At 47.7% G+C, this 143,427-nt stretch overlaps 3 protein-coding genes across 5 annotated transcripts; 2 read left to right on the top strand and 1 right to left on the bottom strand.

Moving 5' to 3' along the window:
- The first annotated feature begins 4,056 nt into the window (after positions 1-4,056).
- LOC139077174 (small ribosomal subunit protein uS14-like) lies at positions 4,057-4,230 on the top strand. Its single transcript, XM_070583895.1, has one exon. It carries the CDS (start codon positions 4,060-4,062, stop codon positions 4,228-4,230), a length of 171 nt encoding a protein of 56 aa, XP_070439996.1. The 5' UTR covers positions 4,057-4,059.
- Positions 4,231-57,162: 52,932 nt separating this feature from the next.
- Positions 57,163-72,267, top strand: CCDC167 (coiled-coil domain containing 167). The gene is made up of 4 exons (XM_008541226.2): positions 57,163-57,305; positions 70,098-70,192; positions 70,388-70,440; positions 71,916-72,267. Exons 1-4 carry the CDS (start codon positions 57,264-57,266, stop codon positions 72,017-72,019), a joined length of 294 nt encoding a protein of 97 aa, XP_008539448.1. The 5' UTR covers positions 57,163-57,263; the 3' UTR covers positions 72,020-72,267.
- Positions 72,268-73,678: 1,411 nt separating this feature from the next.
- CMTR1 (cap methyltransferase 1) lies at positions 73,679-129,234 on the bottom strand. Of its 3 annotated transcripts, XM_008541227.2 has the most exons (24): positions 128,906-129,234; positions 126,805-126,942; positions 111,520-111,671; positions 109,822-109,980; positions 107,104-107,196; positions 105,594-105,665; positions 104,371-104,465; positions 104,182-104,254; positions 99,245-99,443; positions 98,354-98,472; positions 96,021-96,117; positions 95,560-95,692; positions 94,665-94,844; positions 84,344-84,400; positions 83,525-83,582; positions 82,955-83,023; positions 81,840-81,971; positions 80,821-80,943; positions 80,050-80,141; positions 79,160-79,228; positions 77,723-77,770; positions 76,734-76,846; positions 75,993-76,101; positions 73,679-75,157 (listed from the first exon to the last, which is right to left on the bottom strand). In XM_008541227.2, the coding sequence occupies exons 2-24, from the start codon at positions 126,935-126,937 to the stop codon at positions 75,025-75,027; spliced, it is 2,508 nt and encodes an 835-aa protein (XP_008539449.1). In that variant the 5' UTR covers positions 126,938-126,942; positions 128,906-129,234; the 3' UTR covers positions 73,679-75,024. The 3 variants fall into 3 exon arrangements, with proteins under 3 accessions (XP_008539449.1, XP_070440625.1, XP_070440626.1); XM_070584524.1 differs by lacking the exon at positions 82,955-83,023 and having other exon boundaries at positions 128,906-129,204; XM_070584525.1 differs by lacking the exons at positions 98,354-98,472; positions 99,245-99,443 and having other exon boundaries at positions 128,906-129,196.
- Between the last annotated feature and the right edge of the window lie 14,193 nt (positions 129,235-143,427).

Here is a 143,427-nt window from a genome sequence, read left to right as displayed (position 1 = left end):
CTTAGGCGACATGTTCAGTTTGGAGCATGTTGAGTTTGTGAGAGTGCCCAGTCTGACTGTCCAGATGGTAGTTGGTATTCTGGCCTGAGCCCCATGGGCAAAGGCTGGACCAGTAATGTTTGTGGTGGCTGAAATCCCAAGGAGGGAGTAGAGATGACCACCCAGGGGAGAGAGAAGAGCAGGGGCCTGGGTCAGAAGGGGCCAAGAAGGACTGTCAGAGAGAGAAAAGGAGGCTGGTAGAGCGCTGTGTAGGGGAGGGGAGGAGAGAGGGGCAGGAGAAAGAGGGAGGGAGGGCATGGTGCCAGGTCAGAGGCAGCAGAATGCCCCAGTGAGAAAAACACTGAGGGTGCCCCACCACCTTGGCATTGGGCATCTTATTCATAATCAGGTCTAGCAGGAAACTCTGGGTACTTGCAAACTGAGAAATTTGAAGAGAGTTTAATGAAGGTGAGGGCAAGGTGCAAGGGTGTGGGGAGGGCAGAGGGAAACCAGCAGAGGGTGGTGAAGCTCCAGAGCCAATGACAGGGAGCCAGGCCCAAGGAGACCCAGAGGGAGAGGGGCATGGAGGGGCCACCAGGCAGGAGCTATAGCTCGGTGTGGAGGGATACAGCCAGGCCCCCAGAGAAACACGCTGGCCCGTGTAACTAGTAAGACGGGGGTGGCATTGGATCCAGGCCCCTCGTCTTCCTTTCTCTCAGTTCTGCTTCTCTCTGCCTGACCACCGGTTCCTCCACAGCAGGGGTAGCCCCACATCTAACCCCTTCCTGTGTCTATCACACCAAAGGGAGAAGACATTCTTCCCTGCTGGTTCCAGCAGCAGAATCCCAGAGAAGGTGTCTGAGAGGTCTGGCCCAGGGCACATGCCATCCCAGAACCAGTTGCTGTGCCTGGGGTGGGGAAGAGGAAAACCGTGCTGGGCAGTAGCTACCCAGGAGCACCCAGACAGGGCAGAGGGTGGCAGCTGCTGGGATGTGATGAGGAGGCAAGCTGGGACCGAGATAGGGCCCTTTGTGTTTCTAAATGAAACAGGAGGTGAGAAGGCAGCAGAGGGAAGCTTTCCTTCTTTGCTTACTGCTGGCGTGTACCAAAAATACACAGAGATTTGTACTCGCACACTGCCATAAACACACACGCCTGCAGATACATAACTACAAATAGATCTACGCACTGACACGTGCCATACAAACACGCTTGCTCACTTTACACTCAGGTACAGACACACACGCACATGAGTACGTATCAGTCAGGAGAGGAAGCTTACGCTTCGTTAACAAACAACTCCAAATCTCTGTGCCTTAAGAACACTAAGGCTTCGTTCTTGCTCACGACCCATCCGTCATGGCCTCTGCTCATTGCAGTCGCTCAGGACCCCACTAATGGAAATGCCATCAGCTCAAACCTTGCAGGTCACTGTGCCAGAGGGAAAGGGGACCTCTGAAGGGTCTCACACAGGTGACTAAATCCTTTTGCCCAGAAGTGACACTTGCTCTTCTGTTCATTGGCAGAGCCGGTCATACAGCCCCACCCAAGGAAGCCGGAGACCCAGAACTTTTTAGTAAACAGCACTCATAACTACCACGACATAGCACAGGTGTGTGCTCACACGCACACACTCACTGCTCTTCCCATGGCTTTCTGATTTTATCCTTTTGTATCTTGGACTCCTAACAACTCCCTGTTCCCAGCAATCAGGGTCAAAACTCCCCAGCCAGGAGCTAGAGGTCATGGAAACTTTTACCCCTTGTATTTCAGGCTCATCTGCTGCCCCCAACTCTCCCTCTCCCCTGGGCCCCATCATCCATCTCCTCTCAACGCCCTCTCTTCCTCACCTCCCCTGCCCCTGTGTCTTCACTCCTGCCTGGGAGGGAGAAAGTTGTTTGTGCGGTGCTGCTTCATGCTGACGCCTCACCACTTGTTTCAAGTCCGCTGCTCCCTCCCTTGCTTTTTTCTGTGATTGCTTTGAGAGCTAAGTGTGAGCTAGTGACACACTGAGAGGCAGGCTGCTACGGAGCTGGAGAGATGGGGAGGTGAGGCCCAGAGGGCCCTGCGGGTGAAGGGAGAGCAGGCAGATGCAAAGACCCCGAGAGGGCCCGAGATTCAGAAAAGCAGACACGAACAGACAGAGGCGGAAAAGAGACATAAAATGTGGCAGAAGGAGAAGCAGAGCCACCATGAGCACAGAGGCGGATGGAAAGAGAGGCAGATTGACAGAGACAAAAACAGAGATAGAGATGCCCAGAAATCGGTGGGACCAGAGACAGGCTGGGCAAGAGAGATGAATGCAGAAATGGGCAAAGAGAAAAGATCGTCGAGCTCGAGGGTGGACGTAGGGATGTGTCCAGGATGCATGTGTATGTGTGTTACCACATAGCTCTGGTTTTTAAGCCACATTATCGTTCATTGAAATAGACATGAGAGTGGGCACTGAGATATCGTCAGAGACAGGGAGCGGATGTGGCCCTTTCTAAGCAAGTGGCCTGGGTGTGGGGCCAGGCAGTAAGCTCAGGGGACTGGCAGGGATTTCCTGGGAGGTTTCTGGAGCTGAGTGCAGGGCTCAGTAGAGCTGGCTTTGTTGGGTGGAGGAGCCTGCAGGGTCTGAGCTGTGACTACGTTACCCCCACCTCTGCTGCCTGCTCCAGCTCTGGCCAGGCAAGATGGGCCAGGAGGGAGGACAATGCAGTCCCTGCTCTGTGCAGCGGGTAGAGGGGTCACAGGTGCTAAGAGAGGCCAATTCCTGCCTCCGGGGAGCCCTGGGTCTGAGCAGAGATTTAAGCCTCATGCATTCCTTCACCAAATGATTATGGAAGCCTACCCCGTGCCAGGCCCCGGAGCCATGGCAGAAAACAAAAGCCGTGGTGTGCTCCCTGCATAGGTTTTAGTCTAGGAGAGCAGGCAGACTCCAAACAGACTGCAATTATATGATGACAAATCGGGTTAAACGCTATGAAGGAAAAGAGTCTCATATGCGAGAGAATGATGGTGACGGGGCTTCCTTAGGCGGCATACCCAGGAAAGTCTCTCCAGGTGGGTGATATTGTGACCGAGACCTTCCTGATGGGGAGGAGCCAACCAGGAGGAAAACTGAGGGGGGTGGCATGGGGTGGGGAGTGGGGAAACAGGGCCCAGTCCCAGCACAGGCCACAAAGCAACCCCAAGTCTGGGCACTACTCCAGGACCCAAGGAAGGCCAGTATGGTGGGGGCAGCGAGCCAAGAGAGTGAGAACAGCCACGTGGGCAGGAGCCTGCAGGGCCAGCCCTCATGGACTGTGGATTTTACTCTGAGGACAATGGCAGAGATGTGAGTGGTATCCATCCATTTGGGTGCTGGTACCTACTCTGTGACAGGCACTGAGCAGGGGCTGGAACCCAGCTGAGAGGCTGGAATAGGAGTGAGGATTGTGGAGCAGAGGAAACCTACACTCTGATCGTGTCACTCCCTTGCTTAACCCCTTCAGTGGCTCCCGCCACCCTCAGAAGAAGGTCCAGACTCCTTACCAGGGCTGGCAAAGCCCTCCTCACCCTGTCCCCTGCTTCCTTCCCATCCCTCCCCTCTGGCCATTCCTCTGCCTCAGACCCAATGCCCCCCGGCCTCAAACACCCTCCCCATTGCTCTCTCCCTCCAGCTGCCCAGCTCCTAGCCATCCTTCAAGGCTCAGCTCCAGTCTCCCTCCTCTTAATGAAGCTTTGGCTGAGCCTGGCCCCCTCCCCAGTGAACCTGACCACTCCTCCTTCGGGCCTCACAGCACCAGGTGCTTGGGAACACTTTGCTGCCCTCATCTGTCTGAGCATCTGTCTCCTGGATGGAATCCTCGAGAGCAGGTGAGAGCTGTGCCCGTCAGCTCAGAACCCCCAGGTGAATTAGCCACCTGTGGCCATTTGCCGATTAAAGGCAGAGCTTCTGGTCCAAAGGGGTTGTTCCCATTTCCACTCCCCAACACCGCCTCGGGACAATCAGAGCTGTGTGCTTGTTTGTAAGAAGAAGAGACTGGGCACCAGAGACTGGGAGATTAGATAAGACCATTTTCAAGCCTTTTGCCTCGTTGCATCCATGAAAGCAAGATGGGTCACCAGCAGCTCTGCTGGAGCCATCCAAGAAATTTTGGTCAGGGTTCTGGCTCTCGCTGCATCTGCTCAAACCGGCACAGTCTGATCTGGAAATACGGCTTCAATCTGTGCCGCCAGCGTTTCCATCAGTACGCAAAGGACATAAGCTTCATTAAGTTGGACTAAGTAATCTTCCTTGAATGGATCATGCAAGACATCTACCCGATGGCAGAAATGATACTAGCTCTTTGTACATTATATTTTTTAAATTAAAAAAAGAAAGAAATACTTTTAGGCAATGAATGTGGGTCACAGTTCAGAAGAAAGGCCTGGGTTGTGGTTTGGGAGTAGAGGGTCGGAAGTCTGAGCTGGGAGATGGGTTAGGCTGAGAGGCAGGGGTGTGCTGAAGACTCTGGGTAATTGAGGCAGGGACCCTGGGAGAAGGTCGGGGAGGGAAGATGCTGCCCACTCTGCTGTCCGGTGCGAATGACTCAGGGCTGGGTCAGGAGGGCCAGCATGAAAATCTGCCTAATCCCAGGAAAGTGAATCTGCCATGGGGAGATTTTTATCCAATTTGCCGTCATCTCCTCCAGGGACTTCCTGTGCTGCCAGGACAGGGGCAAAGAGAAAGCCCGTCCCCCAGGAGATGACCTCTCCGAGACTCCCACTGTGCTTCTCTTTCAAGAAGGACTTAGGCCTCTGAGCCACAGCATCCCCTTGGGAGGACCTGGTGGTGGGTGGTAGGAGACAGAGTTTAAAAATCGGGGAGAGGTGGGGTGAGGGCAGAAGAAGCAAGGCAGGAGCTGGGGAGGCCTGGGGAGAAGGAAACATCACAGAAAGGGTGGAAATTCCCAAGGCCCCAGCCCCTCAGCCCTGAGAGGCCACAGGAGGAGAGCCCACAGAGGGCCTGCCTCTGTGAGATGGAAAGCTGGCAGAGCGAGGATTTGGAGGCCAAGGCTAACTGTCCCATGGCTGTTGGCTCCTCTCTCCCTGAGCACTACTCAGGGGAAGGGGATTTCTGAAGTCCAGCGTGGTTTGGGTTCCCATAAACCGGTTCCCAGAGGACCACACACCTAAGCGAGATCCCTGGATGGCCAGACCATTGTCCGCATCAACTGAGGCTGAGACGATGCTTGGCATCTGGAAAGAAGGCCCCACTCTGCCCTGAGCCTGACACCCAAGACAGCTCCATTCAGCCCCCGTTGGACAGCAGGGCAATGGGGCCTTAGGTGAGGGGAAAGGCCCTGGGTCAGAGGGTCTGAATGGAACTACCTGCCCCAGAGGGACATGGCAGCCAGAGGGAAGGGGACACAGACACTCCAGACCATGAGGTGCAGATAGAAGGACAGGCAGGGATAGAGACAGGGGCCAGGGATGGGGAGGGGAGGGATAGGGGTAAAAAGAAGAGGCAATGCTAGCTGCTGTGACAGGTAACCCCCCACATCTCAATGACCTCACCTATTAAAGTTCATTTCTCCCTTGGTCACCATCCAACAAGTATGCTGTTCGGGCAGCCTGCTGTGTGGCTGGGTAGGGCCCAGGCTCCCTCTCTGTTGTGGCTCTGCTTTCCTTTAAGATCTCTGATTCTTCCTGTTCAGCCAGCAGACAGGGACAGACACCCAGGAAGGTACACCCAATTCTTGATCTTTCTGCCTGGAAGTGGCATGCAACCCTCTGCACATGTTCCATTGGTGAGAACTAGAAATGTGCCCCCAATCTGGATGCAAAATGGTCTGCAAAAGAGGGTCCCTGGCTGGGCAGCTGCTCCTCAGCCAAAAGCTCCAAGACATGGAAGGAGGGTCCTGAATTTGTGGTGGCCTACTGGCCAGCTCTGCCTCTGTTCCTAGCATTTATTGGATGTCTATTCCCCGCCAGGCCTTGTATAAAGTGTGATTTATTCTAGTCTTCATAACAACCCTGAACACTAAACACTGTTAGATCCATTTTATACGAGAAGAAATGGAAGCTCAGAGGAGGTAAGGGGCTTCGCCCAAGGAGGTGAGGCCTGAGTTTGAACCCAGGTACCTGCCTGTCAAGGCCCATGGCATTTCCTTTTCCCAACTCACCAACCTGTTTCTCTAGAAAATGACAGAGTTGGAGACAGACAAAAAGGAGGGAAGTAGGTGGATGTGGAGAGGAGTAAAGGAAAGAGATGAGAGAGAGAGGCACACATAGAAAGAGAAAATCTGAGATTCCCACAGAGGGGAGCCAGTAGTCAAGCTTGAGACGGAAAGAGCTGGAAGGAGAACCCAGGAGCACCTTGTCCAAACAGAAGGGGCCTCCTCACGCCCTCCCTCCTTCTCCTGCAGCAGTGAGCTATTCTCGCAGAGAAAGTCTGGCCAGGCCAGGCCTCTCCCCCGTCATGCCTCTCCCCGCTTCCCGCCCAGCTTGAGGCCATCTCCTCTGTGCACCCTCTCTGCTTGGCCTCCCCACTTCAAGGGCGGGACCTGGCTTTAGCTGCCCCCACAGGCCTGCTTTCGAATCCTGCCTCTGCACGTACCAGCACTAGATCTTGACTGGTTGAGGGCTCAGGGAAGATGTGGTGGGTGAAAATGCTTTATAAACACCAATGAGAGATGGTCCTGTGGCGCCTGCTCTAAGGGGTTTGTCAGAAAGAGCGGCAAGATGGGGAATGGCCTGGGGACTGCGGGCTTCCTGCCCCACATGGTGCAGGAGGGAGGGGAGGATGAAGTAAGGCATTTGGGGGCCACTGTGTTTCCCAGCTGCCCTAAGTCAGGAGCTGCTTTCCTGACAGGGAGGGTGACTAGGGAAATGAAGAGTGAATGGGTTGCTAAAATGTTTTACCTCCCTGGCTGCGTCATCATCATTGGAGTGGGGGCCTCATTGAGGGACCATGCATCACTTGACCCCCTCACCCCAGCGGATGATACAGGGTGACTGCTCCCCCCTTGCAGGCCCCAGGACAGCCCGCCGCTGCACGGCTTATAAATTGTTATGGCCCAATGAAGAGCTCGCCCTTAAATGTCACTCACCTGAGAATTAAGGTGAAGACAGGCTGAGGGACCTGCCATTGGCACAGCCCGAGGTGGGGGCTGACGGGTGGGGTCAGCCTCCTCTGGAAAGGCAGTCCGACGACGCTAGGTCTGGGGTTAATGAAAAGTTCTCCATGTCCCTACAGGGCGTCATTATCTCCAACAATTATCCCTGCTCCTGGGGTGGGGGGGTGTGGGGCAGGGACAGACCTGAAAAGCTGTCACTAGACAGGACTGGCTGGGAGTGTCGAGCTGGCATGGAGGGCCTAGGGTCCTCAGCCTTACCTGCCTTCTTTCTCTCTAGGCCTCTGGCTCTCTGTCTCTGTCTCTCTCTGTCTCTTCCTTTCTCTGTTTCTAGAGGTCTCTCTATCTCTCTCTCTTTCTGTCTTTCTCTCCTTGTCTCTGTCTCTCTCCCCCACTGTTTTCTCTCCCCTTTCCTTTCTCTTTCCATTTCTCCCTCTTTCTCCCCCTCCCTCCCTCTCTCTCTGTCTCTCTGTCTTTTTCTCTCTCCCTCTCTCTGTCTCCCCCTTTCTCTCTCCCTCCCTCTCCCCCAGCCCCTCTAATCTCCCTCACTCCGGCTGTCTACAAGATCCAGATTTCTCTTTGCCCTGTGGACCCTGAGGACAGAATTGAGAAGGAATCTTAATGAGTCTGACCCCGGCCAGAGGGCCCGGGTTGGGGGCACCCTGCCAGAGGGATGGGCCGGCTTTGCCTTCTAGCTCCACTTTCTAACTTTGGGGGCAAAGAGAGGTCAGCTTCCAGCTTCTCCCTGGAGGCAGCCTTCTCTGGAAGAAGGTGGACCGTGAGCTCCGGGTCCCTCCCGGGAGTGACACTTCAGGCCTCTTCTCTCTGCCGTAAGCTTTTTCTTCGTTAAGAAATAAATCTCACGTCCAGAAAAGGGCACAAACAAATGTTGCATTGAACAAACTATTTTAAAGCAAACACCAGGGTAGCCACCACCTCAGCCACACACCAGAACACAACAAGCCCCCAGCAACCCCATGGACCCCTTCCCAGGGCACCTCCCTCTTCCCCCAAGGTCCCAGGCCATCACTTCCTGCTTCTCTTTAGAGTCTGTGCTTCCTCAATGACACCATGTGGTTTTGCCTGTTTCTGAACTTTACATAAATAGAATGATATGTTGTGCATTCCTTTGCGTCTGGCTGCCTTCAGCCCACCTGGCGGTGTTTGTGCGACTCCTCCGTGTGGTTGGCGTAGTCACACTTCGTTCATTCTCACTGTCGTAGAGAAATTGTCGTCGTCTTCAGGCCACAGCCCCACCATCTCCCGAGCCCAGGTCCCACGAGCAGCAGCAGCTTAGAGCTTCTGGCCGCCTGCACGAAGGGGACATGGCTGATCCTCACGGCAGCCTGAGGCTTGGCCAGAGAGAGTCCTCTACAGCCTCTGCAGACAGGCTTGTCTGGATCGCACAGTGGGGAGTGCTGAGAGGGAACTGAACCCCAGCTTCTGGGCCACACACCCAAGTTCTCACACCCTCCTGCGGGTGCTGTGTGCTAACAGGGAGCCGAGGGAGACTTAGGCACCCATGGAGAGACGTCCTAATGGTGGTATCCCAGGCATTGGCACCAGTAGCTGGGGAGAAAACTTTAAATAGCATTTGGTGCCTAATTGTTGCCTGTTAGGTGTTTGTTGAGTGACTGAATGACCACCCTCCTAGGATCCCTCAAACCAGACTTCTAGGTGACCAGTCCTTCTTCCCTTCCTCTCAGCTGCCAAGCACACCAGCTCTGGCACCTGCATCTCTTTCTGAGACTCTGCAGGCCAGCACATCCCTCCCAGGCTCATAACCATCCTCCTGCCTTCCCTCTGGGTGAGATGAGCTGCTCTGCACTTATTGACTGCCTGTTCCTGGGCCCGGGAAGGAACCCTACGGACTGCTATCTGTCACCTGTTGCAGGTCTCCCACGCCCTCCTGCCTGGAAGTTCCCCTCAGGTCTAACCTCCACCCCCACCCCAACCACCCCCACCCCAGCCCCTGGCTTTGCTACTATGCTGCTCTGCTGGCTCTGATGAAGTTGAGGGAGGGGAGGTTACAGCGAAAACAACACACGAAGTGCACTGGCAAGCCATTTGTCACTGGATGAAGCACTGCCTAATATACTAATTAGTGTGGATGGTTATTATCATCCTGTTCTAAGCATTTTACATTTTTAACTCATTTCACCCTCAGAACCACCTCTGCAGTGCACCTCCACTTTATAGAGGAGGGAGCTGAGAAGTTAAGGAGCCTGTCCAAAGTAGAGTTGCCAGATAAAATACAGAATGAGCAGTTAAATTTAAATTTCAGATAAACAAGGAATTTTTTAAAGTTGAATATGGCCCAAATGTTGCATATTAAATTCAAATGGGCATCCTGTACTTTTGATTTGCTCAATCTGACAATCCTAGGTCAAGGCCACCCAGCAAGTAATGGAAACCCCAGCTCACCACTGCCCTCCGCTCCAACGGGATCTGCACTGGGGCCCTGGCGGCCGGCGAGAGAAGCAGATGGGTTTGAAACTATTTAGTAAATCAAACCAGCAGGGCTGGGAGCAGATTCAATGTGGGGGCTGAAAGAAGCCCAGGTTCTGTCTCCGGGAGACAAGATTCAAAGAGGCTTCTTGCTGGGGGTCACTCAGCTCAAAGGAGCAGAGCCTCTGGAGGCCAAGGCCGGGTCCCCGAGGGATGTCCGGGTCACCTGGGGGCTGGTGGCCACACTCTCTAGTCCCTGTTCTCCACCAAGCCAGCAAGGGGGATGGCCTGGCCCTGCCTGGCTCAAACCCACGCACCCCAGTCCTTCCAGCTCTCCAACAGCCCCCAATTCCAGCCTTAGAAACCATAAACAAACCACCCCATCCCACCTCCAGGACCTCAGAAGGACCTCCCTCTGCCCTCTGCCCCCATCCTGCGCCCCACCCCGGGCTCATCAGCTTATTTAAATGTGATGTAGCCACAAGACTTTCCAACAGGAAAAATTGCAAAAATGAGCGTGATGGTGTCTGAGGCTGCAAATGCGGGTATACACTTTGATTTTGCACCAAATAACGCATTTAATTACTTCTTGGAGGGGAGGCCCGTTCGGCAGATAGTGGAGGCAGTGCTAATAATAGCGCTTTGCACCGGGGGCCATGCACGGGTCCCGTTTCTGTTCCCAGCAACTTGAAAGCTCCGGGAACACGGCGCCTCCTTCCTCAAGAGCAGAGGGAATTGTGAAGAAAATGCTGTGGGTTTTTGCTTTTAACTCGCTGTTTTGATCCTTTCCAGACATCAGGATACAGGACCCCTGGAGAGACGGGGGTGGGGGGTCGTGGTCTGTGGAAAGAGGGGGTGGAGGCCAGGGCATGCCCCTCTCCTCCCTCCCTCATACCCCTCCCCCAGGGCAGGGCCAGAGGGAGCCCCAGCATAAAGCCTGCCCTGGCGGAGGTACAATTTTGTGCAAAGAGCATCGAAGAGCAAAACAAGAGAATCCGTTTTGCCAGTTTGAGCAGATTATGCTCCGTGTCCGGCCTCCGTCCTGCTGGGCGGTGTGGGGCCTCATGTTCCTCGTCTGTAAAGTGGGGCCCACGGTCCAGTCCAGGGATGTTGTGAGGGTTAAATAAGTCAGTTCATAGAAATGGGCTGAGAACAGGGTCTGACACACAGAACTCGATAAATTTAGCCATGACAACAACAATTACAATTATTATTATTTTCTGAAGCAAGCGGGCTTTAGACACGCTCAGGGACTGAGGGGATAAGTGAGTGAGAAGACGAGGTGTGAGACAGCAGGGAGTGGGGCTGCCTGTGGCAAACTGCAGACAGCCCCATAAACAAATTCAATCGTAAATTGAAGAAAACCCTGCAAGCCAAACAAAACGGGCGACTGGGCCGCACGCAGCTCTGGGACCACCTGTTTCAACCTGAGCTTTAGGCTCCCTTCTTCCGTTAAAAAGCTCTGATTTGGATCCAGCCTCTACCGCTCAAATGCAGACCTCGAAGTTGCCTTAGAACGCATCAAGGCCGACCCACCCCCTCACCCCTTGCACAGATGAGCAAACTGAGGCCTGGAGAGGGGAAGTGCCCAGTGAGTGGCATCTGTGCTGGGACTCCGACCCCGGCTGTCTGTCACCATGCAGGGCACTTTCCCACACGTCCCCAGCTTGCTGCCATGTGCTCTTGGGGAAGTCGCTGCCCCTCTCCAGGCTCCGCTTTTCCTTCCCTGTGAAATGAAGGCTTGGATGAGACGCCAAAGCAGTGTAGGGAGGCCTGGGTCTACATCCTGGCCATGTGACCTGCCAAGTAACATCAGCCCCCTGGGCCTCACCTGTCCTCACCCTCCCCACCACTGTCACCACTGCTAACCCTCTCGAGGCCTTGCTGTTTATTCTAAGTTTCTTTACTTGCACAAACAAATTTGTTCCTGATGACAACCCTGGGAGGTAAGTCCTGTTATTATCTCCAATTTATAGATGAGGCAACAGAGGCCCACAGAGGTCAACTAACTTGCCCAAGGTCATCCCCTCTTAGGGTTGTCACTGGCAAGGATTCAACGTCCACTGTGTCGCCCAGCACCCAGCACACAGTGGGCCGGGCGCTCGCTAAGTATCAGGGCCCCCGTCCCCCAATCTATCAGCACCTTCTAGGAGTTTGTCAACACAGCCAAGACTCCCAGGAGCCAGGAGCCCTCTTACACACCAAATGGCTATGGAATTAATAAAGTGTTGTAATCAAAGACCAGAAAAGAGGTTAGGGGACCAGGCTCCTCGAGTGCAACTATTAAGAAAGAAAGAAGCCACTGGCTCTGCAACAGAGGAGTGAGGATGGGGCCCAGGCCTCCTCTTAAATGCTGGGCAAACGCCAGGCGAGGGAGCATCCCTAACCAGCTCAATGTGCCTGCCGTTGGCTGTAAAGTGGCGGCTTATTGGCGCTTTGGTGACGGGAGAACTGAGGAGTAACAAACGACCTCTTTGGAGGAGGATAAAGAGGCAGGTTTATTACTCAGCAAAGAGGGATGCTCAGAGCTGAACGCCCATCCCAATGACGGGAGACGGAGCCCACCTCCATGAGCCTTAGGGCTGCAACCCTCCACCCAGCTCCGGTCACAGGTGGGGAGACGAATCCAACTCAGCAGGACTTTTGCTCCTTGTCCTTGTCCTTCTGGGGACAAGTCTACCGCCTCACCCCAACGGCAGATGCCAGGAGAGCTACCTGATCTTTGAAGGCCTCCAACCCCACCTATCCAGGCAGGACTCTGTCCACCTGCCTCTGTCTTTCCTGATGCTAGGGTTGACTGCCTGGGTTTGAATCCCAGCTCTGCCACTTACTGGCTGTGTGATCTTTGGCAAGTCACTTCGCCTCTCTGGGCTGCAGCGTCATCAGCTGTGAAATGAGTATAATAACAGAAGCCATCTCATGGGATCGGTGCGGGGATTAAACGAGGCTTGTAAAATGCTTAGACCAGTGTGTGGGACTGACTAAGCCCGCAATAAATGTTGTTTTTTAAAATTATTATTAAGACCAGTTTGACCCTTACCATATTATATTATAACTTGGTGAGGAGTCTGTCTCCCCAGCTAGACCATGGGCTCTGGAATTCTCATGTCCTCAGAACAACTTCATGACGTAGTTATTATTGTCCTCATTCTAAAGATGATGGCCCTGAAGCTCAGAGTGATTAACCTGCCACCTGCCTCAAAGTCACACAGCTGGTACCAGACTGGGGACAGACCTCAAAGTGGACTCTAAGGCCCTTACACTTTGCTCCCAGGGCCTCAGCCTCGGCCACCTCCAGGGGCTCCCAGTTCTGCTGCCTCAGTCTGGCTCCGTGCTGGCTGGTTGAGTGGTAAGTAGTTAAAGATGCTACTCCAGACTTCAGGCAGGAAATGGTTAAGGAAAAGCAGTCCCAGCTCCAGAGGGCACAGAAGCCAGAGCCAGGTCTGCAGGGCCCGGGAGGCCGAGACAGGATCTGAGCTGGGGAGGGCAGCAGCACCACTCCGACAAGGAAATGTCAGCCCGGGCCCCTTCATCACCAGAGAGATGCTGCTGCTGAGAGGACAGGCGTGCACGCAGATGCAGAGACGCGCAGACACACACGGACATGCGGAGATACACACCCCCCCCCCAGAGTGATGCACACACAGGCACACAGGCGCACACGCACTCCCACACGTGTCCTCTCACTGCCCTGCAAAGCCGCGTGGGATGGGGCGTGCCTGGAGGCTCCTCATCACGTAGGAGGGATTCAGGTGATCCTGGAAAGTTCAACTCGGAGGCCGCCCCGCAGTGAGGGGAGGGGGTGTTCCTAGAGTTTTCCTCTGCAAGAGTTCAGTGTGAAAGGGTGACAGGTCAGAGCATCTTAGGGTTAGCAGATCTGATCTTCCCTGACCAACATCCATTCAAAGGAGTCCACACCCCGACCCTCCCCCCAGTGCCCCCTTAGGCTTCATGTTTTAGTGGAATCAGATCTGTCTACGGAGCTAATTTTAAAATTCAGATTTCTGGGCCACCCGACCAGAGGTTATCCTCCCCATTTGGCAAGTGTGGAAACTGAGGCCCAGAGAGGCTAGGTGACTTGCTCAGGACCACACAGCAGAGCTGGAATGTAACTCCAGGGCCCCAGCTCTGAACCACTGTGCTAGGCTCTGTCTCAGGCACCTGCAGACCCACACCTAAGGAGGCCACAACCAATCCCTTGGAGAGCAAGATGGGGAGCAGGGGGCAGAACTGGTGAAAAAGGGTCAGGACCCCAAGCTCAGAGGCAGGGGTTCCCGGCAGGGCTCTGTTTCCACCGGGGGGCTGGAGACTCAGGGAAGAAACTGAGGTGCAGGCGCAGCCGTGTGGTTTGGCTCACCAGGCTGCAAGAGAGGAGCCTAGTGGTCAAGGACACTAGCTCTGCAGTTACAGAGGCTGTGGGACCTTGGGCAAGTGACTTGGCCTTTCTGAACCTACAGAAGAACCAGGAAAACAACCGTCCTCACCAGAGAGGGCTGTTGTGAGGATTACGTGTGCTAATGCACACATCCTAGCACCACGGTGGGCCTGGGTGGGGGGCGGTTTATCCTCCTATAGAGCCAGCCATGGGTGACCCCCTTGGCGGGCTGGGTGCACAGCCCAGAAGCTGCCTGAGGAGGGCTCGTCCCCTCCTCCTGGCCCACCCTGGGCCACCGTGAAGCCGGCATGGCCGGCCTTCCTCTCCAGGAGGGGAGCAGAAGGGAGGCCGACCCTGACTCCAGATGCCACTGAGTGGGAGCTGCTAGTGGAATTTCTCGCCCCGACCCAGGGCTGCCATCTGTGCGGAGTTGGTCGGACCTATGGGTCTCAGAGGGCAGGTAATTCATAACCCGCCCTGCACCCCATTTACACCAAGCCAGAGGGGCTTCAAGCCCAAGCCTCAGCCTCTCAGCGGGAGAAGGATGGCGAGCAGAATGGGGAGCCAGTCCCAGCTCGGATTCCTTCCTTCCCAGGGAGGGGTGGTCACAGGGGCACGGAGGCAGGCGAGGGCTGGCCCCTTAACTCCATCTATGGAAGCCTCTGTCCCCCATCCACACCTCGTTAATCCGAGCACTTTACCGAGAGGCTGAAGGGCCAGCCAGCAAGAGCAGGGGCTCTGTGGCCAGACTGCCTGGCTCCAACCTCTGGGTCCAGCTCCTCAACCTGGGACAAGTTGCTTACCCTCTCTGTGTCTCTGTTTCCTCATCCATAAACAAGATAATAAGAGAAGCTACCTCCCAGTGCTATTGTAAGGATTAAATAATAATACAGATAATGGTTTCAAACAATCCCAGGCACGTGGTAAATGCTCAGATGATATTATCAGCTGATTGTCCATCGGACATCACTGTCAGCACTGGGGGAGGGGAGTTTAAATATGAAAAATGAGGCGGCCGTGCCTCAAGGCCTCCCTGAGGGGCTGGGTAGGCACCTGCGGTGGAGCAGGTCAGGAGAAGGGGAGAAGGGCCACACAGTGGGGAGGGGGTGCCGAGGGTTTCTGGAACGAGCAGCAGCGGCAGCTGCCGGGCCTCCCGACTGCCTTTCCGTCCTTCGTTCTTCATTTTCTTCCCTTTCTGCTCCTGAGGGAGACAGACACTGAGTGCTCCTCCGTTGTCAGGCGTCCCCTACAAGGGTGGGCCTCAGGCCACCGGCCCATCCTTTGGGTCTCTGCCCCTGGATGGGCCGGCCCAGGACTCCCTCAGGGCAGGGGGGTCCCCGCTGGAGGGGAAAAGGGGTGTCAGGGCAGGAACCAGGAGGCTCCCTGGACCTCAGGAGCAGCCCAGCACGGGCCCGATAGGAGGCTTCTTGTCTGACTCCACATGGCCCTGAGGCTCCCTCCCTGCGGGGTCTCCCCCCTCAGACCGGGGCTCCCTGAGGCGGCCGCGTCTCCCCTCAGACCGGGGCTCTGTGAGGACAGGGATGTGTCTCCTCCTGGGTGTCACCTCCCTTTTTCCTGAAACAAGACTCTGGCTTCTGGGTGTTCTAGGGAGAAAATGATGAATGTTCCATTTACTCAAAAATTCCTTTCATCCTGCCTGGATAGGTGGGCAGTGAAATAGAGAATTAAAGGTCCTGGCGGGAAGTGGAAAGCCCATGAGAGCCGTGGAATCCGTGTTTCTGTGTTGGCTGGTGGAGGTGATGTCCGGGGCACACCGTGTCCCCTGGCCATGCCCCAGCCCCCAGCTCTCACAGGCCTGTCCCTCACTTCAGGAGCAGGAAGAGTGTGGATGGCTCCCCGATGCCAAGCCCTCTCTGGAGCCCCAGATGGAGGCTCTCGTGGTGAGAGAGCCCAGAGGGCCATGTCTACGCATAAACCATGGATTGCTTGAGTTCGAGTTGCCATCCAAAGAAGTGTTTGTTGAGTGAAGAATCGCAAACATGCTGGCCAGTTATTCCCAGAGACTAGACGACTCACCTTGACCATCCTCCATCTTTCTAAATTCTCCAGGGCCAGCGCACATTCCCAACCAGCCCAGGCAGATTCTCTCAACCTTCTCTGATCCCCCATTGTGCTCAAGCGTGGACCGTGACTCCAGTCCTCAACCCTGGCACTCGATAGACCCACCAGGGGCCTAACCAGTAGTGCCCGGGCCTCACCACCAGGGATCCTGATTGCACTGGCTAGGGGTGGGACCACAGGGCACTGATGCCATTGAATTCCCCAGGTGATGCTAACGTGCTGCCAAGGATGAGAACCAAGGGACCAAGGGACCAGGCTGCGGTCTTTCCAGAGGGAGAGGGCAGTCACTCATCCCATATCCCAATGCCTAGAATCGTGCCTGGCTCATAGTAGGCGCTCAATGAATGTCTGTTGAAAAATGATTGCCTGACGGTGGGCTGGTCCCCCTCCTGGAGGTGCCTGAAGGTCAACAGGCCTGGGGTCGTCCTTCCTCTCAGCAGGTGAGGCAGTGATAAAGGGCTTATCTCTGTTGACCAGCATTCTGGGTTCAAATTTTGCCACCTCATCAACCTTGGGCAAGTGAAACCTCAGTTTCCTCATCTGAAATGGGGCTAATAACAGCCGCTTCCTTGCAGAGTCGTCTGAGGGGACGGAGAGCGCATCCGTAAGGGCTTAGCTCGGCTGTCGGCGTCCATCTGGGTCCTGGCAGGAAACATGGTTCATTGGACCACTCAGGAGAGTTTTCCAAAGGGGTTTTTTGCAAAGACGTGGGCAGGGTTGAGGAAAGCAATGAGGGATGGTGCAGGCCCCCGGGGCTGGCAACACTGGGGCGCGGCTACCACTCCTAGGCCTAGAGGGACATGGGGGGCAAGTGGTCATGGGAACACAGAGACAGCTGTGCTGAGGAGGGCGCCGAGACAGGCACCGGGAGCCCTCAGGAAGCAGCCACTGCGTCCCAAGATCCCTACCCCAACCCCACTCCCCGCCCCCTCTCCGTCTCCTGGTGATGCATCCCATGGGGCAAGGCCACCCGCAGGAGGTCACGGGAGACGGGGATGCCGTCCGCAGAGGTCAGCCTCCCCAGGGCACAGGGCAGGGCAGGAGAGGGCGGGGAGTGGATTTGGAGGAGCAGACAGAGACACCCAGCACCCTGACATGTAGTAAAGGCTGATTAAATATTATTACTATTATTACTGTGGCTCGGGAGGGCCATCTCATGACGTCTGACCCTGAAATCTGTTGGCACGGTGTGCACAGGTCGGGTCTCCCAGCACAGCAGACGGCCTCAGGGCCGGGCCCAGCTCCTCTGCAGCCCCGTCGCCACAGCAGGTGCCCCGGACACACTGGCGGGAGGAAGGACCGCGGGAGGGACTGACGGCCCATTTCCGTGTTCAGCCATGGGCTTCGGCACGTTTGACAAGCCATCAAAGTGGCTTTGCGGTGGCAAGCTTCATTAAAATGGAAGCACGGTGCTCCAGTATGCAGATGGGGCCACTTGATTACTTTTTAATTTGTTTACAGAAAGCCCATGTTTGGTGTGCACCATCTTCGCAAATAGTCACGAATGGGCACTTTTGCTGCCTCCAAAGCGGGGGTGTCCCCGGATAAATAGGCCGAGACCGGGTTTGAACACCGTGCTCGGTTACTCTTAATAGACTCTGACATGCTCTTCAAAATGTGCAGGAGGCCGGGGACATGGGGACCCCAAGGGTGGCGGGTGGTGTCTGTGGGGTGGGGGGGAGGGTGTGTGGTGTGTGCGTCTTTGGGCGACTCCTGCCCTCTCTGGACTCACTCTCTCCATCTATACGATCAGCGGCCTGGGCCGATGGCCTCCACAGTCTCTGCAGCTCTCCTATCCATGACTGTGGTTTCTAGACCACCCTAGAAGCTACAAACCTCCCAGAACCACCAGCTTCCCAATTCCCAAGGGAAGCCCCCTTCCCTTAAATGAAATAAAACCTACAAATTACCAAATGCTTTTTGAAAATGGGTCAAATTGAATGAAGAATACTTAATGGAGCATAACAATTCAAGTGACAGTTCAAATACTTATACCACAGCTCCTGAAAGCAACAATATTCATAAATCTGTCAGGACCCTCAAATCCCAGTTTTCACTCGTTATTAGCTGTGCAATGTTGGGAAAGTTACTTAACCTCTCTGTGCCTCAGTTTCCTCATCTGTAAAGTGGGGGTAATAATGATACCTTCCTCATGGGGCTGTTGGGATTAGATGAGTCAATTCTTGCACACCATTCAGAGCAAGGTGTGGCACCAGCAAGTGCTCAGGAATTGTCATCTACTGTCACTATCGTTATACATGGTCACAGTGTTTCTGTTAAAGAGACAGGACTTAGGACAATCTGTCACACACAGTTGCCCATTCAGCAGACTCTGTCCCATCCTGACCACACCCAGGGAAGTGCCCTTGTCCCAAGTCACAGTCACACCCCCCGGTTTACTTTCCTTGTGGCAGCATCGCGACCTGAGCCCCCTTTTCTATTTCCATCCCTGTCTATTGTCGGCCTCTCTCTTCCTCGGTGTGGGCTCCACGTGGGCACAAACCTTGTGGGTCTTAGTCATGACTATCTCCCCAGTGCCTAGAATGGTGTCTGGCTGGTTCTCCATAAATTCTTGTCCCAACAAGTGGGCATCCACGTCCCCAAAGCATGCAGTGTTGACAGATGTGAGGATGAACTCTGGAAACAGTTGGTCAAGCTCAGGCCGGTGTGCACACCACATACATGTACCGTGTGTTTTATATACACATGTCCAGCCTCTGCCGTCTCAGTCACGGGACTGTCTGTTAACTGGCTTTTTGTTTTGACTTTTAGGATAGAGCAAGATCAGAGAAGAAAAAGGAACAAGACAACATCCCATTCCTAGGGGGTAGTCCCAGACTCAGCACCCTCAGGCCGTGCCCTGGGCCTCCACTCCAGGGGTCTGGGATGAGGTGACTTCTTGTCCTCGAGATGGGCTCCCAGGGCTTTACAGTTTACAAAGTTCCCTGGGAGCCCTCATCCCACCTGATCTCTGCTTGTCAGAAGGGAAAGCCTGTGGGGCCGGCCTGGTGGCGCAGCAAAGTTCATGCTCTCTGCTTCTGTGGCCCAGGGTTTGCCGGATTCCGATCCCAGGTGCAGACCTACACACTGCTTATCAAGCCATGCTGTGACAGTGTCCCACATATAAAATAGAGGAAGATGGGCATGGATGTTAGCTCAGGGCCAGTCTTCCTCAGCAAAAAAGAGAAGGATTGGTGGTGGATGTTAGCTCAGTGCTAATCTTCCTCAAAAAAAAAAAAAAAAGAAGGGAAAGCCTGCATTCCCTCTAGGTGTTATGACCCTATATTATAGACGCAGAAGCCAGAGGGAAACAGGATAGACCTGCCAGTCTTCCCACAAACCAGCCAGGCTCTTTCTAATAACACCTTGAGGCCTCCGCAGAAAGGAATATTAATTACCCTGCTGACTAAAGCAAGGAAAGGGGTTTGTGCATTTCAAATAAACTTTCAACTGCGAAAGGAATGAAACTAAAAGGAATGGGCTTCTCTCAGTTAACCAGAATGTTCTATTAACCAGGAACACACATGCACACCCCACCCCAACATTCTAGCTGGAAGCAGACCCTAAAGACCGTCCTGTTGCGTGCTCCTCGGGACTTTAGCAATTATGTTTCTGGTTGGTCGCTCTAGCAAAGATCCAGGACAAGCAGATAAAGACAAAGAGCCCCCTTCCTTGAGAAGCATTTAAAGGCATTCTGTTATTACAGTAATAACACCCAACACTTATCAGAAGCACTCACTGTGAATCACTATGATTGCTCCTGCACCCCAGGAATGGCACATTCATATCTCTAATGTTCTCCTTTTGTATATAAAAAGCCCAAAGCTCAGAGAGGTTAGGTGATTTGCCAGAGGTCACACAGCAAGTTAGTGGGAGAACCTGACCTACTCAGTTCAATGAGTATACAACATCTGCCACGTGATTGAGTTATGTTCTTTGCACTAGAAGCCAGATCGTGGTGGGCCAACTTGCTAGCCAGCAGAAGGCTAGAACCAGCTCCTTCCATTGCCCCAGCCACAGTCCGGGTCTATTTTCTGCCTAAGAACAGCTGCCGCTGTGGCGTAGTCACTTAAGGGTTTTAGCCCTTGGTTCTCCTCAGGAGAGGAAAAAGGAAAGGCCAGATGCCTACTGATCTTTTATTTGGGGGCCAATGAATCCCTTTCACCTCTCAGAAACTTCCAAATACCCTCTCCCTTGCAGTAATTCTAGGAGGGTGAAAATGGACTGCCGCCTGCTGCTCCTACCGCCATTCAAGCTAATCGCTTAGGGAGCGGCCGGGACAGCTTCTGTGTGCCTGTGGCCTCCTCCTCACCAGCCTGGGGGACGTTGATAATCCCCATCAGGGATGTCACGGCACTGAGTGAGGAGGCGGCCACCATCCTGCAAGGGGACATGAAGACAGGTCTCCAGCCAGGTGGCCGGGAAGTCGGGGGAGCAAAGGAAGGGGGCCAGGAGCCCCTCTGAGGGTCTGCGCTGGAGGCTCCTGCCTGAGGCGGCAGCCGCTTATTACAGCTAATTTCCTTCCCCTTGCTGGAACTGCAGCTCCACGGGGCTTTCACAGCGTATTTGTGTATCTGGCGCTCTCAGCTCGCCTCCCCTCGGGGACCATAAGAGATGCCAAGGAAAGAAACAACACGGTCTTCCGTAATTTCAAAGTCAGTTCCAGAGCTAATAATAAATTAAGAGCTGGGGGCGGGCGGAGGAGGACTAGATGTGGAGGCCCACTCTGTGCCAGCGCAGACCGGCCCTTCCAGAAACATCTCCTAGGAGTCAGGAGAAATAATGAGAGCGCTGGGTCTGAGATGCTGAGGTAGCTTCTCCAAGGTCACATGCCCATTGGACCCTGGATCTTTGCAGTACCAAAGCTGGTGGGTGGCCACACCCCCGGATGGCCAGGTCGGGGAGGAGAGGATTGAAGAGCATTCTCTCCCACTCCTCTCTTTCTCCCTCGAGATGGAGGTGGGGGCACCAGAGCAGACCCCAGCCCCTCTCGGAACACCCGGTGATCCCACTCTCTCTGAGAGAGGGCAGGATGGCTGTTTCAGAGAGAAGTGGAAAATTCCTCTCCCCGGCAGACTTGACTAAAATCCACTCACCTCTGAGGAAGTTTCTAGAACAGCAGCCATGCCAGTTGGAAATCCAACAATCCCAAATGCCTGTGTCATTTTGTTATCCATTTTTTGGGTCCTGAGAAAACTATCTCCCAGACTGGGAGCTCCCTGAAGGCCAGGGGCTCTGCCATCAGACTGGAAGCTCCATCAATTCTTGTCAGAGCTAAGATCGTGAGGGGACTCAGGAGCAATGGTGTGCGGACACTGGGCAGGTTTTGCCCTGAGAAGACATGGTGGGGTATGACAAGATGGCTACCCTGGGACCTTGGAAGGGCTGTACTATGAGTCCTGGAGAATTCACCCCTCTGTGCTGCTCCCAAGAAGGAGAGTTAGAATTAAGGGGAGATGATGCAGGAGACCAGACTTTGGTTCCAGAAAAGGATGAACTTTCCAAGAGAGTGGATGGGCGAGAGGCAGTGAGCCTCCGACCATGAGAAGTGAAGCTTCTGAGGAGGGGCCTGAAGACCAGGTGGCATCTGGACATGGCGGCCTTCAAGATCCTTTCCAAACCCAAGAATCCATGAGCGATGGTGCATGTTCTGGTCTCATCCACCCCCACACCTGGGGCTGCTCTTCCTGATTACCCCAGGGAGGGCCCAGAGGCAAATGGGCAGGAGGACACAGGGACCTGGCCACGGCAACGGAGGCCACTAAATAAATTAGTCAGGCAAACAGCTGCAACAGAGAAGGATGAACACAGCAGTGGCTGTGGCAGGCCTGGAAGACGCCCCACTGTCTGCAGCCGAAAGGACAAATAAATAGAATAAATCTTCCTTCTGACCAGGCCGGTGTTCGGTCCTCACCACTGCAGGGGAGCGAGGCCTCGGCTCACCCGGCGCACTATGGGGGACCCACTCATTCTTCACAAGGGACCCTGGACCAGAGAGGCTGAGTGACTGGCCCACAGTCACCCCGCTGGGGAGGGCAGGGCCAGGCAAAGCCCCACGGCCCCTCACTTGCAAGCCAGTCTCTTTGTCCCGCCCTCGGCTGCCCCCACAGCACCATCTGCTCCCGCAGCAGCTGGGATTCCTTTTAAAAATATGTTCATCTCAGGCAAGTCCCAAAGCGGACAGAGATGATAGGTCTGTTCTTTGCTGACCCGGGAAGAGCAGGCAGAAGGAGCTCCTGACATTTCTAGGATAGCGAGGGCTGTGTTACCCTTGGGTCCCCACGCCTGCTCCCCACGCCGCGTTCTCTCCCAGGCAGTTGGGAAGCACGGGCATTTGTCATCCTTCACCTTCCTGTGCCCCTGTGCTCCCTTCCAGGCGGCCCTCCGCGCCTAGCTCCTCCAGCTGCCTGCTGGGCTGACAAACTCCTCCTCTAGAAGGCGGTGGAGAGTCACGTGTTGCGCCCCCACCCCTCCTGGAGAATCTGCGTTTTAAATCAGTCTCTGCTGGACGGGAAGGCTTAATCCCGAGTCCAGAACCTCGACAGTGAGGACTTTCGGCATGACGTGGAGAGACGTGGGGTGGGGGGTCAGAGGTGCCTTCCCAGGGCTCCTCAGCTCCTCCCAGATGGGAAAGGAAGGCTGGGCTGGGGGTGGGAGGCACCAACCAGGAGGGCAGGCAGATGACAAGGAACCTGGGCACACTTCCAAGGGTTGGGGCACCAACTGCAGGAGCATCCCCAGCCTCGAGTGTCCCCCAGGGACCAATTCCCTCTCCCTGTTTATTGGTAAATCCTGGAGAACAGGCACCAGGACGTTCAACAATAATCCACATCTGGACAGACGAACCACCGTGATCCACCAGAGACCATCCTCATTCACTCCCCTAAACAGACACCCCCACCTCACTGACTTGGGTCCCCTCCTCAGGCTCATTAACCACTCACTGTCTGAATGCCAGAGACTGGATGCCTTGATCTCTGGGGGTCCCTGCTGGAGGTTTCTGGCTCCATCAACCCCGCGGAGCCTGCAGGGCAGAACAGATTCTGTCGGGGTACCAACCAACGGGAGCTTATTCACAGGCTCCAAAGCAAGGCCAGGAGCACAGCCGGTGGCTCTTGTCCCCTCCCTCCCGCCCCTCCTCCCCGACCCAGGGCAATTTCCCCAGAAGTGTGCTCATGCTGCGCCCTGCGAGCCTCGGAACCAATTGACCGGATTTCAATCAGAAATCCATCTCCCTTAAGGACCGCTTTGGATAAAAGCAGAAGGAACCTGCAATATAGATGCTGATGCCAAGCCGAACTGGGGGAGCAGGGGTGAGGTGGGCTCCCCATCTCCAGCCCCCAGTCCCCAAGGAGGGTGACACCAGGCTTCAGCTGCGGCAGATTCAGCTTCCAAGGACCTAGGGAAGGGGGGTAACCTGATCGCTCTCCATCTCTGCCACCCGCTGAGACAGGCCAAACCGCGCAGCTTGGCCATGGGGTTAAGGGGCCGCTATCAGTTGTCCAAGGTCTGGGAGCCAGCTGTGCGCCCTGGGCGCCCCCTTGGGGCGGTTGCCGGGGCTCCCATGACAAGGGCTCCTATAGGCCGGCTAAAGGGGACCGGGGGTGTCCTTAAAAGCAGGAGGAGCCGGGAGCTCAGCACTTCTCCCTGCCCAGCCACCCCCAACCTCATCGCCAGCTGCCACTCTGTCACTCGTTCCTCACCCGGCCTATACTGTGGTCAGGAAAGGGCGGCTGCTCCAGCCTCTTTGCCCACCAAGACCCCGCATCCTGCGGGCGGGGGAGGGGCTGCCGGGACTGCAGGGACCCCGCGGAGCGCCGGCGGCTCTGGAGCGCAGCGCGGGCAGCCTCCCTGGTAAATAATGCACGCCTCCCAGTCCCGGCTGCAGCAGGTAGTGTATCAAAGTAATATCGCGCCGGGAATTGCAGTGTAATCGCCGTAATTTAGGGCCCCGTGGGTGAGCCCGTTTCGGAAAGGCTGCGCGCCCGGCCGGGCAAGGTGACTGGAGCGTCTGCGCCGGCTTTGACCTCTGGATTTCCTCCAAGCTAAGTGAGGCCATAAAAAATTCAGAAACCTAGGCTGTCTCCCAGCAAATGGGGTGTGGGCAGAGAGATTGTATTATCTATCCAGATCCAGCTAGACGGATGCCCGGCCAGGAGGAAAGCGATGTCGTTGCGCGCACAGCCAGCCGGACACGCTGGATGTCCGCGCGCTGCGCCCGTGCTCTCCCCGGTGGTGCAGGGAGGCGCGGGTGGCGTGTCGGGGGCGCCCTGCCAGCAGATGTTTTTATTAGGACTTGGGCGGCCCCTGCTGCGAGCCGGCGAATCAGTCCCTCCCACGGGCGGCTGGGCAACCATCTTCCAGACCCTCCCATGACCCGGCTGGGCAGCTGGGCCGTGGCCGCTCCTCCCCGCTGCGCTAGGAAGCCGTCAGGACATTAATATTCCAGCCCAGGGCCTCCTGTGGGGGCCTGCCGCACGCCTCCCCGCCCTCAGCCCCGCTAGGGAAAGTCATTCTCGGGTGGAGAGATGGTAACAGGAAATGTATTTCCAAGCTTCCCTAGAACTCCTAGATGGGTGCCAGCTGGAAACGCACGGACTGTGCTGTCCCCCTGCGCTCCACTCCTGGTGACCTAGAAGGTGATAATCATGAGCTTCTCTCAGGAAAGACAAAGAAATGGAAAAACTTATCTGGGCCCTGCAGCCCTGTCACGTTGCATTAGCAGAGAGCCTTGTGGCGAGGGGGCCCCACCTGGTGCCAGAAAGGCTGTTTTGTGCATCTTCAGAAGCCCCCCACCCCATGCCTAATTGTCCCGACCCAGGAGCTCCTGTTTCCTCCTAACCCCTCTCCAAATCATTTCCTCTCTCGGTGAGGAGATGCGACAGACACCAAGCTTTCCCGGACTGGCAATCTGCTGAGCCCGCAGCCTCCTTCCACCCCCTGGTTGTTTCTCTTTTGCCCGGGCAGTGAGCTTGGGAGCTAGCAGGGCCCTTAGAAATCAGCAGTTCTGGTTAACAGGCCGTGGTGCATCCTTTCAGCAGAACATTCTACAGCTAGCAAGAATGGAGGAGATTTGTGTGTGTGTGGAAAGATGTCCAGGATATATTGTTGAACAGAAAAAGCAAGTTGCGGAACAGCATGTAGAAAACACTCTCATTTGTGTTACATTTTAAATAAAGGCTATATATACTCACACACTTGCATATGCATAGGAAATGTCTGGGAAGATAAAAAAGAGACTGTTAACAGTGGTTGTCCCGTGGGATAAAGGAGAAGAAAGGGACTTCAACCTCTCCTAAATTTTTGTACTGTTAAATTTTTTTCAACAAACAATTGCATTACTTTTATAATTTCAACATAAATCGTTCCAAAAAAAGAAAGGAAAAGAAAAAGAAATCTTCCAGTCCAACCCCTTAACTTAAAACTGGGTCCAGAGAGGGAAAGGGGCTTTCCCAGATTGCACAGTGCTCACAGCCTGGCCTCAGCCCCTATCCTACACTGTCCCCACACCAGGCTCCTTCCCAGGCACACGGCCCTGCCAGCCAGGCTCAGCAGGCCCACGAGGGAATCAGGGAGCCCCTTCCCAGAGCAGAATGGGCCCCTGACAGGAGTGTGACCTGATTTGAGGGAGCAGTCAAATAAGAGCAGAGGGAACCAAGGACACGAGTTGGAGACAGATCTGGACACTTGGCTGGGTGGCCTGCACTTGCCTGTGGCCCTGTCTTCATCCAGCCCGCACAGGCCCAGCTTCTGTTACAGCTGGCTTCTCTTGGTCCAGCCTTAGCAGGGGTGGGGACTGAAGAGTCATGCCCAGGGTGACCAACCATCTTGATTTGTCCAGAACCGAGAGGGTTCCCAGAATGTGGGACTTTGCTAAAATTGGGACAGTCCTAGGCAAACTGGGACATGGTCACCCTTGTGCCAGCCATGCCTACGGCAACTCACTGAGAGTTTGGCAAGGACACCCTTTGACAACTCAAGGATGAAGATTCTAGAATGTCGTCTCCAGGCAAGGACAGCCAGCCCCTGCTCTGGCTTTTCTGAGAAGCATGAAGCTGCAAGAGTTAATTTACATCTTGTCAGTTGTGATTTCCCCAGTCTAAGTACACACACACACACACACACACACACGCACCATCCTCACCTCCCCTCTTCTGTCTATAGGCACGTCAGCCAGGGCCCGGCTGTACCACCCAGAGCCCCCTATGCCTCTTTCAGCAACATAATCCTCAAGAAATTCTAGAGCCTTTAATTACACACGGGATGCATCAGTTTCTCATCTCTGCCTCCCCACCTCAGGAGACAAAAAGGAAATTTCACACCCTAGGGAGCCCAGCTCTTCCCTGCCTCTTTGACGCCAGCCTGGGGTTAAAAAGCAGGCATAGGCGACACACGCCTCCTCTGGGTCCTGATTCCTTTGCTGATTTGGAGATTCAAAGCATGCCTCTTAAAGATCATCCTCCGATTTTCCCATGCCCGCCTTCCCAGCCAATGAACGGCCCCTCGGCCCTGCACTGCAGCACCCAGTGTTCTGCAGAACGCCATCTACCTCACGTCTCCCCACCTGCCTCTGGCCCCACCCGAGACTGGTAACCTAGAGGAGAAAGGGCTACAGTTAAGAGGGGTTGGGGGGAGCATCAGAGAAGGAATGGGAGATGCAAGTTCAGGTTCTGGTTCTGTCACTAGCTAGCTGTGTGACTTTGGACAAATTGCTTTGCCTCTCTGGTCTTCAGTTTCCTCATCCATAAAATGAACGGATTGCCCTAGGCGGTTTCTAAGGTTTCTATAGCCCTAATAAATCAGACTTCCTCAGCTTAAATCCTGGCTCTCCCTTCTAGCTGGGTGAACTTGGGCAAGTTCCTTAACCTTTCTGTGTCTCAGTGTCTTTGTCTACCTCACTGAGTTGTAGTAAGGATTAACTGAGTTAATATTTGTAAAGTACTGAAAACAGTGTCAAGTACACGCCAAAGCACTTCTGACAGAGATATTGGTGCCCCTGCCATATGCCCTTCCCACTCACTAGTCCCGTGTGTGGCTCTTGGACTTCCTCCAGCTCCAGGCACCAGAGTTTCTCTGCCTGACAGCTTTCTTTGATCCGCTGCCCGCCCCCAGCCTGCCTGCCCCGAGCTCCAGGCAGGCTGGCCTGCGAGGAGTCGAAGTGCCCCAGAGCAGCCTTCAGTCGGTGATGGTAGCGACGTGGCGTATAAATGCCCCAGCACCCTTGTCTCTCACTGAGACAACTGAGGCTTGTTCTGCACAGTCTCCCAGAGGCCCAGCAGGACTGAGCCCAGCAGCCAGGGTGGTAACTGCTCGTCAACACACCTTTTACTGGCTTTCCTCCTTTCCCCGGTCACCTCCAAATCAGCTGCTCGCCCTCAGATGCTCGCCCCGGCTGCTACTCTGCGGCACAGACATTGCCGTCACTCGTTGCAACAACCCTGTGAACTGACTGTGATCTGCACGTGTTACAGATGTGGAAACCGAGGCCCACCGAGGGCAAGTGCCCTGCCCGAGGTCACAGTAGGGAAGTGGCCCGGCTGGGAGTTGAAGCCAAGAGCGTCTGACGGCGTAGGCTCTACGTCTCCCTCTGCCTCCCTCTTCTCCCTCGGAGGGGCTGAGTCCTGTTTGGGGGACAGACACCTCATTCCCTCAGAGCTACAGCAGCAGGGAAAAGGGGCGCAGGGCCCTCTATGAAATTTCCTCCCTGGCAGCCCCTGAGAGGCCACCCGAGGACTCCTTTTCCAATCACACGGACGCCCACAGAGCCGTAGGGTGGCATGGTCCTGGGCAGAGCAATCAGGATCTTGGGACCACAGCCCCAGTTTAAGTGCAAACATGTGGCCCCTTGGGGGAAGGCGGCCGCCCAAGGTGCCAGGACAGATGGAGCCGCTGCCTGCCCCGAGGGGGCGCCGTGCTTCCTGGCCCCCCGCCGAGACCTCCTCGGGCCTCTGGAAGTGTGCGCCGATGGCAAGAGCAATGGACCATATGCCTGAGCCTGGAGGAGCCCAGCCTCACAGTCACCCCCCAGCAGAGGCCTTGCTGCAGACTTGGGCTCATTACAGTTCCCGATGTTTGAAGTCAGGTTTTATACTTACTGATAGCTTTTATATGTAAGCGGTTCCAAGTTTACAAAAGCCTTCTCCTTTCTCTGCACCCCGCTTTCCCTCCCTGAACACAACAGCCGCTGCTGCAGATTTCCTGTGGATCCTTCCAGGATAGTCTACGGATGGACAGGCGCCCAAACGGAAGCATTACAGTGCAGTACATTTGGAGATCTTTCCATATGAGCACGTAAAGAACTTCCTTGTTCTTTTCCACTGCTGTCTAGTATTCCAGTGTATCGCTGTCCCATAATTGAACCAGTCTGCATGGATGGATATTTTGAGTTATTTCCAATCTTTTGCTAATATGAACCTTATACGTAGGTTATTTTGCACACGTGGAAGTCTCTCTATAGGAAAGATAGCTAGAGATGCAATGGTTGGGACAAGGGGTATGTGCATTTGTAATTTTGAAAGATGCTGCCAACAGACCTCCAAAGATGGGGAACCATTTACACTCCTGCCAGTCACGCGCCCTGCTGAGGGCCAGCTGCGCCAGGCGGGGATGTACGTGGCTGACTTTGGTCTCACAACAGCCCTAGGAGGGTGGCATTATTATCCCTGTCTGATGAGAAAGTTGAGAGAGATTCAATTTTGCCCAAGATGACCCAATAAACCTTTTATTGAGCATTTAATCACAGGCCAGGCTCTGTACTAAGTGCTTCACATTTATTACCTTGTTTAGCCCTCCCAATAACACTATGAGGCGGGAACTCTTACCTTCATCATTTGTTTTACAGATGAACCAAGTGCTGGAGCTCAGAGAGGTTAAGAAGCTTTCCCAGCATCACACAGCCAGTAAGTGACAGAGACAGATTTGAAATTTCTCAGTGTGGCTCCAGAGCCGGGGCTGTAGCTGCTCCCAGGAAGTGCTCCCTGACTCCCTGTCTACTGCCTTATAGTGTGCCCCCAACTCCTCTAGGCACTGTGTGGGTGCGCAAGCAGAGTCCCTCGAGACATTAGACATATAATTGAGGAGCTTGAGACAGATAGAAGGTCAGAGCCAGAAAGGACCACGAAAATGCTTTCCAAAAGGAGGTCTGTGCCCCGGGGCAGGGAGGGAGGGGTTGGAAATGTGAGGGGACGCTTCTGGTCGCTTCGATGCCTGGGGGTGCTGCTAGGGCGCTAAACTGTCTCACCTTCATGGGAGGGTCTCACACCACAAAGAATTGTTCCCCCGAAAATACCCATAGCACCCCTACTGAGAAACTCCGGGACCCTTTCACTCTGCAGAAGCAGTAGAGGGAGGATCCACCTGGGGCGGGGACAGGGGTACAGCTGGTGGGTCCGTTCAGAGGCAAAGTCAGGACTAGAACTCGCTCTGCTGAGCCCTGGAGCCCTGCTCGGCGCTCTGAACGCTGCGTGGCACAACCGTCTGCACACGTTTGAAACAAAGAGAACCAGACCAAGCAGCTTAGAGTGTGTGTGTGTGTGTGTGTGTGTGCGCACGCGCAGGGGGGTTCGTTTATTAAGCACCTGCTGCATACATGTAATCATTTAAGTTCCACAATAACCCTATTGTTTTATAGGAGGGTGCTGGAGTGGGAGCACATGGGGGTAAGTAAATGGAGGCAGATCTGGGGAGAAGCCCGAAACCCGAGAAGAGGGCTTTCCATTGACTACAGCACGGTCTGCTGTGAGCTAACAGAGCTGATTATAGGTTCTTGAGCTAGGACATGGCTTGATCAAATTTGTGTTTTAGGATGCTAACTCCGGTAGCAATGCTTTGCACATGCTGTTCCCTCTGCCTGGAATGCCTTTCCCAGGCTTGTACACCTGGAGAACTATAGCAGAAAACTCTCTGTGGAGCATTCCCTGACCCCCAGGAGTTTGGCCAGGTGCATCCACATCCCTTTGTTAGAGGGGGAAACCCCGAAGACAGGGGCTGAGTCTTACGTTTGTTTGCATCCCCGGGCTCTGGTCCAGTGTCTGGTACATAGTTGGGGCTCCATAAATGCTTATGGAATGAATGAATAAAATAATGAACTAATAAATGAATGAATGGAGTGATGAAGGCCTGACTGAGACAGTAGCAATAGGAAGAAAAAGGAAATGTAAAGCCAAGTTGAAGGAGGATGGACAGGGTCTCTTGGCTGGTTAGATATAATATCAGCTTATACTTATATAGCACTTACTGTATACCAGACCCCATAGGGGAAGTACTATTTTTTATCCCCACTTGACAGATGAGGGTGCTAAAGCTCAGAGAGACTACACAGCTCTCTTGAGGTCACGCAGCCAGTAAGTGGAAGAGCCAACAGTCCAGCCCATGGTCCATGCTCTTAACCTCTCGTCTATTTTCTACAACTTACAAAGGTTGAAACAAGTGAGTAAAGTCAAATCCATCCATCCTGGGATAATGACGCTCAGAGACCGCAGGTATTCTGACCTCTAATCTGTTGCATTATCCCTGCCTGTTCGCCTCCCTCCCGTTCATCACCTCCTTGAACCTTCCGACAGGACCCAAACTTCAGTCCCTACAAAATGTACGTCCTGGACAAAAGGGGCAGAGTCCTCTCCTTTCTGAGCCCCAGAATGTAGAAGTAGGGTCTGGGGAGCATGTGGGAGCACTGGCAGGAGTCAGAGGCCCGCCCCAGAGGCTTTGGCCTGCCCCAGCGGGCTCTGGGCGGACAGCCAGTCCAGCCTGTAGTGCCATCTCTCTCCTGCGCCTCCTCCCTCACCCAAGTCACACTCCACACGCTCAGATTCCTTTGTGGTGGGTGTTTTGATTAATTTTATTCTAATTAATTCAGTAATCTCAAGCTGTTTGCAAAATCTGCACCGAGCACTGCTCCGTGATGGATCTGCAGAAGGGGCTGCAGACAAACATGGGCTTCGTTCCTCCGTTGGCGCTATATATATCTTACGGCTGGGGGGGGGGGGCTGGGGAAGGAGCAGGAATTCTGCCTGCCTGCTGGCTTCTCAATGTCATTTCCCGAATGCCCTCTACTCACCCAGGCTGGGGTTTGCTGACTGACTGGAGAACAGGCACCCCGAAGGCTTTCTTGCAGGCAGGCGCCCAGCCTTGCTGGCAGGGATGCGAGCCCCTCTTTGTCTTTGTGGAGTCTCAGGTGATTTGCTTAGCCTCACCGACTTCAGCACCCTCACCTAAAAGATGGAGGTGAAACACCTGCCCTGGCTACCTCGTGGGCACTAAGAGCCAGTAGAGTGTGGGGACAGGCTTGGGAAACAGTAAAGACCTACGGAAACTTAAAGTACTGCTGATGTCATTATTGGAGAGTCAGTAGAGTGATGATTAAGGCTCAAACTGGGTTTCCTGCCTCAACCTCTTACTGTGGGTACCTTGGAGAGGTTGCTTCACCTCTCTGTACCACAGTCTCCACATCTGTGAAATGGGGGTGAAGACAGCACCCACCTCACAGGGCTCCTATAAGGATTAAATGAATATGGGCCTTTAGAACAGTGCTTGGCATGGCGTCAAGCACTATACAGAATAACTGCTATTATGGTTCTCTTAGTCATCTTCTTCCCTTTAAAATCTTCCCAATGCAACACAAATGCCCAGTTATGCAGAAAGCCTTCTCTGATTAACCATAACACATCTTGCACTCCTGTCAAAGTACCCATTCTTCCTATACTTCTCTGATTGTGTTGGAGTCTTTGCCCAAAATCTCTGTGTCCTCCTTGGGTGGCCCATTTTTCTTCTTGCTCAATGGAACACCCCAGATTACAGGGCCCATCTTGCCCCAAGTTGATAACTCCCACTGTGGTGGGATTAAAGGGGTTCAGTCCATGGCTATTCCAGAAGTCCCATCCAAAGGGACTGAAGGAAGCATGATTATTAGAAGAGAGCTCATCTTGAAGGTGGGTTTCCTAAGTATACACAATGATTTTATTAAAATCTGAATAAATATAGGAAAGTTTTTTAAAATTGAGGAAATGTCATTTGTCCACAAGAATGAGGATTTTTCTTTTATGTGGAAGGACATTGGGAAGGACATATGGAAAGAGGGGAGAGATCCCTCTCGATACCCCTTATAACCTGTACTATTGCCACGAAGAGGAAAACCAACAAACCAAAGAGGTAATGGAATGGGGAGGGAGGCAGTGCTTTAGATGGGTGGCCAGGGAAGGCCTCTCTGAGCAGGTGTCATTTGAGCCAAATCCTGAGAAGTGAGAGGAAGCCCATTCTGTGACCATCTGAGCAGCAAGCACTCCAGATAGAAGGCACAGCCATGCAAAGGCCTTGAGGTGGGAATGAGCTTGGGGTCTTTGGAAGACTGAGAACAGTGACTGAGGTGGGGGGCAGAAAGCAGGATAAGTCAGAGTGGCAAGGCTGCAGGGTCCAGACCAAAGGGCCTCACAGGCCATGGTAAGGAGCTAGATTTCATTCTAAATGTGCTGGGAACCTCTGGAGGATTTTAAGGAAGAAAGTGACCTGATCTCATTTTATGTTTTTAAAAGTCACTTTAGCTGCTTCTCTAGAATCCATCCATCCTTCCTTCCATCTGTTCATTAACAATATTTACTGCATACCTACTGTGTGACAGTCTGTTCCAGGCACTGGTGGTTCAGAGTTGAGTAGGATGTTACCCTCCCCTCATGGAGCTCAACACTATTGAGAAAACAAACAGAGATGCTTTAAAAGCAGGGTAACAAGTGCCGTGGTAGAGCTGCATTTGGGGTTTGACTATGGAGGAAAGGACTGGGCACCTGGAATTGGGAACAGGAAAGCTGTTGGTTAGAGCAGAAGTTCTCCAAATTGAATGGCATTGAAATCCCCTGGACAGCTTATTAAACACAGATTGCTGTTGCACATACACCCCCTCCCCACAGATTCTGATTCAGTAAATCTGAGCGGGGCCTGGGAATTTGCATTTTTAGCAAGTTTCCATGTGGTGCTGATGCTGCTGGTCCAGGGACCACACTTTGAGAACCACTGGGTAGGAGGCTCTCAGCTTCTAAGGATCAAAGAGCTATTTTCAGGAATCCTTTTCAGCACTTGGGGTCCTGGACAGCTCCCAGCATCTCCCTTCAGTGTTTATCTTCCACGCAGGCCTGAGACCAGGGAGCCCACTGAGAACGACCATTTCCCCAGCAATTCCCTCCACTCACCACCCCTTGGATTCCACTCAGATCCCACTCCTTTCCCCTCTCCCTCTCTGGGAGGCACATCTTCAAACTCTGTCCTGCAAGTGAAGGAGCAATTCTGTCCTCGGTCACCTTCACTGATTCCTTTCAGGATACAAGAGACCTCGGTTACCATTGACCTGGCTCCTATCCAGCCAGCTGACAGCCCTCATCTCCCTCCTTCTCAGAACTGTACCCTTGGGGCCAGCCTGGTGGCACAGCGGTTAAATGCACACGTTCCGCCTCTCAGTGGCCCGGGGTTCACCGGTTCAGATCCCAGGCGCGGACATGGCACTGCTTGGCAAGCCATGCTGTGGTAGGCATCCCATATACAAAGTAGAGGAAGATGGGCATGGATGTTAGCTCAGGGCCAGTCTTCCTCAGCAAAAAGAGGAGGATTAGCAGTAGTTAGCTCAGGGCTAAACTTTCTTAAAAAAAAAACAAAAAACAAAAAAAAAACACAAAAAACTGTGCCCTGGGCTGAGGGATTCCAAGTCCCCCAGCCTTCATCTGCATGTCAAAGGCCCTGTTCATGTCACACCCTAGTGGTCAGACATCTCCCCAGTCCTTCCTCTCTTCCTGCCCCCTACCTTTCTCTAAGCCCTGAATGTCCCCTTCTCTCTCTGTCATATTTCCCCAGCCTCCTTCTTTCTTCACTCCTTTGCCCATCCCATTTATGCTAAATTTGGTGAGATTTCCCAGGAAAACCTAAACTACCAGGGTTCCTGTTAACCTTGGCCTTTACTCCCTCAAAAAGATAGGGCTGAGGTTTCCAACATCAGTCAGAGCCCAAATTTCAAAATTTATAAAAATTCCCCAATTTGGGGCTTTCCCAACTATGCTTCAAGACCAGAACTCTCTTTGGATTTTCAGTGGGCAGCTGATCTGGCTCCTCTCTCCTCCACCAGATTGTAAACTTCCTGAGAACAAGGAGCTCAACTCCGAGGTAAGATGCTCAGCACAGCACCCAGCACCTAGTAAATGCTCAGTAAACAGCCCCTTTATTATTACAAGGATCATGATTGCATTGCTGTTATTGTTACCTCCCTGCCCTGTGCCTTGCCCAGTGCTTGGCACACAGGGTCTCAACAAAGTTTTCCAGGTAAACATGTAACAGAATGCAGAGTTGTCATTCTCACATCGCTGGTCTCGCCTGCTATTGCCTCATTCACTTGTAACGGCTTCTCTCTCATTTGCCTTTTTTTCCCCTTAACTGCCACTGTGTTCCGAGCTGGAGAATTTGAACGATTTCTGTGCAATAACTCCCTACTCCCAATGCCTAGATCTTGGAGGCCTGGGAGATTAGTGTCAGGAGACTTGGTGGGTAATGGGTTCTGGGCAGTAGGAAATGACCCCCTTTACAGAAATACAATTATACAGGTTACACTTCTCCAGCTTCAGACACGGCCACAGACCTTGGGGACCCTGGTGTCAGTGCTGATGGTGCGTGGGGCCACATTATATAGAATATTCTCCACTTGCTGTAAAGCTGTTGACAAATATATATGAAATGAGATGGTTTTCTTTTCCTTCTTCTTTTTTTTCTCCTTTAACCAAACACTGCAGGCCCTCGTGAGTCACAAAAGTTTTGAGATATTACTCAGGAATGTAGGAGGAAAACTCTATATTTCCCCCGTCAAAGGTTTGGTTTTCTTATTTATTTACTAGCGTGCCACCGGGTAAATTGAACCTTGAACAACATTAGAAGGAAATAAACATATCTCTCAGCCGCTCACGGACCTGGCACTCACCAGGGAGCTGGGTTATCAACAGGCTTCCCCAGCCAGGGATAAAGTTGCAGCTTGGAGGGGGGTTGGGGGTCCAGGGACCTGCAGCGGGGGACCTTCAGCTCCCTACTCCAGGCTCATCGGCGCTCCCTTCCTGTCCGCCAGCCTCCTAGACCGGACCGACAAACACCTGCCCTCAGGGCCCACAGCAGCTCCAGGCAGTGGAATAAGTCCCTTCTTATCCCCACCTTTCTAGTCTCTGTGCTTCTCACAACCCACTACACGCACACACACACACAAACACACTCCAGCAATGACAAACAAACCAGAAGTGCAGGAGGCGTGTCATCTCAGAGTCATATCTGCATGGTTGAAATCAGAGGGTGGGATGCCTGAGAGCATTCTTATGGCCTGTTTACAGTCACTGAAAATCGATACTTACTTTTGGGAAAGAAGAAGAAGGAAAAAATATGTATATATATATATACACATACATATCTGTGGTGGATGGATCCCTCTCACCCTGAAAACCATGACGGATGGGTTTTGTTTGGACCTCTATGCATTTTAAAGTTGCATTTAAACTCACTAAATTAGAATCTGGGTCGCTGGTGGCACCCACTCAGCCCTGGCTGGGCCTCCTCTCTCCCTTGGCAGGAGGGCAGCCAAGCAGGGCCTCATTCAGAATTCAATCTCGCCTGAGTGGTGTGACTGCTTCTCCCTCTCCACTCAGTTTCCATGATGAGAAACGCTGGGCCCTCTCCCTGGGGGTGAGTTACGGGGGGTGGGTGGGCAAGCCTGGGTTAGGATGGTTGGAGGGTTGAAGGCAGAGGCCCCGCTGCCCTGTGGTCATCAGAGTCCCCATAGGGCCCCACCACAATTGTGACTCAAGGCTGATTGAGATCATGGCAAACAGTCCACACAGGCTCCAGGAATACAAAACTCATTCTGACACTCAGTCTCCCACTCAAGAACCTGCAGTGGCTCCCAATTACCCACAGCAATGAGGTTTCCTCTTAGTCACAAACCATTGGCAGGGCCTGCCTGGACCTTTGGGTTGAAGAGGACTCTAAGGCCCCACATGGCTCAGCAGGGAGCAGTATCTGCCATGGATGAAAGAGGGGAACTGGAGGCACCCATGCTGAAGGGGTGTCTTCCCTGGATTACAGAATTAAGTCCCAATGCCTCTGCTGCTCTTTCAGACTCCTCCACTGTCTGGCCCCTCTCCAGCATCATTGCCCACTCCTCTCCAACAAGCCCACCCCAGTAACACCAGGCTTCACATTGTACCTGGCGTGTGTTATCTCAGTCCAGCCTCTGTGCCTTTACTCATTCTGGTACCCCTACCCGCCACCTTCTCTCCATCCTTCGTGTATGAGTTTAATTCCTACTGCTTCTTAAGGTTCAGCTCAAATTCTCTTCTCCCATTAAGCTTTCTTAACTGCTTCAGTCCACACCGGCTTTCAGGCACTCAAGGGCATTGCCACCTATTGAAATATTTGAGTGTTAGATGTATATTTCTTATTCCAAGTCCTCATCTCTCAAACCCAATTGGAACCCCCTCCCACCATCACCTCCAAATAAGAATCACATCTTAATTTCTTTTGCATCCCCCCCAGCACTTCACCAATTTCTTGCCACGACTCTGCCTGGCCACAAGCATTTGCTGCTTACGAGGACTTCCACAGGCTAAACACATGCTTTGAGATCTCTGGGGTCTTAGAAACCAAAGCTGTGGGGCTGAACCTGGAGTCAGATGGGGCCACCCTGGACTGGAGTCCCTAAGACCCAAGTTCCATCCCTGACTCATAGTGCAACCTGTGGCCTAGGCACAGCTTAACTAAATTTCTGGGACTTGATGTGCCCATCTGCAAAATGGGCAGCCACTTTCTGCCCCCCCTCCCCCCCGCCCTTCCCTGCCCACCGCTAGGGGCATAGTCTCAATCTTCACCCTGCCACCAACTAGTCAGGGATACAGGGCCAGGGATGGGTCCTCCTTGAGCCCACGTTCTACCCTGTAAAACATAACATTCTCATGGGGCCTAGGTGTGCAGGAGGGTTTGGTTCCACTCCCTGAAGCACAGTAGAGAGCAACTGGTGGGAGAGATGTGAGCCCCAGCATCTTCTCTCTGCTACCCCTGCCTGCCTCCAGGGGTCTGTTAGGTTCTCCACCCTCCTCCCGGGCTAGGAAAGGGTTTGGGAAGACAGGGGTGCTCTACAGAGCCCACAAGGTGGGGGTGAGGGCGCCCTCAGGCCTCCACCGGCTGAGGGGGGAAAATGCCTCTGAGGCCTGGAAGTCAGTCACAGGACCAGCCCAGGGAGGTCGGGGAGGCTCAAGGCCCAGCAGCCTCCTTGAGGAGCAGGGTCAAGTGGAGAAGAGCTGAGAAGACAGACCCCAGTTGGATGGTCAAAGAGGGATAGAAAGCAAAGGTCACCCAGGCCAGCCGGGCTCTGGGCCTATTAGCCACGGGCCACTCCCAGTCACATGCACACGGACCTTTCTTGACCCCACACAGGGACCACTACCCTCTCCATTCCCCCCAGACACGTAGACCACAGCTGCCCTGCCCCGCCCTCCTCCATGCGGCCACCAGAAACAGTGATTACAAAAATTACAGGAAAATGTCTGTGGCACAGTTACATGCAGAAAGCAGGACACAGCACAGTATGTTCGGTAAGAGCAGCATAGTGTAAAAATGTCGCAAGCCACTCCTGCAGAGGCTAAGGGGAGAGGCTCTGGAGCCAGGCCACCGGCCTTTCAATCCCAGCTCTGTCTCTTCTAACCTGTGTGAGCTTGGCAACTCACTTGACCTTCCTGTGCTCAGTTCCCTCATATGTAAAACAGAGATGCCAACTCTGAGTACCCTCTCGAGTGGGTTAATAATCTTTAGGAAGCCCCTGGGGTGTAAGTTCAGGAGAGTGCAGACTTTGTCTCTCACTCACCGCTTTATCCCTGCACCTAGAATAACCCCCAGCATGTAGGAGGCATCAACCAATACTTCTGAATGAGTGAATGTGGGAGGGGGAACACGCAGATCAATCAGAGGCTGCCACACACCCACTCTGGTGGGGAAGGCAAATGCACACTGTGATTGTCTGTATGGCTCTGTCTTTCCCAAACACTGAGCACTCGCTGTGTGCTGGGCAATGTGCCACGGGGTGGCAGGGGCACAACTCAGGGGCAAAGGAGGCTAGGGCCCTATGGCAGAGGCTGTTATTTGTCTCTGTTCCATTCTCTTCTTCTTCCCTAGTCCTGGAACTTTGAGGCAGTCACAAACAGAATAAAGACTACATTTCCCAGCCTCCCTTGCAGCTAGACATAGCCATGTGACTAAATTCTAACCAATAAAGTGTAAAGAGAGGTGTTAAGTGATAGCTTCTGGAACTCTCCTTAAGAGATAGCTGACACTCACTCTTCCCCAGTTGACTGGAAAGTGGATGTAATGGCTGGAATTGGAGCTACTGTGTTGGACTGTGAGGGGACCTTGGTCAGGGAATCCACCTATCACAGAGCCACAAGATAGCAGGAGCCTGGGTCCCAGAGGACGATATAGAGCAGAGCCACCATATCAGCCCTGGACTCCAGACTTTCAAGAGACAAAGAAATAAAACTTCCAAGTCAGAGAAACCATTATTTGGGGGGTTACTATTATCTACAGCCCATCTCAATCCTAACTGATACTGACCACATCGCTGGAGGCTCACGGTCAGCTGGGGGAGGCACCCAAGGAAACAGAGCAACGCTGCCAAGTGTGGTGGTAATGCACATGCACCAGGGTACTGTGCAAAAAAGACAGAGGATGGAGAGTCACACCTGACAGAGAGGAGGAGGGGGAGGTAGGGGAAAGAGATCCGAGAAGGCTTCCTGGAGAGAGTGACACCTACAGCGAGTTGCAAAGAATAGGGAGGCGTTTTCAAGATAGTGGGAGTAGGGGCAGAGGGGTGAATGTGCCATACCTGAGACATATGCTGAGAGTTTGGGGAGACTGCGGAGAGAGAAATTTTGTCCCGAGGGAACACAAAAGGTTTCTAGAGTGAGTGGAGCCAGACTCTCTTGAGAAGGATTTCAGCGGGCCAAGGCCATTCAGTCGCGACCTCTTTGCCTTTGCCCCTACTGTTCCTCTGCCAGGAACGCCCTTCCTCCCAGCCTCAGGCTGTCCAAGTCCTTCGCTTAACCTCACAACAGCCCTATGAGGCAAGTACGCTCAGAATCTTCTTTTGCAGATGCCGAAACCAGGCACAGGGAGACGAACCCCCTTGCTCCAGGCTGCACAGCAATGGACGGCTGGGCTGGGATTGGAGTCAGTGCAGTGGGACTCCTCAGCCTGTGTGCACCCCCGAAACCCTACGCCCGCTCCTGGGGCCGAGGGCATCACTGAGGGTACTCCCAGCCCTCCCCTCTGCCTGCCCTGATGCCCAGCCCGCCCACACCTGGCGTCCTCTGAGGGCTGGCTAGCAGCATACTGGGAGATTTTGATCTTGGCCTGAAGGGAAAGGGAAGAGAAGGAGGCCCAGGGAAGTCCAGAGTTGCTGCAGAAAGGCACATCTGAAAAGGGAGCCCAGGATTTATCCAGACAGAGTCCTCCCTTCATTTAGGGGTGAGAGTTCCCTCAGGGAACATCCTGTTTCTCATCTCGTGTATAAGATCGGGAGATAAGGGCCATCTATATTAGTGCATACCTATGTTATCTCATTTATAACTCTCACATCAATTCTATGAAGTTGACACTCTCACCCTCCTTTTACAGACAAGACAGGCACAGAGATGGTAAGTAACTTGCCTGAGGTGGGCCAGCTCATAAATGATAGAGCCGGGAATGTCCCCAGGTCTGTGTGACCCCCCAGCCTCTCATTCACTGTCGCCTCACTCACAAGCTCTCAGTCAGGGATCTTTATATCTGTGACAGAATTCTGTTCAGATGCCGCTGCTCCTCCCTCACCACCCTCCCCTCCCCCTCCCATTCTGCTACCACAATCTGTAGTCAACATATGCCTCAAAAAGGCGACAAAGCCACAGACGTCCTCAGAGGTTTTAAAAAATGTAGTATTATTATGCAAGAGCTGAGAGAGTCGTTGCTAGAAACACCCTCTGCCTTACTCAGTCCTGGCACGTTCAGAAAACCCGTCCTAAGACACGAAGCTGAGCGCCTTCGGGCACCAAAGACCTTGGACCAGTTCTCTCCTCCAACCCCTGCCTCCTGGAAGGCGGCCTCTCCAGCTGAGCCAGAGAAGGGCCGCTCCCCCGATGGAGAGGTGTGCTTCCTTCTCTGCGGCCACGGGTCTGTAATAACCTCTCCGTGGGAGGAGGCCCGGAACAGGAGTGCCACACTGCACAACTCCAGGGGGCGCCGTTCCCACAGAGTGCAGCATGCCCACGCCCTGGAGCGGCCGCAGCCGGCCCACTTCCTCCCCTCTGGCCTCAGTTCTCCAGTGCCCCACGGCCCCGCCTGTCAGTCCTCACAGGGCTTCACATTGGCTCCAGGCCCACCCGCTCCAGGCCTGTGGCATCTTAAGCCCAAATTTGAGTCTGACTGATGGCTGGATGCTGGACGGCCCACACGTCTGGAGTTCTTCCCGGGAGAAGCCCCAAGTACAGCCCAGTAAATCAATAAACAAATTAATAAGCAAATACTGCTGTCTGCTGAGCAGAACTGGAACTCCCGGGCGAGCAGATTTCAAATCAACAACAGACGGCCACAGGGCATGCCGGGAACCAGGGTGCCACTTCTGGGTGGAATTTTTCAAAGCCCTGTTGCTCCCAGGACTAGAGATAAGGTTGGGGGTGGGGGCCAGCGGGGAGCAGCAGCGGCCAGAGGCTGTTGTCAAGGAAAACACCTTCCATCCTGAGCTCCATCTTTCATCCTCGCTTTCTCCTGTCCGCTGTTTCTGCCGAGAGCAGGCTCGGTGCACAGCTGGCAGGAGCTTTGATCTGGGTACCACAAATGATGATGTGGGTGACAAAGGAGCCCGAATCACATGAGGCACCAATTAAGGGAGTTGGCCCTTTAATGCTGACTCGCAGCTACACTGTGGTGGCAGCAGAGCTGCAGCTGTTCACTTCTCAGTGGGGCCTGCAAAGAGGAGAGCGGGTAGCAGGAGGGCAGGTGGATGCAGTACCTGTGGGAGGGGACCAACCAAGGATGCCACCCCGCCACCCTATTTGTGGGACAGCAGGCAAACAGGGTACCTGGGCCCGGGGAAGACTGTAACTCCAACTCTGGGCATCCAGCGCTGGGTCCTCCAGGCAGGGAGGCCCTGGTAAAATTCTCCGCACCACTGCCACCTGCAGGTGAGCAGAGGCCCACCCCCTGAAGTGCCTGGGGGGCCAGGGCCAGGATGCAAACAGAAATGCTTGGACGGCTGCAAACAGATGCCCACGGACCTCAGGAGCCTCTCAGCCAGGAGGCCTGCGGCACCCTTTCCTGAAAGGGCCTCTTGACTGCTCACAGCTTCTCTTTCGCGCTCACAAATGCCACCCAATGGCGGCGAGGCCACTGAAGCTGCATAATAAGGCAGAGAGAGTGTCTGCCTGGGGCGCTGGCCTCTGGGCTGTCTGCCAGGGCTGTCAGGCCGCCCAGACTTCAATACCAACAGAGTTAAGGGACAAGAAAACAGCTCCGGTAAAGGCTTGGAAGCTCGCGAGGGAAATGACCTGTCTTGTGAGGAGGCAGTGTTCAGTCTGCCCAGGGCCTTCTGACACGAGGCTGGCCCCCACTGGGTGGGCACTAATGGTGTCAGCAGTCTGCAAAGCCCGCCTTGGATGCGCTGCCCCCCTGGCTGCTAACGAGCCTGGGCCACCGTTTCTCTTGTGGCCGTTCGGGAAGAGTCTTGTCAAGCTGCTACAGCTCTCAGCAAACACTCTTCAGAAAGGAGAGAAGACGCCAGCCCCAAACACCCCGGGGACACTTGGAGAATTCTGATCATGAAATCCGTGTGCTGAAAAACTTCTGACGCCCTGCCGGTGGCCCAGAGAACGATGTCAAAACTCATGAACATCTCAACATTCCTTTGCTCATTCAAACAATCATCGGCTGCCGGCTCTGTCCTGAGCACTTTTGAGGAAAGTGTCCAGGTGGTGACAGTGAGCAAGACTGATGTGGCTCTGACCTTCCCCGAGCCCGAGCCCGCAATGAGGAGGGGAGTCTGGCACTCAGAATGGAACGGGGGGTGGGCAGGACACTCTCTGGAAGGAGAGTGGGATTCCAGCTCCGCCTGGAAGGGCTGGAGACAGGAGTACATTGCAGGGGGGAGAGGGCGCCGGCAAGGAGCAGAGGTCAGGAGCAGCCAGCTAGACAGGGAGGAGGAGGAGGCCAGCCCGCAGGAAGGTGAGGGTGTCTGCACACGTAAGCCCCTCCCTCTTCCAGGCCGCAGGGGAGAACAGAGGCCCAGCGCAGGCCCTGTCTCCTGCCTCCCAGGCCACTCACCCTTGGGTGCTGCTCATTAATTGCCACAGCACTACCAAGCTAGCCCGGGCCTGGACTTGGGTCCCACACTAATCACCATGTGACAGGAAGAGAGCAGGGATCTGGAGAACATGAGAGAAAAAGAGATTAGCTTGGAGGGGACAGGCTTGAGTCTGCTACCTTCCTGGCCCCAGAGAAGCCAAGAGAATCTGCCTAGCTGTGGGTCAGAGCACAGACCCTGGGGCCAAATCCTAGCTCTACCCCTTACTAGCTGTGTGGCCTTGGGTGAGTTACTTGCCCTCTCTGTTCCTCAGTTTCCTCATTTGTAAAATGAAGGTAAAAATAGTACCAATGTTCACAGGGTTGTTGTGGGGAATAAGTGAGTTAATGCACACTGAGTGCCTGGAGCAGCTCCCAGCATATAGAAAGAGCTATGGAAGTGCGACTCATTATAACTCTGAGAGGACAAGGTGGGGGGCTTCCTCTGGGAGGAAGGTGCCCCCGGCCAGGCCTCTTCAGTGGTATGGGGACAGGGAGAAAAGAGAGAAGAGAAGAAAGGGAGCAACAAGCTGCTCCAGCCTCCTGGGTGAACAATGGAAGAACAGTGGGAACCCGCTGGACCCAGACCTGTGTGCGTGTGTGTGCATGTGTGCGTGTGCATGTGTGCGTGTGTGTGCATTGATGTGTGTGATTTACCTGCAGTCAAATGAACTAATCTTAAGTGCACAGCTTGATCAGTTTCTACCTATGTGTACACTCATATAATCACCACGCAGGTCAAGGTGACACGTCCACCCCCCTGGAATGTTCCTTCAGGGACACGGGTCTTTAACAGTCTTCATCCAAGCAGAGAGTATGCACCCCAAGGGCGCACGAAGGAATCTATTAGGGTGCCAGAAGAAACTAAGAGAACTTCCACTTCTATCTATTTTCTCTCAGCCTTTTCAATTTCCCTTTTTGTGTGTGCTTTATAATGCACATAATATATTAGCATGGCTGTGCAAGTTTAGAATTTATTAATAAATAAACATACATTTGCTGGAGATAGAGCTGAATATCTCCTGTGTGTCCCCAGGTTCCCTCTGCCCTCCGCCACCCTGAGGCTCTCTGCCTGGAGGTGGCCCAGGCTCCCTGCCCTGAGGGTTCCCCTAGGGCTCAGAAGGGCTGGGAGGAGGAAAGTGCAGTCAGGGAATTTGTCCCACTGGCTCCCTCCCTGCAGGACCACCTGGGTGGCGGGGGAGGGGGAGGGCTGTGCTCCTTCACTGGGAAGCTCTCCAGGGGTGGGCTCTCTCCCTCCAAATTTTGAGAACCACCCCCTCCACTCCCCTGCAGACCGAGTGGTGGTCACAGCTCTGCTTACCGCACTGTCCCTGGTGGTTCCTCTCTGCCCACACCTACATACAGAGTCCTTTGTAAATAAACCTCCTTGGATTACCCTAATTTAAACGTGACAGCTGTATCCTGCTGGGACCCTCCTCAAAAACATTTTACCCACAGGGGTGTGTGATGGAAACATTTGGAGATCACTGTTTACTGCCCAGTGTGGTGCCTGTTTGTCGTTTGGTGCCCTGGAACCTGGACCCCTGAGGACAGTCTCCCCTTCCTGAGAGGAAGCCGCATTTTCAGCGTGGGCTCTCCCCTCCAAGCTTCAAACAGTCTGCTTCACTGAAGGAGTTGACTGAACGCCCACTTGTGGCTCCTCCTTCTGGAAGACTGTGGCACCAAGGCCGGCTCTCCCAGTCCCCATTTCCTGTTGGGGATTCAGCTGTTTCTCAAGTGGCAGGCACCTGATTAGTTCAGGGTCCTGGGAGCAACGTGATGACAGCCTAACCCTGCTAACATGAGGAAAACTTAATTAGGAGCTTGTTTACAAAGGTGTAGGCAGGGTTCAGGGACACTGACAAGGGGGGCAGCACCCCAGGGGAAGTGAGAGTAGGGAGCAGAGAGAGCAGCAACCTGGAGAGGCTGCCTGATGGTGAGTGCCCCTGTCACAGCCAACCCACGGTGACCTTGTAGGGAGGGAGCTGGGGTAATACATTCCTGGTCCTCACTCCCCTCCCTTCCTCCAAACTCAGCTGGAGGCCAGAGAACAAGGCAACCCTTGGATGTGTCAGAGGCCAGGGAGCAGGGTGCTGGAACATCACATCCATGGGAGCAGGGAGCAGGGTGATGAAAGGTGGGGTGTGGATCTGGAGGGACAAAGGGAAGCGGTCCTGCACAGCGTGGGAAATGACCCCTGCTCCGGAAAGGCCTTGCCCCCCCCCCCCCAGACAGTCTCCTTGCCCCTCAGGCCCTCGGAGGTGACCACCACCCAGCTGCACGCAGTCCTCCCCCAGGTAGGGCGCACAAGGGATGCTGGAGGAAGTCTGAGCTTTCTCGCAGGCTGGGCAGTGTATGCAGGTGGGCAGATCAGGCTGACTCCAGGCCTGAGCTGGCACCCACCGCAGCAGGGAGTCCAGGGGGAAGGTGGAGGGAGGGGCACGCGCTCTCTGATTCCTTCTAACCTCAAAGAAAGGAGGCAAGGAACAGAGGCCATGGATAAAAACGCTGGTGCCTGCAGCAAGCGGGTTCAAGAGCTCCCTGTGCCTTTGTTTGCTGCAAAATCCACAGATCAGGTTCTCACTTCCCCTCCAGAGCAGGGGGCTCTGAACGAGCTGGGGAGGGGCGGAGGTGCTGGCAGAGAAGGGGAGGGGCTTCCCTCCGAGCCGCTGGACCACTCGCCTCTTTCTCACTGGGTCTCTCTAGGCAGATTCCTGCCTTTCTCTGGGCCGCAGTGTCCTCATCTGGAAAGTGGCAATAATGGCACCCCCTTCCCGGGGTTCTTGGAGGAGTAAATGCGACAACACGTGTGAAAGCATATGTTCCTCACCAGAAGAAACGGAGGATGGTGGGCAAGTGCCATTTTATGGAATATCCAAAAGGAACGCACGTCTCTAAATGTGTCTTGTTGAAATAGCAGGACCTTTCCCTCCCCGCTAAGGGATTACTGAGCTACACGGCCTTGTGGGCTGCCCTGGAGCAGGGAGCGGGGGAGGCTGGCAGGTGGACTGGAGATCAAACAAACCCAGATGGGAAACACCCTGAGATGTGAGGGAGCAGGACGGTTTCGGCGTACAGGAATCCCGAGAAGCGGGGAATGGGACTGGAGAGGCAGGGGGTGTGGCTCAGCGGGGCTGGAGAGGAGTCGCCCAGGTAGAAGCAGGAGGCTGGAATAGGAACATCACCCAGGAAGGAGGCAGGGCAGGTACTGTGTGTGCAGGGTGAGCTGGCGGGGAGGGCCGGATACGGTTCCCGAAGTCCATGCTGTCAAACACACACCATGTATCTTGATAACCACAGAGGAAGAGACCCTCCCCCAGAGGAGCCCCTCCAAGCCCTCGCCCCTCTTGCCGTCCGTCTGCTACTCCCTCTGAGCAGAGCCCCCTCCCTGAATCGGTCCAGCCATCTGCTTTCATTCTCCAGGATGCTGAGATCAGCAAGAGAAAACGATACTTTCCTGTCAGTCTTGGAGTCCCCACAAAAACATTCATTCATTCATTCATTCATTCAACAAGTATTTATTGAACATCTAGTATTTATAGCCACCATTCTAGGCCCTCGGGGACACATCAGTAAATGAAACGGAGCTACATTCTATTGTAGAGACACAATAAACAAAATAAATAAGCAAAACATATAGTAAGTGCCATGAAGAAAAAGGAAGACGAAGAAGGGGACTTGGGAGGGGGTTTAAAGAGAGTAGCCAGAGAGGGTCTCACGGAGAAAGTGTCTTCTGAGTAAAGACCTGAAGGAGGTGAGAGAGGGAGACATGTAGGCATCTGGAGGGAGAGCATTCCAGGCAGTGGGAACAGCAGGTACAACGACCCGAGGTGGGAGTGTGCCTGGCATGTGTGAGCAACACAAAAGGCCAGTGTAGCTGGGGTAGAGTGAGAAAGGAAAATAATAGGAGGTGACAGTGGAGAGTTAGTGAAAAAAAATCCAGTTGTGGAGGGCCTTATAGGCCATAGTGAGAGCCTCATCCTCCACCAGACCCTCGACACTTCATCTGGTTTCCCTCTTCCCAGCCACACTTCAGTTATTTCAAAATTTCAAATTCCTTGTACCAGATAGAGTGCGTTTGGCTGTAAGTAACAGAAAAACCAACTGGCAGTAGCTTAAACCATAAGGACATATATTATGTACTGGGCAAGTGTCTGAAAGGTAGTGGGTCCCAAAGCTAGTTTAACAGTTCACAGATGTCATCAAAGACCCAGGCTCTTCCTGTGTTTTTATACTGTCATTCTCAGTGTATCTCCTCATGATGACAAGATGGCTGCTGCAGTTCCAAGCCTCACACCCTCTCCCAGCAGTTTCCCAGGTAGAAATGAAGGGGTCAGGGAGAGAAAAATGCATGTGTAGAGTGAGAAGACAGGAAGACTTTTTCCTCATATATGTCTCTTATGGAGGAAAACAGTTTCCCAGAAGACCCAGCAGACTATCCCTTATGTCCCATTGCCCAGAATAGGGTCACATGTCTACTCCTAAGCCAATCACTGGCAGAGGGAACAGGTGGTCATATTGATTTGGACCAATCGTGATTCATCTCAGGGCTGGGCATATTGACTCCTGGAGAAAATCAGGGCTCTCTGAGCACGGGAGGAGGAATGCTGTGGTGTAGGTGATAGACAGTGTCTGCCACACCCATCCCAGTCCCCACTGCTGCCCTTCTGGAACCCAAGGAAAACAAAGACCTCAGGCTCCTCAACCACCCACCTGCCCTCCCACCCCATCTACAATGCACCTTGGGGTCCAGTCCCCAGGCTGCCACTCCACTGACCTCGCCATTGTTCTTCCTAAATCAGCCACTCTGCCTGGCTTTCCTGCCCAGCAAACGGCAACACCATCCACTGGCCCGAGGCAGAAGATCGAGAGGCTTCCTAGACTCTCTCTGTCTCTTACTGCCCATATCCCCTCTTTAATCTCTTTCTTCATAGCTCTTCAAGACGTCACCTCCTTTCCACTCTAACTGTGACTGCTTTGGCTCAGGCCCTGGACCACGGCCACAGCCTCTTAACCTGCTCCCTGCCTCCAGTTTCACCCTCTTTCAGACCAGGGCTGGGAGTAGAGTGAGGAGGCCCCTCGGGGGCAGAATGTAAGGAGGTGCTCACTCACAGGGTCGTGTTGCAGCCCTGCTCCCCACCATCCTCTGTACTGCAACCAGGCTGACGCTTCTAAAACACAAATCTGATCACGACGCCATTTAAGCTCAGAACTGCCCGGGAGCGCCCCTCTGCCCTGGGAGGAAACCAAACTCCTTAGAGTGATCTGAAGACTGCGCCTGTCTTCCCAGCCTCCCCTCCCCCGTGCACGTCATGCTTCAGTCATTCTCGTCATCCTCATGCCATCCTCTTTGCATCTTGGGTCTGGGCCTATAACACCCTTTACCCATCTTCTGTGCTCCCCAACTCTATTTTTTTCTATTATGAAATATTTAGGACCTACATAAAAAGTACAAATAATAGTGAAATTAATGCGCTTGTATTACCACCATCACCCAGCTGAAGAAACAAGTCACCACCAACACAGTCGGAGCCTCCTGGGCCCTGTCCCCCGCCACATCCATCTCCCCAGCTACTGGGATAATCACTGTCCTGCTTTGGATGTTTACTATTTATTCAGCATATATGGGAATAGTTAAGTAATATACAGTATTGTTTTGAATATTGTGAAGGTTTTGAAACTTCAGGGAAATGGTATCAGATGGTTTACAGGCCTCTGCAACTTGTTTGCTAATAGGACATTATGTTTGCAAGATTCATCCATGTTGATGTGTGTAGCTCTAGATCAGACGTCGGCAAACTTTTCTGGAAGGGACAGATAGCAAATATTTTAAACTTTGTGGGCCCAACAGTCTGTTGCGACTACTCAACTCTGCCATTGGGGTGTGAAACAGCCATAGACGATATGCAAATGGGTGAGCGTGACTGACTGTGTTCCAGTACAAGTTAACGACAACAACCCGCAGCAGGTGGATTTGGCCTGTGGGCCGCAGTTCGCTGACCCCCGCTTTAGACCATCATTGCTGTGTACTGTTTCATTCTATGACTACATCACAATTCACTGATCCAGTCTTCTATTGATGGATATAGTCCATTGAATCATTATCCCCAACTCTTTACTCCATGACTGTCAAGAACTATACATTCACCCCCTTTGCCATATGGACTAGATGGAGAATATATCCCAGCCCCATTAACTCTGGATTTGGTCTAAAGGAATTTAACAAAGAGAATGTGAGGCAACCAGAGGTTTGAAATGGTTTAGCTTGGCCTCTTGCATTCCTGCTGTTTGCCATGAGAAGAGCAAGCTCCCAGCAAGCGGTCACCTCATTGGCCTGAGTGCCCAAATGAGAGACACATGGAGCCAATGTAAACTTGAGCAGAATCACCCTAGCTAACCTGAAATCTTGTGACAGGAAGTAAATATGGTTGTAAGTCACGGAGACTTTTAGGATTATTTCTCACGCAGCATTATTGCAGCAGTAGCTGACTAATACAATGGACATTTAAGTTATTTCCAATTCTTTGCTTTTAAAACAAAGTACATTCTTGGAATATGTCAACTAGTGCACCAGTGCATCTTCACCTTTTCTAGTTAATGCTGATTGGTTTTTTTTCCTTTTTTTTTTTTTTTTTTTGGTGAGGAAGATTGGCTCTGAGCTAACACCTGTTGCCAACCTTCCTCTTTTTTTTCTTGAGGAAGATTAGCCCTGAGCTCACATATGTACCAATCCTCCCCCACTTTGTATGTGGGATGCCTCCACAGCATAGCTGTTGAGTGGAGTAGGTCCATGCCTGGGATCCGAACCCATGAACCCAGGCCACTCAAGCAAAGTGCATGGAACTTTAACTACTTGGCCACAGGGCTGGCCCCTGATTTGCTTTTTTAAGTTCTATACTAATTTACACTCCACTAGCAGTGTATCAGATTTTCCATGGCTTCACTCCTTGTCAACACTTGGTTTTGTCAGATGTCTGCTGATCTGACGGTGTGAAATTGCAATGCCTAACTCTTACTCATCTTTCCCTTTCTCTGAGCCTCCTTCCCTGACTCCCCATTCTGAACTAGCTCCACATTCCCGACATCTCCATAGCTCCTCATGCTTGCCTCCTTCCCAATGCTGGTAATATAGCATTTATCTTTTAGCCCATCACCAAACAGAGAGCCCCTGTCCCCCAGGCTCAGTATAGAGCTCAGCACATAGTAGGTGCTTAGCAAATAATTGTTGAGTGAAGGTTTGATGAGAAACTTTAATCAGGCCGGTCAGCTCCTGCCCTGAGGGAGTGTACGAGTTGACACAACTAACTCATCGCAGGTACAATACACACACCAAGGCGTGGAAAAGGTCAGACACTGGTGGCTTTTCACGTGGGTATCTGACTTGGGCTTTGAGTGATCCTTGTTTTATGCTAAAAATGTGATGAGACCAAGGTGGATCTCAGGGGACTGGCAGTAGCCAAAGAAGTGAGTGAAAGCTAAACCCTAAGGATCCAGGAATGTCTTGTAGGCAAACGCAATCTAAAAAAAGCAGGTTACTGGGGCTGGCCCCGTGGCCGAGTGGTTAAGTTCGCGCGCTCCGCTGCAGGCGGCCCAGTGTTTCGTTGGTTCGAATCCTGGGCGCGGACATGGCACTGCTCATCAGACCACGCTGAGGCAGCGTCCCACATGCCACAACTAGAAGAACCCACAACGAAGAATATACAACTATGTACCGGGGGCTTTGGGGAGAAAAGGAAAAAATAAAATCAAAAAAAAAAAAAAAAAAAAAAAGCAGGTTACTCACATGGTAAACAGCCGGCATTTGTTGCACAGTGTTCTAAGCCCTCTATGCATATATGGAGCCTCACAAGAACCCTAGCAGGGAAATAGCAGAGGAAGAAACTGAGAAAAGCGACTTGCCCAAGGTACACAGCTGGTGACTGGATGACCTGGATTGGTTTGAACTCTGGCAGTCCGACTTCAGGGCCTAAATTTTTAATCCCCATCCTCTGCTGCTGTTCTGGAAACCATCACACACACACACACAAGGCAATTGCTTTAGAGATCCATGACCTTGGCACCTCCCAGAGACACCTTCTCTGAACCCTGAGAACTCCACTGGATGGCATGGTTTTGTTTGGTATATCCAAGGTCATATGCAAAGGTCGGACTTCTGAGAGCTCCTTGGGAAGGGCATCTCTGTGCCAGGCAGCATGATGGAAAGAGCACAGGTCTGGGATCCAGGAGTCTCAAGTTTTAATCCAATCTCAGCCACAGTCTTCGTTAAGGTTATTTTCGTTGTGAGAAGAAAAAAAATTCATTAATAACTTCAAAACTCTCAAAACGAAGAGGAAAGATGTATTGTAAGGGATGGATGGTGCTCATAAGACACCCAAGTGTTGATCCAAGAACTGGACCATTGATGGGACCAGGCACTCATTCTGTCCCTCTCTCTCTGGGCTAAGACCAGCATCTCATCCCAGGGTCAAATTCCTGGGAGATGAAACCTGATTGGCCCCAGCTTCAGTCAGCTGCTTTTCTCTGGTCGAATAAGCAGTGACAAGGAAGGTGAGATCTTATCTCAGGAAAGGGGGGCCATTGTGAGCCAGGCAGATGTCTCTAGAAGGTGTCTAACAAAGTTCCTAATTCACTGTAGACCTTAGGGAAGACATCTTCCTTCCTGGGACTCAGTTTTCTGATTTGTAAAATGAGAGATTTGATCTATGTCTTGTTCACCATTACATCCGCTATGCCTGACACATAGTAGTTGTCTAAGAAATGTTTGTTGAATGAATGAATAGACTTGAGTGATGCCTATATTGCCTTCTGATTCTGATAATCTGTCTTCTACAATTCTTCCATGTGAGATGTGCTGCCGTTGGGAGCCGTCAGTGAGGGAGAAGACGGAGAGGAGTGTGGACAGACGCTTGTCCGGGGAAGCCGACTTAAGCAGTCTTTCCTCTGGACGTGTTTCCAGTGCCGATCCTCTGTCCTCACCAAGCAGCCTTCAGGACAGACTGGGGCTCCTCTAATGGCCTCTGTGCCTGGCGGGATAGTGCCCTTTATGAGCTGTGAAATTGGCTTCCTGACAATGCCAGCACAGTGCCACTTGGCAAATGTGGTCCAAAGGAGAGGACCCTGGATTTGACTCCAATGTCTAGAATCTGGACTCTTCCAGACTTACGTGAGCTGAGTGGGTCACTTAACCCCTCTGAACACCAGAGCCTTCACTGGCCAAACAGATAAGAGAAAACTTGGTCTGCCTCATTCACAGGTATCCTAGAGGGATGTTGTGGATAAAATTATCCAAAATAATTGAACTACATTTATGGTGCACTGACTAGGTGCCAGGCACAGCATTATGTGCTGAAATAGATTATTTTGTATAATCTTCACAAGAATTTTATGAGGTACCTACTATTATTATCCCCATTTTACAGATGAGGAAACTGAGGCCCAGAGGTTGAGTAACTTGCCCAAGGTCACACAGTTGATGAGCAACAGAGCCAGGTGGCACACTCTGAACTAAGTTCTACTGCCTTTGTGTAGGGCCCAGCTGGAGACAGACACAGAATGTGGGGGGAATTATTATTACTATTCCCCAGGGCCTAAGCTCCCTTAGATAAGCTAACCATTGAGGCTCCAGATGTAAGGACCTAGAAGACCAAAACTAGGATTCCAGAGAGGCAGAACTTCAGGGCTTATTCCCTCAGGAAACACACACACACACACACACACACACACACACAACCCAGTCTAAAAACTAGATGAATTAAGAAATCTCTGGACTGTAAGTGAAAGAAACTCAGCTCAAAATAGCTTACTCAAAAAAGGGGATTTGTTGCCCTCCATCCTGGGAGGGCCAAAGGTGAGGCAGCCGGATACCGAGTTCCAAACATCCACAGGCTCGCTCTCTCCCACAGCTGCTGCTTTATGCACGCTGCCTGCCTCCTCTCGTACTCCACACGAGCTTCTTCTCCTGGAAGGGGACGGACACAACTACCAGCAGTTCCAGGATCACATCCCAACTGAGATAGGATCTCATTTCCCAGCTAGAGATTGAAAATTTCAGTGAAGAACTCCTATTGGCCCAGCTCAGGTCATGTGTCGTCCCCTCTGAACCAATCGCTATGGCCAGCAGCATGTGGTTCTATGATTGGTTGCCCAGCTTCCATCACATGCCACCCATGTGACTAGCAGGAGTGGGTCTGTTACTGTTAGGAGTGGGGGACGGAGATGGCAACACAGATATGGACTCTGGGGGAATCTCTGAAGCCAATGGTCATCCCCATTTGTGTCCTCTCCAACTGGTTACTGCAGTCTTGGTGTCTTCCTTCTCAAGCCACATCTACTAATAAAAATCACCTAATGGGCTGTCAGTTTCATATTCCTGTCTCCCTCCTCGGAGGGGTTCAGGTGGTCGTCTATGTAGATGGAGGGGTGAGCCTGTGCTCTTCTGCGAGCCACTTCATTCATGGATGTACCTCAGCTCCCTTCACTGCAAAATGGGGGTGACTGAGCCAGCTGGACTTTCCTTACAGAGCTGTGTGAGGATGCAAGAGCTGATGGATGCGAAAATTGCTTTAGAAAGAAGTGCCACATTTACAAACACAGGATGTATTTATTGATTTATTTATACTCCTTTGTGTTCCAAAAAGGGATTTGAGGTAGTTTACCGAAATGTACACAATACAGTGGGATAAAAATAGACATACAGCAAAGGGAAAACAAGGGTAGAAAAATAAAATAAAGCCAGGGAGAATGCTAGGACACAGAAACCTGTGCTTAGAATCCCCGAACAAGTTCAGATCTGAGCTTCCTCATGAACAAAAAAGTGGGAAGCATGATCAGTTACAAAAGGTACAGAAGCCATAAGTTAAAAATATATCAGCATGGCGGGAAAGGCCGCATAGGTTATCTTGGCACTCATGCCTGACAGAAATTTCCTCTCTTCAAGAAGATATTATGACATGGAGTGATCTGCATATTCAACAATATTCAGATCCCTGTCTTTTTGTTTCCACAATGTCATCTGACATCCACTTCAGGGTCTCATGTGGATTCATCATCTATTTATGATTTGATTTAATTTAGCTAAAAGTACTGGATACTAGCTAAATAGCAAGACAGAAACATTTTTTCACCTATTTTGCTTTTTTTTTCTTTTTATGGTAAAATGAGGTTGGGTGTAAGGAGTGGTACATGTGTTCCCCAGCGAAGTATGGGACAAAAAACTTTGAGCATCTTGGCTTAGCTGAAACATAAAAATCACGAAGACATAAAACTGATCCAAGCAGGCCATAAAGACACCGCTGCCTTTGCCTCAGAACTTGGGCTATAACCTGCTGTCCTGGAACAAAATTCAAACATAAATCAGCCTCCACTGTATTTTTAACCACCTACGAAATTCTTCATTTCCTGCCTGAAATGTTTCTGACAGTGAACAATTCCACTCTCCCTCACTCCTGCTCTGAGGTGCCCTCGGGCAATGGTGGGGGACCAGGTCTGGGCCCCGCAGGTCAGGCAAGCCCAGGATGGGGCAAGGGATAGGAAAATAGACCCAAGGGTCTGTCTCAATGACATATAAGCCTGGGCCGTGGCTAGCCTATACGGTGCTTTTGTGCAAATCCGAAAAGGGCGCCCTCTATAAGCACAGGGAGCCCCTTGGCTTCCCACCTGGGGTGCCCTCTCCCCGATCTTCACCTAACCCAGTGGTGTCTATCGTCCAGGACCCATAGCCCCCACAGAGCCGCCCCCAGTACCCACGGCATTCTCTGTTTTTCTGAGCTCCTAATACATCAACAGTAAGTACCAGACAGCTGGCATTTAATTATATGACGTCTGGCATTCACTATTTCACATTGTCAGTCTGTCTCTCTAACTAGATTGAAGATATCTTGAGGGTAATGACTGTTTCTTATTTTATATGTCTACCTTACAGCCAAGGATGGTGCATTACATCTGGGCACTTTACAAATAACAAGGTCATTAAAAACAGAATTCTAGGGTGTCTAAGCTGTCTAGTTCTCCCCCCATGCCCATTTCACAGACCTGGAAATTGAGAGCCAAAGAGGGGGCTTGACCTGCCCAAGGTCAGGCCGTGAGAAGCTGGCCTAGCCAGGAATGAACCCGGTTCTCCTGCCTGCTAGTGCAGTGCTTGATTCCCCTTAAACACTTACCTCTCAACTCCCAAATAGACAGTGCAGAACCGCAGCTCACTGGAGAACACAGACAGACAGGCCCACAGTAGTCCATCTGCTTGTGGGCAGAATTTCCAGCACGAAGCCAGGCCAAGCTGCATTAGGCTCGGCAAACAGTGCCTGTGGGACTCAAAGCTGGTCTTTGTATGTACCAGGGGGATGAAAGCACCTCGTTGGATTACCTAGGGCTCTTTCAGCCTCCCTAACTCCGTGGGGGTCACCACTGTCTGTAATGCTGGGCACATGAAACCCAGGATTCGATGACGGTCTCAGCAGGAAGGATGAATAGAGAGTGGAGAGACGGTTTTGTATGTTGGTGGTGGCCTTTTGCAGTGAACTGGTCACCCTTGATAGCAGGAAACAATGCAAGTATTTGCTCCAAACTCCTAACAACAGATACTTTACGATAGTGTCAAAGCTCATATAAACCAATATCAAAATATTAACAAAAAATACAAATGGCAACAATTGCTAAGCGAAATCCTATAAAGAAAAGCTGGCAGCAAGCGCGTCAGTCTTGCTGAGCCTCTCCTGGTCACTCACAAGACACAGCACCCACCACTTAGTGATTCTCATAACGACCCTATAAGCCTGGCCCAGCGAACTCGTCTTACAGACACTGAAAGCGAGGCTCAGCGAGCTTAAGCATCAGGCCCCAATCACACTGCTGCTAAGTGACTGGGATTGGAATCCAGGTGAGTCTCACTCCAGAAGTCCCCTCTTTCGCTGCAATCCACGTAGGCTCTCAGTCCAGCCCCATTTCAAGTATTTGTCCCATTATCAGAACCGTGGGACAAGGTTTGCTTTGGAAAACCCAAGGCCCTTCTGGGAGAAGGACAACAGCTTGCCCGTCATTTCATGGGGGAATGGGAGAGAGATGAGGGGCCGACATGAGGCGCACCCAGATCTCCGTCGCTTTTTCTTGGTGCCAAACAAACGCAGAAGAAGCCACTTTGAAAAGAACACAGTGTTTTTCCTCCTCTTCTCACCTCCCATGGGCCCAAGCCTGTGATAATTGGGAAGCACAGAGTCTGGCTTTTCTGGGATTGGAACCAATGCTATGAAGAGTGTTCTGACAATAAATGCTGTCGATTGACAGTTGATGGACAATGTTCTTGAGTAAGTTTTTCCTGTGCTGGGTGTTAAACTGAGAACTGCTCTAAACAACTGCTCAACAGCCTGCATCCTGTTCGGACAGAATTTACTGCACTTTCCCTCTGTGGGCCTCAGTTAGGGGGCCAGGCAAGATGCGATCTCAGGTCCTCTCCAGCTCCATCATTCAGTGACTCTATCAAGAAGAGAACACAGATCTGAAAACATTTTTTTTTCCTCCCAAACACTGAGTCAGGGTTGTTATTCACACACAGAAACACAGTCTCCAAGGGAGAGATAACTGGTTGGAAAATAAGGAGCTTTGATTCTGGTCTCATACTCTTTGACCCAATAATTGCACTTGTGTGAATTTATCTTAAAGAAAGAATTCAGAAGACAGAGCTATGTACACAAAGATGTTTGCTTTAGCATTATTTGGAGGTAATGTCCAATAAAACAATGTCCAATACAAGAATGGGATGTATTCTCTTGGTGGCATAGACAGCCATCACAAACAATGATTTCAAAGACATGGGAAAATGTCTATGACAGTGTTTTTCAAATTGCAGTTCAATATCCATTAATAGGTCATGAAATAAACTTAATAAGTCTCCTGCCACCAACTTTTTCTCTTTTTAATGAAAAAGGCTAGAATAGAAAATATCAGAGTGCATCATAGGTGGTGGTAAAGGTGTTTATCAGGAAACTTTGGTTTTGGTTATACGGGCAATGGGCCATAATACAAATGAATATTTTTTATCAGGGAGTCACAGTCAAACATTTTGATGGGGGCTGGCCCTGTGGCCGAGTGGTTGAGTTCACATACTCCGCTGCAGTGGCCCAGGGTTTCGCTGGTTTGGATCCTGGGCTCAGACATGGCACCGCTCATCAAGCCATGCTGACGTGGCATCCGACATGGCACAACTAGAAGGACGTGCAACTAGAATATACAACTAGGGCAGTTTGGGGAGAAGAAGAAAAAGAAAAAACAAAGATTGGCAACAGATGTTAGCTCAGGTGTCAATCTTTTGAAAAAAAAGAAAATATTTTGAAGGGCTGGCTCCACAGTGTACTGTACGGTAGGATTAAAACAGGATGAGATACTACGTCTGAGACCCAGCCTGGAAGGGAATACACGGAAACAAACATAGGAACTGTGTTCAGAGTGGTAGGATGATGGATGCTGTTTTTCATTTATAAGTTTTCTGTCATGTTTGCAGGCTGTCCTTACAGTGAAACAAGAAAAATGAGTAAGAATACAAGACAAAAAGGAGGAATAGCAACAGAAGGTCATCATCAGATCCCGAAAGGCCAAGGGGCTCAAGGCAGGGCTTCCTGGGGGAGCAGCGCTTCAGGATGGGCCTTGAAGGTTGGAGAGAATTTGAATGCGGGGGGGTTGGGGGTAGGTCTCAAACTGGGCAGGGTGGTCACTAAAAGGATGGACGGCACAGAAGATGGGGTGAAAAAAAACACTCTCAGTGCTGTAAACTGGCTTTGAATTAGTAAACAAGGAGAAGCCCCACCCCTGGGCGGGTCCTTGTCCCTCCCGGACCACCCACAGCCCGCCGCCTCGGCGACCAATGAGGGAGAAGCACGAGTATTTGCGCATGCGTGGTGCCACCAGTGGGCGCGTCCAATAATGACTTGGGGCTCCCGGCAAGTAACATGACTAAAAAGAAGCGGGAGAATGTGGGCGTCGCTCTAGAGGTGAGGGGAGCCGTGGCGGGTGGGCCGCAGGGTTAGTTGCCTTCTCCCGGCGGCGGAGTAAAGGGTCGGCCCCGCTGCAGATTGGAGGAGGAGCCGAGGGGAGGAAGTGAAGGCGACGCGGGTTTGGGGGAGGGACGCGAGGGTCGTGAGAGGGCCCCATGGGGCACCCGGAGGTTGGGGAGCCCGAGGGGGCGCCAGAGGTGGGAGCCGGAAAGTGAGGGGACCGCCAGAGGGGTAGAGACATGGAGGTGAAGGGGAGCCCCAAAGAGGGCGGGACATGGAAATCAGGAGGCCCTGAGGGCAGACGTGTAAATAAGAGTACCCAAAGGGGGCGGGCACTCGGAGGTGAGGGGGCCCCCAAAGGAGTAGAGACCTGTGAATGAGGGGATCCCCAAAGGTGAGGGAGACCATACTGTTTGGTACGTTACTAGTGGCTTAAATATCCCCTAAGATGGGAAATTTTTCCTCTGGAGTCCTGAAGCTTGTAGTTTGAAAATTACTTTGGGAACCTGTGGGAATTGGTAGAGAAATCTGGAATGGTGGTGTTCCCATAGAGCTTGAAAATAAATTACCGCATGTGGAAGGGAAAGAGCACTGATGCATATGGAGCAACTGCTGGATGCTAGTGGATTTGCATTCTCAGTGGATTCTCACTACACGCCTGTGCGATTCTTAACAGATGAGGAAACTGAGGTTTCAGGGAGAGCCCGGGTTGACTGTGGTGGAGGAGCAAGAATCAAGCACAGCTGATTTGCCTTCTAGTGCATCTTGGCTCCCGTGTTGCAGCTCCCTTAGAGCATGCAGGCTAAGAAACTTAAGAATGGTTAAGACTCATCTGTAGGGCTTGTTAAAAATGGAGAGTTGGCATTTCCCCCACCCTGAGTCCTTCAGTAGGACGTGGGTGTGCATTTTTAACAATCTACACACACGCATGCTGATGCAGGAGGTTTTAGCACCACCCCTTGAGAAATATTGGCCTACTTGGTAGGAAAAAAAGGTTGGTGGAAATGTGAATCTCCTTCTAAAAGAATGCAGATGGTAAAGTGAGATGGCGTTATGTAGTGAGAAGACCATAGACCTTACAGCCGGTATTAGGACATGACGAGCTGCTATAACAGAGAAACCGGAAAATGCAGTGGCTTCAAGAACAAGACAGTTTATTTTCTATCTAACAGGCTAGAGCAGGGATTGGCAGACATTGTCTGAAAGGGTCACATGGTAAATATTTTGGGCTTTGTGGGCCGTGTGGTCTCTGTTGGAACCACATTGCAGTTGATTCTCGTTATCCGTGGATTCTGTATTTGTGAATTTGCCTGCTTGCTAAAATGTATTTGTAACCCCCAAATCAATACTCGCGACACTTTTACAGTAATTCACAAACTCAAAGCCGTGAAAATATCCATGACCTGAGGCCCACGTAGCCAGCTAAGAAGGAACAAGGCGATGCTCTGTCTTCTTGTTTCAGCTCTTAGACTGTAAATGTGTCCTTCTTGTGGTCTGTTTAGGGCCATGTTTTTTGCATTTTTGTGCTTTTTGTTGGTGATTTTGCTGTTCAAAGTGGCCCTCGAGTGTAGTGCTGAAGTACTGCCTCGTTTTCCTCAGTGCAGGAAGGCTGTGCATGCCTCACAGAGAAAATACGTGCGACATAAGCTTTGTTCAGGGCTGAGTGGTAGTGCCGTTGGCTGCGAGCTCAATGTTAGTGTGTCAACAATGTGTATTAAATAAGGTCCCTTTAAACAGAAACACAAAACCAGTTTTTGTATTGATCAGTTGATAAAAATGTGATCAGAGGCTCACAGGAACCTAACCTGGTTCAGTATTTGCTAATTCATTGTTGGTGGCAACTTTACAGAATGTAACTACCATGAATAAGGAGAATCAGCTATACTTTGGTGGGCTATCTTAGCACAAAAGTAGACAGGATGTAAATTAATGGGTGTGGCTGTGTTCCAATAAAACTTTATTTACAACAGACAGTAGACTGTGTTTGGCCCATAGGCTGTACTTGGCCACCCCTTGGTCTAGAGTACCAGGACTGTCTGCCATATTCCTTCCATCTTGTGACTCTGCCGTCCCCCAGGGCCTTGTTGTCAGCTCAAGAATGAAACCAGGTCGCACCGCATTGATGTGTCCACGGGCAGGGAAAGAGAGAAAGTGGAGGAAGAGCACCCACTGTCTTCACACTCCTGGCCCGGAGTGCCCACTTTCCATTGGCAAAGATGTGAGCTGACGTGAGGCCTCTCCTAACTGCACGGGGGAGCTGGGAAACACATTGGTTGGCTAGGAGGCCGCGTGCCCGGCTGCAGCACCCTTACTGTGGAAGAAGGGGCCAGTGTGCTTTAGTGGCCGGCCTGCGGGCTCCCCGGCAGATTGCAGCGTACCTCGCAGCGTGGTGTTGAGGACTGAATGAGACGCTGTGTGGAAGGTGCCTGGCACGTGCTGGCACAGGTGCATGATCAACGAACAGAGCTTTCTCGTTAGTAGCCTTTGTAGTTCTTTTGCAGCCTCCCATCATGACTAAGTCAGCCCTCTTGTTTAGACTTTCGTTTCCTCGTCTGTAACGTGAAGGACTTGAGCTTCACCAGGGGTTACAGGTTCACTGTGGCCCAAATACAGATCACAGATGTCTTGTTTGGCTGACATGGGTTTTAAGGGGCGTGGGGCGTGTGCTCTCTTGGTGCCTTTACCGGTCACATTTGCCCATTTTTTCCCCCTATTGATACCAATATAGATGTTTACATTTGCCATCTCGGGCTCTACTTGCATATGCTAAGATCTGAGATCTGTAACTGTGTGCCTTAGAAAAAGCTTGGCATCTGGCTGTCTCCCCACCTTGTCGCTCCGTTGCCCCCAGCGGATCTGAGTATTGAATGTGCACTGATGCTCCGTAGCAGTAGATATTGTCCTCTTATTAAAAGTCGTGTGCTCAGAGCCAATGAAGTGGTGATTTAATCAAAAATGTTTGTTAATCTGATGAGTGCAATAAAACCCCCACAAGTGAGTGATCTCAGCACCTGCAAACAGTCTCCACTTGTTATAATGAAGCAATTACTGAGCAGGCGGCGCTCACCCCCAGTGCTGGCCGGGCCAGCTGTACCGGGCAGTCACCTCCCAGGACAGCCAAGCACCACCCAGCCTCCTCCACTTGTGGCTTCTCTCACGGCCTTTTTATCCAGCTCATTTGCCACCTTGTGAGATCTCTGAGTTGGAAAAAACTGGCTATGAGTTTTAGCTTCTGAGAGTTAATTCTGAAGAACGAGAGAGAATTACAGTTCAGATGAGAAATCCCCAGCTCCGGTACTGATTTTAATGTTGTGTGGGAGGAGGGGAAGGTTGCATTTCAGTCTAACCTGATAGAAGAATTCTAGCTGAGGGAGAGGTTGCATTTCAGTCTAAACTGATAGGATTTTGGCTGATGTAAAACCTGTTTTCGTTTTTTAATCTCTGATAGTAATGACCTGTTCTGTGGTCATTGTACTTTTCTTTCACAGCTGGCCCATTCAATTTGGTGTCTTTAGATGTTTCAAAAGCCAGTTGGTTTTAAGTTAACACATGTGCAATGTCTTAGCTGACATCTTAAAGGAGATAACTTGGTTAAATCTGGTCCCTTGGTTAAAAAGGACAAAAATGTATCCGTTTGGAAAGCTTTTGGCTACAAGTTACAGAAAACTGGCCTCAGTGACCTAAGCAACTAGGAGTATACTTATATTCCCATAACAAGAAATTTGGAGGTAGGTGGCTACTGGCATTGGTTCAAAAGCCCAGCTATGTCAGGGCTGGTATTGCTGCATTCTCTTAGCTGTTTCCTCTTAGTCACAAGATAGCTGCCACAGCTCCAGTCATCATATCCAACTTTAAGTCAGGAAGAAGGAGAAAGGAAATACAGCACTCTTGGTCCTTTTTATCAGCAAAGTATAAGCTTTCCCAGGAGTCTCCTAGCTGACTTCTGGTACATCTGCATGCTGCGAGCCTTTCTGCCAGCCCCTGGCCGGGCAGCTCCCCAGCAAGGTGGCATCCCGTCACCTGGGTCATGACCATCCCTAGCTGCAGTGAGGCTTGGAAAGCATCTGGTGAGCTTTTCTAACATCTATAAGGCAGAGGGAGGCAAAGGAGGAGGGGTTGGGAATTGATGGTGTATTGGCCATCTAATAATATCTGCTATAAGGAGTAAAAGTTAATGGGAGTCATTTAAAATTCACTGGAATCCTTATCAGAAAAAGAGGCCTGGATCAGTGACGATTAAGGAGAGGTCGTAGGTCAAGGGGAGAAAATGGCTTAGGCGTGATGAGCACCAGGAGGAAAGGACAGTTTGTTTCGTGTCGGCCGCTGCTGTTAGCTCCCTAAGGACAGCAGCACAAAGTGTGGATGGAGACAGGCTCACTTCTGGAACAGGCCATGCACAAGGCCGAGGGGAACTAGCAGTGGTCTGAGACAGGGCATAGAAGCAGCTTTAGTGGATTGTCAATAAATACTTAGGAATTGGCTTGAGTGGCTGGAGGAGGCACTTGAACCTTCACCCCTGACATCTGGGCCCCGTTGAGTGGTTTGCCAGTCATAGGTTAGGTGGCCACAGTGGGGCAGGTGACGGGATGCCACCTTGCTGGGGAGCTGCCCGGCCAGGGGCTGGCAGAAAGGCTCGCAGCATGCAGAGACTGTTCAAGGGCCACTGACCATTAAATGAGCCTCACCTGTCGCCAGGCTCAAGCGACAGGTCGCCATTGGGCAGGTGATTTCTCTCAGCAGCTTGCGTCTGGCTCCACTCCACTTGACGGGGGTCAGGAGACTAAAACCTCATTACCTAACGCGGCAGGATGTCAGCATGTGTGGAGTGGCTGTTTGCCAGCATCTTAATTAATGAATTCATAAGGCACGGGATGGATGCCAGTTCTTGAAAAGTGCTTTGAGCCTTTCAGCGATGAAGAAGCTTTTGCTAATTTATCAAAAAATATATATTGGGGGAAGAAGAGAAAACAAACCCCAAACAACGTTCTGGCCCAGGGACAGCTGAAGGCTTCAGGCAAGGACGGCCGTGCCTCTGCTCACAGAGCTGCTCAGCATGCCAGAATGTCTTGGGGTTGCATGGGCCTCAGCACGGCCCTCATGTTCCTGACCTGGGGCAGGGGTGACTCCCCAGAGGAAAGACAAGCCCCTTGGCTCTCTGCTTTTCCTGAAAATTGTTCATTGATTAAAAACTGGGAAGGTTTACCGTCTTCATCTGCTCGGCCCCAGAGAGGAACTTCTCACAGGGCCTGAGGGTTTGGGGAGCCATGGGCACAGGTTTGTTTTCTGCCCCCACAGGGAAACACCCCTTAAGCGGTGTCAGAGTAATCAGCCCTTTGGGGTTTGAGGCTGGTCATCTGGAAAACTGAGGCCTGTGACGCCCGTGTAACTTGGCTATGTGGCCTGAAGGCCCCAGATGGAAAGCCCCAGCACTCTTGCCAGAGACCATCTGGGCAGGCCAGGCGTTCTGGCTTCTTTACCCATTATAATAAACGTCCTGGGGCCTCCCTGACATGTGAAAATGAGTGGATTTCAAGAAATCCAGTTCCCAGGCTGCTGGGGCTGAAGATGAAACAGCTGACGCCACTCTCTGGGCTGTGAATTAGCAAGTGAATAGAAAGGCTTTGATACCCATTGGGGAATGAAGGGCTTATCAGGGCCAGCTAGCCCACCTTTTTCGTTCTAGAAACTGGATCTGTTTTGGGAATTTTGCAGGGTGCTTTTGTTTTAGGTAATTTGGGGGATGGTGCCTGGGATGTTTGTGAAGCTGGGAGTGGGAGGGTAATTGTCTTCGATGTTCCTGTCTCACTGTCTCCAAGCAAACAGATTTCAGTCAGGTCCTTCCCTCATGGGGAGTATCGGTTACTACGTGAACAGAGACCAAGCAAAGCCCTTGTACAAGATTATTCAGAGTCGAGAATCTGTTGGAGCCAAATCAGCAAGCTTAGATGGGCTTCAACTGGGATGTGGAATAGCTTAGTACCACAGAACCCTTCTTTGTCATGAATGTTTTCATGACGGATTTTGGAGAAAGAGCTTGAAGTGGTGGAAAGAACATAAGCTCTGAAGCAGAAAACCCCAGATTCAGACCCCAGTTCTGCCACCTCCCAATTACACGACCTTAGGCAGGGATCTTGCTTCTCTGTAAAACTGGGCCAGTGCCTTCTCTGCAGAGTGGATGGAGACATTGGGTGGCATACCCGAAGCTGCCCACAGTCTGCCTAGCCCAGGGCGTAGGGGTGGAGGTGGACCCAGGAACTGAGAGCGGTTCGGAGCTGGTGCTTCTCTGCTTTCTCGATGCGGGGTGGTGGCTAATAGCACACACTTGGACTGCCCAGCTCCCCCCTGTGCTGGCTGTGTGACCCTGGACAAATTACTTCATCTCCATGGCCCAGGTTTCCTCATCTGCAAAACGGTGGATACTGATCCTGCTGCTCCCGTCATGGGGTTATGGTGAGCGCTCTGTGCCTCAGTGGAAGCGCTGACTACAGTGCCTGGCATAGTGCGTGCTACAGAAGTGTTGGCTGCTACTGGGATTGTTGTGGTCTAGTTTTGTATGGACTTTTGACTTCCGGAGGCTGCTTTGACTCATGCCGCGCCATCCAGACACATGGAACTCCGTGATTTGAGTTGGACTCAGATACCCCAACACCATGCTCTGTATTAGGTCTTGGTGCCCAGCAAGGACCTGGCCAGGCAGGTGGAGGCTCTGCCCCATGACCACTGCCTGACTCCTGAGGTTAACCCATTTCAGCAACTTCTGTCACTCGAGGGCAGAAGCTCCTGAGATCAAGACCAGCAGGACCAGAAACGACTTCCTAAACCAGAAAGCAGAGAGGGCTGTGTGAACCACAGCCCAGCCCTGCGGTGCCTTCTGCCCTTTCCCAGAAGAAAGTCTGGGCCTAGACAGTGGCTCCTTAGGGAGTGCGGAGAGCCCCCTCCCAGGCTGTCCAGTGCTTGTGGGAGCGCCATTCAGCCACCTTCACGAGGAGAGCGACAGCCTGTGCCTCGTTCTTGTTGGCAGAATAAAAGTTTCAAGTGAGGCCTCCTGCAGCAGCAGCCACCACCTGGAGCTGGCCCTCCTGGGGCCTGACCTGACCAGTGTGCTGGGCAGTTATCTGTACGTGAGCTGGTACTCCCGTTCCTGCCCCCGAAGAGGCCTCATTCAGGGCTTCAATTCCAGGAGGCTCCATACTCCTGAAAAGATGCCTCATGGGGATTTCAGAGAATTTTAGTTTCTCTTAACACAGTAGTTTTATGGTGTATAGGACCCCAGGGAGACATCCCTAAAGCTCCAAGGATAAGGTGTTATTCCCCAAGTCAGGTGGCAGAGGGGATTTTGCTTAGCTGGCTCGGGGCTGCTGATGTGCTAGTGGAGCACCTTGCAGCACACAGCACTCAGAGCTGCATCTGAGGGCGGGGCCCTCGGGGAAGGTCACGGAAGAGTCTCTGCCCCGATGACTGGAAACGAAGAAGCCCTTTCTTCCCTTGGTACCTACCAGCAGGAGCGATGGCCCTGCTTGGCTGGGTTCAGGCCTCTGCCCACCTTGACGCTGGGCTGACTTCAGATCTTCACATTCTTCTGCAGGAAGCATCCCCACCTCTGTGGAGAATCCTCGGTCTTATACTTCTCTTCACTGAGCCTGCTCCTCTGCCCACTCAAAGCTGCCCACCAGGCCCCGATTCCCCAGTCTGTGCTCAGCTAAGAAAGGCAGCAGATCTCATCCTTACTGCGGCGGAATCCCTCCTGGGCCTTTCCTGTTCGAGTACAGACGTCCTGGACCCAGTCTCCAGGGCCTCCCCTGGCACCTTTCACTTCCTCCTCCTTGAGGGGTGCTCCTTCGCACTCCCTACCTTAGAAACCTCTCTCTCCCTCCTTTTCCTCCTCCCTTCTTCCCTAATGCTCTGCGTCTTCCCTGCCTGGGCTCGGACGAGCAGTCCCCATGGGCAGGCTTTAGCCGCTGCTGGTCTCAGGGTCAAGAACAGACTTTCCCACCAGGACACCCTGCATGCTCACCACCTACTTCTCGGTCCCCTGAACTGCTTGCACAACAGATTTACACAAAACCTACCAGGTCCTCAGCACTGTGAGCTTCCAGAGGCACAGTTTGCTAACTTAGAGGGAGCTCACACCACTGCCTTTCTGACTTCCTTGGGTCCCTTCGTAGCTGTGTTTCACCTACTGACTGTCATCTCAGTGACTCAGACACGATGTTCTTTTACCCTGCATAAAAACAGACACTTGGTCTTGTGAATATAAACAGAATGCAGGGACATTTCCTAACATTGTGCACCACCGGCATCCACTCTCTGCCCCTGCACTGCCTGAATGAGTGCCCTGTGTCAGTGCCCACCTTGGCTGTTCCTATTTGCCTGTCACAGTCACAGCCAGCAGTATTGCCCACTACAGCTCCAGGAAAGTCCTGGCACCTGAGCCAGTCTCAGGCCAGCCACGTTCTTCCTGCCAATTGATCCTCTGTCTGGCCTGTCAGGCAAGAGTCCTGGCAGCCTCCTGGCCTCCAGAGTATAACCTTCTCCTCCCATTGGAGTTGGTCCGATCTCTTTGATGGGGCCTCTTTCTGCCTTAGTCCTAGGACTTTGCATTCCTGCTCCCAGCTTAGCTGGATGCCAGGCCCCGTAGAGCTATGGTGTGGCTGAATCCAGTCTCCAACTGCTAGGCTCCACTTGCTGTTCCAGGTATCCTCAGATGCCCACTGGTGCCCAGACCACACATGAGTCTGTTCTGCCCTTGGACACTGCTCTAGGCCTCTCATCCTCGGGTTCCACCAGGCCCAGCCTCTACAATTTGGTGCTGGTTCCAGACCAGCGGGCTTCATCTCCGGGCAGGATCATGAGGTTCCCAGCATGCTGGGTCCTGAGCCAGCTAGATGCACTGGCCTGTAGAGGGTTTGCTGTTCTGATGGTTGATCCTGCAGCCCCCTTCCCGACCCCGCCACTGAATCCCTCCATAGACTCAGATGGCCGTATCCGAGCCAAAGGGGCTCCTCTTCCCACCGCTGCCAGCCAGTGACCAATGGAGATTTCTGTCCATCGCACACCCTCACTTCTACCTCTTTCTCTTGCCACAAATTAACTCAGTTTTCTTTTTATTCCACAAAGATCCAGTGAAAACCTTCTCTGATAACGATAGCATTTACTGAACTCTTACTATGTCTTAGGCACTCTTCTAAGCACCTTACTACACATATTGCCTCATATCATCCTAACAACTCTTTGAAATATGAAACATTATTATCTTTGTTTTACACGTGAGTAAACTGAGGCACCGAATTAAGGAAGTCACCTAGATATCGGCAAGTGAGCGGCAAGCTGAGCACCTGATTAGAGCCCACACTCCTTACTACCACTTTTCAGGACCCACGATTTCAGGCTTCTAGGCATTTGGCTCCCAACTGTTTGCTCAGCTCTGACCCGTATGCTTCTAGAATCTTCTTGACATTTGTCTCCTTATTCTGGTCCTAACCCCTGCCTTCTCTCCTGGTCCTGGCTATCTTGTCCTCCATTGCTTTTAGCCTGGTGGCAGAGAGAAAGCTAACCAAGGACTATATATTTGCACTGGGGAATCCACAAAGTATATAATGCATGTGCATGTCATTGAGAGTTGACTGAAAATCCAACTAGGAGCTTCCTTTAAGGCCCGCTTTCTGAGTCCTCTCCCCCATTTCTGGGCCCATCTTACTGAGCCAGCTTCACTCTGTAGTCGCCACTCTTGACCCCAGTCACAACTAAAAGATGCTTCATGACCCTCCCTGCCTTCTCTGCAGCCAGGAGCTCACCTGGAATCTTTGTACCCATTGTTACAGCTGCCCAAGAGCTGGCTTCCGCCTCAGCAAATGCTGCAGGGTGTTTGACTGCAGGCGGGGTCACCTTCTGAGGATGGGTCTGTGACCTACGGAAGAGCCTCCTGACAGTCTCAGCCTCTCCTCACTCAGCCCACATCAAGCAGCTGGGTTATAAAGAAGGGAACTTGCTATTTAGAAGGGAATCAGAGAGAGCTGTCAGCAGGACATAAATATTCATAGAGGGAGGTTAGAGCTTGAGTCCCTAAAACCTTGATTTGTGTTCGTCCATTTAAGCCTCATTAAAAAGTGGTAAATGAAAGTGGGGATATTCAGTGGAACTGCAGATAAATTGGGCTTGTTCAGATAAAGGCCTCCGACTGCCAGCTCTGCAGGCCCTGCCCAGAGCGTGACAGCAGACTGGCTTGGCCACTTGGGGTTTGCCAACCTCGATTTAAAGATTTTGCTTAGCATGAGTTCCTGGCCTTGCTCTGAGCCAATTACCACTTGTTCGGGCACCTGGTAGCCTTTCAGAAGTGTTTAGGGTTGGAAATCCCCAACTTGCTTCCAGAATGACATGCAAAGCAGGGCCTGGCCCAAGGGGTGACAGGGAGAAATCTAACCTAGGACTAAGACTTGCATTGGGTAATCCACAAAGTACGTAATCTGTGTGCATGTGTAGTTACTTCTCCTCCTAGCTGCTTCCAGGTTCTGTGAACACACGGGGAGTGTTTCAGACTCCAGTTGCTACATGAGGCCTAAATCCATCCCCAGCCCCTTGGCCCCACACCCAGCCCTACCCATTCCTCCATGGCTACAACCACAAAGACTGCAGCTGGCCAGGCCTTGTGATGGCCACAAAGAGAAGACTGATGGCCACCATGCCTTCTAGGACAGGAGTGCCAAAGTCAGGCATCCTTAGAGGCCAGGCAGTCACATAAGTGGAATGAGCCAATCTGGGCTAGACGTGACCCCCGGGCTGCAGGTTTATACTGTCTGCCCTGGGGGCTCCCAGAGTTTGGGAAGATGAGGTTTGGACATCCATAGCTAGGATGACAGTGTGCACTCAGCCTCATGAGAGGAGGCCTGATTAATTTGCCAGGGGAAGGAAGCAGTACCCTTCCAGCCAAGGGCAGCAGAGAAGGCCTTATGGAGGAGGGAGAGCTTTAAGAATTACCCTTTGTTTGGGACCCAGTATAGCATTTGGTACCCTGATTGTGGTTTCTGTACCATGGATGGAAACAGCAAGTCTAAGGGTGCTGAGGGGCTGGGCTGTGTGTTGGGGGTGCTGCTGTGAAGGGTGGGCCACATGGTGGCCTGAAACACCTGGTCCTCCCAGTTTGGCTCCACGAACAGTGGCATCAGGCTGTTGCTGTTCCCTGAGCCTGGCTCCCCAGTGTTCATTTCTCTACAGCACAGGTTCCAGGACAGGCTTTGGCCTCCCCAGGTACAGGCCCCAGCTCCTGTTCCCAGGACAGCCCTCCCTTTGGTGCCCATTAGCAGGGAAATGCCACAATTAACCAGGCAATTAACTCAAGGCTCTGCAGTTACTCCCTCCCACAGGGCCTGGCTTCCAGCGCTGGAGTTGGCAGTGGGCTGGGGCTGCAGGGAAGGGGAGAGATGGTGTGTCATTTGGGGAGGGCACTGGGATGAGGGAAAGTGGCTGACCCAGAGGTGGCCAGGATGGGTACTGGCCAGGGAGAGGGGGCAGAAGGCCCAGAGACTTCAAGTGCAATTCTCCTGACACTGGCCCCAGAACACCTGCCTGGGACTCTGGGATTCATACTTGCAGTCATTGATTGCAGTCTCTGCAGGGGCTACTCCAGAAGGGAATGGAGCAGAGAATCAGCTGAGACCTATAAGGAGAGGGGTACTCCACTCTCACCCCTCAGAAAAGTTATTCCATTTGGGGGCCTGTTCTCCCATTTGTGAAATAAAGGTCACATTTGCTATTGCTCCCAGGGATGTGGTGAGAATGAATAAAGTCAGATGGAAAATCGAGTATTATGGGGACCCAAGGCACTGTTGTCAGCCGCTGTGAGGGACACAAGGCCCTCTGAACCTTCCCACCCGCTGAAATCTAGGCTTCCGCCAGCAGGGCAGAGGTGCAAGCAGAGCAGGCCCAGAGAGGTGGCCAATCAGACAGACGTGGAGACAGATGGACAGACAGATGAACTTTCACAGCCAAATGTGTGATACCAGGACCCAGTTTTGGATGATCCAGTCTAGTATTTTACAGAATATTTTCCCACAACTCAAATGGTTTCCCCAAGAACACATCTCTGAAACTGTGATCAAAACAAATGGGGGAACTGATCTCTCTGGCAAGCAGTCTTTCAGGAGCTTAGCTATTTTGCCCCACCTGTTACAGCTACCTTGATGATGGGCAATGTTTTTGCACAAGAATCAAGTCAAAAAGAACTAGAAGTGTTTTTCAGCTGCATTTTTTATACTAATTTTTATTGATTCTCATGGAAAAATGTATATTTTTACAACTTAGACTACTTTAAGATAAGTGTGTCAATGCAAAAAGTTCTTCTGTCCTTTGGCCCCCAGATGTCTAATCACTGCCCCACACTGTGGAGTGCCGTGGAAAGGCAGAGCCTCCCGCAGCATCTCGTTTCTTTCTATGACAGGCCTGTGTGGCGCGCGCCTACACGCTCGGAGCTCTGCTTGCTCCTGTTTGTGCTCCAACTGGGGTGTGTGCTGGGGAGACAGCTGACTGAGGGGCTGCTCCTATCTGTCCCCAACCCATGCTTTACTGGGAGGGTCAGGGCAACTGTGAGGACCTGAGCAACACCCATAGCCATTTCCAGTGGGGCCCAGGCTGCAACAGGAGGAGGTAGAGGACGGCAAAACAGTGATGCTGGGCGGAGCAGGGGCTGTCTGAGAAGCCTCCTAAAGGCTCCCTCCTCCCCATCCCCGGATCCCAACTGTTTTGAGATTGAAAAGCTCTGCTGCCCATCTCTGCTGGGCATGCCGTATGTTTCAGATCGATGGGCTGGAGGAGAAGCTGTCGCAATGTCAGAGAGCCCTGGAAGCTGTGAACTCTAGGCTCCATGGGGCCGAGCTGAGCCCAGAGGCCAGGTAATGCTCCTGCCCCCACCCTCCTCTGGCCCCTCACATATATCCTGGAGCCTTGGCCCTGAGCTTCCATCCCCCCCTTCCTACCCCCGCCACTGGAGACCTGGGCCCTTGTCCAGCCTGCCCTGGTGTGCCAGCTGCCCCTCAGGTGGAAAGAAGGAAAAGGGCTTGAGCCATAGAACTCCTTCCTGCTCACAGGAGGTCTCTGGAGAGGGAGAAGAACAGCCTGATGAACAAAGCCTCCAACTATGGTAAGAAAGGGCCTTCCGCTCCCAGCCCTACTCCCTAGTCCCAGGGTCAGGAGGGGCAGACGCCCAGGGAGCCCACAAGGTCGTGGGGATCAGGGAGGTTCTTCAAGAGGGAGCAGCCCCTAGGAGGATGCAGGAACCCACTGTAGGCCTAGCAGCCTGGAAGAAGAGCAGGTTCGTTCCTTTGTTTCAAGGGAGATGGAGAGCCTGTGGGATGAAGGCATATGGCTGTAGCTGAGCCGAGTCCAGAAGAGACTCCCACATCCACCCTGGCTTGGGAGGTCTGTCCTCCCTGCCCCCTCCTCCCAAACCTCCACTCCCTCCCATGAAAACTCTGCGATGGGAGTGGGGACTGGAGAGGCCAGAGTGAAGAAGGATGAACCTCCCATTTGGGTGCGGGGGTACAAGGGCTACTGTGGGTGGAGCAATGCTGCCACCTTCTGGGCGCTGGGGGCAGAGCAAGGTAGAGCCCAGGCAGGACATGGAGCTGGAGGGAGGCTGCTGGATCCACACCAACCCCACAGCCTGGGTGGGGAAATAATCTGCAGAGGCTCCTCAGAGTTGTCTGTCATTCTCTCCCTGAGGGCCAGACCTGGCCAAGAATCAGCTCCAGAACAGTCTAGATGGCAGGAAACCTCCCACAGGGACCAGTTTAAATCAATATTGTAAACACACACACCTGCACATCTACCTGCACCACGGGCTCAGTCTGGCCGCCCAGAGCTGGTCTGTAGGTATTTCCCCACTCCCTCACACTAGTAGGAGTAGGACATACATTCTCCCTCAAGCCTAGCAATTTTCACACAAAACCACGGCATCGCTGCTCAGTTTAGCCCTCAGAGCACCAGTCGCCTGCGTGTCACACAAGGGGATGACTGGGTACAGTGTGGCTGTACAGTAGCAGGACTGGCTTCCTCTAGAGGTGAGCCCAACTACCTTGTGGGCACAAACTGCCTCCTCTTAGCAACCCTAGTTCCGGCTTAGCTGGGCATCCAGCAGAGGGCAGGACTGGAAGCACTGGTGGTGAGGCCCCACCCTGCACCTACTCCAGTGTCAGGCCCAAGGTGGTCTCAGCTGCTCTGAGTTCCTAGTTGGCCAGAGGGGACATCCTGGAAGGATGAGCACCACAGAGCCCACCAGTGACACGTCAGAGGACTCACACCTGGTGATGCCACACCACCACCTAGCTTGGCTTTCAGGGGTGGCCTTTTTGGTGACCCCTTCATATATTGCATCCTCAACTTCAACTGCATTTGAAGAAAAGTGGTTGAGCAGCATTGGGTGTTCGGACATTTTTGGACAGGGATCTGTAGCCAAAAGGTTGTGAGGATCTAGGCAGATCAAAGACAGAGCCATTTTTATGAATAAGGAAGTGGCTGGGAAGGAACACCTGCCCTCAGCACTGTGTGTACCCATTGGTGGGAGAGGAGAAGGCAGATGAGCCCAACCTACCTGTCTACCACCCTGTTTCCTCCCAGAGAAGGAGCTCAAGTTGCTTCGGCAGGAGAACCGGAAAAACATGCTTCTGTCTGTGGCCATCTTCGTCCTCTTGACCCTTGTCTACACCTACTGGACCATGTGAGCCTGAGATTTCTCCAGTCAGCACACGCTTCCCCTCAGCTCCCTGGTCACTACCAAGCAGGCCCTTCAAGCCTTAGGAGGACCAAGGTACAGGGGCATTTCTCCCAGACCCAGACACTGGAGCAAGGCTTCCCGTCAGCCCAGCCCCTCTTGCCTCCTGGTCCTGCTATGGGGCCTGGGTCTCCAGAAGGACTGTGTGCTGGCCCCTCCCTTAGCCCAAGGGAATGGCAATAAAGAACATCCACGCTGTTCCTGTCTGCTGAGTAAATGTCATGGTCTGACTGCAGCTGGGGGGCGGTGGGGGTGGCAATCAGGAATGAAGGAAGAAATGTTCGAGAGAAAGCTCTTGGTTTAGAACTCACAAAGAAGGGAGAAGGAGGGCTGTGAAGGTGAGCCCCCAGCTTAAGTGAGGAATAAGGAGGTGGCAAGAAGCACTTGCCAAGCCAAAACTATGCTGGGAGCCATTTTCAGGGCTGGGGCATTGCTGGGGCCGAGAGGCAGACGTTGTACCACTTGTCTACCACCCCCACCAAGCACACTGTCTTGCCCTCCACTGAGTGCCACTGCCTGTAATTATGGCAGACAAAATGCAGCCTGTGCAGACAAGGGCAACTTGGGGACTTGAAATGGTCCTGTGGCAGTCCCATAGGAGTGAGGAGTTAATCCATCTTCAAGAGGCAGGCAGGGCTGGTGAGGCCTGGCAGAGCGAGTGGGCAGCAAGAGTCACTGTAATGACCAGACAGACTTATGGTGACAGTGGCCAGTAAATGAGGCAGGGTTTGCAAGGAGAAGCAGTAGGGGCTGGGCTGATCGGAGTGGGAGGCAGGAGCAGCAACCAGAGACATCACTTGCTGCCCCTGAGCACACCCCCCAACTCTATCTACTCTAAGCACAGGGGCCAGGAGGGTTGGCAGTGGAAGGATGGGGCAAGGAAGAGCAGAGTAGAGCAACCAAAAGGATGAAGGGCTTGGGTGCTGAGATTATTCCAATTAAGTAAAAAACAAGGAAAGGAGTTGCCCTGGGAGCTAAGACTGAAACATCAAGGAAGGACCCTTGGGGCCAGGGTGAAGGAGCCAAGCAAAGTGTAGGCAGGCTCCCGGGGAAAACCTGCACCAGAGTGATGGCACTGGTGAGAAACTCCAGCCTGGAGCAGACAGGGAAACACCATGAGCACCTACACGGCCCCCACCCCCTTGTGCCTCCCCTAGTGCAGCCATGGAACAGAGGGGAGGCGGGCCAGGGGTCAGCAAAACCATCTCTCCCCCGAGTCTAGTGACACTAATTGGTCTGACGCCTCTGTTATTTTAGTCACACAGACTGATCCTGGATTGTCACAGTACCACCACGGAGTAAGCTGTGTGATTTATTTAAGGGGGAAGGTACCTCCCTGCCCTGCTGAGCTGTAGGTTCATTCATTCTCTTCTAACAGGAGCTGCATAATTTCCCGACTCTTCCTTGGGCTCCCTCCCGAGCAGCGAGCAGCAGCCCTGGAGCCCTGAGCTTGGACAAGGCTCTGGTTAAACAAACCCTCTTTTCTCCCCTCTTCAAGGAGAGCTTCCTCCCCTTCACCTCCAGCCCAAGCTGTGTCATCCAAGCCAGTCCCAGACCACAAAGCACCGAGGACAAACAGCAGCAGCCCCAGCACAGAGCCACACAGGCATTAAAAATATGTTTATCTTTAATGACCCAGGATTCTGCAAGACACACTGATATACCCAGAATTGGGTGGAAATACAGCATCTTAGGGGTGCTGCTGCCAACCTGGGGGGAGGGGCTGGAGGCTGGCTGGAGACCCCTGAGGTGGAGTCAATTCCAACCTCATGGGGAGCCTCAGTGCCCTGTCTCCATGGAAACCAGTGTAGCAGTGGGATGGGGCCCTAGGGAGCCTGGATGAGCATCTCTGAGAGGTATTTCCCATTAAAAACAACCACAGGTGCCCTCCCCCACCCAAAGCTACTGCCCAGCTTCCCCTCATCCCCCTCCGCCAAGACAGAGGAAATGGAGTGACCACAAAAGAACAAAAGCGACTGTACCTCCTACTGAGGAAGAAAGGGGGGGGGAGGGTAGCAAGGTGGCTGTGGCAAACAGGGGTGCCATGATTGCCAGAGGGCTGGGTGCGACCCAACCCAGGAGGTACCCCCCGTTACGGTGGGGCCACTGCTGCTGGCACATAGAAAAAGGCAAGTCTTCAAGGCCGCTTCCTCCCCTTCTAGAGCTGCCCAAGGTTCGGATCAAAAGGGGCTGGGGCCCAGGAAGGCTCTACAACCCCAGGAGGCAGTCACATCCACAAAGACAGCACTACCTGCATCCCAATGTGGTGTCAGGGATGTGGGGCCCACATGCCTCCCTTCCCGGCCTGCGGGACTGTCAGAGGCCTGGGCTGGGAAGAACTCCAGGGAAGAACAGGACAGGGGTCGGGGAGGAGACAAGAAAATTTTCTCCAACTTGGCATCAAAACAGAGCAAGTTCAAAGCAACAAAACCTTGATTTGTACACCAGCTGCTCCTGGCCAGCTCACTAGAGTGGGCTTCCACCCATGAGGGTTGGCCCAAGAAAAAGTTGGGCAAAGCAGGGGCATGGCCGCCCTCAGGGCAATGCTTGGAACTCAGAAAAGTGAGTCTACAGGATACAGGAGAGGCCGGCAGAACCAAAGCCCTGCTGCTCTCTGACATGTCCTCCACCAGCCCCATGTGCCCTGGGCCCTGACCTCAAACCCGCCATAGGAGCGCGTCCTTCAGGCTGAGTCCTGGCAGGGAAGACAGTTCCCAGGCAGGGGAGCGAAGTCCAAAAGGTGTCCCAGAAGGAACGTGAGTGTCCTCCGAAGGCCCCTGACAGCTCTTCAAGGGAGATGCAGAGGAGACCACCCACCCCTCACGGCCAGGCTGCAGTGCCTGTGCTCCCCAGTCCCTTTCCACTATGGGAGAGGAACCAGTCCTGTGGGCCCCAGGCAGAGCGCCCGGACAGGGAATGACGGGCCATTCGGCAGGGGTGGGCGTCCCCAGGCTGTCAGGCGCTGTGCGTCTGGATGAAGGAGAGGACATCCTCCTTGGACAGCTTGTCTGGGTCCTGGGGCTTCTGGGAGTCATGCACATGGATGCCATCCCCCCACTCCCAGAAGAGCCGGCCATAGTAGCAGATGCTGGGGAGGAGAAAGGAGGTCAAAGGGCTGCACCCAGGTGGAGCAGGACCAAGAGATCCCCATCTCACCCCTGGCAACTGACTTAGGGGATGGGTGTTCTTAAGAATCAGGGCAGAGAGGGGAAGGTCTATCTGTGACTCCAGTTGAGCAGCCAAAAGGTACCCAGTAGGTCCCTCCTCCCTGCCTTCTAGAACCAGCTTTTCCCAACAAACAGCTGTGACTGCTAATTGCATCCAACTGGATTCCTACAATTACTGATATTCCTGGTCTGTCTGCTGCTCTAATACAACAGTATTAGTGTGGTGACAGAAACTAGTGTCAGTGGCTAATTACAGGCACATTAAGGCTGCTGGCTACTGTCAAAATCTATGAACAACAATCTGGCAAATGGACACTGGGTCCTGATAAGGGACAGCTAGGACCCTAAGTCCTGAGGGGCAAGGCTGTGGGCCCTCAGCATGTTCCCATCACCAGGCCAGCGTCAGAAAGTCATGTAACCAGTGGCTGCTCCATGGAGCAGATGCCCTGCCAGGGTGGTGCCCTTCACGCCCAGGACTCCAAACCATCAAAGCAGGTCCTGGCATCACTCTCCTCTCACTGAGCTTACTACCCAGGCCCAGCCACACCCTGGTGTGGGCGGCAGAGGTGAAGAAGGGGTTGGGGGGAGGCACCATCCCCACCCTTTTGGGGAGAAACCCAGCCCATGCTCAGGGGAGTCCCTGCGGGGGCAGTAGTCAATCTCAGGACCCAGGGCATTCCCCAAGAGGGCTGGCTGGCGTCCTGACAGGAGTACCCAGGGCTGCTGAGGGGCCAGCTCTGGAGGAGGGCTACTTACTGAAATGGGGCAATGGAGTCTGCAGGGAGGTCAAAGGTAGAGGTCTTGGTTTTCTTGTTATAGAAGAACTTCCTCTTGAAGCTTTTGCTGAATCCCATAGTCCATGGCTCTGATAGGGAAGAGGGGAAGCCCAGAAAACACACAAAATTCCCATGGGGGATAGGTCAGGCCAATGCAGGGGTGTGCCTTCCTCCATTCCCGTACTTCCATTTCCCTCTCTCCCAAAAAAGCAGGCAGAGAACAGCCTGTGAGGATGCTGCCTTTATCACCAGCCCAAAGGGGCCCCAGGAGTTTGACTAAGATAATTACTTCTCAATAACCTTACTCCAGTCCTGCCATCCTGCCACCAGGGCAACATCTCTGGGACCTGGGCAGAGGCAGCAGGACTTTATTAGCCAGAGGGCAGTGAAGAAAAGGGATTCTACATGGGATGCAAATGGCTAAGCTTGGCTTTCTGGATGTGCTGCTGCCGACCCAGAAGGCCCTTTTCCTACCACGAGGAGACCATGTGTGCATATATAAGTTGAGCTCCTCTCCCCAGCCCCAACCCAATCCCCGGGACTCACCAAAGAACAGAAAAGGCTCAGGCAACACAGTCCCTCCCAACATACACCTCAAATAAATGCCAGCCTGGCTGCTACTCATCTTAGTAGGGAGCCCTTGGCTCTGGCTCAGCCAGGGTCTGGGCCACTCACCCTGGCTGAGTGAAGGAGGCACAGGGAACAATTACTCATCACCCACCATTCACTGTCCTGACAATGTAGAGGCCAGTGGGCACAAAGTGCCGGTCATCTCGCCCCGTGTAGCTGAGCTTCGGTGTGCCGCTGGAGCCCTTGATGATCTTCATCTCTAACCTGATTTCCCAAGTAGGCGTGCAAACAGGAAGTGTGAGTGTGTGCGTTAAAAGAGATTGAAAGAAAGTCCTAACACTAGTCTCTAGCTAATATCAAAAGCAGACCAAACACAGTATTTTATCTTGTTTCAGTGTAAGAAACTGAGGCAGAGACCTGAGTTGCTCCAGGCCACACAGCAAGTGAGCTAGTGCAATATTGGGTTTAGAATTTGGGCTCTGCACTTTCAACCAAGCAATGGAGGAAGGGGAGTGACAGATGCCCCTCCTATGTTGTTACTGTTTGGGGGGTTTAAGGTGAACCAGTAAGGATAAGATCTGAGACCATGGGTGCCACTGGGTCAGTCCACCACCTATGGCATCACTGTGGCCACTAAAGAGTTAACATGAGAGCACTGAGACCTGGCCCAGCTCCCGTGGCCACAGCAGGCGCACACCCAGGATGAACCCCCCAGATCTGAGCACCCCGCACACTGCTAAGAATGTGAGGAAGCAGTTATGCCCCCTCCACCCCTCCAGGCTCAATTTTTCTGTCAGCACCAGGAGCTGGGATTTATAGTATTTCAGGCAGCTTGCTGCTCTGCCCCTCGCAGGGACAATCGTAACTATTACAGCATCAATGAGCCCGTATTTCTGCCTGACACACACCCGCCCTGCTCCCCTCCTGACAGGGTGCTGAATCAGCTCTCAGCCAGGGGCCTGTTGGCTGCAGCGAAGCCACGCTGAGGCAAAGGAGGTGGGGGGTAGAGGCTGCCCGTCAGGGCCAACTCACTACCCCACCTCCAACCCATCTACAAAAAAACAGAATGAATCCTGGACACTGCTGCACCCCCACCCCAACTGCTCTCAAATCCTGAGCTACCCTGGTTGAGTCACTCACCTGACAAAAATCTTCTCCATCTCCTCCAGCCTGTACACCTCCTTTACCCTGTAGGTAGAGGGATGGAGAGGGGACAAAGGCTTCCTGGGGGCACATTCTTGTCTGGGCAGCAGCTGGTAGGCAGGAGGCTGTGCCTGTCCTAATCCTCTGCCTTGGGCCCCTACACTACCCAACCCGCCAAGAACTAGCACCCCTAGCCTGGATCCCAAGCCTGTTGAAGTGATGTCTTACAAAGACAAGCCCTAGGTTTCAGAGCGGCCAGGCATCCCCTCAGACTATAACTGTGGTTCTGGAAGATAGGAGGGAGCAAGAGGAAGGTCTGGCAGAAAAAGATGTCTCTGCCAGCATTCCCACCCAGGTCACCTTCACCATTACCAAAGGCAAGAACACCAAGGGCCAGGCTCTTGCCCAGGTCTGTCTGCATGGATTTTAGGCCTTCCTGTAGCAGTTACTTCCAAATAGTCCTAATAGGCCAATTACCATGAGGGGGGCGGGGAGGCCCCTACCCAGGATGCAGGGCTCCTGGTTTGGCGCCCCGCCCTCCACCTCTGGGGCCTTGAACATGCCTTTGGAGCTGCTGCTGGGTCAGGTCCCCGAGACTCAGCAATCGGACCACAAGCAACGGAGGCAGGGTCCTTGGAAGCTGCCTCTCAGGACCTGGCAGACAGGCCATTTTAAAGCACAGGAAGAAACTGCTGTTGCACTTTTAGAAGACATCTATAAAGTGCATTCTCACTACTGGATTTAATTTTAACTAAGTAAATTTCTATTAAAGATAAAAATAAAAATTATTTTGATAAAGTATAAATATACATCTCAGTCTCTAGTCCCATGAAGCCTCAAAGGCAATAACCTAAGACCTCGGCCCAGCCTGGAAAAGTCTGTTCTCTACCTATCTGCTCCTTAACTCTTCTCATCCTCCTCTCCTCCCTCAGGGGCCTAGAACTTTCACACTACCTAACATGGCGACAAACCCTGGCCTTCTTCCCAAGCACCAAGGATCTTACTCCCTCAAACCATCCTCCTCTATTTCATGTTCAAAAACTCCCATTCCCTCAGCACCCTTTTCTTACCTGAAAAAAATGAAAAGGCCAGGTGATATGCTAATGATACTCAAGCGTGAATGTGTGACTCCCGAGGTGCGTTACCGCTCTCAGAAGCACGTCTTAAATAAGGATGCTTTAACCCCTAGGAATGAATCTCCTGTGGAGCTTCACCCACTGTGACAGGCAGGATGGGAGATATTCTGGGATGAAGGAGGCCCCTCCTCGCACCCCTAAACAAATCACTCAAGGGCACTCTTCCCTCTAATGCCAACCTTGCCTGGTCCTTTCCACTGAGCCTTCCCATCCCCCACAGGACAGGGAAGCAGGCATTGGCCAGAAAGAAGCAATGAAGAAGGGGGATTTGGGAGAGAGAGAGAGATAATATGCTCACCTGATAGGATTCATGTCAGGCCGACTGGGCTTGGAAACAGCTTTCACAAATTTCTCAGCAAGCTGAATTCTACAATCCAAACAGAGTCTCTCAGAGGCAAGCAAGGGTGCTTCCACCAGCACCCCCACCCCCAGGGCATATTTACAGCATCAGTGGGAGAAGACGCTTGAATCTGCAGCAAAACTGCTCCAAGAGGCAGCACTCATATTCCCCCAGGAAGCCCACCGTGCCCTTCTCCACTGATGTCTTTATGCATATCCTCCCCCTCTCTCTGGATTCTGACCTCTAATTTCACTACATCTTGGTTGGTTTTCCCGATGTGTACCTTCGCTGTGCTCAGTCACTTCAAGTATCATCTTTACTGGATATGTCTGCTCCATCACCCCAAACCACAGATACCACAGTACACCCACTCAGATGAACCAACTCAGGAGTGACATTAGCATCATGGCAGTATAAGACATCCCTCCTTTTCTAGCAACTGATTAGGCATCCATTCATGAACAAAAGCGCCTCTGTGGGAGTTGTGGAATCCAGTTGTGGACTTAAATAGGACCACCCAAGCATAAGACATGTTCTTCACAGGAGAAGACCCTATAAGGTTGCCCTCTTGCTCAACCTTAACACAAACATCAGCACTAATCTGAACAGCTGTGGCAAAATGGAGTATGTTGGTATCCATGACAATCAGGGCCCAAGCTCTAACAAACTCTGAAGTGCCAACATCAATTTCCCATTCTGTCCTTGGAACCAGCCAGTGGGTGGTAGAGGGAAACTAAGGATGCCCTTAAGCAGAGGAGGCCTGGGTGGAGGGCCAAGCCTCAGACGCTGCTGTCACAGAGCTGTTCTGGCCCACCCCTCCCTCCCTCCCCCCAGGGCCCAGCTCTCACCGCTGGTTAAAGTGCTGCTCCCGCACGTCACTGCCATTCAGCACAAGGACATCGAGGATGTGGATCGCACTAATCTTCCGCTGGGCCTTCCCCTAGAAGGATAAGTACACTGCCCACCCTGCTAGGCACTGGCCTGGGGCCCACTCTGCCCACCATGCACGCTGGCCTCCATTCTACTTACAGCTGGGGGAAGGACTTTAAACCCAGGATATTTCTCTTGCCTCCCTCCCAGCTGGTTCTCAGCACCAATCGGCCCAGGCTTCTGAATAGATATCTGAGGTTTTGGATAATGAGCCCCCTTGAACCTCAAACCCAGTGAGGCTGCCACCATGGTACTCCAGCCAGGACCTGGCTTCCCACCCTTGCCAACAGTTCCACTGACTATTCTGAGAGTCATCAGTATGGCTGTAATACCCAAAGCTCATGGGAAATAACAATGCTTCTTCATGCTTCTTTTCTAACAGATCTCTGGTCAAAAACTAAATCAGCAGCTAAAAACCCAGTAGCCCCAACAGGACTCTTGATGCACAGAGAGGATCAAGGGCTCCTCCTATACACATAGAGACTATGATCCTTCCTGCCTGAATATACTGTGGCTTAGAGCAACTGCTCGAAGAGAAGGAATAATTGCAAAGCCTTCCCCAGGCCCTAGGCCATGACAAGCACCACATGCAATGTAACCCAGTTAACTCGGGGAAAAAGGCCAGGCTCAGCTGTGCCCCAGTTGCCTAGCTGGCAGGATCAGAACAGGTGAGCAGAACCACCTCTGACCTCCCCTTTCAGCTCGTGAACAATCTCCACAGAGAGCAGAGTGTCCCGGGGTAGCTCTGTCTTCAGGTCCAGCTTGACCCAGCGGTCTGACTGGCGGCCATCCCACGTGTAGATCTGGGACTTCTATGGGGAGAGAGAAAGGGCCGAGTCAGGCAGGCATGGAGATTAGCGGGTGAGAGGCTCAGTTCTCAAAAGGGCTTTTAGTTGGCATCTACAAGCTGATGGGGCTGGAAAATGTCAGAAGACAATGTCTCGGAGAGATTAGTCACTTATACTTCAGTGATAAGGATAGTGCTGTCCTGCACTGCCTCAGTGGAAGAGGAGGAGTAATCTGGCTTGGTCCTGGTGGTTGGAACAGACCCAGAGCACCATTCAAAAGGCCTAAGTTCATAATTAGTGGCCTTCAAGAAAGATCCAGCTTGGTGTATCTCTGAGGTGGGTTTGGTGAAGGGTCCAGAGAGCAGAGGAGGAGGAAGTAAAAAGAGAAAAAGATAAAGTGTGCGAGGACACAGAGAAAGTAAGTGAGCAAGAAGAGATAAAATTATACAGAAAGACAAGTCAGAGTGGAAAGAAAGCAATGATGACTTTACCTAATTAGGTAAGATATAGAACTGCCAAGGCTTTCCCTCACCTCATTTTAGACTCCAAGGGCCCCAGAGTAAGGATAGGTGGTGTCTTTGCAAGACAAGGGATGACATGGGGTGGTGGAGGTGTTGGAAAGAAACAGCTGCATGGGCTCAAGCCAGATTAGCCCGCTAACCATCCTGCTAGCCTAGGAAATTCCATATGACAAGAAAGGAGGTAGTGTTCACTTTAGCAATGTAGAGATGAATAAGCAAATGCATGAATAAATGAAAGAATGAAAGACACTTGGCTAACTCAAAGCTGGGGTCAAAGCCCCAGCTCCTTAGTGCCAAGAAGAACATGCACCAATTGTGGTAGGCAGTTGTTCAGATTCCCACAGACAGAGGCGAGGTTCCACCACCCCAGGCTAGGTAAGAAGGCAGCTGTAGACTTACCCCCAGGCAGATAAGGAACTTCTGCTCGCTGCCAGACACCATGCAGCGGTAGTCGAGCACTGGGCGGATCTTCTCTAGGGTTTTGGAGGTGAGCAGCGTGGGCTTATAGCTGAAAATGTCAATCTCAGTGCCCTGTAAACCCAGGTCAGAGAAAACAGGGCTGGGTCGGGGGAAGGGACAGGCGCTCAGTATGGGTGCCTGCATGGGGGATGGGGGCAGGCTGGGAAAGGAAAGGACAAGAAGTACTTGCTCTCTGAAACATGCCCCCTGTGACCCTGCTCTACCTAACCATGCACTAACTGGATCTAATTCCATCTGCTTGGAGTGCTCCTTTAGGACCTATTAGGAGAGGTTGGGAAAGGAAAGAACACCGAGTCCCCAAGTACAGATCGATTTAGCAGGGCTATAAGGAAATGTCACCAGAATATAAAAGCCACTTCTTCAATAAAACTGAAGGCAAGGACTCACCAGCAGTTGGTCTGAGCACAGTTCTCTCTCCACCCCATTCACAAAAATGTACACATGCTAGTCTTTTAAGGCCATCTTGAAACTCATTCTCTAGTCTCTGACCCACAAAACCAGCAACAATGGCCCATGATCTGGGCCAGATTTATATGAAGCCCAGGGAGAAGCCGGAAACCAGGTGGTAGAAAAAAACAGGGCAGAAGAATTCCAAGGACCAGCTCAGCAGAAACAGGACAAAGAGCCTAGGGTTAGGCCAGCCCCACTGTGGAGCTCTCCTGGTAGCCTCTCTTAGCCCTCTGCCCAGCTCCCCCATCTAAGGTCATCCCATACTTCATGTCTCCCCTGCAGGCAAATCTCATGGGACCCTGAACTTGCCAGGGAGTAAGAGCCAGCACCACCCTTTGGGCATGGGAATGCTGAGCACAACACATCTCAGGACAAGAATCTTCAGGCAGTTCAATGGGGTCTTGGGAAACTCAATACCCTATACCAAAGGTTCCCACCTATGTTGGCCTCAGCTCAGCCCTGTGGAGCACGGGTGGCAGCTGCACAAGCCCTGTAGAGGCCAGGCATCTGGGGGTCTCATGAAACCTGCCACATCTAGAGTTAGGCTTCTCTAAAGTTTTACCTTCTCCAGATACCAAATTTACCTGGATTAGCTCAAAGAACTTAGATTTCGGGTCTGAGGAAGAAGGAGCAACTCGAGCCTGGTCTGGGATCTGAAAAGAGACAGCAAAGAGCTTTGACTTTCAAATGTGCTTCTGACCAAGGCTGTGTGTGAATCTATGTAAGTGAGGGGACAGGTTCAAACAGGAGAAGAGGAAATGGCACGTTACAAAGGAGGTGAGAAAGTGGAGGATGGAGGTGGTTAATTCTGTCACTGCTCCCTTTCACACCCTGTGGTAGCACACCCCAAAGGCCACTTCCCTTTCACCGGGGCTCTCTGTGGTGAGTGTTGCTACACAAAGCCACCAGCAGAAAACTGAGGCCTGTTCACCCACCACCCTTGTCCTTTCTGACCCAGCTGTAGGAGCAAACTGACAGCGAAAGGGACAAGATCATTCCCAACAATGCTGAGATGTCCAGCTCCGAAATGCTGTGAGGGTAGACAGACACTTTCACGCAGGGGGAGACCCTCAGGTGACAGGGTTGGGAGTCAATCCCATTCTTCTCTACAGCTTCCCTACCCTGGAGCAACAATGGTCTGGGGAGATGCTCACCCCCCAAAGTCGGAGGCACTCTTTCCGGATCTCTGCCTGCCGAGGCTCACTCAGGGTCCTGGAAAAATGAAGCCAGCAAGTGATTAAAACCTCCAAGATATGCAAGGAATGTGCCTCCTGTGCGCCCCTCAGTACCCCAGAAAGGAAGCCTGCATGAATGAACATGTGCATGCACACCTGGAGACCACGTTGCCATTAGCCTAGGGTGCTTTTAACAATCACACAGAAGTCTCTTGAAGATGGGAGCTCAGATGTACACAAAATGGGATGACCTCCCCTTCCCACCACAAAGGGAAGGGAGAAGTCTGCCCTCCTGACCACCCTGGATGCCATATACCCTTCTTCCAATTACCCATCAGCACGTTCTGGCTCTTCCTCTGCTAATACAGGCCACCTCAAGTCCATCCCAGTGCATGTGACTCTGCCCCAGAAAGCTGAATTAGCTCAGGTCTGCCCCCTACCAGAGGTTCTCCTTGAACAGTTCTACCTTTCCTCTCTTGATCACTCTTTACTCTGTGTCCCCTGAACATTATGTGTTCTACTCGTGCTGTGCCACTCCACACACTCTAATCCACTGTTAGGAACTTTTCCTGCATCCTTTTCCTGGGCTATTCTTATCTGCCCAAAGACAAAGTCTTTGAGGGCAAGGTTCAGGCCATATGCTTCTCTGGGATCCTGCATAGACCACAGCAGAGTATGAGATAGAAGAGTAGGTATTTTAAATGTTTAAATGAAATAAACAAAGAGCTCAGGGGGAGAAGGTAAACGAAAAGCTCTTCCCTTGAAATAGATGAATTCTGGAAAGTGGGAAACACTCACGTGTCTTGAACAAAGGCATGGATTTTGGCCAGAGCTTTGATCTGCAGACTACAGTGGCTACAAGAAAAAAAAATTATTTGCTTTCAGAAAGATTACCAAAAAAAGACAACCAAAAGACATCAGGACAGAGAAATTTAGCTGGAGCAGAGGCCATCTATATTTAGGGGAGGGGATGGAGAGTTGAAAGAGAACCCCCTCGACCACACTCCAAGGTACAGTTATATGGGGGCTGCTGATGGCTGAGAGTAAAGCAGAAGAACTGAGTCAAATCTTCCAGACACTCAGATCCCAACTCCTGCTAAAATGAAGTTTTGATCCCATCCTTAAAAATTTGAAAGTAGTGGTGAACTGATCCTTCACAAACCAACAATAAAGCCCAGACTCAGTTCAACTACAGACTAAACTGACTCAACCACCTACACTAACAGATGCCTGTTCTACTTTAGTCTCCACTGTTCTTTCACACATAATGTCTGGGATTTAATAAAAAAGTATGAGACAGGATAAAGCAAGAAAACGTGACCCACTCACAAGAGAGAAAACAATCCAACAGAACAAGACCCAGCGATGGTCCAAATACTGGAATTATCAGACAGGGCCTTTAAAATAACTGTAAAAAACATGTTCAAGGATTTAGTGGAAAGGTGTACAACATGCATAAAAAGATGGAGAATATCAGCAGAGATATGGAAACTATATTTTAAAACAAATAAAAACTCTAGAAATGAAAAATATGGTGTTGGAGATAAAGAATGATTTTGATGGGCTTACCAGCAGACTGAACACAGTAGGGAAAAGAATCAGTGAACTTGAGGACTGACAGGTCAACAGAAATCCAAAGTAAACACAAAGAGAGACAAAAGTGAAAAAAAATAACAGAGCATCTGAGCTCCATGAGACAATAAAAAACAGTTTAACATAATTGGAGTCTCGGAAGCAAAGGAAAGAATAGGACAAAAATATTGACATGATAATAGCCAAGATTTTCCCAAACTGATGAATGAAATTAATCCACAGATCCAAGGTCAGGGGACCCCAAGCAGAAGCAATACAAAGAAAACTGTATACAGTCATGCATCGCTTAATGACGGGAGACACTTGGAGAAATGTGTCATTAGGCAATTTCATTGTTGTGTGAACATCATAGAGTGTACTTACACAAACCTAGATGGTATAGCCTATTACACACCTAGGCTATAGTGTACTAATCTTATGGGACCACTGCTGTATGAGTCCATCGCTGGCCGAAACGTCGTTATACGGTGCATGACTGTATAAACACATCATGGTCAACATGCTGAAAACAAAAGATAAAGAGAAAATCTTGAAAGCAGTCAGAGGAAAAAGGACACATAACCTACAGGGAAACAATGGCTGATTTCTCATCAGAAACAAGGAAAGCAGAGAACAAACAAGAATGATGGCTGACTTCTCATGGGAAATAAGAAAGGCAGAGAACAATGGAAGAATATCTTTAAAGTGCCAAAAGAAAAACACTGCCAACCTCAAATTCCATATCCAATGAAAATATCTTCCAGAAATGAAAGGATTTTCAAAAGACAAAGGCTGAAGGAGTTAGTCTCCAGCAGACTTGCACTACAAAAATAGGTTAAAAGAAATTCTTCAGGCTGAAAGGAAATGATTCCAAATAGAAACTTGGTTCTGCAGAAAGGAATGAAGGAATGGATAAATATGTCAGTAAATATCAAGGACCTTCTTAAAAAAGATTAGATGTACATATATAGATGTATGTATCTTTCTCTTTAAAAGACTATAGACTGTTTAAAATAAAAATAATGGCAACAGAAAGTAGGTTTATATAAAACATGAACACAAAGGCAGGAGGACTGTAAATATATGTTTACTGTGATCAGGTTCTTACATAGTTCATGAAGCAGGAAAATATTTTTTGAAGGTAAACTATGATAAATTAAAGCTGCATAATGTAATCTTTAGAGCAATAACTAAAACATAACACAAAAGGCTTAAAAAAGAAAAAAAACCAAGGAGATAAAAAGGGACACTAGAAAATACTGACTTTGCCCTCCCCCCGAAAGGAAGGAAGGAATAAAGAAACAAAGAGAAGGGGCAGGCCCAGTGGTGCAGCGGTTAAGTGCACACATTCCGCTTCTCGGCAGCCCAGGGTTCGCCAGTTTGGATCCCGGGTGCGGACATGGCACTGCTTGGCACACCATGCTGTGGTAGGCATCCCATGTATAAAGTAGAGGAAGATGGGCATGGATGTTTGTTCAGGGCCAGTCTTCCTCAGCAAAAAGAGGAGGATTGGCAGCAGTTAGCTCAGGGCTAATCTCCCTAAAAAAAAAAAAAAAAAAAAAAGGAAAGAAACAAAGAGAAGACAAGATAAACAGAAATCAACCAACCAAGAGGATCCAGCCCTGATGGCCTAGTGGTTAAAGTTTGGCATGCTCTGCTTCAGAGGCCTGGGTTTGGTTCCTGGATATGGAACCACACCACTCATCTGTCAGTAGCCATGCTGTGGTAGTGGCTCACAAAGAAGAACTAGAATGATTTACAACTAGAATATACACAACTATGTACTGGGGCTTTGGGGAGGGGGCGGAAAATGAGAGAGAGGAAGACCGGCAACAGATGTTAGCTCAGGGCAAATCTTTCCCAGCAAAAAAAAAAGCCAAGAGAGAGGATTTAAACCTAAATACATCAATAATTACATTCCACATAAATGTACTAAACACCCCAGTTAAAAGACAGAGCTGTCACACTGGATAAAGAGATAAGACCCAACCATGTGCTATTTACAAAAGAAAAAGACAAGTTGAAAATAAAAGGACATAAAACGATAAACCTTGCAAATACTAAGCAAAAGAAAGCCGACGTGGCTATATTAATATCAAAGTAGACTTCAAGACAAAGAGTATTACTAAAGATATTTCATAATGACAAAATGATCTTAAATGTGCATTTAACTAATAACAAAGATCCCAATATACGGAGTAAAAACTGATAAAACTAAAGAAATAAACAATCATAGTTGAAGACTTTAACAGCCCTCCTTTAGCAATGGACAGAATAAATAGTCAAAATATCAGTTAAGATACAGAGGATTTGAAAAACACCATGAACCAACTTGACCAAATTAACATTTACAGAACACTACACTCAACAACAGAAGTTGGAATATTCACCAAGATAGAGCATGTGATTAGCCATAAAAAAGGCCTCAATAAATTTCAAAGGATCAAAATCATACCGAGTATATTCTGAGTACAATAGGACTAAATCGAGTAGATATCCTGAAAACCCCAAAATATCTGGCTATCAAATACCACACATCTACATACTCCATGAACCAAAGAACAAATAATAAGAAATTTAAAGAATATTTTGAACCATATTAATGAACAGGTAACATCCACTAGTATACATAAACATACAATACTACATAATATACAATATATTAAATAATAAATGTATCCATATAAATATCCATATATATTTACATGCTATAAATAAATAAATAAAAGGAAATTATTGTTTCCTTTATTCTCCTTATTTTGGACTTAATTTGCTCTTCTTTTTCTAGCTTCTTTGATTTTAAATCCTTTCTTCTTTTAATATATATATTAATAAAGGGATTATAAACAGGGAAACATAGCATTTACATATACATATAAAATACATATATATATTTACATATATATGTATTATATAAAATACATATATATATTTACATATATATGTATTTTATATGTATATGTATTTTATATGTATATATAAAAATACATATGTAAATATACATATGTATTTTTATATATATATTTTTAAACCAGACAAGGACTTCAAAAGAATACAGATTTAGAGACTAATATCCCTCATGAACATAGACACAAAAATTCTTAATAAAATATTAGTAAATCAAATATAGCAACATGGGACCAGCCCCGTGGCCAAGTGGCTAAGTTTGTATGCTTTGCTTCGGCAGCCCGGGTTTCGCTGGTTCGGGTTCTGAGCGCAGACATGGCACTGCTCATCAAACCATGCTGAGGTGGCATCCCACATGCCACAACTAGAATGACCCACAACTAAAAAAAACTACACAACTATGTACTGGGGAGCTTTGGGGAGAAAAAGGAAAAAAATAAAATCTTTAAAATATATATATATATATATATATATATATATATATATATATATAGCAATATATCAGAGTGATATTCATGACAAACTGGAGTTTATCCAAAAATGCAAGATTTGCTCACCATTTGAAAAATCACTCAATGTAATTCACTGTATTAGTGGAATAAAATAAGAATATAATAATTTCCACAGATACAGAAAAAGTATTTGACAAAATTAAACATCCATTCATGATAAAAACTCTGAGCAAACTGGGAATAGAAGAAAACTTTGTCTGATAAAGGACATCTACAAAAAAACCTATAGGTAACATCATACTTAATGGTTAAACAATTTACACTTAAAATCTAGAACAAGGCAAGGATGTCTGCTCTCATCATTTCAATTCAACATCGTACTGGAAGAACTAGTCAGTACAATAAGGCGTGGAAATTAGACAACCACCGTATGATCCAACAATTCCATTTCCAAAAGAACTGAACAGGATCTCAAAAAGACAGCAGCATCCCCATGTGCACTGCAGCACTATTCACAATAGCCAAGATGTGGAAACAAGCTAAATGTCCATTGACAGATAAATGAATAAAGAACATGTGGTATATACATACAAGGGAATATTATTTGTTTTTTTTTTTTTTTTTTGAGGAAGATTAGCCCTGAGCTAACATCTGCTGCCAATCCTCCTCTTTTTGCTGAGGAAGACTGGCCCTGAGCTAACATCTATGCCCATCTTCCTCTACTTTATACGTGGGACGCCTGCCACGGCATGGCTTGCCAAGCAGTGCCATATCCGCACCCGGGATCTGAACCGGCAAACTCTGGACCACCGAAGCGGAATGTGCGAACTTAACTGCTGCACCACCAGGGCGGCCCCTAAATAATTTTTTTAAGGGCATACCAATTGAAAAGGAAAGAGTAAAACTGTTTATTTGCAGAAGACATTATTACATATGTAAAAAATCTTAAGAAATCTACTAAACTACTAGAACTAAGAAGTAAATTAAGCATTCTCACAGGATACACAGACAATACACAAAAATCAATTGTATTCCCATATACTAGCAATGAACAATTGGAAACTAAAATTTTAAAAATACCATCTACAATAGCATCCACACCTATAAAATTCTTAGGGATAAATTTAACAAAAGATGTGTAAGACTTCTATACTGAAAACTTTAAAACATTGTTGAGACATTAGAGAACCTAAATATAATCACGCATCAGTTAATGATGGGATACGTTCTGAAAAATGTGTTAGGCCATTTCATCATTGTGCAAACATCACAGAGCATACTTACACAAACCCAGATGGCAGAGCCTGCTACACACCTAGGCTATACGGTACTAATCTTATGGGAGCACTGTCCTATATGCAGTCCATCACTGACTGAAATGTTGTTATGCAGCGCATGACCGTATACGGATTTTTTTGTTCATGGATGGGAAAATTCAATACTGTTAAGATGTCAATTCTCCCCAAATTGCCTTATAAATTCAATGTAATCTCCATCAAAACTCCAACAGGTTTTTTCTAGAAATTGACAAGCTGATTCTGAAATCTACATGGAAATGCAAAAAACCTAGACTAGCCAAAACAATCTTGAGAAAGAACACAGCTGGATAACTATACACTACCTGACCTGAAGATGACTTTTTTCAAGGTATAGTCATCAAGATAATATGGCAAAGGACAGACAAACAGATTAATGGAACAGACATAGTGCCCTGGATAAAATCACACATACACAGTCAAATAATTTCTAACAAGGGTGCCAAAGCAATTAAATGGAAAAAGGAAAGTATCTTCAACAAACGGTGCTAGAACAACTGGACACCTATAAGGAAAAAAAGAACTCTGACTCCTACATCACAGCACCATAAACAAAAATTATTTTCAGGTGGACTGTAGACCTAAACATGTTAAAACTATAAAAGTTTTAGATGAAAACAGAACGTTCAGGACTTTAGCAGAGGCAAAGATTTTTAGAAAGAAAACAAAAATCACTAACAAAAAGGAAAAATTGATACATTGGATTTCATCAGCAAACTTTTAAAATTCTAGTTACCCAAATTGAAAAGGAAGAAGTAAAATTCTCAGTTCGCAGATGACATGATCTTTCATGCAAAAAACCCTAAAGATTCCACAAAAACACTGTTATAACAATCAAATTCGGCCAACTTCCAAGATATAAAATCAACACACAAAAATCACTCACATTTCGATATACTAACAATGAATAATCTGAAAAGGAAACTAAGAAAACTCCATTTACAATAGCATCAAAAAGATTTAAGTACTTAGGAATAAATTAAATCAAGGAAGTGAGAGACTTGTACACTGAAAGCTACAAAACTGCTGAAAGAAATGAAAGAAGACATAAATAAATGGAAAGACATCCTGTGCTCATGGATTGGAAGACTTACTATTGTTAACATGACAATACTACCCAAAGCAACCTACAGATTCAACGCAATCCCTATCAAAATCCCAACAGCAGTTTTTGCAGAAACAGAAAAACCCATCCTAAAATTCATATGACATTTCAGGGGATCCCCAAATAGCCCCACCAATCTTGAAAATGAAGAACAAAGCTGGAGGACTCACACTTCCTGATTTCAAAACTTACTAAAAAGCTACAGTAAAACAGTGTAGTACTAGCATAAAGACAGACATACAGACCAATGGAATAGAATAGAGAGCTCAAAAATAAACTCTCATATATATGTCACATGATTTTCAACAAGGGTGCCAAGACTATCTAAGAGAGAAAGGACAGTCTTTTCAACAAATTGTATTGGGAAAACTGGATATCTACATGAGAAAGAATGAAGTTGGACCCTTATTTTACACCATCTACAAAAATTAACTCAAAATGCAACAAACATCTAAACATAAAAGCTAAAACTACAAAACTCTTAGAAGAAAACATATGGAAATCTTCATGACATTGGATTTAGCAATGATTTCTTGAAGAAGACATCAAAAGAATGGGCAATAAAAGAAAAAATAAACTGGACTACAAAATTAAAAACTGCTGCGCATCAAAGAACATAATCAATACAGTGAAAAAAAAACAACCCACTGGGAGAAATATTTTCAAATCATGTATCTGATAAGGGATTAATATGCAGAATATATGAAGAACTCCTACAACTCAACAACAAAAGACAAATGAATTTAAAAATGAGCAAAGGACTTGAATAGATATTTCTCCGAAGAATATATACAAATGGCCAACAAGCACATGAAATGTGAAAATATGCTCAATATCATTAGTCATTAGGGAAATGCAAATTAAAACTACAAATGAGGTATAACTTCACATCCATTAGGATGGCTATGATTTAAAAAAAAGGGAAACTAAGAAGTGTTGGTGCTTGCACACCAATATTCATAGCAGCAGTATTCATAATAGCTAAAATGCGGAGACAACCCAAATGTCCATCAACAGATGAATGGATAAACAAAATATGGTTAAGTACCTATAATGGAATATTATTTGGCCTTAAAAAGGAATGAGTGCTGATACATGCTACAACATGATGAACCTTGGAAACATCATGCCAAGTAAAATAAGCCAGACACAAAAGGACAAATATTGTGTGATTCCTCTTATATGAAGTACCCAGAATAGGCAAATTTATAGAGACAGAAAGTATAATAGAGGTTACCAGGGGCTAGAGGTGGGGCAAATGGGGAATTATTGTTTAGTAGATACAGAGTTTTTGTTTTACATGATTAAAAAGTTCTGGAAATGTATAGTCGTGATGGTTGCACAACAATGTGAACGGACTTAATGCCACTGAATTATACATTTCAAAAATGGTTAAAATTGTAAATTTTATGTGATGTATATTTTACCACAATAAAAAAATGACAAAAAATTTTTAAACTGCTGCTTATCAAAAGACACCATTAAGAAAATGAACAGACAAGTCACTGACTGGGGAAACTATTCACAACACACATATTTGACAATGGACTTGTATTCAGAATATATAAATAATTCCTACAACTTAATAAAAAGATAAATCCATTTTTTAAGTGGTCAAAAGACTTGAAGAGACACTTCATAAAATACATAAAGGGCCAATAAACACATGAAAAGGGGTTCAACATCATTCCCCATCACAGAGATGCAAATGAAAACCACAATGATATAATACCACACCCACTAGAATGGCTAAAATGAAAAAGACTAAAAATACCAAATGTTGGCAAGGAGACAGAGCAATCAGAACTCTAATGCTGTGCTGGAGTACAAACCAGTACAAACACTTTAGAAAACCATATAGCACTATTAAAAGTTAAATACACATTTCCTCTATGACCTAGAATTTCCACTCTTGAGTATTTATCTAAGAGAAATGAAAATATCTGTCCACCAAAAGGCCTGTACAAGAATGTTTTAGCAGCTTTATTCATAACAGCAGCAAACTGGAAATACTACAAGTGTCCATCAACAGAAGAATAAATTACAGTATATCCATACAATTGAATACTACTTGGCAATAAAAAGGAATAAACAGTATGTGAATGAATCTCAAAAACAAGGTGAGGAGGAAAAAAAAGACAAAAGTGTACATGTATGATTCCATTTATACAAAGTTCTAAACAGGCAAAACTAATCTATGGTAATAAAAATCAAAGGAGTAGTTACTTCAGGGTTTACTAAGTAGGAGCACAAAGAAATTTCCTGAGGAGACGGTAATTTATTTTTATCTTAATAGGGATGCAGGCTACATGGATATATGCATTTGTCAAAACTGACGGAAGTGCACACATAAGATCTGGATTTCACTTATGGAATTATACCTCAATTTTTTTTTTTTTTTTTAAAGACTGGCACCTAGGCTAACAACTGTTGCCAATCTTCTTTTTTTTTTTTAAGGATTGACACCTGGGCTAACAACTGTTGCCAATCTTTTTCTTTTTTTTTTTTTCTGCTTTATCTCCCTAAACACCCCCGTACACAGTTGTATATCTTAGTTGTAGGTCCTTCTAGTTGTGGGATGTGGGAAGCCGCCTCAACTTGGCCTGACCAGTGGTGCCATGTCCACGCCCAGGATCCGAACCCAGGGCCGCCGCAGTGGAGCGCGCGAACTTAACCACTTGGCTACCGAGCCAGCCCCTTAATTTTTTTTAAAAAGAAAGGAAACTGGTTATAGGGTTGCCTAAACATCCTGTGCTTTTGGGAACATTGAGAAGAAGTCCAGTTTTGCCATGCATCCACACACACTCGTAGCAGATGGCAGCATGGCTCAGCAAAAGGAAGTCCAGAAATACTACAAAGCCCTGGCTTTCCTGACTCTAGGCCAGCCCCTGGGCCTGCTTCTTCATCTGTAACATGCTGAAGCTTGGTATCTGCTCCATCTTGGTGCCTAGCATTACTATCGAGATGAGAAAGCTTATGTGGCAGCACTGTGGCAAGTTAAAATACTGTGAGATAATGGATAAGATGGATAAAGATTTCCTCTCCTTCTATGATTCTCTAGGGCCACCTATACCTTCAAACCTCTCTAGGAGACTTGGGATTACATCCTTAGAAATGACCTTTCTAATACCTGTTTGGCCCCCTAAGAAAGTACTTTCACTGATTCATTGCTACTATACAACTCTCCAGCCTACCTCAAAACACTTTTCTCTAAGGCTCGCCCACTTGGAGAACTGAGCCAACTGTCACAACTTTAAATTATTGCCACTAATAGAGAGGGGGAACAATTAAAGAAGGTTAAAAAACCAGCATTCAGATCACCCATCTGGGGAACTCAAAATGGCAAAAGCTCTGGTACCAGAAACTTCCAAAGCAGGCTGTATAGTTGCTTTCCAGCCATCTTCTATCCCCAACAGGGGGACTTCCCAAGGCAACCACCAAATTGGCCTTTTACAAACAGATGCAATCAAAGGGAAATTGCTCTGGGACACAGGACGAGGCTGTTCTCTGTCTGGGTTCACTATCACATCAGGCTGTGGGCTGAGCTATGCCAGCCAGGCACCCACTGGCCACCCCTGCGATGGGGCAGGACAAGGATTCCCAAGGTATCCAAAGTCCCAGGGAGCCCTGGCACCAGCAGACCAATTCCAGTTACCAACTTGTCAAGGCTGATGAAGCGAAACCAAGAGCTAGTCATTTAGTCCTTCATTCTCTGGTCTACCTTGACACCCCAGAGGTGCCAGCAAAAAAACACCTGGTTTGCTTACCTCTCGTTGGACCGTATCATGTAGTCAGTAAATTCATGGTCTCCCTTAATCACGTCCAAGGGGACCACAAGGTTGACGTCGGAATCAGTGTTCCGCAGCTGGTTGAGTTTAATATTCACTGAGAAGAGGTAGTCCCGCACGTCATCTATGCCCACCTTCAGGCCCTTGCACACCACATACCTGGCAGGAGATACCCTGTTACTCCACTGACCAAGGGCTCTCCCCTCCCACATTCCCCCAACCCCAATCCCTTGCTCAGTCATGAAGCTAAACAGCTTCCCCATTCAGCCTCAAGTCTACACACAAGGAACAGTACAGACTCTGTGCTGCAGAAGTTCACCTCAAATCTTTCCGTTCTATTTTGGGCTGTATCTCTCCTCTCTATGACAGTGGTTTCCAAGTGCCCCATGCCAGACTGGCTGCAAGACCATCATCAGGGGCGTCTGTTAAATTACAGACTCTCCAGGGACAGGGCCCAGAAATCTGTGTTTTTAACAAGCTACCTGGCAATCCTGATTGGCAGCATCTGCTCTCACACAGTGCATGGGCACTGTGTCCCACCAGGGATGCCAACAGTGCCTCTGGTTGGCAGCCCCCTTACCCTTTCCCAGCCCGTGTCCCTCCAGGTGTCCCTACTATTGGTCACCTTCTCCCTCCTGGGCCAAGCCAAGAATCCCCCACCTAAGTGTGGTGAATAAGGCTTGTAGAGGAGGCAGAGGCTTAACTGGCACATCACAGGACCGATAAGATCCAAGAATCCTGACTCCTATTGGCTCTAATCACTTCTTTAGAGTCAAGGATTTTAATGTAGCAGTCATGCCAGAGAGATGCACCAGGATTTGTTGTTCTGATATTTAGCCAACCAGTCTTACTAAAATGGAGAGGAAGGCCTCACCTCTCTGAGTTGGCCGGACGGCTAGTAATCGGCTTAAAGAGACATACTCGTTCAAAGCAGCAGTACAGCAGATAGATGAGCCCCACGCTGAATGGTGTGAACAGATCAAAAGTTTTACAGATGAAGTGGCCTCCTGGATTAGAAAGAAAACACCAGTAGCAATCAAGTCAGTGGGTTCTATTCCAGGAGGTGGGTAATGTAGTCTCAGGAAGTAAATATGACAAAGTCAAGGGGCCAGCACCTGGGTCCATTAAAAGTCAGAGGCAGTTTAAGGGGGTCTCTGCTTTAGAGGAACTCTGGGGATTCTACAGCCCTTTCTTCCTTCAATTCCTCATTCAGCCACCTGTCACCTGATATAAATAGATTTCCTTTTTTTAACTACAAGCCAACCCCACACAAGCTCTTGTCCAATAGGGCCTCTAGTGAGTCCTGGGGTGGGAAGACAGCTGAGGAAGTGCCACCTGTCCGGACAATGGAGAGCGCCATGAGGAACTGACAGAGCAGCAGCTGCTTGCTGAGGATCTCTTGTAGGTTCTCCTGCCCTTCCACTGAGAAACCCTGAAACAAGAGCACAAGGATTGGGGTGGGAAAGAGAAATGAGGAGGAAGGAACAGAGCAACCCCTACCTCATCTTCATTGAGGTTTCTTCAAGTGTGTGCATTGATCTCCACCATCTGACTCATAAAGATACAGCTTAGTGTTTAAATTATTTTGGCAGAGTCATATGGCTCATTATGGATGAAGCTAGCACTAAGACGCAGGCCTGAATACTGCAGTTGTTCTCCTGCTCTATCACTTCCAGGGGATGGAACCAAGTCTGCTTTTCCAAGGAGACAGTCCAGAAAATGTTAAGACTCATGGGAATGCAAGGAAGAGTAAGGTAGAACAGAAGCAAAATATTGGCTAGTCACAGGCTAACTATAAGACAGGAAACAAAGCCCTGGTGAACCCAGTGAGACCCAGGGAGTGTGTGCAGCATGAATACTCTGCTTGGGCTCACTCAGCCGCTGTGCTGACCACTGAAGAGGCCCCAGTCTGGTGACAGGGGAAAAGTTAGCATAACTCTGACAGTCATAGTAATCTCTCTCCCCTACCAGGACTTTAGTCACAAACTCCCTTTCCTGTCCCAAGAGCACAGAGCCTTTCCCACCAGCTGGCTATACTGGGAGCGGTCTCCCTCCCTGTGAGCTCCCAGCAGGGAGCAGAGAGCCAAGCTCACATAAAAATCAGAGGCCAAGGGCTGGAGGAGGAGGACAGGGGAGTTTAGGGGGTACAGAGTTTCAGTGTCGCAAAGTGAAAAAGTTCAGTAGATCTGTTTCACAACAATATGAGTATATTTAACACTACTGAACCGTATACTTAAAAATGGTTGAGATGGTAAATTCTATGTGTTTTTTTATCACAATAATGAAAAAGTAAAGGAGGCTGGCCTCCATTAAGCAGGCCCCCCAGCTAGGCCAGGTCTTCCTGACTCAGTCCTGAGAAGGTAATAGCTAAACAACTCAGAATCAACAGCCGAGCGGTTAAGTTCCCACGCTCTGCTTCGGCGGCCCAGGGTTTCGCCAGTTCGGTTCCTGGGCGCGGACATGGCACTGCTCATCAAGCCATGCTGAGGTGGTGTTCCACATGCCACAACTAGAAGGACTCACAACTAGGATATACAACTATGTACTGGGGGCTTTGGGGAGAAGAAGAAGAAGAAAAAAAGAAATCTGGCAACAGATGTTCAGGTGCCAATCTTTAAAAAACCAAAACAAAAAAACGTTAGCAATGTCTTCCAGATTTATAAATGCTTCTCAAAATGCATGCCTGTTTACAGGGTCAGTCAAAAAAAAAAAAGCCCCAGGTCACTAGTCCACACTGCCTAAGCAGAAAGTCAACCTTGCGTTTGCCACTCTAGCTGCCACACTGCAACAGCTGCCTCCTAAGCAGTATCAGACCCCCACATCTGCTCAGCTGGAGCAGCCGCTCCCCCGCCTCCCCCAAACCTGTCTATCTGTTGTTCCCTGCTGTACACAAAGCTTTGGTGAGCCAGTGCATCTTCAGATTCTGTGCTAACATCCTGCACATTCCTTTACCTTTCCACATGGCGACTGCTTGAGAGGCCACCCAAGGAGTTCCAGAGGCTTTTCTCAACTCTAGCCATATGACCCTGAAGCAAACTGCCACGTTCTCTGTCCCTACTCAAGACTAAGTCGTGGCTCACTCCAGAAAAAGACTACCTGCTGCATCAGATACTGGGTGAGAAAGCTGCAATGGGCTCACCTCTGTGTCTCAAGCAGCTGCCCAAGAAACAAGGCTCCTTGAACATTCACTTTAGCCCAGCCACTGACAGAGCCTCCTGTGGATTCCCCTGAGCTGCTGCCTTTGGTTATGTGGTCACCTGCCAGCCCATCCAGAGGCTTAGGAGTGGCCACATATAGAGAGCCTCTGCCAGGAGCAGCACCTAGGTGACAAATGATGGAAATGTTCTTCCCAGTCAGTACCCGGTCAGTTCATTTTAGTCACGGTCTTCCCATCACCATGTCTTACAGCCAATCAAGGCCCTTTGAAGAAGTGAGCTGAGAAGATCCACTTGCTCCAAGCAAAGGTGTCAACAACATCACAGGCTTTACAAAGTTATCACTGAAAATATGTACAAAAAGAATAAAAACATACATCCCTACTATCTGAACAGTGAGCTACCACCTTCCAGGGCAGCTAAAGGACCAAATAAAACATAAGAAAAAGAATTCTCAAGCCTCTAACAAAGTAAGTCCCTAAAGTATCACCCTACTGAGAGCAGGTCACCTACCCCATCTGCCATCAGAAAGTGGACACCCTTGCGATCTGTATTATCCAGGACAAAATTCCGAAAAGCAGTGATGTTCTCTGGGCGGGTGATGTCTCCATCTCCATCGATCCCACCCTCACCTGGCAGGACACAAAATTCACAGTAAGCTCACATGCCCCATACATCCCAGGAGCTGGGACACATGCTCTCTGGGACAGTTAACACAGGTACCAAGTGGGCCTTGAGGTCCAGGAGAAAAGCCCGTGAGGAGCAATTCACTGCAGGGCCCACACTGCAAGGCTGCGTTGCAGTGACAGACAAGGAGGCAAAAACATGGCCCTACTGTAATAAACCAGAGTCTAAAAGGAGTTGACCAGCCAAGAGTCATCAACTGAAACTGAAAGCACCTACATTTAGGACTAAAGCACCTACCTTTAGGAACTAGTATCAATTTTTCACTAAGAACTGTTATGAAAGGACTTAGGATTTGCTGCCAAATCATAACAATCAAGATAGAATGGAGGGGACTGCTGCCAGGTGGTTGAGCTCTATTTCCTGAAGCATTCCACACAGGTACACAGGGCTGGAGATGGGCGTGGGGTTTGTATTTGTTAATAACCTTGCCGGTTCTCAGCCGGAGATCAGGCAGTTTCATTATCTCCTGTCACCACAGGAGAAGAAAGGAAGAATTAATATGGCTTTCATGAAAGTTTGCCTAGTGGAGTGTTTAACCTGTGTTCTGCAGGCTTGGGGTAAAAAGGGACAGTCAAGAGGGAACCAAGACCTTCCTGACATGGACTGAGAACCCCAGGCTGACAGACCTAGGAAAAAACACATGGTAAGTGGATAATAACCGCTTCCAACATGAAGTCCCCACAGAGGACTGTCCCTCATAGTCCCTGGTGTCCCTACCATAGTAGGGTTCGAAGAGCTCACTGGAGGCCGAGTAGAAGTCCTCCAGCTTGAAGTCGTTAGGGCCCTTCAGAGTCATTCCAAAGCCCTTCGCATGCCACTTCTTCCTCCACAGCACATACTCTGAGAAGCCACCTGGGCCTGCGCAAACATCAGCAAAGTATAGAAGCTCGGCTTCCCGGTCCTTCACCAGTGGTTTCTGCAAGTGGAGGACGGGAGGAAGGGGAAAAAAATGGCTCAATGGGGAGCAGGAAGGAGAAAGCAGGAAGATAAAATAAGACTTTCAGCAAGCATAATACAGAGCTCCCGCCAGGGCCACAACACCCAGGAAATGTATCCTCTGTGATTCTCACCCTCTAGAGATGCCCATTCTCACCTCAAAATACCCCTGATGCCTTTCACATCACCAGGCCTAGTTTAGACTCCTAATAAAAACAGCTTAATGGACATCTGAGTGTGCATGTTTTTATTTCTCAGCATCTTTTCCTCGCCATATCCTGCCTTACAAGAGTCCTACTGAGAACAAACGCTGTATCCCCCACATTACAGATAAGGAAAAAGAGACATCAAGACACAAAGTGACCTGTTCACAGCCAGTCTGCAATAAAGCTAAATCAGAATCCAGTCAGCCAGACCGCTGCTCAGGTCTTCCTGTCCAACCAAAGTCTGGGGCTCTAACATCACCTTTCCCCAGCCACAGGGCCTGTCTTTCCAAACCATAGCCTCTACTTCCCTTTTCCCCTTCCTCCTTGGCTCTCCCTTTTTTTTCCAATTAACTTTTTATTTTGGAATAATTTGAGATTTACAGAGAAGCTCCAACGACAGTCACAGCCTTCACCCAGTTTCCAGTTTTGCTAACATCTTACATTGCCATTTGTCAAAACTAAGAAACCAACATTGGTACACTACTATTAACTAAACTCCAGACCAGACTCAGATTCCAGTAGAGTCCCTGTTCTGTTCCAGGATCCAATCCAAGATACCACAGTGCACTCTGTCTCCTTCTTATACACCTTTTTTCTCCTGCCTTTGCCCCTCTGCCAGCCAGGGTCTGGGACAGTACACAGCTGGGAGCTGACAAGGTAGTGAGGGAAGGAGACACTGTACGCAGCTTCCAGGCAGCCCTCAGAGCCCCCACCCAGCTCAGGAATAACTAAATTACAAGAATCATTTGCAGTTTTATTGGATAACGGTTTTGGCCACTTGAGTACCTTTAACCCTCAATCTAAAATTTATGCTGAACCCAGCATTGGACCATATTGTGTGTTTACATTTCTCTGTCACATACCTGGGCCCTAGATGGTGAATTCTACTTGTCCCGACCCTCCACAGCAGAGAAGATGTACCAAATGCACTGGTGACAACAAGAGGTTGAGCTCTAGAGCAATGACTGCAGAGGACCCTGAGGAACACCCAGCAGGAAGGGGCTCAGGCAGCTCAGCCTTCCTTTCTACAGGTTTGGGATGGCTGAGTGCATGTCCAGAGGTCTGTAACTACTCAACAAAGATCAGAAAGCTTTAGGGGAAACAGTTTTAAGAAAGAAATGGAGATACTAATATTCACAATCCAGTCACTTCCTAGGTGACAAGAGCCTTGCCTCTGATGATAGCTATCTAGCTTTATCAGAACAGTGAAAACATCTGGGGAAAGTGACTTTAGCTAAATATAAACTTCATCGTCCCGTGACAAGCCCACACAGGTATGCTGGGATATATCAGTTCTTTCTCCCTTTTCCCACCACTCCACCCCAGCATTCTTTGTTCTTGAGCCATCAATTATTCACATTTTTGGATTATATTCATTTGCACAGGCAAAAAACCCTAATAACATTTGCCAAGAACATTATGTAGCACCTTCCAGGCAGCACAGTGGGAATGAGGCAGGGGTCACAAGTTTAAGGCCTGTACACACTGGAAGGAGGAAAAACAATGTTTCTCACCACTGGCCATGCCTTAGCCCCAGGCTCCAGCCTCTCTGGGTGAGTCATTGGCCCAAAGGAAGACTGGTGGAAGGAAGGGGAATGAATCAATGCAAGTATCTCACTTCCAAAAAGAGAGCATAAATGTGATTTCATTCTGTGATTTCAAGATGTGTGGCCCTCACGTGGCCATGGCCAGAAGGTTTTTTCATAGAAACAACAGCTGGGCTTCTCACCTCTGCCACTTACTGGCTGTGCAGTCAAGGGCAAGCAAACAATTTACGTCTTTAAGCTCAAGCTTCCGCAACTGTAAATTGAGCCTAATGCAGGTTATTTCTTAAGGCTGTTGTAGGATTAAATAAAGTACCACTATGTCAAAGTTCTTTATAAACTGTAAAACACTAAACAAACAAAAGATGATACTATATTCAACTAACTAGATCAATTTCCTTGGAGTCAAAACTCTTGTCCTTTTCTATCTTTTTCACCCTCCAATGCCTAGTGCGGTACTCTACACTCAGTGGGCATTTTCTAAGTGTTGTCTATGTCCTCTAAGACAGCGCTGAAACTTAAGGATCTATATTCAGTGTTTGTCTCCTGTTATGCTTCACAGACAATGTTTTCCTACTTCAACAATATCCCCAGGCACATAAATCCCTCACGTAATGTTTATGGTCTATAATATGCTTCCATTTACCCAAAGAATCTGAATTTTCTTCTTTCCCTTGCCTCTTCCAATTCTTGTTTACAATTTCTTTATTTCCCTACCCTAGTCTTTCTCCTTTGACCATGAGCTGCATTGTGGTAAAAGGAGAAACTCACTGAATCACCTCAGAGTCCCTCCGCACCCACTTCCCACCTCCCACCTCTACACAATTCCCCAAGCTTCAAGTTCTCTGTGTTCTTATTCTATAATTTGCCTGAGCCAAGAGCCACTGAGACCCTAGCAAATCCAGGTGTGTGCCTGGGGCTTCAGCCACTCTCACCTCTGCTGGGGACTGCTCTAGGGTGTCTGTTTGCCTGAAAAACATACCAAGCCTGTTGGGCTTGGCTGTCACTCTGGCCCGAAGAAGAAAACAGAGATGAAAAGAGGGAAGAAAACTCTACGGGCTGGAGAGAAATCACTTTTTATAGTGGAGTTTAGAGAAACAACCCTGAAAGGGCAATTCTCCATGGCCACTAACAATCAATTCAGGTCAAGAAGCTGCCTGAAGCGTTACAAACATCACTGCCTTTTCCTCCATAACCAACATCTCCACCCTCAACCTGAATGGTACTACCCTGGTGCCTACTTCATTTTCATGACAGCAAAAGACAGTAACCAGATACCAGCTGCTGGAGGCGTTTACATTCAAAAGACCACAATGACGCTGTGATTTCCCATCAGCTTAACAGAGCTCCTCTGCCAGGCGGGGATTTAAAGGAAATCATTTGGAGCTCAGAAAATTAAATCAACATTATATCAACCTAATTTTCTCAAGACACTAATTCCAAGAGCCCTTTTGTGCTGCCTGCTGGTTCTGGAAAATGGGGAGGGAGACCTAGGAGAGAGAAATGACGAAATGCTGGAGGGGTCTACACGCCAGTTTTGCCAACATGGAGAAAGCAGTTAGGCAGGTGAAGCTGAAACGTTAAAGAACTTGGAAAATAAGTTTCTTAAGCCGGTAGATAATCAGGGGGGCCTAGTGGAAGGAGGGTGAGTGAAGCAAAAACAGGTTTGGGAACAGCTGGCTCCTGGCCCCTTCACTATCAAAGAGAACTAACTTCCTAGGACTGGGTAAAAATGCTTTGAAATCCTGAAGGGAATGTTAGCATGCAATTTCCTTTTTTCTTTCTCTCTCATTATGGAGGGCCTGTGTTCAGAGAAATGTGGTGTAGCAGAGCAGAAAATCATCTTCCTCTACCACTTCTTGAGAAGGGCTAAAGCCTGATAATTATGATCCCACACAAGGCTCGTTCAGAGGCAGAAAGGGAAAGTGGCCACATCTGAAATCACAGATCTTAGAGCTGGAACAAATCTTAAGAGCCATTTGGTCCTACCCCAGCCCTCTGGTAGGTCAGTAGGGCTAATTCCAGAGATGAGGCAGCTGAGACCCAAAGAAGGTATGAACTGAAGTGACACCACCTGTGATGGAAGTGCTGCACTCCCTGCACCGACCCCCACTGAACAACACAGCCTGGATTCTCACACATGAGACAGATTTTAAATAGACCAGTGAAAGGACCCCGATGCCTCCCTTTCATTCAACACTCAAACATTTCCCAGAGCACTCCCCTCTCATTCCAGAAACAGCACCCAAATCAGATAACATGACAAGTTTCGATTTGGAAAATAAAGTCACTGTTAGGACTACATACTCACCCTTATACTCTACCTCATCCAGTAGGAAGGCAGCAGGCTAAGTGTCCCTGGTGGCAACTGGCCTTCATACACCAAGGAGCACAGAAAGGCTTTACAAACATCCCAACCCTGCACCTTTACCAGCTCTCAAGTCCACTAGAATGTCCAGAACCTAAGCACCATGGGGGAAGGGATCACATCTATCTCATTCAAAATTATATTCCTGGTGCCTCATACTGTGCCTGGCACAAAGTCAGGGCTGGATAAATACATGTTTAATTAAAGCAGAAGGAAAGCTCATGCTCTAACTCACGGCCTCACCTCCCTGCTGCCTAGGCCTATAGATGTCAGAGCTGCTGATTTTGCCCAGGAATGTCCTTTCGCAATTCTGCAAGCCCTGCCCACCTCCACGTGGAGTGAGCAGCAGGATCTGCAGAGGCAAGGACTGGGACTCTGGGCCTGAAGCCCTAGAGACAACTGCTTCTTGGGGCACTTCTGGGACCATAAGCAGCACTATGGGATCCTGTCTGAGGAACTCAAAGCAAAATATCTCTCTATCACAAAATATATCTCTATCACACAGCAGGAAAACTAGCATTGCACAAACAGCAATTTCTGAGCCACTGAAGCTTAAGCCCATTTAGCACTATGAATTCAGAAGCAGAATCTTGTTCTCACCCCATAAGAGTCCCGTGGATTTGTAAACATGCGATCAAACACAAAATCCATGTTAGCCATCTTCATTGCTGCCCTGCAACAAAGCAAGACAGAAGAGCGCAACTCAGTACCAGACATATGGAAAGCTGAGGCTCAAAGGAAAAAGCGGAACAGTACATGTCAGGGGAGGGGAGGGTGATGTCAGCAAACCTATTTAGAAAGAAGACTCCTCGGATCATCTCGTAAGGATTGGCCCGGGTCCGAGCTCGCCGCATCTCCTCCCCATCCAGGACATCAAACACACTCTGCCCAGAGAGAATCAGAACCTCAAGGTAAGCATCACCCTCCAGGATGGGACAAGGGTCTTAAGAGCTTGTGGAGCCCGACTCACAGCCCTCTGAAGAGCCAGGCTCCGCTGTGTCCCAGTTCTGAAATGACCGGATGTGTGACCCCAGACAAGATGCTCAATTACTCTGACCCTCAACTACCTCGCCTGCAAAATGGTAAAAAACAAAATGTAAACATGTCCCTGACACATAGTAAGTGGTTAATAAATGGCCCCTGTGCTTATGCACAGATTGGCATTGCTAATCTTCATAGCAAATTTGTTTCTCCACTCCAGCAGCAACTCTCCAAGGGACCCGAGTTCTGATACTAAGGCTCACTCAGACAGAGGGCAAACAAGGCTAGGGTATTCTGATGGCACCTAGCACACAGTAGGGATCCCTTCTCCTTTCTCCAATTTTCTCCCTGAAAAAAGAAAGCCTCACTTCTCCTGAGTTCCAGTCACCTAAAGGATATTCCCAACCCTCTGCCTGCCAAAAAATAAGCTCTGTGAGCCTGGTCTGGTCCTGCTTCTCTAACCACTTCCGCCTCAGAGTTTCCTTGGCTTATTCTGCCCCAGGCAATGCACCTCCTGACCCAAATCAGGCCAAAAGATATCAAGGGGAGGCTAACATTCACCCAGCATGTTAAGAGCTTCACACCCGCTGTTTCATTTGATTCTCACAACAACCCTGGGAAGTATTTTCTCCATTTTATAGACGAGGAAACTCAATCTCAGAAAAGCTAAAGCAACTAGCCCAAGGTCACATAGCAAAAAAGTTACAAAACTAGGATTTGAATTCAGGTCTACCTGATGCTAAAGAATGATTCCAAACCTTTCACTACATGAAGCCCTCTCAGGATTACAACGAGCCGACTCACTGAGGTTAAGTGGATCCTTTCCTGGCTACTGACTACAGGGATAGCACAACACTACAAGGTGGGACAGTCACCAGGAAAAAGGACACCTTGGAGAAATGTAGCAAACTATACATCTGACCTCCAGGAAAAATCTTAGCTAAACTTCACTCTCCCGTAACTGACTGAAAAGAACTGGAAAAGCCCAGCACACAGGGTTTTCACCTCCAGCTCTAGCCAGAAGGCCTCACCTTACACTGCAGCACACTGCGGAGCAGTTCTTCCCCACAAAACTCTGCTTCATCTTCAACAACCATCTTTCTCTACAGGGAGAAGAAAACAACAGATAATGACCACGTGCAACTACATTTGGGGGCATGAATGGAAACACTAGGGTTCCAAGTGAGTAGAGCAAGAAGGAGCTTGAGTCCCCGCCAAGGAACATCAAGCCCTGAGGGAAGGAAAGAGAAAATCCTCAATCCTTCTGGCTATACTCCAGATGGCTCTGAGATGAAGCAGCCCCCCGTGTGCTCTGACTAGAGCACCATATGGATACAAGACTCATGAATACTGGGGCTGAGAAAAGCAAACAGGAAGGAGACATTCAAGCTGGTCTACCCCTAGAGCGTGGAGGCAGAAGGGTGGGGACTTCCCCAAATGACAGAAGCCTGTCCTTCAACCAGGAAGCCTCTTGCTCTTTGATGAGTATGAATGCAGAACACTAGGAACTGGTAGCATCACAGAAACAAGGGCTCAAGGGAGCCTCACAGGGATGTCAAGTCCAACCCTATGTCTGAATGAGGCTAGGTCTAAACCAATGATGCTCAAACTTGGTGTCCTCAGGTTCTACACTCCTCAGAATCACCGAGGACCCAAAAGAGCTTTTCTTTATGTGGAGTGTATATTGATATCTGTTATCTATTATTAGATATTAAAACTAAGAATTTTAAAATATTAACTCAGTTAAAAGAATATGTTATGTTAACGTAAGTAACATTTTAATGAAAAATAACTATATTTAAAAAAATTTAGTGAGAAGAGTGGCACTGTTTTCCATCTTTGCAAATCTTTAATATCTGGCTTAACAGAAGATAGCTATATTCTGCTCTCTGTGTTTCCATTCAACTGGCTGTGATATTGCATGTCATAGCCTCTAGAAAACTCCACCGGTCATTTGTGAGAGAATGAGAGTGAAAAAGGCAAACAAGTTTTCAATATCATTATGAAAATAACTTTGACCTTGTAGACCCCCCCAAAAGGGTCTTGGAGATCCCCGGCGGCCCTTACACTTTGAGAACTGCTCTCTAGTCCACACTGATTTGATAGTTATCTACTCTATTCTTACAATTTTCCAGAAGGAGATTAGCAAATTTCCTCTGTATCAACTCCCTCATTACTTTCTGAGGACAGGGACAGTATCTTTTCACCTACCTGGAACAGTACCAAGGAGTGACTGGAATATACACAGATGTAAAATAAGCTACTCTAAAAAAGCATTCATGAGGAAGACAGACATTTGGCATTTTGTACTGCCTTGCAAGTTAAATGACTAGCAGAATAAAATCCTGTCTGCCACATCTCCCCAGTGGCATATCTGTAAGGCCCTGACACATTCTCTTGACGCAGCTTTATTCCTGCCCGAAGGGTCAGATTCATAATGTTCTTAAACTGTGAGTATACATACATATATACCGGACTTGAAGAGGAGAAAGTCAGGAGCTAAGTGCCAAGAATTCAGGGTACATTATCCTGAAATCCTACCTTTCCCACAACCATCCAATCGCTCATTTCCTGAGTGTCAGGAATTTCAGTGGTACATTCTGGGAACCATGACACCTGCTCACAGGCACTGGGCTACAAACAAAAGAGAGGCAAATAAGTCAAGTAAGACAGACCCTGAGGGCTAGGCCCCAAACCACCAGGGCTTCCCCAAAACAATCAAGAGAGACTCAGAGTGAGAAGGGTCCAGGAAGCTGAGGCTAAATGCAGTGGTCAGATATGAGAACTGAGAGCCAGAATTCTTAAGTTTCACTTCTGAAGGCCAGCTCCAATTCTGGTTTGAACACTCAGGAACTTCCCAAACCAAGGTTTCTTTCATTTGTTCCAATATTATTTGATGAATACCTACTATGGGCTAAGTGCTCAGAATGCAGAGTTTAAAAGACATGGTCCTTGATGCAAGGGGCCCACAATCAGAGCAGTGTGTACACAGACAAGTACGCATGGCATATAAGTCTATGATAAGGTAATTACATCAGGAAGACTCAATGGCAGTGAGTCTCACCTTCTGATGCCTTTCAAGGTGTTATTCACGAAATAAACAGGATTCTTCGCCTGTTCATTCCAAGCCAGAGTAGAAACTGGCATCTCTAATGCTGCTGCTTCTTAATTTTTCAATTACTTTATCAAGCTAAAACAGTGGTTTTCATCCTGGCTACACATTAGGTCATCTGCAGTCCTTCTAAAAAGTACTGATGCCTGGGCTCTACCTCAGAGTATATTATTCTCTTGGTCTGAGGTGGGGACCCTCAGACCAAAATGTTAAAAGTATGCGGACTTTTCAGAAGTCCCCAGATGATTCTAATGTGCAGCTAGGGCTAAGTTCACTGGGTTAGAGAAGATGTGGATTATAAAACCTAAACAGGTGGCTAACCTGCATGGCAGCTTCACACACTGCCTCCCAAGCAAGTGTGGAGAAGAGATTCACCATTGCAAACTGAAGCAATATGATTAAAGGTAATATTACATGCTCTGAAAGGCATAAAATGGTAACACAATGCAAGGTCTTGAGGGCAAGCCAACCACCATCAACACAGAAAGTTTAAAAGAAAAATTACTGAAGCCTTTTGTCAATGAATCTGGCAGGGAATCACGCATCTCCCCTGGTCAAATCCATCACCTTTAAGCATAAATAGTTGCAAATTATAAACTCTAGGAAAAAAACAGCTCATATACACTTTGGATGCCCCTTTGAAGAGAAAAAGCAGACTCAATCTCCCCATGGACATCTGAACATTTAGGCTACCTGCAAAGTGGACTTTGTCTGAAAGGTCAAACCTTGCACTCTACATTCCTGGGCTGTAGGAGCCAATGAGCACTTTCCCTGCAGTGACTCCAGAAACTGAATATTCAGCTCAGGCCACCCAAACTCATATACCTTAAAGAAGTGGCCACCAACTACAGTTGAACCAAAGTCTTAACCGAAACATAGGGCATCTTTTGTAAGAAAAGAATTGAATTATGGTAAAAGGTAATTAGGATAGTTTTGCCTCCAAAAGGAATTTCAACAGACTGTCCCCATTAAAAACAGAGATTTCATGGGCAAATTTCAGATTTCATGTTGGTAATGTTAGTTTTAATTCTGCCCCACTGAGAGGACTGGGACTCTACTTGTTTTCACACAAATGAGGATATGGAAAGCACCAAGTATTTCTAAGGTGAAAATCTGCATCTAGCACCCAATTACAGACACTTGCCCTATTCTGCACTGTCTCATCTGCTATTCTGCTGGTCTCCTCTCTTGACAACTACAAGGCAACACAGCAGGACCATCCCCAGAACCCATTAGCTCCTAGCTTGTCAGCATCTTACTCCGAAGACTTATTAGACTTTTATCATGTGCAGGTTCATGGAGTTCTTTCCTGAACTGGAACATCAAAGAGACAAAGTATCAACTTTCCACAGTTCAGAGCCACATCTAAAGCTCAACTGTAGCAACTAGGTAGAAGGCTAGACATTTGTATTCTATTTTCTCCAGTTTTGACTCTGTAACTGTAATATTTCACCATTATTTTTAGGTGTTTTTATTATACCTACTTCAAATCCTTTGTGGAATAAGGTATGACATAAATAAATGAATAAAAATAAAATCTCAACATTATCTGTGCCATGGAAAGGGACAAGAGTCTTTTTGGGTATTCGGGGTTAAAACAAACTGGTGCCCAAGTAGATAATCAAACTAAACCCAGAACAGAAAAGCAATATGGCATAAACAAACACCTATTTACAACTGGGATGTCATAAACCTGTGGAGGTTTAAGGACCTTAAAGGGCACCTTATCCCGTCAGTCACTCACATAGTCAGAGGGTGGGTCCTCATTCAGCCCACTTGAATCCTTTCAGCTGAGGGAGCTCACTACCTTGTGAGGTATCTTAATCACTAGTGGAAAGCTGTATTTATTTATTAAACTTCTTTGTGGAGTCAAACTCTGCCTTCCAGCATCTTCTACTCATTGGTCTTACATAGTCCTATATGAAGCAACAGGAAACAAATCTACATCTTATCACATCTCCTCCAGTCTTCTGTTTTCCATTCTGGACATCTCCACTACCTTCCATGTAAGAAACTAGTTCCAATCCCCACTAACCACCCTGATCATACTGCTTCTGCAGACTTTTAGTTTGTTAATATGATTACTTAAAGCCACGCATCCAAAAACACAAGTGGCTTTCCTGTCTCCTCCTCCCCACACCAGTTACCTCTGGCTCACTTCGCCAATCTACGTTCAGCTCTTGGTCAAAGCCTTGCAGAGTCAGACCCAAACCTCTTCGACCCTTCTGATTAGAGGCCTCAACGATGTCTTTCCGACCCTGGCTGTATTTACCCAATCCTTCACCTTCCTTGAAGCCCATCTTGGCCTGAAAAAGAGAAGTAATGAAGAATTTATATAAATAAGCAGACATTTATTTAGCCCCTATCATGTGCCAGACATTGTGTTAACCCCTGAGAAATGTAGATCAGTAAGGTCTAAAGTTTTCCTTCTAGCCTAATGGAGAAAAGAAGTAGAAATAAATAACCACAGTTTAACTGTGGCCCCAGCGGCTGTCTATCCTGGAGGCGAGAATCTAGGGCAACCAGAAGCTGGATAAATAAGAAGGGACCTCATAGCTGTAATTAAAAGCACCAAGAGTACTTAATGAATCTCATGGGACATTTGCACAACCACCCTTCTAGCTAATTTGTCTGATTAAGTGAGAAGTAGATCTAGAGTAGAGATGATGGAGAACATAATTTAAAATGGAACCGCTTTAAGCAGCAACTTCTACCTTACCCTCAACCAGTCAAACAGTCTTATTAGGCAAGGACAATGAGGGCTTGTAGAAGCCTGCTCAACTAAGAGATAAAATGAAAAATCACTCCATGTAAAACTGAGCTATGGAAGGTACTATAAAATGCTGGACAGAAATATTTTTTTAAATGTCACAACCGTCTATAAGCTTACACTAAACTCTAGAGTCATAGGCCCAAGTAGCACACTCCAAAAATCAGAGACCCAAATTCCAAACCCCACAGACCCTTCCCTAATAAAAGAACTGCAACCTTGAGGAGATCTACGTCCCCCTAGAGGGTCTATATTGCTTTTGGGAAGGGCATTACCAGCTCAAGAGCTGCATGGAATTCCTACAATGGACATAAATCCTTCCCCCAGGTCAAAGAGGCTGAGTGAGTCACAAACCTCTCCGTCTTCTACTTCCCCAAAGTTTGTGGCCCTGAAACTAGAATCCTGACTATGACTTAAGAAGTGGCAGTTCTCATTCTCAAATAAATCCAACAGAAAATGGAGAAGTCAACTATAATATTCCTGAAGCCAGACGGAAGGCAAACTTGGATTTCCCTAACCTATGTACATACACTAAAGTTTGATGAGGAAAGTGAGTAGGTCTTCCTATTTACTTTCCTTCTTATGGCATATCAACAGGGTATGGAAGTTTGGAAGAAGAATTGTGCCTTCTTTTGGAAATAACACAGAAGACTGTACTACTCTCATTTATTTTAGGCATCCGGGGGTGGGCAGAATTTTAGTCATTTTTTCTGAGATCACTCACTAGAACAAAAATTCACAGCATGAAGCCTCTTTACCCACTGACACACATCCATGTGTAGGGAAGTATGTTCACATGTGCTCATAATAAGAATTCATCACTAAGCAGACCAAAGAGTGATCCAGCTCTGGACAGGACAGGAGAAGCAGCCTGAGCAGCCATTTCCTATGAATGAGTCCAATGTGATAGATATGTCTATCAAGAAGGCAGCCACACTCTCTCTACTAAAGTTCAGTAGCTGAAAAAGCAGAGGAAAAATTCACCCCCTAGCTTTTCTTCTTTTCATACCAATACAGTTTCCCTTCTCTCACTCTGCTAGTGGAGCTTAGAAACACAACCCAAGTGCTGACATACCATAAGCTTCTGGGAGACACTATTATACATAGAATAGCGAGAGGAAGTTCCCTCCACAAGGGAGTCTGCTTTGAATGCATCATCGAAAGAGTCAGAGCTACGCTGCTTCCCCTCAGTCTCGCTGTCAGATCCACTTAGGCTTGTGGCAGATGCTGGAACAGAAAAAAGGAAAATACTTAGGTGAGTTTATGGCACAAAATAGCCTCTAAGTTTCATTTATTCAACTAGTAGTGTTAAGTATATGCCTTGCACATATAAAGTTGACAAAATGACCCAGGGTCAAATGTATTCTCTACTTCTCACTGCATAATCTTGGGCAAGTCACTGAAAGTTCCCAATGGTACTTGATACACAATAGGAGCTCAACAATATCAGTTTTCCTTTCTCATTCTTTCAATTTCTTTCCCTATAAAACAGGGATGGTTACACCTACCTCATGGGGTTGCTTGAAGATTAAATGAAATAACGTATTTGAAAGTATATTGTCAAATATAAAATGTATTTATTGAAGATGATTGTTATTTTTGCTGCTGCTGTTTATTACTTGAACATCATTCCAAACACTGGCGCCTGGTTCCATTTTCAACAATCCTATCATTGGACTAACAATTTCCGATTGATTAATCTCCTAGTTTCCTCTGTTTTCAGTCCTTCAAACTTATAGGTGAGAGGGTGGGTCTATAACACAGCTCCAGAGAAGAGCTGGCTCAAAGGGGAAGAAGTGGAAGAAGGGGTAGGGAAAGAAAGAAAAGAGAAGGAAGAGGAGGAAAGAGAGGAAAACAGGAAAGAGGGGAGATGCTTAGGCAGCAGTACCAACTGAGGTGGAGAGTAGAGGAGTTGCATCTAAATACTCCAGGAGGGAGCTGCTGCCTGAGTGAGCTAAGCCATTATCTTCATGGTCAACAACCTTGTTGCCAAAGGACTTCAAATAAGAACCACTTTAGCAGCTGCCAAAAGTAATGCAGTACCTGTCTCTTGGCCAAAAGGGGGATGATCCACGGTCTAGATATTCACTGTGATTGGCTCTTTCTCTCTCCTTTATAGATACATGAATCTCTTAAATTGAAAGCTATTTCAATCCAGTGTAATTTTATTCACGTAGTTTCTCAGGCAAAGCCACCCAAATCTGGAAATAGACTATATCTCAGAAATCTGGTCAACAATTTCTGCATATTCCCACTGAAAATGGTATAAACTGCAAGCCAGGAGGAATGTAGAACAGGAAATGAGAGTGGTGGTGTCCCATCCGATCCTGAGGCTTAAAGCTGTACTGTGCTCAACAGCATACACATCTCATTAATAAGTTAATTGTGCTTAAGAATAAAATAAAAATTGTTTTCAATTTATGTGTACTATTCTTTCAAACATGTATTAGATTTCAAGATACGAATGCTTGCTATTTAGACCTAAATACTTAATAAACTGAACTGTCAGGTATTTCTTTTGGCCTAGGGTCATGGTGAAAAAAGTTAAGACAACACAAAGGGTGCCAAGAACACCTGGGAAGTGCTGCTCTATATACTGAAATGGATAGATCACCAAGACACGCTGTCAAATGAATAACAGGAGAGCTAGCCCATATGCATAAGAATGGCATTCTAACTCTTGTGCACTAAAGAGAGAAAGTAAGAATATATATTTTTATTTATTGTAATTGCCAAAAGGGTGTTTGGAAGGAAAGATATACAAGAAGACCAAGAGAAGTGATGATCCTCACATGTGGGGTTGAGGCATGGAGACAACACCAAATGATTGCCTGGAATAAGTGAAAGTGAAAGAAGTGAAATTTGATTTACATTTTTATATCACTAGAGTTTATGCTGGCTATATTTTCATATTTTTTGATTTAAGAATCATGTGAATATATTATCTACTAAAACTTAAAATAAACATTAAAAAAATGACTTAGCAATGTGGTCCAATTCCTTTAAGGAAGAAAGGAAGTCCCCAAGAAGAGATGCTGAGTCAAAGCTTGGCTGCTTGAGGAAAGGCACAAAGGGCAGCGATGTAAAACAATTCCTATTATGCCCAAGATGATCACCATTCTGATATTCATAACTTGAGGATTACATCAGAATTCTAAAGCCTTTCTGCACTGATCCATCCATTTCGCTCCAAGAACACAAAATCGCTAAGGGTTGACATTTGAGAAGAGCGAAGCCTTTCCCAGCACCCTGACCTAATTCTCCTTTCCACTGTGCTCCAGAAGCACAAGTATTCACAATATCAGCAGAGCACTCATCACACTGCCTGAGAGCCAGTTATCGTCACATGCCACCTCACTGGACAGGGTCACTCCTAGAAAGCAGGAACTGTGTCACAGTCAACTTTCTATCTCCAACATCTGGACAGAAGCTTTTTACTCAATAGAAATTAATTCAATGCTCACTGTAGCGAATTTCAAGAACTGTTACCCAGTTGTCATCTTTGCTAAGAACCTACTGAGTGTACAGCTCCTTAAGATATTTCCTCTTACAATACCTCACACAAGTAGTGCAAGATTTTCACACCCCTCAGAAGTATAAGGATAGAGAGTGACATCAGCATCGTGGCAGAATGAATTGTTCCCTTTGTCTCTCCCCTCTAAGTTACAACTACGTGGACACTCATTAACCAGCAGAGGATTCCCTGCACAGCACAATAGGACATTTGAGAGATCCATGCAGCCATGCATCTGAAGGTGGGTGGAGTGGATCCCTGGGAAGCTTTGGAACTAGGTTGAGTGCACCCCTTCCCCTCCCCGGGAGCAGTGATCTAGGTCGTGGGTACTCACACAGTGGCCAGCATGACTGTAAGAGGAGGCGAGAGCACCAGGACCTGCACAAATGCTTTTGGAGTTGTAGGCCAGCCTGTGGGAGCACCCACTGTGCCATGAAAGCCCTGCCCGTGGGAATACTCCCCACTGAGTGGCACGACTTAGTTCCTGTGAAGGAGTCCCCACCAAGCACAGCAGCTCAGCTGAGCCGCCTGCAAGCACAGAGCCAGCCCAAGCATGAAAAGAAGTGCCCCTCTTTTCCCACCTACTGCACCAGCTCGGTCAGTCCTTGGCCGAGCACAGTGGTCCCAGAGCAGAACAATCCGCTGGCGGAGCACAGAGGCCTCAATTGTGCGTGCGTGCATGACTGGCCAAGCAGCTGTGGCCAGCATGCAAACACAGAGAAGCCCCACCAGCACAACTTCCAGTAGATGGGGCAGGATCAGAAAACACAGCTCCTGGCCCCAAGACACAGCAGGGGCAGGTGGAATCTGTCCCCTGATACTACCACAAATGCACCAGTAAAGGATCACTTCATCAAACACCATGAAGAACTACATTAACACATCAGAGCAGAAGGAAAATGACAAGTCTCCAGAAACCAATCCTGAACTAACAGAAATTTACAATCTAAATGAAAGAGAATTCAAAATAGTTATCATAAAGAAACTCAATGAGTTACAAGAAAACTCAGAAAGACAGTTCCATGAGCTAAGGAATAAAATTAATGAGCAGAAAGAATACTTCACCAAAGAGACTGAAACTCTAAAAAAAACCCAAACAAATTCTGGTTATGGAAAAAAAAAATTAATGAGATAAAAAATAATCTAGAACCCATAAAAAATAGAGCTGATGTTATGGAGGACAGAATTAGTGAGTTAGAGGATAGAAATATAGAAATGCTTCAGGTGGAGAAGGAGAGAGAACATTTAAAAAAAACGAAGAAATTCTTCAAGAAATATCCACCCCAATTAGGAAAAGAAACATAAGGATTATAGGTATTCAAGAGGGAGAAGAGAAGGCAAAAGGAGCAGAGAGCTTGTTCAAAAAAAATAATAGCTGAGAACTTCCTAAACCTGGGAAAGGAACTGAACTTACAAGTACAGGAAACCAACAGAACCCTTAATTACATCAATGCAAAAAGACCTCCTCCAAGGCACATACTATTAAAACTGGCAAAAGTCAATGACAAAGAACAAATATTAAGGGAAGCAAGACAGAAGAAAATACCTTGCAAAGGAACTCCTAACAGGCTTTCAGTAGATTTCTCAGCAGAAACCTTACAGGCTGGGAGGGAATGGAATGACATATTCAAAACACTGAAAGACAAAAACTTTCAGCCAAGAATACTCTATCCAGCAAAACTATCCTTCAGATACAATGGAGGAATAAAAGCTTTCCCAGATAAACAAAAGCTAAGGGCATTCACTGTCACTAGTCTTGCCTTACAAGAAATGCTGAAAGGAGCCTTTTCATCTGAAACTAAAAAGGAAACTAAAACTTTTCATCTAAAACTAAAAAACCTTGAGCAAGGAGATAGACGGCTTCAGAAAATTGGAGCTCTATATCAGAACAAGTTAGTTAACACTTAATGATAACATAAAAGATAAAGGAGAGGAAAGCATCAAAAACAACTATAAACACTTCAATTTAGTCACAAACTCACAACACAGAAAAGAACAATTAGTGACAAAAATAACTCAGAAGGGGAAAAGGGAGGGATGGAACCTGCTTAGGCTAATAGAGATAAGAGGCTATTAGAAAATGGACTATCTCATCTATGAAATCTTTTATACAAACTTCATGGTAACTACTAAACAAAAAGTCAAAGCAGAGCCATAAATCATAAATAAAGAGAAAACTGAGAAAAACATCACAGAAAACTACCAAACTCAAATGGCAGTCAGAAATACAAGGGGAAAGAAACAATAGAAATATAGAACCACCAGAAAACAAAAGATAAAATGGCAGTATTGAGGCTGGCATGGTGGCATAGAGGTTAAGTTTGCAGGCTCCGCTTTGGTAGCCCAGGGTTTGCCAATTTGGATCCTGGGCATAGACCTACGCACCGTTTCTCAAGCCATGCTGTGACAGGTGTCCCATATACAAAAAATAGAGAAAGATAGGCACAGATGTTAGTTCAGGGCCAATTTTCCTCAGCAAAAAGAGGATTGGTGGTGGATGTTAGCTCAGGGCTAATCTTCCTCAAAAAAACAAAACAAAACACAAAATTGGCAGTATTAAGCCTTCCTATATCAATAATCACTCTAAATGTAAATGGTTTGAACTTACCAATCAAAAGACACAGAGTGGCAGGACGGATTAAAAGACAAGACTCAACAATATGCAGCCTCCTGGAAACACACCTCAGCTCTCAAAACAAACACAGGCTCAGAGTAAAGGGATGGAAGACAACACTACAAGCAAATGGCAAGTAAAAGAAAGCAGGTGTTGCCATACTTACATCAGACAAAGCAGATTTCAAGATAAAAAAGACAATGAGAGACAAAGAGGAGCAGTATATAATGATAAAAGGGATATTCCACCAAGAGGACATAACACTTATAAACATACATGCACCTAACAGAGGAGCGCCCAAGTATATAAAGCAACTACTAACAAACCTAAAGGGAGAAACTGACAGCAACACAATAGGAGGAGACTTCAACACCCCACTTACATCAACAGATAGATCATCCAGACAAAAGTCAAGGAAATAGTGGCCTTAAATGAAACACTACACCAGATGGGCTAATAGATAATATATAGACCACTCTATCCAAAAACAGCAGAATACACATTCTTCTCAAGTGCGCATGGAACATTCTCAAAGACAGACCATATGTTGGGAAACAAGGCAAGCCTCAATAAATTTAAGAAGACTGAAATCATATTAAGCATCCTTTCTGACAACAATGCTATGAAACTAGAAATCAACTACAAAAAAAAGGCTAGGAAAGTCACAAATATGTGGAGACTAAACAACATGCTATTGAACAACCATTGGATCAATGAAGAAATCAAAGGAAAAATTAAAAAACACCTAGAGACAAATGAAAATGAAAACACAACATACCAACTCTTACAGAACGCAGCAAAAGTGGTGCTAAGAGGGAAATTTAGAGTAGTACAGGCATACCTCAACAAAGAAGAAAAATCTCAAATAAGTAATCTTAAACTACACCTAACAGAACTAGAAAAAGAAGAACAAAGCCCAAGGTGAGCAGAAGGGAGGAAATTACAAAAATTAGAGCAGAAGTAAATGAAATAGAGACTAAAAAAACAATAGAAAGGATCAGTGAAACTAAGAGCTGGTTCTTTGAAAAAATAAAATAGACAAATCCTTAGCCAGACTCACTCAGAAAAAAAGAGAGAAGGCTCAAATAAATAAAATTAAAAATGAAATGAGAAATTACAATGGATACCACAGAAATACAAAGGATTATAAGAGAATAATATGAAAAACTACATGCCAACAAACTGGTCAACCAAGAAGAAATGGATAAATTCTTAGACTCACACAACCTCCCAAAACTGAATCAAGAAGAAATAGAGAATCTGAATAGACCAATCACAAGTAAAGAGAATGAAACAGTAATAAAAACCTCCCAAAAACCAAAAGTTCAGGACCAGATGGCTTCTCTGGAGAATTCCACCAAACATTCAAAGGAGATTTTAATACCTATCCTTCTCAAACTATTCCAAAAACTTGAAGACAAGAGGCTTCCTAACTCATTTTATGAGGCCAACACTACCCTGATACCAAAACTACACAAGCACAACACAAAGAAGGAAAATTACAGGGCAATATCACTGATGAACATAGATGCAAAAATCCTCAACAAAATATTGGCAAATCAAATACAGCAATACATTAGAAGGATCATACACCACAATCAAGTGGGATTTATACCAGGGATGCAGGGATGGTTCAACATCTGCAAATCAATCAATGTGATACACCACATTAACAAAATGAGGAATAAAAATAACAATAATCTCAATAAATGCAGAGAAAGCATTTGACAAGATCCAACATCAATTTATGATAAAAACTCTCAATAAAATGGGTGTAGAAGGAAAGTACCTCAACATAATAAAGGCCATATATGACAAACCCACAGCCAACATCGTATGCAACAGTGAAAAACTGAAAGCCATCCCTCTGAGAACAGAACAAGACAAGGGTGCCCACTCACACCACTCCTATTCAACATAGTACTGGAGGTTTTGGCCACAGCAATTAGGCAAGATAAAGAAATAAAAGGTATCCAAACTGGAAAGGAAGAAGTAAAACTCTTACTGTTTGCAGATGACATAATTCTACATACAGAAAACCCTGAAGAATCCACCAGAAATCTATTAGAAATAATCAACAACTATAGCAAAGTTGCAGGGTACAAAATCAACTTACAAAAATCAGTTGCATTTCTCTACACTAATAACGAACTAGCAGAAAGAGAAGTCAAGATTACAATCCCATTTATAATCACAACAAAAAGAATAAAATAGGGGCCCACCCCGTGGCCGAGTGGTTAAGTTTGTGTGCTCTGCTTCGGCAGCCCAGGGTTTCGCCAGTTCGAATCCTGGGCACGGACATGGCACTGCTCATCAGGCCACGCTGAGGCAGCATCCCACATGCCACAACTAGAAGGACTCACAACTGAAAATACACATCTATGTACTGAGGGGCTTTGGGAGAAAAAGGAAAAATTTTTTTAAATCTTAAAAAAAAAAGAATAAAATACCTAGGAATAAATATAACAAAGAAGGTGAACAATCTATACACTGAAAACTATAAGACATTATTGAAAGAAATCGAAGAAGACATAAAGAAATGGAAAGACATTTCACATTCATGGGATTAGAAGAATAAACATAGCTAAAATGTCCATATTACCTAAAGCAATCTACAGATTCAATGCAATCCCAATCAGAACCCCAGTGACATTCTTTATGGAAATAGAACAAAGAATCCTAAAATCTATATGGAACAACAAAAGACCCTGAACGGCTAACACAAGCCTGAGAAAAAAAGAACAAAGCTGGAGGCATCAAAATCCCTGACTTTAAAATACACTACAAAGACAGGGCCAGTCTGGTGGCACAGTGGTTAAGTTTACACATTCCGCTTCGGTGGCCCGGGGTTCACCAGTTCAGATCCCGGGTGCAGACATGGCGCCACTTGGCAAGCCATGCTGTGGCAGGCGACCCACATATAAAGGAGAGGATGATGGGCATGGATGTTAGCTCAGGGTCAGTCTTCCTCAGCAAAAAGAGGATTGGTGACAGATGTTAGCTCAGGGCTAATCTTCCTCAAAAGAAAAAAAAAAGAGAAAAAATATATATATACTACAAAGCTATAGTAATCAAAATAGCATCATACTGGCACAAAAACAGACATACAGATTAATGGAACAGAACTGAAAGCCCATAAATAAGACCACACATCTATGGACAGCTAATTGTCAACAAAGGAGCTAAAAACATACAATGGAGAAAGGAAAGTTCTCTTCAATAAATGGTGTTGGGGGAGCTGGTCTAGTGGCATAGTGGTTAAGTTCATGTGCTCTGCTTTGGCAGCCTGGGGTTTGCAGGTTCAGATCCCAAGAGCAGAGCTAGCACCACTTGTCAAGCCACAGTATGGCAACATCCCACATAAAATGGAAGAAGACTGGCACGGATGTTAGTTCAGTGATGATCTTCCTCAAGCAAAAAGAGGAAGAACGGCAACAGATGTTAGTTCAGGGCCAATCTTCCTCACAAAAAGAAAAAGAAAAAAAGAAATGGTGCTGGGAAAACCAGGCAGTCACATGCAAAAGAATGAAAGTAGACCACTATCTTACACCATACACAAAAATTAACTCAAAATGGGTTAAAGACTTGAATGTAAGACCTGAAACCATAAAACTCCTAGAAGAAAATATAGGCAGGACACTCTTTGACATCTGTCTTAGCAGCATCTTTTCAAATACCATGTCTACTCAGGGAGGGAAACAAAAAATAAACAAGTGGGACTACATCAGACTAAAAAGCTTCTGCAAGGCAAAGGAAACCACGAACAAAACGAAAAGACAACCCACCAACTGGGAGAAAATATTTGTAAATCATATATGTCAAGGGGTTAATTTCCAAAATATATAAAGTCATACAATTCAACAACAAAAAGACAAACAACCCGATCAAAAAATGGGCAGACGATATGAACAGACATTTTTCCAAAGATATACAGATGGCCAACGAGCACATGAAAAGATGTTCAATATCACTAATTATTAGGGAAATGCAAATCAAAACAACAATGAGATATCACCTCAGACCGGCTATAATTAACAAGATTAGAAATAATAAGTGTTGGAGAGGATGTGGAGAAAATGGAACCCTCACCCACCGCTGGTGGGAATGCAAACTGGTGCAGCCACTATGGGAAACAGTACAGGGATTCCTCAAAAAATTAAAAATAGAACTACCATATGATGCAGCTATCCCACTACTGAGTATTTATCCAAAGAACATGGAATCAACAACACGAAGAGATCTATGCACCCATATGTTCACTGCAGCATTATTCACAATAGCCAAGATGTGGAAACAACCCAAGTACCCATCAACTGATGAGTGGATAAAGAAGATGTGGTTTACATATACAATGGAATACTACTCAGTCATAAAAAAGACAAAATCGTGCCATTTGCAACAACATGAATGGACCTTGAGGTATTATCTCAAGCAAAATAAGCCAGTCAGAGACAGAGAAACACTGTATGATTTTGCTCATAACACATGGATAAAAAGAACAAATTAGTGGTTACCAGAGGAGAAGGGGGTGGGGGTGGGGCAATAGGGATAAAGTGGCACATATGTATGGTGATGGATAAAAATTAGACTATTGGTGGTAAGCACGATGCAGTCTATACAGTAACTGATTTATGATAAGGTAAACCCAGAATTACATAATGTTATAAACCAATACGACCTCAATAAAATTTTTTTAAAAAGTGTAAGCACAGATGTCATTACACATTTGTCCAAACCTATAGAGTATACAATACCAAAAGTGAACCACAATGTAAACTATGGACTCAGGATAATAATGCCACTGTGAGTTCATCAGTTGTAACAAATGTACCACTATGAGGGATGTTGATAATGGGGCAGGCTATGCATGTGTAGGGGCAGAGGGTTTAGGAGATACCTGTGTACTTTCCTCTCCACTTTGCTGTGAACCTTAAACTGCTCCAAAAAAAGGAAATCTTTAAAAAAATCTTTTTCAAAAAGATTAAACAACAACAACAAAAAGTTTAAGCATGAAGATGGAATATTTATAGCCAAAAAGAGAACTGGGTCCTCCTGGGACTAGTGGTTAGCACCTCCCCCACGCCCTAGGCTGAAATAGGACATCTGTCAGATCTGTCAGAGAACAAAACACTGATATTGTTTAATGGATCAGAGGACAACTTGGGTTCAGGACCTGTTCTATAAGAGGTCCACGCCATATACAATGGAGTACTATCCAAAAGTAACAACCCTATCCTCAGAGAGTTTAAAAATTTAATAGCTAAGATAAATATGCATTTTTTAAGGATATAACATTTTGCAAAAGAAAGAAAAGGAGGGGCCAGCCCCGCAGCCGAGTAGCTAAGTTCGCACACTCCGCTTTGGGAGCCCAGGGTTTCACCAGTTCGGATCCTGGGTGCGGACATGGAACTGCTCATCAGGCCATGCTGAGGCGGCGTCCCACATGCCACAACTAGAAGGACCCACAACTAAAATATACAACTACGTACTAGGGGAATTTGGGGAGAAAAAGGAAAAAAAAAAAAAGGAAGGTGAACATGTGTGAAAAAATCAGAATAAACTTAAAACCAAAATTCTAGCTCCTAAGCATTAGCAAGGAGGGCTTTTAGTTGAGAATATCCCTGTAGGAGAGGCATCAAATCTGCCCCATTCTCTTAAGGTGGCTATCCAATTCCCTCAATAAAGAGCTGACTCGTTTACATGGACCAATGCAGCACACACTGCAGAGTGCTAGAGAGTACCACTCACAAGGAAAGATCCAGAACATTAACAGTGAGTAACCATGGAAACCGAAAAGTGAGGTGATATTTATCGTCAGTTTTGCACCTTTCTGCATTTTCTGTGTAAGAAAGAATCTATTAGTTTGAAAATCAGGATTAAAAAAATAAAGCTATAAAGAAATAAAGTACCATTCCAGGCCTTTGCAAGAATTTGGTTCCTTTCCAGAGACATCTTCAGAAGACAGCTTTGAAGGGAAAGACCTCCTAAGTGGCTCAAGACTAAGCCTGGGCCTCTAACTATTATCTCTCATGCAGAGGAGAGAGATGCGCTCTGCAACAGAGTGCCCACATGCTAAAGAACTGCACGCTTCCAAAGGCGCAGATTCTCTTCACTCGGTTGCTTCCATGCCTTCAATCTGTACTGCTTTCTATAGAAAGAGGTGGTACCAGGATTGCGGGCAGCTCCCTAAGCACGGCCCTAAAGTTTCCTTCTGGGCAGCCCAGGATCCAGGGTCCTAACTAATTACAAGCTACAATGTTAAATCAGTTATTATCCCTTTCACCAGCTAAGTGGGGATTCACAGGTCTATCCATGAAAAGTTTAGGAACATCTGGTAGCCTTCTCAAAGGAGAGTGTGCCCTTGGTCCAGCTTTAGGGAGGTGCCAGTCTGTTAAGTTTGCTTAAGGACAGTGGTATGAACATCATTCCTGGGCATGCAGCTTCCTGTCACCCTCAGATCTCACAGGGAGATCTTTTGTTTTGTCTTTATAACATTTTTGGACCAAAATGAGAGGGAGAACCAAATTTGGCTGGAAGTCTCATTAGGCAAATCGGTGGTAACTCTAGCGCAAAATTTCAGCCCAGACTCTGGCACAAAGCTCCTTGCACTCCATTCCTCTTCCCTAGGTGTTACCTAGCATACAGCTGTCCCGTCCAGGTTCTGAGACTGAGGCTGATGAAAGCTAAAATATATCCTACCAGGCATTTCTTTGTGCTATCCAGAAGTGCACTGAATAAGTAGATAAGCCTTACTTCTCTCTTTTATTTCAAGTGGTATTTGAAACCAATTCTTAGCCTGACATGATTTAAGACAAAGTTCCTAGATTAGTCCTGATGTCCACAGACTGCCACAGCCACTACTTATTTTTACCCCTGGGCCTCTGGGGCCACTCTTTTTAGACAAAAAGGAGATAACTATCATGGCTGCAACAGGAACGAAAGAGGAGGTTTAGCCTCCCAAGACTGATAAGAATTTAACAAACATTGAGCAATCCTGTAATGAGGATATAAATTAACAGGAGTAATAAGGTCAGTCTATTAAAATCATTGGTTTCATTAAGAACTTGCCAAAGCTAGGTGGCATTCCCATTTACCTTCCCAGGAGCTCCCCTTCTAAAACCTACCAGGAAGCCCAAAACACTCTTTAGAGTTTTTATTTAAGATTTCTTCTCTACCTGATGGAAATCATTACTCTTAAGTCATTTTAAAGAAGAAAGGTTCACTTTATAAAAGAATCAGAGGTTTCCCAGATACTGGCAAAATTTTCACAAGGCAATAGAACAGTAGGGTAAACACGCCAAGATTAAAAATGACAGTGACAACACACAAAGAGGGGCAGCTCCAATCACTAATGGCCAAGGTGAGCAGCACACAGATACAGAAGAATAAATTACGGATTTTAATAAACATCACATCTTGCCTAACAATTGCTGTGGAATACACTTATTCCTGTTTAAAGACTCAATTTTTCCTTCATGCCAGACAAATGGCAACTCGGTAGAGCAATTTAAACAGATACGGATAAAGGAAGTTTTTGATTAAGGTCATGAATCTGGGCTGACAGGAAAGCGATGGTGTTTCAGGGAAAATAGCCTGTTTAGGGAAGAATGAAACCTGGTGGAGGGGAAGGAGCCTGTCAACTTCCACAGCAGCGCCCTGTGGGAGGGCCAGGAGCCACACTGGATGCACAGCTGAGGAGAAAGGAAACTGTCTGGAGGTCGAGACCACAGTTTCCCCACGAGAAACAACCAAAGAACAAGATGACCTCCATCTGCCTCTCCTCACTTCAACAGGTTCTTATTTAATAGCAAATTTCCAAGAGTTCAGGCTTGAAAATGCCTTCAAACTCCTCTTAAATACATAAAAACTCATCCTAAAATACTCAAAAGAACGCATGATGCCACAGCAACCATGACAACAACATCCCTTTTCTTCTTTACTCTGGTCAAACATCAGTCTCCGACCTGGTAATGTAGCTACCTTGTCAATAATGTAAAATAAACAAACTGATTAAACTAAATAGATCTATTAATGAGTCATCACATTGATCTAGCAGAGGAAACTAAAAAAGGCCCAGACAGAAACAATAACTACAGTTTTTCTGTTTTTCTATTTGTACTCCCTAAAGAGCATTTTTCAATCACTTGTTCAACAGTATGACCAGGTAGAAGTGGAGCAAAAGGCAATACACCTGCTTAAATGCAATGACTTGAATAGGAAAGCTGCGTATAGATCTCAGGGGATACGTAGTTTCTGGCCAAACAGTAAACTACCAGGGCACACTGTCCAGGGAACACCTAAAAGGAGCCAACACAAAACGGAGATGGTATAAATGCTAATTACTTAATGAAATGATCTTCTGCAGGCTGAAGCTGAGATAGGCAAAGTGAAAGAGGTGAAGCGTTTTAAGCTTCTTGGAAAAGATACTATTGTTGCCTTCTATCAATTCTATTCCGTAAATATTCACTGAGCATTTACTCCATGCCAGGCATGGGATTGGGAGGGGAGGGGCACAGAAAGCAATCTTGCTGATGAAGACACCAGACTCTAGCCCTCAGAGTTTTTGTGTCAATATGGAGCTGCCCTTTCCTAAAATAAACTGACCCAGGAAATCCAGCAATGTTTGTTTGCCTCCGCCTCCTACCTCATTTTCTGCAAATGAAAGGGACCAAATGGCCTACTGGCAGTCACATACAAGGTACTGGCCACCTCTAGATTTCTATTCTGTACACACAACAGTAATAGTCAATCCTGACTGAGTCATATGGTGCTATTTCCAGAAAAGGTTAAAGCTATCTGGTACAATTAAAGGGAGTTTGTGGTGGGGGAGGGGATAATCTCAATTCACAGTCACTTTTTTTTTAAAGATTGGCACCTGAGCTAACATCTGTTGCCAATCTTTTTTTTTTCCTCCTCCTTCTTCCTCTCCCCAAAGCCCCCCAGTACATAGTTGTATATTCTAACTGTAGGCCTTTCTGGCTCTGCTATGTGAGATGCCATCTCAGCATAGCTTGATGAGTGGTGCTAGGTCCACGCCCAGGACCTGAACCAGTGAAACCCTCGGCCACCAAAGCAGAGCACACGAACTCAACCACTCGGCCATGGGGCTAGCCCACAGAGTCACATTTTTAAAAGCTTGAAATTTAAACCAGACTGATTTTCTTGAAAGATCCTTAACCATATACCTTCCTCTACCTCAGAGTTGTCCTCTCCTTCAAAGAGATGTCACTTGAGAGCAATGTTCCCCAAGGTCTACTTAGAACTAGCTACCTCCACCACCTGAGTATCATTTATTCCCCCAGACATGCTCTCCTTTTTTCCTCTGTAGGCCATTTCTCCCAATACTGCTCAAGTCCCAGGTGAGAATCAAAACTCCCTTTCCTCAACAGTCCCTAAAACCAATGCACCCAATATTTTTTTGCCTTCTCACTTAGTAACCTCAATTACTCAAAGCCTTTCTCACCTTGATTTCAGACATCTAGCCTCCAGAACATGGAGAATAAATTTCTGTTGTTTTTAAGCCACTCAATTTGTGGTAATTTGTTACAGCAGCCCTAGGAAATTAACATAAGTTGCAAGCCAAGGTAAATGCAAACAGAGCTATTTCTAATTGCTTGGTATTTGAGGCAAGCTCCTAGACACTTTACAATTTCTCACGGAAAGCATCTGTGTAAACTGTGAATGTCCATACCACAAAAAAAAGGCAAAGTAAAATGCTAGTTTTATTCAACCAGATCATTGAAATCCTTTGAGCTTAATGTAAACAGTGAACACAAAGATGCTCCAATTCATTTGGGTATTTCTGATCACAACTGCTGAGGGAACTGAGAAGACTAAATGCAAAAACCTGAGGGGAATTAGGCCAGATCATTGCAGCAAAGAGTCCACCCCCTGTGAAAGAACCCCAGGATCATTAACAGCTATTAAGAGCACAGGGGACTCAACACTCACAACTACTTCTAACTGGCTTGAGGCAGCAAAAGAGTGCCACCTACTGAAGGACTCACAACAGAAGTAACGCGCTTCTGTAAAAATTCCAATTTTTTAATTAAAAACAAGTTCCCCACTCCTAGTAGGAGAAAGGCAACAGGGAAGAGAGTCTACAGCCAACATCACTCTGTAGAATTTGCCTTATTTCCTCAAAGGGCAGTGTACAGCATTCTGCCCAATTCAGGCTCCAGGAATTCAAACAACCAGAAGGCCAGGAGCCTCAGACCACATGGGAAGCATACCTTTTGCTGCATGATTGACAGAGGAGGGAGGTTCATCGTCGGACGTGGAGCTGAGGCTCAGGGCAAGCTCTGCAACTCTTTTCTTCTGTTTCTTGATAGGGGCAGTGCATTCTGGATCACTTCTCCTCTTCATTGTTACTGCAACCATAAATCCAGACAGTTAGCTGCCCTTGTCAGAGCCACTAGGATCAGAGCAGGGATTCTAAAGTATAAATCATCAATGGGATGGGATTTGGCAACTCCAAACAGCTTCTGATGCCAGCACTTGAATAGTCTCTTCCTCGGAATGAAATTCAGGAAGGAGCCTAGCCAAGTTCTGGATTTCAGCAATAGCTGTTAGTTTTACTGGAAAATGTAGTGCTCACAGACCCAAAGGCCTCTGGGCCATTGGTTCAGGCACCAAAAAGTCATGGATGAACTCCACAAGCCACAGAGGAAAAAAGGCCTTGGATACTTGTTTTCTATACTTTTGATGCAATATTGGCCATGCATGACAACAACGTACACTGGAAATTAATTATGAAACCTAATGAGTTTCAACCAATATTTCCAAGGTAAAGAGACCATCCCTGAATGATAGTTCCATCAGCATTATTATTTTAACATGACAATTAAGAGATTACATAATATAATACCAATACTGGTTTTTGGTTTACTTCAGGAAGTTTGGAAACATGAAAGAATTGGGCAAGTTTTTAACCAGAGAAAGGAATGGAAGCTGTGGTTGACTCAGGACTGAGGAAAGAGAACAGTAGGAAAGTTATTGGGACTGGAGGTAGCCATATCATAGGACTCAGGTACAAAAACAATTTTAAGAACAGGAACCCACCCGCACAACAAAGAATAGCAACAGGCAGGCACCATTGGTAGGTACATGAAAAGTAAACATGAGATAAAAAATGAGATGGAATAAAGTGACCATGAGACCCTGAAATCTTAAGGAAGGTTCAAGTTAATGAGCAAGCAAAGGTAGTCGTGAATACAGTGTGGTTTACACACAACTGATTGGCTGTAAGAGGACTCAGAAAAGAGAGAGGACTCAAAACACAGGAGCAAACAGGTGGGTGACCAGCTGGGCTGCAATCCCTTGGGGAAAGGGAAGTGCAGGGGCACAAGAACAGGCTTACAGCATGGGTCGGTCACAGCAGCGAGAGCGCAACGCAATCCAAACATAACTGATCCCCTCAACCTCACAAAACCCTGAATCACATGGTTCACTTCTTTCCAGTTCAAGGATGAGCTAGTCAACCCAATGTATAATCTTATCCTTCCGAAGGAGGCAGCCTCTAACCAGGTACAGGCTGGGGCTATGCTGGGGAAGTAGGAAGAAGGGGAGACATGGAACAAACAAAGCAAGACCAGGCTGAGCCACACTTCGCTTTAAACCAGTCTTAAATCCCCCCCAGAAGGCCCATAAGTAAAGCAAAAACAGTCCTCTGATTCTTAGCGACTGCGGGGGAGACTGGAAGCAGGGGAAACTCAATGCAGACTATGTTGGGGTGGGTAAAAGAAAGGAGGAAACAGTCGTATGAAAGGCAGGAGACACTGATGCTCCTCCCCAGACCACCTTAGGTTTGGGCCTTCCAAATCATCTAATCCAACCCTCTCATTTTCCGCTGGAAAAAACTGAGGCTCGAGCGGGGAAGGCCGCACAGCTAACCAATGCCCAGCTCAAGCGACCTACACAGGCCAGAAGAATGTGCTCTCGCAGGGAACTTCTAAGTGGAAGGCAGAAGGCCTGGTTCTACCTGCTGTTCCCCTAAGGATGGGGTTCAAATCCCCTCCCCAGGCTTCTCCCCCTGGGCCTGGGTTTCGCACTGCCACCCCTATTCACAGAGGGAGGAGGAGAGCTCCCATCTCCCCGGGCCAGGCTTCTCATTTGAAGATAACGTGAGTGTGTGGATAAGTGCGCAGGGACGTACGTCAGCGGCAACTCGGGCTGCGGGGAACTGGCGGCGTGGGGGTGGGGGATGAAAGGGAGAGGGAAGGGGCGGCGGGGGTCACGACCGCCGAGGGGGCCGAGGCGCCGGTGGAGGGGAGAAGGATGCGGAGCCCGCGCGCCCGCCCGCTCGCTCCCCAGGGGCCGCGCGTCGGCACTCACGCTGAGGGGGGAGGGCGAGCTGCCAGAGAGCGGAGGGGGGGTCAGGCCGCTGTTGCCGCCGCCGCAGCCACCAAGCCTGGCCCTGCCACTGCCAGAGCCGCCGCCGCTTCCCTCAGTTTCGTTTTCCCACGACCAGCCCCGGTCCGCCGGCCGTGCTGTCGCGCTCGGGTCCCGCCCTGCGGGCCGCGCAGCTTGATGACGTCACAGGGCAGCCTGCTTTCTCCTCCCGGCCAGGTCGTGGCCCCGGGGAAGACCGCTCGGGTGCTGGTTCGCCCCGCCCCCGGGCGGCCCAGGGAGCCTGCGCAGAAGAGCCAACCGGGACAGGATACAAAAGCAAAAGTCAGCAAGTATCTTCTCTTCCGGTTCTGGGGAAGGGAAACAAATGTAAAAATTAAAAGGGCCAGGTGCTGTCACATAACCTCATCTCATTTAATCTCATTGTCTTCCTTTTACAGCTAAAGAACAAGTTTAGGGCTAAACGGAAAACTGGTTAAGGGCAGAAACCCAGTCTTCTTGTTCACTGCTGTATCCCCAACAACATCCTCAACAGATGTTGAACAAGTTGGGAGGAAAGAAGAAATGCTGCCTATGGCATCTTACCATATGGACACAGATGGCTTCCCATCCCAAAACCCTCTTCCGATTTTCAGGCCAATATGGCCAAAAGTCTGCGGAACATCCTCACTCAGTCACTTCATACCCATAAGTTCAAATCTGACCTTATGGTCTCCCTTAAGCCTGCTTTTTCCAGTGAATAGCACCACCATTCATCCTGTTGGTCCAAGCAGAAATCTGAGGATGCTCCATCTTCCTCATTACGCAGAACCTCCAATATACACTTCATTGAGTTCACCTCCTAATTATCTCTCAAATCTATCCATTCTTCTCCATCCCCATTGCCACTACCCACACACTCACCTTCTCTCACCAAGATTTCTCCAATAATCTCCAAATCACTGTGCCTGACTCCAGTCGTGATCCCTCTAGTGCATGCTCCACAAAACCCAAGTGATTTTTTTAAAAAATTTATTCTGATCTGTCACAATCCATCAATGATTTAAACCCATCACTGGGCCAGGCCGGTGGCGCAGCAGTTCAGTTCACACGTTTCACTTCTCGGTGGCCCCGGGTTCGCCAGTTCAGATCCTGGGTGCAGACATGGCACCACTTGGCAAAAGCCATGCTGTGGTGGGCGCCTCTTGTATAAAGTGGAGGAAGATGAGCATGAATGTTAGCTTAGGGCCAGTCTTCCTCAGCAAAAAAAAAAAAAAAAAAAGAGGATTAGTAGTAGTTAGCTCAGGGCTAATCTTCCTCAAAAAAAAAAAAAATCAGGCCAGCCCTGTGGCAAGTGGTTAAAGTTCACATGCTCTGCTTCAGCAGCCCAGGATTTCAGTGGTTCAGAGCCTAGACAAGGCACCACTCATCAAGCCATGCTGAGGCAGCATCCTACATAGCACAACCAGAGACACTCAAAGCTAGAATACACAACTATGTATGGGGGGCTTTCGGGAGAAGAAGAAGAAGAAGAAAAGATTGGCAACAGATGTTAGCTCAGGTGCCAGTCTTTAAAATAAATAAATAAATGAAACCCATCAATGGTTTCCCACTTCTCTTAGGGTGAAGCTAATATCCTTAAGGTGGCTACAAGTCCCTCCAGTCTGACCCCTTCTGCTACTGTGCCTTGTGCTGTTAGTCCCTTACTTCTCCCCATCCTGGTTTTCTCTCAGTTTCTCAAACATGCCACATCTCTTAAGGGTTCATCCCCCTGCCTAGATTGCTCTTCCTCTTTCTTTGTTTGCCTAATGTCCACTTCTCTTGGAGGTCTCAGTTTACTGACTTATCTCTGGAAATCTTTCCTGACCCAACAAGTCTGGGTTGGGAGTCCCCCCCCTGAGTTCCCATAGGACTCTGTCCTTCTGCTATTAAAGCACTTACCACAGTATTGTGTAATGACCTGTTGACTCACCTGCCTCCCTCACTCAGTTGTAAACTCTGTACAGGAAAGGTTATGTCTGTCTGTCTGTCTGTATTAAAGTCCTTAATACTGTGCCTGGAAGTAGGTGTTCAATAGACATTTATTGAATCTGTGGAATGGAAGATAAATGAAGGAAGATAAACAATGTGCCCAAGGTCACAGAGTAGGAAGCAGCAAATAAGCATTTTAACCCAGGTCTCTTTGGTTCTAAAGCTGAGTCTTTCCACCTCATCAGGGGTTCTTAACATGTGCTGTGCCTTAGACACCTTTGTAATCTTATAAAACTTATGGTCTCATGCTCAAGATAATAATGTGAAGGGCATAAAATAAAATGTATATGATTACAAAGGAAATAAATTATATTGAAAATCACATATTTTGTGATTTGTTTTTAATTTAATTTTTTTTTAAGATTTTATTTTTCCTTTTTCTCCCCAAAGTCCCCAGGTACATAGTTGTATATTTTAGTTGTGGGTCCTTCTAGTTGTGACATGTGGGATGCCTCTGATACAGACCCTGATATCAATTTCCCTACATTAAACCCAGCATTTAATGGGGTTAAAACCAAAACACTCATTCCCTGCTTACTCCCTGGCTTCCTGGCTCCAGAATCCACTATCATCCATAGAGATAGACACCACCAAGGACAAGCACCTGGATTCATTATCTCCTCCCTGCAAAGAGATACAGGCTGGTGGGAAAGCTGCTGACCAGCAAGGTCATGGGCTCCCTCCTCTCTGCAAGTAGTCTCAAAGCCAAAGACAGGCTGGTGGGAAAGCTCCGACCATCAAGGCCATATGCTCCCCCTCCCCTACCTAAAGCCCCAAATAAAAACCCTTCCTTTTAGCTTTTCAGGGAGTTTGGGATTTCAGCGTTAGCTGCCCTCTCTCCTTGCTCAGCGCTGTGCAATTATAAAATTCCTACTTTCTTCCACTACACCCAGTGTCAGAGATTGGCTTGCTGCACAACGAGTGAGTGAACTCACTTCAGGTTCGATATCAATTTGGTGACCCAGATGGGACAATGTCTCAGGTGGATGTCTCGCCTGTGGCACACCAGCTTCTGGCTAAAGGCCTCTCTTGAAAGCTGTCCTGCAGCTTGCCTGAGCCTGTTGTCTCAGGGACAGCCCCAAGTGACTGGCTGCTAACCAGCTGTTGTTGGCCCATGGCACTTTTGCTTTGGTGGTGGAAGAAACTAGGCTCAGGACTTAGGAAGACATCTCTTGTAAGTAGCTGGTAGTTTTTGTTTTTGTCTTTGTGTTAACCTTTTCCAACAGGACCGGGCTAAAATAATGGGTACACGGCAGCCCTCTAGCCTCCGTTTGTTTTGAAGTTGTGACGCCCTGGCCAAATTTTAGTAAGTCCCCCGGGTGTACACAACCGAGGTCCCTTGTCCTTGCTCATTTAGGAAGAGCTGCGTAGTGGATTCATTTGTTGGGCGCACCCCAAGTGTAGGACTCAGACTAAGCTGGGACTGAAAGCACTTTGGTTTTTGGTTTTGGTCTTTGTTTTGGCTTCCATTTGTGGCTGAGGGTTTTTGGGAAAGTGCGCTTATTTGGTATTTGTTGTTGTTTGTCTGTTTGTCTTTCCTTTTAAAAGTGTTAACATGGTAGGTGCCACATCTATTCCACCTGAGAGTCCCTTAGGAAAAACTTTGGCTGACTGGTCGACCTATAGTTATAAGCCAATGTCTAAAGAGGGATGATTTTCTTTTGTAACACCACGCGGCCACAATATTCTTTAGTCTCCGGAGGAAAAAAGGGCCAAACAATAGATCCTTAAGTTGGGAAACTTTTTAGAGAGCTCTCATGATAAACAGCTGTTTTATTGGTACCTATAAAAAAACTAAATTAAAAGGAAAATACAATGACAAGTCATAAGGACTTAATCAAACTTGGGGGCCTCAGCTTCTTCTCATGGTCTTACAGATGCTAATGAAAACATTAAATTAACAAAGAGAAATTAGAAAAGGAAGAGTCACGGGACTCATCTCAACAGAATGAAAATCTTTAGCTAGTTATTAAAAGAAAAATGGGATAAATGGAACAGACATGAATAAAGTTAAAACAAAGGTTTTAATAAAACACTGCCTAAGGTTGGATGGGCTAAAGGGACCCCCCCCATTGGTTCCCCAACATTAAAGGACCTCAGACAAACCTGTTATATTTAACTCAGTTTGAAAAATTTAAAAGGTCAGGAGTCAGAAATCAGAATGAGGAACCTGACCAGCAATTGTTTGGGGCAACAGTTAGGCTACTAAGGTTAATAAGACTATAAAGATTAAAGTGTTTAAGCTACTATCATATGAAGAGGTTATGTCAACTTTGCCTGAATGTTTGCTTAGGGAATAAATGTTATGTCTAACTGGGAATGCGTCCCCTACACAATGTTGTGATACCAAAACTTGTTAATGGAATTCTGATGTAAGTTCTAATTAAAAGTATAAGAGTTAGTAAAACTAAGATAAAGCTTTGCAAAAATTGATATACTTAAATGGGCCAATTTCAGTTCACCCAAACTGATGTATGCAATTGGAAAAGCCAGCTGCAACAACAGGGAGCCTGTTTTAATCTTTTGAGGCTTCTAAATAAAATTAGGAATACTTTACTGCCTCTTTAAGAGAAAATAATTAAATAATTAAACATGCCAGCAGCCAAACCCAAATCTGCTGCTTTTGTCTACTCTCTTGCCGAGCTTCCCAGTAAGCTGAGCTTCGCTTCAACTCCCCCAAAATTCCTGGTCTAAAATTGAACAAGTAAAAATAAGTAAACTTTTGAGATAATTTGGAATTGTAATGGCCGTTCTGGAAACCTGTTTCAGAAGAGGATTCAAATCTCTCATAATGGAATGCAGTCTTTAATTAATATGCAAAAACTTCTAAGAGACAAAGTTATTTAACATGATATAAAATTAACTTTGATGAATGAAAGCCTGTTTAAGTTTGCTGGTTTGCTTTAAAATAGACATGTCCTCAAAGTTATCAGCATTGGCTATGATGCAGACATACAGCCTGGGTTTACTGGTCAAACGAGCTCATGTCATCTCTGTTACAAAATATATCAGCAAAACTAGTAACTCGGTATAATAGCTAATTTTGGTTAATGTTTCATGGGTTTTTTGTAGATGATCTAAATATAATTGTTAAGAACAGGTAAACTAAATAAATGGAAAAAATAAAAGTTTTGGAAAAACTTTTTAACAATAATTATATGTGTTCTGATGTAGGTACTTAAAACAACTGAAGACAATAGTTAACTGCTGTGAAGTCGCATGAAGTTTTTAAGATTAATTGTTAAAACTGGGTAAGAGTTTTAAGTACAATAATCATGTTTTATAGTCTGAATACTTAAAAAACAGCTTCCAAAATCTTTTTGGAAACAAACTTTATTAAGGTAAATCAAATAATAATTTATTGGGTATCTAGGTCATTTTCACATAAGGTAAAATATTAAAGGTTAACTACTAAGCATGTATCTGTCTCCCTTTGGTTTCTTATATCAAAGAAACTGAAAAATGCTTTGGCTTATTGATAAACATGTTTTATGTATGCTGAGGAATTTTCTATAAGAAAACATAGATTTCTAAATGGTCTGTATACAAGGAAAGTAAAATGTATGCTTTCAGTAAAAAGTTATAAAGAATAGAAATATTTTTTTCTTGAGTTAAGAAAGATAAATTAGTCCTGAAGTACTGGGACAAATTCAGAATGTAAAATGAACAACAAAAGGTTTGTGAAAGTAAAACCCTGTAAAATTTTGTGCATAGTCCAGTTGGCTAAGATTAAAGTAAATCCAATTAAGTAAATAAATTTATATGTCAAAAGTCAACTGGGACAAAATTAAAACTTGGTCTCCTCTTTCTTAAAAGGATAATTTTCCTAAACTTTTAATCTGCTCTTCATAAAATGATTATAAAAAGGTTTTTTTTTTACTATTTTAACTCTGTTTCCCCTTGACTGTTTCTGTTGTCACTTTGAATGGATACCTGAACGTGGTTTTGTGATGAGCTTTATTTCCTATCTGAACAAATGTTTTAAAGCTTTTAATATTTTTGAGGAGCTTCCCCCCCCACAAAAATATTCAAGTCCTGTATAAAAGCTTTTTTTGAACTGGAAGAGGAGGAAGAGTTTCTCTGGGGACTTTCAGAGGGCCCCAGAGACTTCTCAGAGAGATTTGCTCTCTTCCTCTAAGAAAAAGTGCTAAACTAATTAGGATTGTTTGACATATTAGACTATAAGGAAAGCATTGTCAAATAAGTAATAATAAACTTTCTTAAATGGCATTATGTAAATGAGTGTTATTGATATAAGTATTTTAAAAATTATCTAAAATTCTGATCTGTTCTGATTGTCAGCCATAATTCTGGTTATTATCTCAAAGTATTATATGTCACAAGAATGGTCAAGCATCTTTGTCAATTACCATTTAAAAATGTTTTGTTATTTACAGACAGTTGTTTAATGTTTTTACAAATGTGTTTCATCTTCAGAGAAATTCATGGGAAGGACTCTGGTGCTTACTCTAGAGTACAGGTTCTGATAAATGTTTAGATTGTAAAACTAAACTGGGTAAAAATTACAGAACTCTAACAGAGAAACTCATGACCTCACAAACTGCTGATAGAAGATTAAGATCAAGAACCAATTACACAGGACTGAATAAACCGATAGAGATGATTATAATTTTTATGGCTTTTTGATTGAGATATTGCTGATTTTTGATGTTTTGTGTTTTTACAGATTTAAGAAAAACTTTTTCTCTATTCTCTTAAGGAACTATGACTTATAGCAATTTGTAAACAAAATTGAAGCATTTATCTTTCTCTCCCTACCTGAGCCCTCCAGAATTTAGAAAGTCTTAGTGAGTAAGTATTCTCATTCTCATGGCAATATGGTTGTTTGCATAAGTTCAATATGAATCTGTTCTTATAACAGGACACAATTGGAAACACTGGTTATATTACCAAGGCTTTGACTGGAACATCATATTTGAAAAAAACCTATGGGCTTGGATATAACAAGACAGCTTTTGGGGAATGAAGGTTGACATTCTGGAATAAAGTCACTTGGAAATATTGGCCTGGTACTGTGTTTATGGGTTCAGTGACCTGGTAAGGTTGAGCAAAGAATGTCGCTCCCTCTGGCAGGTAGAAGGAACCTTAATATTTTGGGGAACCTCACGAAGAGAGGAATTCACCCAAATCTGTAGGTACTACAGGCAAAATCTGATAACAAGTTCTTGGTCTGACTTTCCTGGCCTCAAGAGGCCTTTAAAGTTCAACCTGAGATTCCTCATAAGGTTCCAGCAAAGCAGATTTAAAAGAGCCTATATACATTACTATTCTTGCTGTACTTATGTAAATAATTATGCCAAATTTATTAAAACTAGACTTATTTTGCAAACTGGTTAGTCTTAATTTAGCTATCTTTATAAAAATGAATGATTTTAGAGAAAAAGTTGTTTCAATAGAAACTGTAATACACATTTATGGATATTGGATTTTGGTTCTTTCAATTGTTTTTGACATTTTTGTTTTACATCTGTTAACTGGAGCAGATCTTGAATTCATCTAGTCTCCTGAAATATCTGGCTACAAACCTCCAAACTAACATTTTCAGGGTTTTTTTCCCATCATTTTTATTTGGAGTCATTGAAAACTAAATCTTCCCTTTTTCCTAAAGCCTTGCAAACTGAAGCTGGAGGACTTAATATAAACTTAATAAAAATTCATGTCTGCTGCTGTGTAAGCCTCTCAAGAAGCTACCTGAGTGCCCAATGGCACCATCAGAGACATTTCAAACTGCAAAAGATGCTTTGACCCTGACTGCTAGGAATCTTGATTGGCTGCCCCCGGGCTCAGAAACTGGTTTATAATTTGCTCCAACCATTAACCTTTTCTCTTTTTGTTTCTCTAGAAAAACTTTTTATAAAATACCTGGCTACTTACTAACATGATACAGGCCTAACTTCGGGAGCCCACCAGCATCACCGCCTTATTAAAAGACTGGTTCAAGGAGATGAAACAACCTACTCCCCATTTCAGCAGGAAGTAGCTAGATTGGTCGCTGTCCCAAATCCCTCAAGATTGAGGGATGGACATAAAATAGGGGGGAATTGATACTGACCCTGATATGAGTTTCCCTACATTAAACCCAGCATAAATGGGTTAAAACCAAAACACTCATTCCCTGCTTACTCCCTGGCTTCTTGGCTCCAGAATCCACTATCATCCATAGAGACAGACACCACCAAGGACAAGCACCTGGATTCATTATCTCCTCCCTGCAAAGAGATACAGGCTGGTGGGAAAGCTGCTGACCAGCAAAGTCACTGGCTCCCTCCTCTCTGCAAGCAGTCTCAAAGCCAAAGACAGGCTGGTGGGAAAGCTCCGACCATCAAGGCCATATGCTCCCCCTCCCCTGCCTAAAGCCCCAAATAAAAACCCTTCCTTTTAGCTTTTCAGGGAGTTTTGGATTTCAGCGTTAGCTGCCCTCTCTCCTTGCTCAGCACTGTGCAATTATAAAATTCCTACTTTCTTCCACTTCACCCGGTGTCAGAGATTGGCTTGTTGCACAATGGGTGAGGAAACTCACTTGAGGTTTGATATCACCAACTCAGCATGGCCTGATGAGCAGTGTCCCCCAAAGCCCCCAGGTAAATAGTTGTATATTTCAGTTGTGGGTCCTTCTAGTTGTGGTGTGTGGGATGCCACCTCAGCATGGCCTGATGAACGGTGCCATGTCCGCACCCAGGATCTAAACCGGTGAAACCCTGGGCCGCCGAAGCAGAGTGCGCGAACTTAACCACTCGGCCACGGGGACAGCCCCATGTTTTAAATTTCAATGTAAAGCATTAAATAATGGGGGAATACATTTATCTTAAATAGGAAAGTTAAAGATAAATTTATTTTTTAATATATATGAATGAATTCAATGAATAGTGCTAGAACAACCATAAAAATATATAGAGGAAAGATGAACCTTGATTCCTACCTTACAGCATGTGTAAAGTTAAATCATAATGGATCAGACCTAAACATAACAGCTAAAATGATAAAGCTCATAAAAGAGAATTTAGGTGATTATAGTTAACAATACTGTACTGTATATTTGAAAGTTGCTGAGAGAGTAGATCTTAAAAGTTCTCATCATAAGAAAAAAAATTTGTAATTGCGTGAGGTGATGGATGTTAACTAAATTTATTGTGGGAATCATTTCACAATATATACATATACCCAATCATTATGTTGTATACCTTAATCTAATGCAATGTTATGTGTCAATTATATCTCAATAAAACAGGCAGGGGAATTAAAAAAAAGAAAACATAGGAGAATATCCTTGCAGACTTGGAGTAGACAAATATTTTTTTTGCACAGGACTCAGAGAACATTAATCAGAATAAAAAGTGATAAAATAGACTTCATCAAAATAAAAGGCTCCTGCTCATCAAAAGATACTGTTAAGAGATTGAATAGGCAAGCCACAGACTGAGAGAAAAACATTCACAACACATACATCTGACAAATGACTTGTATCTAAAAATCTTATATATATATAATACCCAATAATAAAAAGAAAAACAGAAAATTCCAATTCCTCTCAAAATGGATAAAATACATTCCATCTCATTTCTCCCACTAAATGCAATTTAAAACCTGGGCAGAATGTATGGAACACCTATCTGAAGATTCTAAAAAGTAAATGGTAGCAGAATTATTGTGGAAGGAAACAAGAAGTCAAAGAACCAACAAATCAGGGGTGAGTTTCTCAATTTTTCCCCTCTGGTACCTCCCAGCCAGGACTGAAGGGCAGCCTGAAACCTCGAACTGTATAACAGGTGCAGATAGAGCTCCAAGAGAAATCATCTATTTCTCCTTCCAGAAGCAATAAAGAGGTCTCTATGGAGAAAGTAGGGGAAACCCCTGGTTTTTATTTTGCTTCCGTGATTCACTTTCACCCCAGTTTTCAGGCAGTCACAAGGTGACAGTGGCAGCATAGCTCACAACCCATTAGAACCACAGCCCATAGACCGTAGGTAGGAATTTGTGGCTTAGATCTAAACAGGTCAGTTCCCGGTTAAAGCAAGCAAGCAAACAAACACAAAACAAACAAGAAATCAACATTCTCCATAGGATTTAAACAAGACTCACAGTCACATAATGTAATACTCAAAATGTCAAGTATACAAAACTGCTCAATATACAAAGAACTAGGAAATCTTCAATATTTTTTAAGGTAAAAGAAAAATCAATAGCCTCTTACCTTGTGAGGACACATAGGTTGGAATTATCACACAAAGGGTTATTTTTGTTTGTTTTATTAACTATTTTTTAGAGCAGTTTAAGGTTCACAACAAAATTGAGGGGAAAGCACAGAGATTTCCCATATACCCTCTGCCCTCACAGATGCATAGCCTACCTCATTATCAATAGCCTCCACCAAAATGGCACATTCCTTACAATTGATGAACCTACATTGACATGTCATAATCACACAAAGTTTATAGTTTATATTACAGTTCACTCTGGTACATTCTGTGGGTTTGGACAAATGTATAATGACCTGTATCCATCATTATGGTATCATACAGAGTGTTTTCACAGCCCTAAAAATCCTTTGTGCCCTGCCTATTCATCCCCACTGTCAACCCTTGGCAACCACTAATCTTTTTACTGTCTTCATAGTTTTGTCTTTTCCAGAATATCATACAATTGGAGTCATACAGTAGGTAGTCTTGCAAGATTGGCTTCTTTTACTTAGTAATGTACTTTTAAGTTTCCTCCATGTGCTTTCATAACTTGATAGCTCATTTTTTTGAAGAAGAAGAAGAAGATTAGCTCTGAGCTAACTACTGCCAGTCCTTCTCTTTTTTGCTGAGGAAGCCTGGCCCTGAGCTAACATCTATGCCCATCTTCCTCTACTTTATACGTAGGACGCCTACCACAGCAAGGCGTGCCAAGCAATGCCATGTCCGCACCCGGGATCCAAACCAGCAAACCACGGGCCGCCAAGAAGCGGAACGTATGAACTTAACTGCTGCGCCACCGGGCCGGCCCCAATAGCTCATTTCTTTTTAGTACTGAATAACATTTCATTGTCTGTTTTTTTAATCCATTCGCCTACTGAAGGACATCTTGGTTGCATCCATGTTTTGGCAATTACGAATAAAGCTGCTAGAAACATCCATGGGCAGGTTTTTTCTAGACGCAATTTTTCTTTTTAAAAGATTTTATTTTTTCCTTTTTCTCCCCAAAGCCCCCTGGTACATAGTTGCATATTCTTTGTTGTGGGTCCTTCTAGTTGTGGCATGTGGGACGCTGCCTCAGCGTGGTTTGATGAGCAGTGCCATGTCCGCACCCAGAATTCGAACCAACGAAACACTGGGCCACCTGCAGCGGCGCACAGGAACTTAACCACTCGGCCACGGGGCCAGCCCCTAGACATAATTTTCCAACTCCTTTGGGTAACTGCCAAGGAGCACACCGATGGATCATATAGTAAAAGTATGTTTCATTTTATAAGAAACTGCTGAATTGTCTTCCAAAATACCATTGTGCTGTACCATTTTGCATTCCCACCAGCAATGTATGAAAGTTCCTGTTGTTCCACATCCACACTAGCACTTAGTGTTGTCAGTATTCCAGATTTTGGCCATTCTAATAAGTGTGTAGTGTTTTTTTTTTGTTGTTGTTTTAATTTGCTTATCCCTGATGACATATGATGTGGAGCATCTTTTCATCTTTGGTGAGACGTCTAAGGTCTTTGGCCCATTTTTTAACTGGGCTTTTTGTTATCTTATTGTTAAATTCCACGAGCTCTTAATATATTTTGGATAACAATACTTTATCAGATGTGCCTTTTGCAAATATTTTCTCCCAGTCTGTGATTTGTCTTCTCATTCTCTTGACAGGATCTTTCACAGAGCATAACTTTTTAATTTTAATGATGTCTAGCATACTAAGTATTTCTTTCATGGATCATGCCTTTGGTGTTGCATCTAAAAAGTCATTGCCATACCCAAAGTCATCTAGGTCTTCTCCTATGTTCTGTTCTAGGAGTTTTATACTTTTGTATTTTACATTTATGTCAGTTGTCCGTTTTGAGTTAATTTTTGTGAACGGTATAAGGTCTGTGTCTAGATTAATTTTTTTTAATGTATATGTCCAGTTTTTCTTGCACCATTTGTTGAAAACACTATCTTCGCTCCATTGTTCTTTGCCTTTGCTCCTTTGTCAAAGATCAGTTGACTGTACTTATGAAGGTGTATTGTTGGGCTCTCTATGTTCCATTGATCTATTTGTCTATTCTTTTGCCAATGCCACAGTGTCTTGATCACTATAGCTTTATAGTAAGTCTTGAAGTCAGTTAGTGTCAGTCCACTAACTTCATTCTTCTTCGATAATGTGTTGGTTATTCTGGGTCTTTTGCCTCTCCATATAAACTATAGAATCAGTTTGTTGATATCCACAAAATAACTTGATGAGAAGTTGATTGGGATTACATTGAATCTATAGATCAATTTGGGAAGAACTGACATCTTGACAATATTGAGTCTTCCTATACATGAATATGGAATGTCTCTCCATTTACTTAGTTCTTCTTTGATTTCATTTGTCAGTTTTATAGTTTTCCTCACATAATATTGTACATATTTTGTTAGATAGACATAAATATTTCATTTTTGAGGGTGTGATTGTAAATACTATTGTTTTTAATTTCAAATTCTGCTTGATCATTGCTGGTATATGGGAAAGTGATTGGCTTTTGTATATTAACCTTCTATCCTGCAAGAGACAAAGGTCTTATAACAGCTATTATACAAACAACAACAACAAGATCAAATGGCCCAATATAAAATGGACAAAAAACTTGAACAGACCTTTCTCCAGAGAAGATATACAAAGGCCAACAAGCATATAAAAATATACTCAACATTACAATTCACTAGAGAAATGCAAATCCAAACTACAATGAGATATCACCTCATAATCATTAGGCTGGCCACTACAAAAAAAGAAAAATCAGAAAATAACAAGTGTTGGTGAGGGTGTGGAGAAATTGGAACTTTCACACACTGTTGGTAGGAATGTAAAATGGTGCAACCACTAAGGAAAACACTATGGACTTTCCTCAAAAGGTAAAAATAGAATTACGTTATGATCCAGCAATTCCACTTCAGGGTATATATCCAAAAGAACTGAAAGCAGAACTTCAAAGAGATATTTGCACACACATGTTCACTGCAGCATTATTCACAATAGCCAAAATGTAGAAGCAACTCAAGTGTCCATCCACAGACGAATGGATAAAAAAATGGGGTGTGTATATATACAATGGAATAGTATTCAGCCTCAAAAAAGAAGGAACTCCTGTCACATGCTATAACATGGATGAACCTTCAGGACACTATGCTAAATGAAATAAGCCAGTCACAAAAAGACAAATACTGTGATTCCACTTATATGAGGTATCTAAAGTAGTCAAATTCATAGAAAAAGAAAGTAGAATTGTATTTTCTAAGGACTAGGAGGAAGGAGAAATGAGGAGTTGTTCAATAGGTATAGTTTCAGTTTTTCAAGATGAAAAACTTCTAAAGATTTATTGAACAGCAATATGAATATACTTACTACTGAACCATATGCTTTAAAATAGTTAAGGTCATAAATTTTCTGTTATCCATTTTTTTACTATTGAAAAAAACAGCTATTATAATCATGATCCAAAAAGGAGTGGCAACTCTTAAAATGAATAGAAAGATACCAAGTCTCAGCAGAGAAAGAAAAGATATAAAAAAGAACCAAATGGGAATTTTAGAATTGAAAAATACAGTTACAGAAACAATTTCACTAGATGGGCTCAAGAGCAGAATGGAGATGACAGGGAGAGTTGCTGAACTTGAAGATGGATAATCAAAAGTATCCAATCTGAACAACAAACAGAAAAAATGAGCAAAAAGTATTGAACAGAGCTTCAGGGACCTGTGGAAAAATATCAAGAGGTCTAACAATCATGTCATCAGAGTCTCAGAAGGAAAGGAGAAACAAAAATATTTGGTGCAGAAAAAATATTTGAAGAAATAATGGCTGAAAACTTCAAAAAGATGGCAAAAGACACAAACGTACAGATTCAAGAAGCTCAGCAATCTCCAAACAGGAAAAAAAAAAAAAAAAAGCAAAGAAACCTATTCCCGTAATAACCAAACTGCTGAAAACTAAAGGCAAAGAAAGTATCTTAAAAACAGCTGGAGAAAAACCATGCATCACATATATGGGGACAACAATTAGAAGGACTGTGGATTGCACATCAGAAATGAGAGGAATAAAGGAAGAACAATAAAAATGGTCAATATCTAGGTAAATATAATAGACTATTTTCCTTCTCTTAAATTCTTTAAAATTTACATAACAGCTGAAAGCAAAGAATATAACATGGTCCAATGAAGTTTTCAACGTATGTAGTTGTACCATATGTGACAACTACAACGTAAGTACAAGAGGGCAAAAGAACCTATAAGGTGATAAGTTTTCTCTATTACACTGAAAGTAGT

Source organism: Equus przewalskii, chromosome 19 (genome assembly GCF_037783145.1).
Source record: "Equus przewalskii isolate Varuska chromosome 19, EquPr2, whole genome shotgun sequence".
NCBI lineage: Eukaryota > Metazoa > Chordata > Mammalia > Perissodactyla > Equidae > Equus > Equus przewalskii.
The sequence above is the reverse complement of the archived record's forward strand: the minus strand, read 5'-3'. Positions and strand labels throughout refer to the sequence as shown.

Bases quoted from the DNA above. Each gene is read 5' to 3' on its own strand.
- LOC139077174 (XM_070583895.1), top strand. From the start codon at position 4,060: ATGGGTCACCAGCAGCTCTGCTGGAGCCATCCAAGAAATTTTGGTCAG.
- CMTR1 (XM_008541227.2), bottom strand. From the start codon at position 126,937: ATGAAGAGGAGAAGTGATCCAGAATGCACTGCCCCTATCAAGAAACAG. The intron at 83,024-83,524 runs GTGAGCATCTCC...GTCTCTTTTCAG, and splicing joins AGTGCCTCCGACTTTGGGGG to ATCCCAGACCAGGCTCGAGT. The intron at 80,142-80,820 runs GTCAGAGGTGGT...TTATCCTTCTAG, and splicing joins TTCACGAGCTGAAAGGGGAG to GGGAAGGCCCAGCGGAAGAT.
- CCDC167 (XM_008541226.2), top strand. From the start codon at position 57,264: ATGACTAAAAAGAAGCGGGAGAATGTGGGCGTCGCTCTAGAG. The intron at 70,193-70,387 runs GTAATGCTCCTG...TCCTGCTCACAG, and splicing joins GAGCTGAGCCCAGAGGCCAG to GAGGTCTCTGGAGAGGGAGA. The intron at 70,441-71,915 runs GTAAGAAAGGGC...GTTTCCTCCCAG, and splicing joins GAACAAAGCCTCCAACTATG to AGAAGGAGCTCAAGTTGCTT.